This window comes from Anopheles funestus, assembly GCF_943734845.2.
Source record: "Anopheles funestus chromosome X unlocalized genomic scaffold, idAnoFuneDA-416_04 X_unloc_27, whole genome shotgun sequence".
NCBI lineage: Eukaryota > Metazoa > Arthropoda > Insecta > Diptera > Culicidae > Anopheles > Anopheles funestus.
The window spans coordinates 1-122,500 of NW_026045151.1; the positions used below are offsets into that span (position 1 = coordinate 1).

The 122,500-nt window shown below is 39.0% G+C and overlaps 3 protein-coding genes and 1 long non-coding RNA gene across 8 annotated transcripts; all 4 read left to right on the forward strand.

The window, feature by feature from the left end:
• Nucleotides 1–21,679: 21,679 nt before the first annotated feature.
• Nucleotides 21,680–104,435, forward strand: LOC125773289 (uncharacterized). Of its 4 annotated transcripts, none has more exons than XR_007420013.1 (3): nt 21,680–25,403; nt 51,591–54,550; nt 64,939–65,614. XR_007420013.1 is itself a non-coding variant. In XM_049444320.1 (2 exons), the coding sequence occupies exon 2, from the start codon at nt 51,651–51,653 to the stop codon at nt 52,812–52,814; it is 1,164 nt and encodes a 387-aa protein (XP_049300277.1). In that variant the 5' UTR covers nt 21,680–25,403; nt 51,591–51,650; the 3' UTR covers nt 52,815–55,746. The 4 variants fall into 4 exon arrangements, 1 of the variants encoding a protein (XP_049300277.1); XR_007420015.1 differs by lacking the exons at nt 21,680–25,403; nt 51,591–54,550; nt 64,939–65,614 and adding exons at nt 86,460–86,603; nt 96,609–97,552; nt 104,348–104,435; XR_007420014.1 differs by lacking the exons at nt 21,680–25,403; nt 51,591–54,550; nt 64,939–65,614 and adding exons at nt 89,993–90,383; nt 96,609–97,552; nt 104,348–104,435.
• LOC125773291 (uncharacterized) lies at nt 56,379–58,823 on the forward strand. Its single transcript, XM_049444323.1, has 2 exons — nt 56,379–57,194; nt 57,573–58,823. Exon 2 carries the CDS (start codon nt 57,633–57,635, stop codon nt 58,773–58,775), a length of 1,143 nt encoding a protein of 380 aa, XP_049300280.1. The 5' UTR covers nt 56,379–57,194; nt 57,573–57,632; the 3' UTR covers nt 58,776–58,823.
• On the forward strand, nt 60,342–66,475 carry LOC125773292 (uncharacterized). The gene is made up of 3 exons (XR_007420016.1): nt 60,342–61,161; nt 63,806–64,182; nt 66,075–66,475. It is a non-coding gene; the product is annotated as an uncharacterized LOC125773292 (long non-coding RNA).
• LOC125773290 (uncharacterized) lies at nt 99,735–102,831 on the forward strand. Of its 2 annotated transcripts, none has more exons than XM_049444322.1 (2): nt 99,735–100,947; nt 102,082–102,831. In XM_049444322.1, the coding sequence occupies exons 1-2, from the start codon at nt 100,252–100,254 to the stop codon at nt 102,337–102,339; spliced, it is 954 nt and encodes a 317-aa protein (XP_049300279.1). In that variant the 5' UTR covers nt 99,735–100,251; the 3' UTR covers nt 102,340–102,831. The 2 variants fall into 2 exon arrangements, with proteins under 2 accessions (XP_049300279.1, XP_049300278.1); XM_049444321.1 differs by having other exon boundaries at nt 99,748–100,947; nt 101,893–102,831.
• Nucleotides 104,436–122,500: the final 18,065 nt, after the last annotated feature.

A 122,500-nucleotide genomic window follows, 5' to 3' on the forward strand; every position in this document is an offset into this window, starting at 1 on the left:
TTTCTTGATCTTTCTTCAGAATTAGATGCGTCTCGTGACGCGCTACAAAAAGTTGTTCCACGACCATGCGCTCCGATGCCGGGCAAAAAAGTTATTCGCGGTACAAAGTTTGGTGCACCAAGTGTTGTTTTCCATACAAAATGTTCACATTTGCACCTATTCTTCGATGTAACTCGGTGAATTTTCAACATTTTTCCAAAATTTCTTCTGTTTTAGTTACATCTCGTGAAATTCTACCAAAAAGTATTCTACACCCATGTGCTCAGACGTAGGGCACAAAAGTTATTCGCGAAAAACCTGTTTTGTGTACCGATTTGTGTCCACCGAGTAAGGTGCCTATTTCAACCCCGTTCAACCCCGGTGCCACGTTTCAATCTATTTTTGCCCATATCTCAGTCATTTACCGACCGATTTTGGATTTTCTTTGTGATTTGGATAGATCTCGACAAATGCAAGCTAAAAGTCTTGCACGACCATGTGCTCCGATGTCGGGCAAAAAAGTTATTCGCGACCTAAGCTTTTTCTTTCACCTGCCATAACTCGGCCAATTTTCAACATTTTCTCGATCTTTCTTCAGAATTAGATGCGTCTCGTGACGCGCTACAAAAAGTTGTTCCACGACCATGCGCTTCGATGCCGGGCAAAAAAGTTATTCGCGGTACAAAGTTTGGTGCACCAAGTGTTGTTTTCCATACAAAATGTTCACATTTGCACCTATTCTTCGATGTAACTCGGTGAATTTTCAACATTTTTCCAAAATTTCTTCTGTTTTAGTTACATCTCGTGAAATTCTACCAAAAAGTATTCTACACCCATGTGCTCAGACGTAGGGCACAAAAGTTATTAGCGAAAAACCTGTTTTGTGTACCGATTTGTGTCCACCGAGTAAGGTGCGCACGTTTCAACCTATTTTTGCCCATATCTCAGTCATTTACCGACCGATTTTGGATTTTCTTTGTGATTTGGATAGATCTCGACAAATGCAAGCTAAAAGTCTTCCACGACCATGTGCTCCGATGTCGGGCAAAAAAGTTATTCGCGACCTAAGCTTTTTCTTTCACCTGCCATAACTCGGCCAATTTTCAACATTTTCTCGATCTTTCTTCAGAATTAGATGCGTCTCGTGACGCGCTACAAAAAGTTGTTCCACGACAATGCGCTCCGATGCCGGGCAAAAAAGTTATTCGCGGTACAAAGTTTGGTGCACCAAGTGTTGTCTTCCATACAAAATGTTCAATGTACGGGTACCCGACTCTAGTAAAAAAGTGAAATTTTTTACTAGTTACCAACTTTTGCAAATTATCATCGGATATCACTTTTCATGGTCTATAGTAAGTTCTTATCACGTTTTAGTAGTTTTTGAAAAAAAAAATTTTTTGAACTTTTCAAAATTTTGCAAAACCAAAACTTTTTAGGCGGTTTTTTGTATGGAGCGTTACTAGTCTCGGGGTCACTTTTTGACCAAAAAACCACTATATATCATTCGAAAGGTAATTTCAAGGGCTACAAAAAATTGTTCTACGGCACCCCCCTCCGACGTCTAGTATTCGAGTTATTGGCCAAAAACCATCACTTGAGCGATTTTTCGTTCAGGGTACCCGACTCTAGTAAAAAAGTGAAATTTTTCTCGATTGACCAAGTGTTGCAAATGACCATCGGATTTCACTTTTTATGGTCTATAGTGAGTTCTGATCACGATTTGGTACTTTTTGAAAAAATTTTTTTGACGCACTTTTCAAAATTTTGCAAAACCAAAACTTTTTAGGCGGTTTTGTGTATGGAGGGTTACTAGTCTCGGGGTCACTTTTTGACCAAAAAACCACTATATATCATTCGAAAGGTAATTTCAAGGGCTACAAAAAATTGTTCTACGGCACCCCCCTCCGACGTCTAGTATTCGAGTTATTGGCCAAAAACCGCAACTATAGCGGTTTTTCGTACAGGGTACCCGACTCTAGTAAAAAAGTGAAATTTTTCTCGATTGACCAAGTGTTGCAAATGATCATCGGATTTCACTTTTTATGGTCTATAGTGAGTTCTGATCACGATTTGGTACTTTTTGAAAAAATTTTTTTGACGCACTTTTCAAAATTTTGCAAAACCAAAACTTTTTAGGCAGTTTTGTGTATGGAGGGTTACTAGTCTCGGGGTCACTTTTTGACCAAAAAACCACTATATATCATTCGAAAGGTAATTTCAAGGGCTACAAAAAATTGTTCTACGGCACCCCCCTCCGACGTCTAGTATTCGAGTTATTGGCCAAAAACCATCACTTGAGCGATTTTTCGTTCAGGGTACCCGACTCTAGTAAAAAAGTGAAATTTTTCTCGATTGACCAAGTGTTGCAAATGATCATCGGATTTCACTTTTTATGGTCTATAGTGAGTTCTGATCACGATTTGGTACTTTTTGAAAAAAATTTTTTGACGCACTTTTCAAAATTTTGCAAAACCAAATCTTTTTAGGCGGTTTTGTGTATGGAGCGTTACTAGTCTCGGGGTCACTGTTTGACCAAAAAACCACTATATATCATTCGAAAGGTAATTTTAAGGGCTACAAAAAATTGTTCTACGGCACCCCCCTCCGACGTCTAGTATTCGAGTTATTGAGGAAAAACAGTTTATAGTTAATTTTTCACTCGATTATTCACCAAGTATCGCACATTACTCCGGTTCTATACATTTTATCGTCTATCTTTAAGATTTTATATGTAGTTCCAACTGTTTGCTACATTTCATCCGTACATCACAAAGCGATTCAATGTCTGTGCTAGAAGTTATTAGAGGGATAAAAAAAATTACCCTTGGCTTTGCCCCGAAAAATTTTACCCATTTTGCCACTTTGGATGCTTATAACTCGGTCAGTTTCCAATGGATCTTCAATTGTAGCACATATTTGGATAGATCTGGTCATCAGCTACCAAAAGTTATTCTACGCCGATGTGCTAAGTTGTCTGTGGAAAAAGTTATTCGAGGTACAAAGACTTAACATTTTCTCAACTTTTCCAAAAAAATTCCTCATTTTGCCACTTTGGATGCTTATAACTCGGTCAGTTTCCAATGGATCTTCAATTGTAGCACATATTTGGATAGATCTTATCATTAGCTACCAAAAGTTATTCTACGTCGATGTGCTAAGTTGTCTGTGGAAAAAGTTATTCGAGGTACAAAGACTTAACATTTTCTCAACTTTTCCAAAAAAAATTCCTCATTTTGCCACTTTGGATCCTTATAACTCGGTCAGTTTCCAATGGATCTTCAATTGTAGCACATATTTGGATAGATCTGGTCATTAGCTACCAAAAGTTATTCTACGCCGATGTGCTAAGTTGTCTGTGGAAAAAGTTATTCGAGGTACAAAGACTTAACATTTTCTCAACTTTTCCAAAAAAATTCCTCATTTTGCCACTTTGGATGCTTATAACTCGGTCAGTTTCCAATGGATCTTCAATTGTAGCACATATTTGGATAGATCTGGTCATTAGCTACCAAAAATTATTCTACGCCGATGTGCTAAGTTGTCTGTGGAAAAAGTTATTCGAGGTACAAAGACTTAACATTTTCTCAACTTTTCCAAAAAAATTCCTCATTTTGCCACTTTGGATGCTTATAACTCGGTCAGTTTCCAATGGATCTTCAATTGTAGCACATATTTGGATAGATCTGGTCATTAGCTACCAAAAGTTATTCTACGCCGATGTGCTAAGTTGTCTGTGGAAAAAGTTATTCGAGGTACAAAGACTTAACATTTTCTCAACTTTTCCAAAAAAATTCCTCATTTTGCCACTTTGGATGCTTATAACTCGGTCAGTTTCCAATGGATCTTCAATTGTAGCACATATTTGGATAGATCTGGTCATTAGCTACCAAAAGTTGTTCTACGCCGATGTGCTAAGTTGTCTGTGGAAAAAGTTATTCGAGGTACAAATACTTAAAATTTTCTCAATTTTTCCTAAAAAATTCCTCATTTTGCCACTTTGGATGCTTATAACTCGGTCAGTTTCCAATGGATCTTCAATTGTAACAGAGATTTGGAAAGATCTGCTCATCAGCTACCAAAAGTTATTCTACGCCGATGTGCTAAGTTGTCTGTGGAAAAAGTTATTCGAGGTACAAAGACTTAACATTTTCTCAACTTTTCCAAAAAAATTCCTCATTTTGCCACTTTGGATGCTTATAACTCGGTCAGTTTCCAATGGATCTTCAATTGTAGCACATATTTGGATAGATCTGGTCATTAGCTACCAAAAGTTATTCTACGCCGATGTGCTAAGTTGTCTGTGGAAAAAGTTATTCGAGGTACAAAGACTTAACATTTTCTCAACTTTTCCAAAAAAATTCCTCATTTTGCCACTTTGGATGCTTATAACTCGGTCAGTTTCCAATGGATCTTCAATTGTAGCACATATTTGGATAGATCTGGTCATTAGCTACCAAAAGTTATTCTACGCCGATGTGCTAAGTTGTCTGTGGAAAAAGTTATTCGAGGTACAAAGACTTAACATTTTCTCAACTTTTCCAAAAAAATTCCTCATTTTGCCACTTTGGATGCTTATAACTCCGTCAGTTTCCAATGGATCTTCAATTGTAGCACATATTTGGATAGATCTGATCATTAGCTACCAAAAGTTATTCTACGCCGATGTGCTAAGTTGTCTGTGGAAAAAGTTATTCGAGGTACAAAGACTTAACATTTTCTCAACTTTTCCAAAAAATTCCTCATTTTGCCACTTTGGATGCTTATAACTCGGTCAGTTTCCAATGGATCTTCAATTGTAGCACATATTTGGATAGATCTGGTCATTAGCTACCAAAAGTTATTCTACGCCGATGTGCTAAGTTGTCTGTGGAAAAAGTTATTCGAGGTACAAAGACTTAACATTTTCTCAACTTTTCCAAAAAAATTCCTCATTTTGCCACTTTGGATCCTTATAACTCCGTCAGTTTCCAATGGATCTTCAATTGTAGCACATATTTGGATAGATCTGATCATTAGCTACCAAAAGTTATTCTACGCCGATGTGCTAAGTTGTCTGTGGAAAAAGTTATTCGAGGTACAAAGACTTAACATTTTCTCAACTTTTCCAAAAAAATTCCTCATTTTGCCACTTTGGATGCTTATAACTCGGTCAGTTTCCAATGGATCTTCAATTGTAGCACATATTTGGATAGATCTGATCATTAGCTACCAAAAGTTATTCTACGTCGATGTGCTAAGTTGTCTGTGGAAAAAGTTATTCGAGGTACAAAGACTTAACATTTTCTCAACTTTTCCAAAAAAATTCCTCATTTTGCCACTTTGGATGCTTATAACTCCGTCAGTTTCCAATGGATCTTCAATTGTAGCACATATTTGGATAGATCTGATCATTAGCTACCAAAAGTTATTCTACGCCGATGTGCTAAGTTGTCTGTGGAAAAAGTTATTCGAGGTACAAAGACTTAACATTTTCTCAACTTTTCCAAAAAAAATTCCTCATTTTGCCACTTTGGATGCTTATAACTCGGTCAGTTTCCAATGGATCTTCAATTGTAGCACATATTTGGATAGATCTGGTCATTAGCTACCAAAAGTTATTCTACGCCGATGTGCTAAGTTGTCTGTGGAAAAAGTTATTCGAGGTACAAAGACTTAACATTTTCTCAACTTTTCCAAAAAAATTCCTCATTTTGCCACTTTGGATGCTTATAACTCGGTCAGTTTCCAATGGATCTTCAATTGTAGCACATATTTGGATAGATCTGGTCATTAGCTACCAAAAGTTATTCTACGCCGATGTGCTAAGTTGTCTGTGGAAAAAGTTATTTGAGGTACAAAGACTTAACATTTTCTCAACTTTTCCAAAAAAATTCCTCATTTTGCCACTTTGGATGCTTATAACTCGGACAGTTTCCAATGGATCTTCAATTGTAGCACATATTTGGATAGATCTGGTCATTAGCTACCAAAAGTTATTCTACGCCGATGTGCTAAGTTGTCTGTGGAAAAAGTTATTCGAGGTACAAAGACTTAACATTTTCTCAACTTTTCCAAAAAATTCCTCATTTTGCCACTTTGGATGCTTATAACTCGGTCAGTTTCCAATGGATCTTCAATTGTAACAGAGATTTGGAAAGATCTGCTCATCAGCTACCAAAAGTTATTCTACGCCGATGTGCTAAGTTGTCTGTGGAAAAAGTTATTCGAGGTACAAAGACTTAACATTTTCTCAACTTTTCCAAAAAAATTCCTCATTTTGCCACTTTGGATGCTTATAACTCGGTCAGTTTCCAATGGATCTTCAATTGTAGCACATATTTGGATAGATCTGGTCATTAGCTACCAAAAGTTATTCTACGCCGATGTGCTAAGTTGTCTGTGGAAAAAGTTATTCGAGGTACAAAGACTTAACATTTTCTCAACTTTTCCAAAAAAATTCCTCATTTTGCCACTTTGGATGCTTATAACTCGGTCAGTTTCCAATGGATCTTCAATTGTAGCACATATTTGGATAGATCTGGTCATTAGCTACCAAAAGTTATTCTACGCCGATGTGCTAAGTTGTCTGTGGAAAAAGTTATTCGAGGTACAAAGACTTAACATTTTCTCAACTTTTCCAAAAAAATTCCTCATTTTGCCACTTTGGATGCTTATAACTCCGTCAGTTTCCAATGGATCTTCAATTGTAGCACATATTTGGATAGATCTGATCATTAGCTACCAAAAGTTATTCTACGCCGATGTGCTAAGTTGTCTGTGGAAAAAGTTATTCGAGGTACAAAGACTTAACATTTTCTCAACTTTTCCAAAAAATTCCTCATTTTGCCACTTTGGATGCTTATAACTCGGTCAGTTTCCAATGGATCTTCAATTGTAGCACATATTTGGATAGATCTGGTCATTAGCTACCAAAAGTTATTCTACGCCGATGTGCTAAGTTGTCTGTGGAAAAAGTTATTCGAGGTACAAAGACTTAACATTTTCTCAACTTTTCCAAAAAAATTCCTCATTTTGCCACTTTGGATCCTTATAACTCCGTCAGTTTCCAATGGATCTTCAATTGTAGCACATATTTGGATAGATCTGATCATTAGCTACCAAAAGTTATTCTACGCCGATGTGCTAAGTTGTCTGTGGAAAAAGTTATTCGAGGTACAAAGACTTAACATTTTCTCAACTTTTCCAAAAAAATTCCTCATTTTGCCACTTTGGATGCTTATAACTCGGTCAGTTTCCAATGGATCTTCAATTGTAGCACATATTTGGATAGATCTGATCATTAGCTACCAAAAGTTATTCTACGTCGATGTGCTAAGTTGTCTGTGGAAAAAGTTATTCGAGGTACAAAGACTTAACATTTTCTCAACTTTTCCAAAAAAATTCCTCATTTTGCCACTTTGGATGCTTATAACTCCGTCAGTTTCCAATGGATCTTCAATTGTAGCACATATTTGGATAGATCTGATCATTAGCTACCAAAAGTTATTCTACGCCGATGTGCTAAGTTGTCTGTGGAAAAAGTTATTCGAGGTACAAAGACTTAACATTTTCTCAACTTTTCCAAAAAAAATTCCTCATTTTGCCACTTTGGATGCTTATAACTCGGTCAGTTTCCAATGGATCTTCAATTGTAGCACATATTTGGATAGATCTGGTCATTAGCTACCAAAAGTTATTCTACGCCGATGTGCTAAGTTGTCTGTGGAAAAAGTTATTCGAGGTACAAAGACTTAACATTTTCTCAACTTTTCCAAAAAAATTCCTCATTTTGCCACTTTGGATGCTTATAACTCGGTCAGTTTCCAATGGATCTTCAATTGTAGCACATATTTGGATAGATCTGGTCATTAGCTACCAAAAGTTATTCTACGCCGATGTGCTAAGTTGTCTGTGGAAAAAGTTATTTGAGGTACAAAGACTTAACATTTTCTCAACTTTTCCAAAAAAATTCCTCATTTTGCCACTTTGGATGCTTATAACTCGGACAGTTTCCAATGGATCTTCAATTGTAGCACATATTTGGATAGATCTGGTCATTAGCTACCAAAAGTTATTCTACGCCGATGTGCTAAGTTGTCTGTGGAAAAAGTTATTCGAGGTACAAAGACTTAACATTTTCTCAACTTTTCCAAAAAATTCCTCATTTTGCCACTTTGGATGCTTATAACTCGGTCAGTTTCCAATGGATCTTCAATTGTAGCACATATTTGGATAGATCTGGTCATTAGCTACCAAAAGTTTTTCTACGCCGATGTGCTAAGTTGTCTGTGGAAAAAGTTATTTGAGGTACAAAGACTTAACATTTTCTCAACTTTTCCAAAAAAATTCCTCATTTTGCCACTTTGGATGCTTATAACTCGGTCAGTTTCCAATGGATCTTCAATTGTAGCACATATTTGGATAGATCTGGTCATTAGCTACCAAAAGTTATTCTACGCCGATGTGCTAAGTTGTCTGTGGAAAAAGTTATTTGAGGTACAAAGACTTAACATTTTCTCAACTTTTCCAAAAAAATTCCTCATTTTGCCACTTTGGATGCTTATAACTCGGTCAGTTTCCAATGGATCTTCAATTGTAGTACATATTTGGATAGATCTGGTCATTAGCTACCAAAAGTTATTCTACGCCGATGTGCTAAGTTGTCTGTGGAAAAAGTTATTTGAGGTACAAAGACTTAACATTTTCTCAACTTTTCCAAAAAAATTCCTCATTTTGCCAATTTGGATGCTTATAACTCGGTCAGTTTCCAATGGATCTTCAATTGTAGCACATATTTGGATAGATCTGGTCATTAGCTACCAAAAGTTATTCTACGCCGATGTGCTAAGTTGTCTGTGGAAAAAGTTATTTGAGGTACAAAGACTTAACATTTTCTCAATTTTTCTAAAAAAATTCCTCATTTTGCCACTTTGGATGCTTATAACTCGGTCAGTTTCCAATGGATCTTCAATTGTAGCACATATTTGGATAGATCTGGTCATTAGCTACCAAAAGTTATTCTACGCTGATGTGCTAAGTTGTCTGTGGAAAAAGTTATTCGAGGTACAAAGACTTAACATTTTCTCAACTTTTCCAAAAAAATTCCTCATTTTGCCACTTTGGATGCTTATAACTCGGTCAGTTTCCAATGGATCTTCAATTGTAGCACATATTTGGATAGATCTGGTCATTAGCTACCAAAAGTTATTCTACGCCGATGTGCTAAGTTGTCTGTGGAAAAAGTTATTCGAGGTACAAAGACTTAACATTTTCTCAACTTTTCCAAAAAATTCCTCATTTTGCCACTTTGGATGCTTATAACTCGGTCAGTTTCCAATGGATCTTCAATTGTAGCACATATTTGGATAGATCTGGTTATTAGCTACCAAAAGTTATTCTACGCCGATGTGCTAAGTTGTCTGTGGAAAAAAATATTTGAGGTACAAAGACTTAACATTTTCTCAACTTTTCCAAAAAAATTCCTCATTTTGCCACTTTGGATGCTTATAACTCGGTCAGTTTCCAATGGATCTTCAATTGTAGCACATATTTGGATAGATCTGGTCATTAGCTACCAAAAGTTATTCAACGCCGATGTGCTAAATTGTCTGTGGAAAAAGTTATTCGAGGTACAAAGACTTAACATTTTCTCAACTTTTCCAAAAAAATTCCTCATTTTGCCACTTTGGATGCTTATAACTCGGTCAGTTTCCAATGGATCTTCAATTGTAGCACATATTTGGATAGATCTGGTCATTAGCTACCAAAAGTTATTCTACGCCGATGTGCTAAGTTGTCTGTGGAAAAAGTTATTCGAGGTACAAAGACTTAACATTTTCTCAACTTTTCCAAAAAATTCCTCATTTTGCCACTTTGGATGCTTATAACTCGGTCAGTTTCCAATGGATCTTCAATTGTAGCACATATTTGGATAGATCTGGTCATTAGCTACCAAAAGTTATTCTACGCCGATGTGCTAAGTTGTCTGTGGAAAAAGTTATTTGAGGTACAAAGACTTAACATTTTCTCAACTTTTCCAAAAAAATTCCTCATTTTGCCACTTTGGATGCTTATAACTCGGTCAGTTTCCAATGGATCTTCAATTGTAGCACATATTTGGATAGATCTGGTCATTAGCTACCAAAAGTTATTCAACGCCGATGTGCTAAATTGTCTGTGGAAAAAGTTATTCGAGGTACAAAGACTTAACATTTTCTCAACTTTTCCAAAAAAATTCCTCATTTTGCCACTTTGGATGCTTATAACTCGGTCAGTTTCCAATGGATCTTCAATTGTAGCACATATTTGGATAGATCTGGTCATTAGCTACCAAAAGTTATTCTACGCCGATGTGCTAAGTTGTCTGTGGAAAAAGTTATTCGAGGTACAAAGACTTAACATTTTCTCAACTTTTCCAAAAAATTCCTCATTTTGCCACTTTGGATGCTTATAACTCGGTCAGTTTCCAATGGATCTTCAATTGTAGCACATATTTGGATAGATCTGGTCATTAGCTACCAAAAGTTATTCTACGCCGATGTGCTAAGTTGTCTGTGGAAAAAGTTATTTGAGGTACAAAGACTTAACATTTTCTCAACTTTTCCAAAAAAATTCCTCATTTTGCCACTTTGGATGCTTATAACTCGGTCAGTTTCCAATGGATCTTCAATTGTAACACAGATATGTATAGATCTTCTCATAAGCTACCAAAAGTTATTCTACGCCGATGTGCTAAGTTGTCTGTGGAAAAAGTTATTTGAGGTACAAAGACGTAACATTTTCTCAATTTTTCTAAAAAAATTCCTCATTTTGCCACTTTGGATGCTTATAACTCGGTCAGTTTCCAATGGATCTTCAATTGTAGCACATATTTGGATAGATCTGGTCATTAGCTACCAAAAGTTATTCTACGCCGATGTGCTAAGTTGTCTGTGGAAAAAGTTATTCGAGGTACAAAGACTTAACATTTTCTCAACTTTTCCAAAAAATTCCTCATTTTGCCACTTTGGATGCTTATAACTCGGTCAGTTTCCAATGGATCTTCAATTGTAGCACATATTTGGATAGATCTGGTCATTAGCTACCAAAAGTTATTCTACGCCGATGTGCTAAGTTGTCTGTGGAAAAAGTTATTCGAGGTACAAAGACTTAACATTTTCTCAACTTTTCCAAAAAATTCCTCATTTTGCCACTTTGGATGCTTATAACTCGGTCAGTTTCCAATGGATCTTCAATTGTAGCACATATTTGGATAGATCTGGTCATTAGCTACCAAAAGTTATTCTACGCCGATGTGCTAAGTTGTCTGTGGAAAAAGTTATTTGAGGTACAAAGACTTAACATTTTCTCAACTTTTCCAAAAAAATTCCTCATTTTGCCACTTTGGATGCTTATAACTCGGACAGTTTCCAATGGATCTTCAATTGTAGCACATATTTGGATAGATCTGGTCATTAGCTACCAAAAGTTATTCTACGCCGATGTGCTAAGTTGTCTGTGGAAAAATTTATTCGAAAAAGTAGCTTCTAATACTTTGAATGGCTTATACGAATTGCCTACCTTCAGGCTGATTTCTCGCGATTCGCATTTCAATTTCTATTTTTGACTATATCTCAGTCATTTACCGACCGATTTTGGATTTTCTTTGTGATTTGGATAGATCTCGATAAATGCAAGCTAAAAGTCTTCCACGACCATGTGCTCCGATGTCGGGCAAAAAAGTTATTCGCGACCTAAATTTTTTCTTTCACCTGCCATAACTCGGTCAATTTTCAACATTTTCTCGATCTTTCTTCAGAATTAGATGCGTCTCGTGACGCGCTACAAAAAGTTGTTCCACGACCATGCGCTCCGATGCCGGGCAAAAAAGTTATTCGCGGTACAAAGTTTGGTGCACCAAGTGTTGTTTTCCATACAAAATGTTCACATTTGCACCTATTCTTCGATGTAACTCGGTGAATTTTCAACATTTTTCCAAAATTTCTTCTGTTTTAGTTACATCTCGTGAAATTCTACCAAAAAGTATTCTACACCCATGTGCTCAGACGTAGGGCACAAAAGTTATTCGCGAAAAACCTCTATTTCAACCTATTTCAACCCCGTTCAACCCCGGTGCCACGTTTCAACCTATTTTTGCCCATATCTCAGTCATTTACCGACCGATTTTGGATTTTCTTTGTGATTTGGATAGATCTCGACAAATGCAAGCTAAAAGTCTTCCACGACCATGTGCTCCGATGTCGGGCAAAAAAGTTATTCGCGACCTAAATTTTTTCTTTCACCTGCCATAACTCGGTCAATTTTCAACATTTTCTCGATCTTTCTTCAGAATTAGATGCGTCTTGTGACGCGCTACAAAAAGTTGTTCCACGACCATGCGCTCTGATGCCGGGCAAAAAAGTTATTCGCGGTACAAAGTTTGGTGCACCAACTGTTGTTTTCCATACAAAATGTTCACATTTGCACCTATTCTTCGATGTAACTCGGTGAATTTTCAACATTTTTCCAAAATTTCTTCTGTTTTAGTTACATCTCGTGAAATTCTACCAAAAAGTATTCTACACCCATGTGCTCAGACGTAGGGCACAAAAGTTATTCGCGAAAAACCTCTATTTCAACCTATTTCAACCCCGTTCAACCCCGGTGCCACGTTTCAACCTATTTTTGCCCATATCTCAGTCATTTACCGACCGATTTTGGATTTTCTTTATGATTTGGATAGATCTCGACAAATGCAAGCTAAAAGTCTTCCACGACCATGTGCTCCGATGTCGGGCAAAAAAGTTATTCGCGACCTAAGCTTTTTCTTTCACCTGCCATAACTCGGCCAATTTTCAACATTTTCTCGATCTTTCTTCAGAATTAGATGCGTCTCGTGACGCGCTACAAAAAGTTGTTCCACGACCATGCGCTCCGATGCCGGGCAAAAAAGTTATTCGCGGTACAAAGTTTGGTGCACCAAGTGTTGTCTTCCATGCAAAATGTTCACATTTGCACCTATTCTTCGATGTAACTCGGTGAATTTTCAACATTTTTCCAAAATTTCTTCTGTTTTAGTTACATCTCGTGAAATTCTACCAAAAAGTATTCTACACCCATGTGCTCAGACGTAGGGCACAAAAGTTATTCGCGAAAAACCTGTTTTATGTACCGATTTGTGTCCACCGAGTGAGGTGCCTATTTCAACCCCGTTCAACCCCGGTGCCACGTTTCAACCTATTTTTGCCCATATCTCAGTCATTTACCGACCGATTTTGGATTTTCTTTGTGATTTGGATAGATCTCGATAAATGCAAGCTAAAAGTCTTCCACGACCATGTGCTCCGATGTCGGGCAAAAAAGTTATTCGCGACCTAAACTTTTTCTTTCACCTGCCATAACTCGGCCAATTTTCAACATTTTCTCGATCTTTCTTCAGAATTAGATGCGTCTCGTGACGCGCTACAAAAAGTTGTTCCACGACCATGCGCTCCGATGCCGGGCAAAAAAGTTATTCGCGGTACAAAGTTTGGTGCACCAACTGTTGTTTTCCATACAAAATGTTCACATTTGCACCTATTCTTCGATGTAACTCGGTGAATTTTCAACATTTTTCCAAAATTTCTTCTGTTTTAGTTACATCTCGTGAAATTCTACCAAAAAGTATTCTACACCCATGTGCTCAGACGTAGGGCACAAAAGTTATTCGCGAAAAACCTCTATTTCAACCTATTTCAACCCCGTTCAACCCCGGTGCCACGTTTCAACCTATTTTTGCCCATATCTCAGTCATTTACCGACCGATTTTGGATTTTCTTTGTGATTTGGATAGATCTCGATAAATGCAAGCTAAAAGTCTTCCACGACCATGTGCTCCGATGTCGGGCAAAAAAGTTATTCGCGACCTAAGCTTTTTCTTTCACCTGCCATAACTCGGCCAATTTTCAACATTTTCTCGATCTTTCTTCAGAATTAGATGCGTCTCGTGACGCGCTACAAAAAGTTGTTCCACGACCATGCGCTCCGATGCCGGGCAAAAAAGTTATTCGCGGTACAAAGTTTGGTGCACCAACTGTTGTTTTCCATACAAAATGTTCACATTTGCACCTATTCTTCGATGTAACTCGGTGAATTTTCAACATTTTTCCAAAATTTCTTCTGTTTTAGTTACATCTCGTGAAATTCTACCAAAAAGTATTCTACACCCATGTGCTCAGACGTAGGGCACAAAAGTTATTCGCGAAAAACCTCTATTTCAACCTATTTCAACCCCGTTCAACCCCGGTGCCACGTTTCAACCTATTTTTGCCCATATCTCAGTCATTTACCGACCGATTTTGGATTTTCTTTGTGATTTGGATAGATCTCGACAAATGCAAGCTAAAAGTCTTCCACGACCATGTGCTCCGATGTCGGGCAAAAAAGTTATTCGCGACCTAAGCTTTTTCTTTCACCTGCCATAACTCGGCCAATTTTCAACATTTTCTCGATCTTTCTTCAGAATTAGATGCGTCTTGTGACGCGCTACAAAAAGTTGTTCCACGACCATGCGCTCCGATGCCGGGCAAAAAAGTTATTCGCGGTACAAAGTTTGGTGCACCAAGTGTTGTCTTCCATGCAAAATGTTCACATTTGCACCTATTCTTCGATGTAACTCGGTGAATTTTCAACATTTTTCCAAAATTTCTTCTGTTTTAGTTACATCTCGTGAAATTCTACCAAAAAGTATTCTACACCCATGTGCTCAGACGTAGGGCACAAAAGTTATTCGCGAAAAACCTCTATTTCAACCTATTTCAACCCCGTTCAACCCCGGTGCCACGTTTCAACCTATTTTTGCCCATATCTCAGTCATTTACCGACCGATTTTGGATTTTCTTTGTGATTTGGATAGATCTCGACAAATGCAAGCTAAAAGTCTTCCACGACCATGTGCTCCGATGTCGGGCAAAAAAGTTATTCGCGACCTAAGCTTTTTCTTTCACCTGCCATAACTCGGCCAATTTTCAACATTTTCTCGATCTTTCTTCAAAATTAGATGCGTCTTGTGACGCGCTACAAAAAGTTGTTCCACGACCATGCGCTCTGATGCCGGGCAAAAAAGTTATTCGCGGTACAAAGTTTGGTGCACCAACTGTTGTTTTCCATACAAAATGTTCACATTTGCACCTATTCTTCGATGTAACTCGGTGAATTTTCAACATTTTTCCAAAATTTCTTCTGTTTTAGTTACATCTCGTGAAATTCTACCAAAAAGTATTCTACACCCATGTGCTCAGACGTAGGGCACAAAAGTTATTCGCGAAAAACCTCTATTTCAACCTATTTCAACCCCGTTCAACCCCGGTGCCACGTTTCAACCTATTTTTGCCCATATCTCAGTCATTTACCGACCGATTTTGGATTTTCTTTAAGATTTGGATAGATCTCGACAAATGCAAGCTAAAAGTCTTCCACGACCATGTGCTCCGATGTCGGGCAAAAAAGTTATTCGCGACCTAAGCTTTTTCTTTCACCTGCCATAACTCGGCCAATTTTCAACATTTTCTCGATCTTTCTTCAGAATTAGATGCGTCTCGTGACGCGCTACAAAAAGTTGTTCCACGACCATGCGCTCCGATGCCGGGCAAAAAAGTTATTCGCGGTACAAAGTTTGGTGCACCAAGTGTTGTCTTCCATGCAAAATGTTCACATTTGCACCTATTCTTCGATGTAACTCGGTGAATTTTCAACATTTTTCCAAAATTTCTTCTGTTTTAGTTACATCTCGTGAAATTCTACCAAAAAGTATTCTACACCCATGTGCTCAGACGTAGGGCACAAAAGTTATTCGCGAAAAACCTGTTTTATGTACCGATTTGTGTCCACCGAGTAAGGTGCCTATTTCAACCCCGTTCAACCCCGGTGCCACGTTTCAACCTATTTTTGCCCATATCTCAGTCATTTACCGACCGATTTTGGATTTTCTTTGTGATTTGGATAGATCTCGATAAATGCAAGCTAAAAGTCTTCCACGACCATGTGCTCCGATGTCGGGCAAAAAAGTTATTCGCGACCTAAGCTTTTTCTTTCACCTGCCATAACTCGGCCAATTTTCAACATTTTCTCGATCTTTCTTCAGAATTAGATGCGTCTTGTGACGCGCTACAAAAAGTTGTTCCACGACCATGCGCTCTGATGCCGGGCAAAAAAGTTATTCGCGGTACAAAGTTTGGTGCACCAACTGTTGTTTTCCATACAAAATGTTCACATTTGCACCTATTCTTCGATGTAACTCGGTGAATTTTCAACATTTTTCCAAAATTTCTTCTATTTTAGTTACATCTCGTGAAATTCTACCAAAAAGTATTCTACACCCATGTGCTCAGACGTAGGGCACAAAAGTTATTCGCGAAAAACCTCTATTTCAACCTATTTCAACCCCGTTCAACCCCGGTGCCACGTTTCAACCTATTTTTGCCCATATCTCAGTCATTTACCGACCGATTTTGGATTTTCTTTGTGATTTGGATAGATCTCGACAAATGCAAGCTAAAAGTCTTCCACGACCATGTGCTCCGATGTCGGGCAAAAAAGTTATTCGCGACCTAAGCTTTTTCTTTCACCTGCCATAACTCGGCCAATTTTCAACATTTTCTCGATCTTTCTTCAGAATTAGATGCGTCTTGTGACGCGCTACAAAAAGTTGTTCCACGACTATGCGCTCCGATGCCGGGCAAAAAAGTTATTCGCGGTACAAAGTTTGGTGCACCAACTGTTGTTTTCCATACAAAATGTTCACATTTGCACCTATTCTTCGATGTAACTCGGTGAATTTTCAACATTTTTCCAAAATTTCTTCTGTTTTAGTTACATCTCGTGAAATTCTACCAAAAAGTATTCTACACCCATGTGCTCAGACGTAGGGCACAAAAGTTATTCGCGAAAAACCTCTATTTCAACCTATTTCAACCCCGTTCAACCCCGGTGCCACGTTTCAACCTATTTTTGCCCATATCTCAGTCATTTACCGACCGATTTTGGATTTTCTTTGTGATTTGGATAGATCTCGATAAATGCAAGCTAAAAGTCTTCCACGACCATGTGCTCCGATGTCGGGCAAAAAAGTTATTCGCGACCTAAGCTTTTTCTTTCACCTGCCATAACTCGGCCAATTTTCAACATTTTCTCGATCTTTCTTCAGAATTAGATGCGTCTCGTGACGCGCTACAAAAAGTTGTTCCACGACCATGCGCTCCGATGCCGGGCAAAAAAGTTATTCGCGGTACAAAGTTTGGTGCACCAACTGTTGTTTTCCATACAAAATGTTCACATTTGCACCTATTCTTCGATGTAACTCGGTGAATTTTCAACATTTTTCCAAAATTTCTTCTGTTTTAGTTACATCTCGTGAAATTCTACCAAAAAGTATTCTACACCCATGTGCTCAGACGTAGGGCACAAAAGTTATTCGCGAAAAACCTCTATTTCAACCTATTTCAACCCCGTTCAACCCCGGTGCCACGTTTCAACCTATTTTTGCCCATATCTCAGTCATTTACCGACCGATTTTGGATTTTCTTTGTGATTTGGATAGATCTCGACAAATGCAAGCTAAAAGTCTTCCACGACCATGTGCTCCGATGTCGGGCAAAAAAGTTATTCGCGACCTAAGCTTTTTCTTTCACCTGCCATAACTCGGCCAATTTTCAACATTTTCTCGATCTTTCTTCAGAATTAGATGCGTCTTGTGACGCGCTACAAAAAGTTGTTCCACGACCATGCGCTCCGATGCCGGGCAAAAAAGTTATTCGCGGTACAAAGTTTGGTGCACCAAGTGTTGTCTTCCATGCAAAATGTTCACATTTGCACCTATTCTTCGATGTAACTCGGTGAATTTTCAACATTTTTCCAAAATTTCTTCTGTTTTAGTTACATCTCGTGAAATTCTACCAAAAAGTATTCTACACCCATGTGCTCAGACGTAGGGCACAAAAGTTATTCGCGAAAAACCTCTATTTCAACCTATTTCAACCCCGTTCAACCCCGGTGCCACGTTTCAACCTATTTTTGCCCATATCTCAGTCATTTACCGACCGATTTTGGATTTTCTTTGTGATTTGGATAGATCTCGACAAATGCAAGCTAAAAGTCTTCCACGACCATGTGCTCCGATGTCGGGCAAAAAAGTTATTCGCGACCTAAGCTTTTTCTTTCACCTGCCATAACTCGGCCAATTTTCAACATTTTCTCGATCTTTCTTCAAAATTAGATGCGTCTTGTGACGCGCTACAAAAAGTTGTTCCACGACCATGCGCTCTGATGCCGGGAAAAAAAGTTATTCGCGGTACAAAGTTTGGTGCACCAACTGTTGTTTTCCATACAAAATGTTCACATTTGCACCTATTCTTCGATGTAACTCGGTGAATTTTCAACATTTTTCCAAAATTTCTTCTGTTTTAGTTACATCTCGTGAAATTCTACCAAAAAGTATTCTACACCCATGTGCTCAGACGTAGGGCACAAAAGTTATTCGCGAAAAACCTCTATTTCAACCTATTTCAACCCCGTTCAACCCCGGTGCCACGTTTCAACCTATTTTTGCCCATATCTCAGTCATTTACCGACCGATTTTGGATTTTCTTTAAGATTTGGATAGATCTCGACAAATGCAAGCTAAAAGTCTTCCACGACCATGTGCTCCGATGTCGGGCAAAAAAGTTATTCGCGACCTAAGCTTTTTCTTTCACCTGCCATAACTCGGCCAATTTTCAACATTTTCTCGATCTTTCTTCAGAATTAGATGCGTCTCGTGACGCGCTACAAAAAGTTGTTCCACGACCATGCGCTCCGATGCCGGGCAAAAAAGTTATTCGCGGTACAAAGTTTGGTGCACCAAGTGTTGTCTTCCATGCAAAATGTTCACATTTGCACCTATTCTTCGATGTAACTCGGTGAATTTTCAACATTTTTCCAAAATTTCTTCTGTTTTAGTTACATCTCGTGAAATTCTACCAAAAAGTATTCTACACCCATGTGCTCAGACGTAGGGCACAAAAGTTATTCGCGAAAAACCTGTTTTATGTACCGATTTGTGTCCACCGAGTAAGGTGCCTATTTCAACCCCGTTCAACCCCGGTGCCACGTTTCAACCTATTTTTGCCCATATCTCAGTCATTTACCGACCGATTTTGGATTTTCTTTGTGATTTGGATAGATCTCGATAAATGCAAGCTAAAAGTCTTCCACGACCATGTGCTCCGATGTCGGGCAAAAAAGTTATTCGCGACCTAAGCTTTTTCTTTCACCTGCCATAACTCGGCCAATTTTCAACATTTTCTCGATCTTTCTTCAGAATTAGATGCGTCTTGTGACGCGCTACAAAAAGTTGTTCCACGACCATGCGCTCTGATGCCGGGCAAAAAAGTTATTCGCGGTACAAAGTTTGGTGCACCAACTGTTGTTTTCCATACAAAATGTTCACATTTGCACCTATTCTTCGATGTAACTCGGTGAATTTTCAACATTTTTCCAAAATTTCTTCTATTTTAGTTACATCTCGTGAAATTCTACCAAAAAGTATTCTACACCCATGTGCTCAGACGTAGGGCACAAAAGTTATTCGCGAAAAACCTCTATTTCAACCTATTTCAACCCCGTTCAACCCCGGTGCCACGTTTCAACCTATTTTTGCCCATATCTCAGTCATTTACCGACCGATTTTGGATTTTCTTTGTGATTTGGATAGATCTCGACAAATGCAAGCTAAAAGTCTTCCACGACCATGTGCTCCGATGTCGGGCAAAAAAGTTATTCGCGACCTAAGCTTTTTCTTTCACCTGCCATAACTCGGCCAATTTTCAACATTTTCTCGATCTTTCTTCAGAATTAGATGCGTCTTGTGACGCGCTACAAAAAGTTGTTCCACGACTATGCGCTCCGATGCCGGGCAAAAAAGTTATTCGCGGTACAAAGTTTGGTGCACCAACTGTTGTTTTCCATACAAAATGTTCACATTTGCACCTATTCTTCGATGTAACTCGGTGAATTTTCAACATTTTTCCAAAATTTCTTCTGTTTTAGTTACATCTCGTGAAATTCTACCAAAAAGTATTCTACACCCATGTGCTCAGACGTAGGGCACAAAAGTTATTCGCGAAAAACCTGTTTTATGTACCGATTTGTGTCCACCGAGTAAGGTGCCTATTTCAACCCCGTTCAACCCCGGTGCCACGTTTCAACCTATTTTTGCCCATATCTCAGTCATTTACCGACCGATTTTGGATTTTCTTTGTGATTTGGATAGATCTCGATAAATGCAAGCTAAAAGTCTTCCACGACCATGTGCTCCGATGTCGGGCAAAAAAGTTATTCGCGACCTAAACTTTTTCTTTCACCTGCCATAACTCGGTCAATTTTCAACATTTTCTCGATCTTTCTTCAGAATTAGATGCGTCTTGTGACGCGCTACAAAAAGTTGTTCCACGACCATGCGCTCCGATGCCGGGCAAAAAAGTTATTCGCGGTACAAAGTTTGGTGCACCAAGTGTTGTCTTCCATACAAAATGTTCAATGTACGGGTACCCGACTCTAGTAAAAAAGTGAAATTTTTTACTAGTTACCAACTTTTGCAAATTATCATCGGATATCACTTTTCATGGTCTATAGTAAGTTCTTATCACGTTTTAGTAGTTTTTGAAAAAAAAATTTTTTTGAACTTTTCAAAATTTTGCAAAACCAAAACTTTTTAGGCGGTTTTTTGTATGGAGCGTTACTAGTCTCGGGGTCACTTTTTGACCAAAAAACCACTATATATCATTCGAAAGGTAATTTCAAGGGCTACAAAAAATTGTTCTACGGCACCCCCCTCCGACGTCTAGTATTCGAGTTATTGGCCAAAAACCATCACTTGAGCGATTTTTCGTTCAGGGTACCCGACTCTAGTAAAAAAGTGAAATTTTTCTCGATTGACCAAGTGTTGCAAATGATCATCGGATTTCACTTTTTATGGTCTATAGTGAGTTCTGATCACGATTTGGTACTTTTTGAAAAAATTTTTTTGTCGACAATTTCAAAATTTTGCAAAACCAAATCTTTTTAGGCGGTTTTGTGTATGGAGCGTTACTAGTCTAGGGGTCACTTTTTGACCAAAAAACCACTATATATCATTCGAAAGGTAATTTCAAGGGCTACCAAAAATTGTTCTACGGCACCCCCCTCCGACGTCTAGTATTCGAGTTATGGGCCAAAAACAGTTTATGGTTAATTTTTCACTCGATTTTTCACCAAGTTTCGCACATTACTCCGGTTCTATACATTGGATCGTCAATCTTTAAGATTTTATGGATAGTTCCAACTGTTTGCTACATTTTATCCATACATCACCAACCGATTCAATGTCTGTGCTAGAAGTTATTAGAGGAATAAAAAAATTTACCCTTGGCTTTGGACCTTACAATTTTACCCATTTTGCCACTTTGGATGCTTATAACTCGGTCAGTTTCCAATGGATCTTCAATTGTAACACAGATTTGGAAAGATTTGCTTATCAGCTACCAAAAGTTATTCTACGCCGATGTGCTAAGTTGTCTGTGGAAAAAGTTATTTGAGGTACAAAGACTTAAAATTTTCTCAATTTTTCCTAAAAAATTCCTCATTTTGCCACTTTGGATGCTTATAACTCGGTCAGTTTCCAATGGATCTTCAATTGTAACACAGATTTTGAAAGATCTGCTCATCAGCTACCAAAAGTTATTTTACGCCGAAGTGTCAAGTTGTCTGTGGAAAAAGTTATTCGAGGTACAAAGACTTAAAATTTTCTCGATTTTTCCTAAAAAATTCCTCATTTTGCCACTTTGGATGCTTATAACTCGGTTAGTTTCCAATGGATCTTCAATTGTAACACAGATTTGGAAAGATCTGCTCATCAGCTACCAAAAGTTATTCTACGCCGATGTGCTAAGTTGTCTGTGGAAAAAGTTATTAGAGGTACAAAGACTTAAAATTTTCTCAATTTTTCCTAAAAAATTCCTCATTTTGCCACTTTGGATGCTTATAACTCGGTCAGTTTCCAATGGATCTTCAATTGTAACACAGATTTGGAAAGATCTGCTCATCAGCTACCAAAAGTTATTCTACGCCGATGTGCTAAGTTGTCTGTGGAAAAAGTTATTAGAGGTACAAAGACTTAAAATTTTCTCAATTTTTCCTAAAAAATTCCTCATTTTGCCACTTTGGATGCTTATAACTCGGTCAATTTCCAATGGATCTTCAATTGTAGCACATATTTGGATAGATCTGGTCATTAGCTACCAAAAAATATTCTACGCCGATGTGCTAAGTTGTCTGTGGAAAAAGTTATTCGAGGTACAAAGACTTAACATTTTCTCAATTTTTCTAAAAAAATTCCTCATTTTGCCACTTTGGATGCTTATAACTCGGTCAGTTTCCAATGGATCTTCAATTGTAACACAGATTTGGAAAGATCTGCTCATCAGCTACCAAAAGTTATTCTACGCCGATGTGCTAAGTTGTCTGTGGAAAAAGTTATTAGAGGTACAAAGACTTAAAATTTTCTCAATTTTTCCTAAAAAATTCCTCATTTTGCCACTTTGGATGCTTATAACTCGGTCAGTTTCCAATGGATCTTCGATTGTAACACAGATTTGGAAAGATCTGCTCATCAGCTACCAAAAGTTATTCTACGCCGATGTGCTAAGTTGTCTGTGGAAAAAGTTATTCGAGGTACAAAGACTTAAAATTTTCTCAATTTTTCCTAAAAAATTCCTCATTTTGCCACTTTGGATGCTTATAACTCGGTCAGTTTCCAATGGATCTTCGATTGTAACACAGATTTGGAAAGATCTGCTCATCAGCTACCAAAAGTTATTCTACGCCGATGTGCTAAGTTGTCTGTGGAAAAAGTTATTCGAAAAAGTAGCTTCTAATACTTTGAATGGCTTATACGAATTGCCTACCTTCAGGCTGATTTCTCGCGATTCGCATTTCAATTTCTATTTTTGACTATATCTCAGTCATTTACCGACCGATTTTGGATTTTCTTTGTGATTTGGATAGATCTCGATAAATGCAAGCTAAAAGTCTTCCACGACCATGTGCTCCGATGTCGGGCAAAAAAGTTATTCGCGACCTAAGCTTTTTCTTTCACCTGCCATAACTCGGCCAATTTTCAACATTTTCTCGATCTTTCTTCAGAATTAGATGCGTCTCGTGACGCGCTACAAAAAGTTGTTCCACGACCATGCGCTCCGATGCCGGGCAAAAAAGTTATTCGCGGTACAAAGTTTGGTGTACCAAGTGTTGTCTTCCATGCAAAATGTTCAATGTACGGGTACCCGACTCTAGTAAAAAAGTGAATTTTTTTACTAGTTACCAACTTTTGCAAATTATCATCGGATATCACTTTTCATGGTCTATAGTAAGTTCTTATCACGTTTTAGTAGTTTTTGAAAAAAAAATTTTTTTGAACTTTTCAAAATTTTGCAAAACCAAAACTTTTTAGGCGGTTTTGTGTATGGAGGGTTACTAGTCTCGGGGTCACTGTTTGACCAAAAAACCACTATATATCATTCGAAAGGTAATTTCAAGGGCTACAAAAAATTGTTCTACGGCACCCCCCTCCGACGTCTAGTATTCGAGTTATTGGCCAAAAACCATCACTTGAGCGATTTTTCGTTCAGGGTACCCGACTCTAGTAAAAAAGTGAAATTTTTCTCGATTGACCAAGTGTTGCAAATGACCATCGGATTTCACTTTTTATGGTCTATAGTGAGTTCTGATCACGATTTGGTACTTTTTGAAAAAAAATTTTTGACGCACTTTTCAAAATTTTGCAAAACCAAAACTTTTTAGGCGGTTTTGTGTATGGAGGGTTACTAGTCTCGGGGTCACTGTTTGACCAAAAAACCACTATATATCATTCGAAAGGTAATTTCAAGGGCTACAAAAAATTGTTCTACGGCACCCCCCTCCGACGTCTAGTATTCGAGTTATTGGCCAAAAACCGCAACTATAGCGGTTTTTCGTACAGGGTACCCGACTCTAGTAAAAAAGTGAAATTTTTCTCGATTGACCAAGTGTTGCAAATGATCATCGGATTTCACTTTTTATGGTCTATAGTGAGTTCTGATCACGATTTGGTACTTTTTGAAAAAATTTTTTTGACGCACTTTTCAAAATTTTGCAAAACCAAAACTTTTTAGGCGGTTTTGTGTATGGAGGGTTACTAGTCTCGGGGTCACTTTTTGACCAAAAAACCACTATATATCATTCGAAAGGTAATTTCAAGGGCTACAAAAAATTGTTCTACGGCACCCCCCTCCGACGTCTAGTATTCGAGTTATTGAGGAAAAACAGTTTATAGTTAATTTTTCACTCGATTTTTCACCATGTATCGCACATTACTCCGGTTCTATACATTGGATCGTCAATCTTTAAGATTTTATGGGTAGTTCCAACTGTTTGCTACATTTCATCCGTACATCACAAAGCGATTCAATGTCTGTGCTAGAAGTTATTAGAGGGATAAAAAAAATTACCCTTGGCTTTGCCCCGTAAAATTTTACCCATTTTGCCACTTTGGATCCTTATAACTCGGTCAGTTTCCAATGGATCTTCAATTGTAGCACATATTTGGATAGATCTGGTCATTAGCTACCAAAAGTTATTCTACGCCGATGTGCTAAGTTGTCTGTGGAAAAAGTTATTCGAGGTACAAAGACTTAACATTTTCTCAACTTTTCCAAAAAATTCCTCATTTTGCCACTTTGGATCCTTATAACTCGGTCAGTTTCCAATGGATCTTCAATTGTAGCACATATTTGGATAGATCTGGTCATTAGCTACCAAAAGTTATTCTACGCCGATGTGCTAAGTTGTCTGTGGAAAAAGTTATTCGAGGTGCAAAGACTTAACATTTTCTCAACTTTTCCAAAAAAAATTCCTCATTTTGCCACTTTGGATGCTTATAACTCGGTCAGTTTCCAATGGATCTTCAATTGTAGCACATATTTGGATAGATCTGGTCATTAGCTACCAAAAGTTATTCCACGCCGATGTGCTAAGTTGTCTGTGGAAAAAGTTATTCGAGGTACAAAGACTTAACATTTTCTCAACTTTTCCAAAAAAAATTCCTCATTTTGCCACTTTGGATGCTTATAACTCGGTCAGTTTCCAATGGATCTTCGATTGTAGCACATATTTGGATAGATCTGGTCATTAGCTACCAAAAGTTATTCTACGCCGATGTGCTAAGTTGTCTGTGGAAAAAGTTATTCGAGGTACAAAGACTTAACATTTTCTCAACTTTTCCAAAAAAATTCCTCATTTTGCCACTTTGGATGCTTATAACTCGGTCAGTTTCCAATGGATCTTCAATTGTAGCACATATTTAGATAGATCTGGTCATTAGCTACCAAAAGTTATTCTACGCCGATGTGCTAAGTTGTCTGTGGAAAAAGTTATTCGAGGTACAAAGACTTAAAATTTTCTCAATTTTTCCTAAAAAATTCCTCATTTTGCCACTTTGGATGCTTATAACTCGGTCAGTTTCCAATGGATCTTCAATTGTAACACAGATTTGGAAAGATCTGCTCATCAGCTACCAAAAGTTATTCTACGCCGATGTGCTAAGTTGTCTGTGGAAAAAGTTATTCGAGGTACAAAGACTTAAAATTTTCTCAATTTTTCCTAAAAAATTCCTCATTTTGCCACTTTGGATGCTTATAACTCGGTCAGTTTCCAATGGATCTTCGATTGTAACACAGATTTGGAAAGATCTGCTCATCAGCTACCAAAAGTTATTCTACGCCGATGTGCTAAGTTGTCTGTGGAAAAAGTTATTCGAGGTACAAAGACTTAAAATTTTCTCAATTTTTCCTAAAAAATTCCTCATTTTGCCACTTTGGATGCTTATAACTCGGTCAGTTTCCAATGGATCTTCGATTGTAACACAGATTTGGAAAGATCTGCTCATCAGCTACCAAAAGTTATTCTACGCCGATGTGCTAAGTTGTCTGTGGAAAAAGTTATTCGAAAAAGTAGCTTCTAATACTTTGAATGGCTTATACGAATTGCCTACCTTCAGGCTGATTTCTCGCGATTCGCATTTCAATTTCTATTTTTGACTATATCTCAGTCATTTACCGACCGATTTTGGATTTTCTTTGTGATTTGGATAGATCTGCTCATCAGCTACCAAAAGTTATTCTACGCCGATGTGCTAAGTTGTCTGTGGAAAAAGTTATTCGAGGTACAAAGACTTAAAATTTTCTCAATTTTTCCTAAAAAATTCCTCATTTTGCCACTTTGGATGCTTATAACTCGGTCAGTTTCCAATGGATCTTCAATTGTAGCACATATTTAGATAGATCTGGTCATTAGCTACCAAAAGTTATTCTACGCCGATGTGCTAAGTTGTCTGTGGAAAAAGTTATTCGAGGTACAAAGACTTAAAATTTTCTCAATTTTTCCTAAAAAATTCCTCATTTTGCCACTTTGGATGCTTATAACTCGGTCAGTTTCCAATGGATCTTCAATTGTAACACAGATTTGGAAAGATCTGCTCATCAGCTACCAAAAGTTATTCTACGCCGATGTGCTAAGTTGTCTGTGGAAAAAGTTATTCGAGGTACAAAGACTTAAAATTTTCTCAATTTTTCCTAAAAAATTCCTCATTTTGCCACTTTGGATGCTTATAACTCGGTCAGTTTCCAATGGATCTTCGATTGTAACACAGATTTGGAAAGATCTGCTCATCAGCTACCAAAAGTTATTCTACGCCGATGTGCTAAGTTGTCTGTGGAAAAAGTTATTCGAGGTACAAAGACTTAAAATTTTCTCAATTTTTCCTAAAAAATTCCTCATTTTGCCACTTTGGATGCTTATAACTCGGTCAGTTTCCAATGGATCTTCGATTGTAACACAGATTTGGAAAGATCTGCTCATCAGCTACCAAAAGTTATTCTACGCCGATGTGCTAAGTTGTCTGTGGAAAAAGTTATTCGAAAAAGTAGCTTCTAATACTTTGAATGGCTTATACGAATTGCCTACCTTCAGGCTGATTTCTCGCGATTCGCATTTCAATTTCTATTTTTGACTATATCTCAGTCATTTACCGACCGATTTTGGATTTTCTTTGTGATTTGGATAGATCTCGATAAATGCAAGCTAAAAGTCTTCCACGACCATGTGCTCCGATGTCGGGCAAAAAAGTTATTCGCGACCTAAGCTTTTTCTTTCACCTGCCATAACTCGGCCAATTTTCAACATTTTCTCGATCTTTCTTCAGAATTAGATGCGTCTCGTGACGCGCTACAAAAAGTTGTTCCACGACCATGCGCTCCGATGCCGGGCAAAAAAGTTATTCGCGGTACAAAGTTTGGTGCACCAAGTGTTGTCTTCCATACAAAATGTTCAATGTACGGGTACCCGACTCTAGTAAAAAAGTGAATTTTTTTACTAGTTACCAACTTTTGCAAATTATCATCGGATATCACTTTTCATGGTCTATAGTAAGTTCTTATCACGTTTTAGTAGTTTTTGAAAAAAAAATTTTTTTGAACTTTTCAAAATTTTGCAAAACCAAAACTTTTTAGGCGGTTTTTTGTATGGAGCGTTACTAGTCTCGGGGTCACTTTTTGACCAAAATACCACTATATATCATTCGAAAGGTAATTTCAAGGGCTACAAAAAATTGTTCTACGGCACCCCCCTCCGACGTCTAGTATTCGAGTTATTGGCCAAAAACCATCACTTGAGCGATTTTTCGTTCAGGGTACCCGACTCTAGTAAAAAAGTGAAATTTTTCTCGATTGACCAAGTGTTGCAAATGACCATCGGATTTCACTTTTTATGGTCTATAGTGAGTTCTGATCACGATTTGGTACTTTTTGAAAAAATTTTTTTGACGCACTTTTCAAAATTTTGCAAAACCAAAACTTTTTAGGCGGTTTTGTGTATGGAGGGTTACTAGTCTCGGGGTCACTTTTTGACCAAAAAACCACTATATATCATTCGAAAGGTAATTTCAAGGGCTACAAAAAATTGTTCTACGGCACCCCCCTCCGACGTCTAGTATTCGAGTTATTGAGGAAAAACAGTTTATAGTTAATTTTTCACTCGATTTTTCACCATGTATCGCACATTACTCCGGTTCTATACATTGGATCGTCAATCTTTAAGATTTTATGGGTAGTTCCAACTGTTTGCTACATTTCATCCGTACATCACAAAGCGATTCAATGTCTGTGCTAGAAGTTATTAGAGGGATAAAAAAAATTACCCTTGGCTTTGCCCCGTAAAATTTTACCCATTTTGCCACTTTGGATCCTTATAACTCGGTCAGTTTCCAATGGATCTTCAATTGTAGCACATATTTGGATAGATCTGGTCATTAGCTACCAAAAGTTATTCTACGCCGATGTGCTAAGTTGTCTGTGGAAAAAGTTATTCGAGGTACAAAGACTTAACATTTTCTCAACTTTTCCAAAAAATTCCTCATTTTGCCACTTTGGATCCTTATAACTCGGTCAGTTTCCAATGGATCTTCAATTGTAGCACATATTTGGATAGATCTGGTCATTAGCTACCAAAAGTTATTCTACGCCGATGTGCTAAGTTGTCTGTGGAAAAAGTTATTCGAGGTGCAAAGACTTAACATTTTCTCAACTTTTCCAAAAAAAATTCCTCTTTTTGCCACTTTGGATGCTTATAACTCGGTCAGTTTCCAATGGATCTTCAATTGTAGCACATATTTGGATAGATCTGGTCATTAGCTACCAAAAGTTATTCTACGCCGATGTGCTAAGTTGTCTGTGGAAAAAGTTATTCGAGGTACAAAGACTTAACATTTTCTCAACTTTTCCAAAAAAAATTCCTCATTTTGCCACTTTGGATGCTTATAACTCGGTCAGTTTCCAATGCATCTTCGATTGTAGCACATATTTGGATAGATCTGGTCATTAGCTACCAAAAGTTATTCTACGCCGATGTGCTAAGTTGTCTGTGGAAAAAGTTATTCGAGGTACAAAGACTTAACATTTTCTCAACTTTTCCAAAAAAATTCCTCATTTTGCCACTTTGGATGCTTATAACTCGGTCAGTTTCCAATGGATCTTCAATTGTAGCACATATTTAGATAGATCTGGTCATTAGCTACCAAAAGTTATTCTACGCAGATGTGCTAAGTTGTCTGTGGAAAAAGTTATTCGAGGTACAAAGACTTAAAATTTTCTCAATTTTTCCTAAAAAATTCCTCATTTTGCCACTTTGGATGCTTATAACTCGGTCAGTTTCCAATGGATCTTCAATTGTAACACAGATTTGGAAAGATCTGCTCATCAGCTACCAAAAGTTATTCTACGCCGATGTGCTAAGTTGTCTGTGGAAAAAGTTATTCGAGGTACAAAGACGTAACATTTTCTCAATTTTTCTAAAAAAATTCCTCATTTTGCCACTTTGGATGCTTATAACTCGGTCAGTTTCCAATGGATCTTCAATTGTAGCACATATTTGGATAGATTTGGTCATTAGCTACCAAAAGTTATTCTACGCCGATGTGCTAAGTTGTCTGTGGAAAAAGTTATTTGAGGTACAAAGACTTAACATTTTCTCAACTTTTCCAAAAAAATTCCTCATTTTGCCACTTTGGATGCTTATAACTCGGTCAGTTTCCAATGGATCTTCAATTGTAGCACATATTTGGATAGATCTGGTCATTAGCTACCAAAAGTTATTCTACGCCGATGTGCTAAATTGTCTGTGGAAAAAGTTATTCGAGGTACAAAGACTTAACATTTTCTCAACTTTTCCAAAAAAATTCCTCATTTTGCCACTTTGGATGCTTATAACTCGGTCAGTTTCCAATGGATCTTCAATTGTAGCACATATTTGGATAGATCTGGTCATTAGCTACCAAAAGTTATTCTACGCCGATGTGCTAAGTTGTCTGTGGAAAAAGTTATTCGAGGTACAAAGACTTAACATTTTCTCAACTTTTCCAAAAAATTCCTCATTTTGCCACTTTGGATGCTTATAACTCGGTCAGTTTCCAATGGATCTTCAATTGTAGCACATATTTGGATAGATCTGGTCATTAGCTACCAAAAGTTATTCTACGCCGATGTGCTAAGTTGTCTGTGGAAAAAGTTATTTGAGGTACAAAGACTTAACATTTTCTCAACTTTTCCAAAAAAATTCCTCATTTTGCCACTTTGGATGCTTATAACTCGGTCAGTTTCCAATGGATCTTCAATTGTAGCACATATTTGGATAGATCTGGTCATTAGCTACCAAAAGTTATTCAACGCCGATGTGCTAAATTGTCTGTGGAAAAAGTTATTCGAGGTACAAAGACTTAACATTTTCTCAACTTTTCCAAAAAAATTCCTCATTTTGCCACTTTGGATGCTTATAACTCGGTCAGTTTCCAATGGATCTTCAATTGTAGCACATATTTGGATAGATCTGGTCATTAGCTACCAAAAGTTATTCTACGCCGATGTGCTAAGTTGTCTGTGGAAAAAGTTATTCGAGGTACAAAGACTTAACATTTTCTCAACTTTTCCAAAAAATTCCTCATTTTGCCACTTTGGATGCTTATAACTCGGTCAGTTTCCAATGGATCTTCAATTGTAGCACATATTTGGATAGATCTGGTCATTAGCTACCAAAAGTTATTCTACGCCGATGTGCTAAGTTGTCTGTGGAAAAAGTTATTTGAGGTACAAAGACTTAACATTTTCTCAACTTTTCCAAAAAAATTCCTCATTTTGCCACTTTGGATGCTTATAACTCGGTCAGTTTCCAATGGATCTTCAATTGTAGCACATATTTGGATAGATCTGGTCATTAGCTACCAAAAGTTATTCTACGCCGATGTGCTAAGTTGTCTGTGGAAAAAGTTATTTGAGGTACAAAGACTTAACATTTTCTCAACTTTTCCAAAAAAATTCCTCATTTTGCCACTTTGGATGCTTATAACTCGGTCAGTTTCCAATGGATCTTCAATTGTAACACAGATATGTATAGATCTTCTCATAAGCTACCAAAAGTTATTCTACGCCGATGTGCTAAGTTGTCTGTGGAAAAAGTTATTTGAGGTACAAAGACGTAACATTTTCTCAATTTTTCTAAAAAAATTCCTCATTTTGCCACTTTGGATGCTTATAACTCGGTCAGTTTCCAATGGATCTTCAATTGTAGCACATATTTGGATAGATCTGGTCATTAGCTACCAAAAGTTATTCTACGCCGATGTGCTAAGTTGTCTGTGGAAAAAGTTATTCGAGGTACAAAGACTTAACATTTTCTCAACTTTTCCAAAAAATTCCTCATTTTGCCACTTTGGATGCTTATAACTCGGTCAGTTTCCAATGGATCTTCAATTGTAGCACATATTTGGATAGATCTGGTCATTAGCTACCAAAAGTTATTCTACGCCGATGTGCTAAGTTGTCTGTGGAAAAAGTTATTCGAGGTACAAAGACTTAACATTTTCTCAACTTTTCCAAAAAATTCCTCATTTTGCCACTTTGGATGCTTATAACTCGGTCAGTTTCCAATGGATCTTCAATTGTAGCACATATTTGGATAGATCTGGTCATTAGCTACCAAAAGTTATTCTACGCCGATGTGCTAAGTTGTCTGTGGAAAAAGTTATTTGAGGTACAAAGACTTAACATTTTCTCAACTTTTCCAAAAAAATTCCTCATTTTGCCACTTTGGATGCTTATAACTCGGTCAGTTTCCAATGGATCTTCAATTGTAGCACATATTTGGATAGATCTGGTCATTAGCTACCAAAAGTTATTCTACGCCGATGTGCTAAGTTGTCTGTGGAAAAAGTTATTTGAGGTACAAAGACTTAACATTTTCTCAACTTTTCCAAAAAAATTCCTCATTTTGCCACTTTGGATGCTTATAACTCGGTCAGTTTCCAATGGATCTTCAATTGTAACACAGATATGTATAGATCTTCTCATAAGCTACCAAAAGTTATTCTACGCCGATGTGCTAAGTTGTCTGTGGAAAAAGTTATTTGAGGTACAAAGACGTAACATTTTCTCAATTTTTCTAAAAAAATTCCTCATTTTGCCACTTTGGATGCTTATAACTCGGTCAGTTTCCAATGGATCTTCAATTGTAGCACATATTTGGATAGATCTGGTCATTAGCTACCAAAAGTTATTCTACGCCGATGTGCTAAGTTGTCTGTGGAAAAAGTTATTCGAGGTACAAAGACTTAACATTTTCTCAACTTTTCCAAAAAATTCCTCATTTTGCCACTTTGGATGCTTATAACTCGGTCAGTTTCCAATGGATCTTCAATTGTAGCACATATTTGGATAGATCTGGTCATTAGCTACCAAAAGTTATTCTACGCCGATGTGCTAAGTTGTCTGTGGAAAAAGTTATTCGAGGTACAAAGACTTAACATTTTCTCAACTTTTCCAAAAAATTCCTCATTTTGCCACTTTGGATGCTTATAACTCGGTCAGTTTCCAATGGATCTTCAATTGTAGCACATATTTGGATAGATCTGGTCATTAGCTACCAAAAGTTATTCTACGCCGATGTGCTAAGTTGTCTGTGGAAAAAGTTATTTGAGGTACAAAGACTTAACATTTTCTCAACTTTTCCTAAAAAATTCCTCATTTTGCCACTTTGGATGCTTATAACTCGGTCAGTTTCCAATGGATCTTCAATTGTAGCACATATTTGGATAGATCTGGTCATAAGCTACCAAAAGTTATTCTACGCCGATGTGCTAAGTTGTCTGTGGAAAAAGTTATTTGAGGTACAAAGACGTAACATTTTCTCAATTTTTCTAAAAAAATTCCTCATTTTGCCACTTTGGATGCTTATAACTCGGTCAGTTTCCAATGGATCTTCAATTGTAGCACATATTTGGATAGATCTGGTCATTAGCTACCAAAAGTTATTCTACGCCGATGTGCTAAGTTGTCTGTGGAAAAAGTTATTCGAGGTACAAAGACTTAACATTTTCTCAACTTTTCCAAAAAATTCCTCATTTTGCCACTTTGGATGCTTATAACTCGGTCAGTTTCCAATGGATCTTCAATTGTAGCACATATTTGGATAGATCTGCTCATCAGCTACCAAAAGTTATTCTACGCCGATGTGCTAAGTTGTCTGTGGAAAAAGTTATTCGAGGTACAAAGACTTAAAATTTTCTCAATTTTTCCTAAAAAATTCCTCATTTTGCCACTTTGGATGCTTATAACTCGGTCAGTTTCCAATGGATCTTCAATTGTAGCACATATTTAGATAGATCTGGTCATTAGCTACCAAAAGTTATTCTACGCCGATGTGCTAAGTTGTCTGTGGAAAAAGTTATTCGAGGTACAAAGACTTAAAATTTTCTCAATTTTTCCTAAAAAATTCCTCATTTTGCCACTTTGGATGCTTATAACTCGGTCAGTTTCCAATGGATCTTCAATTGTAACACAGATTTGGAAAGATCTGCTCATCAGCTACCAAAAGTTATTCTACGCCGATGTGCTAAGTTGTCTGTGGAAAAAGTTATTCGAGGTACAAAGACTTAAAATTTTCTCAATTTTTCCTAAAAAATTCCTCATTTTGCCACTTTGGATGCTTATAACTCGGTCAGTTTCCAATGGATCTTCGATTGTAACACAGATTTGGAAAGATCTGCTCATCAGCTACCAAAAGTTATTCTACGCCGATGTGCTAAGTTGTCTGTGGAAAAAGTTATTCGAGGTACAAAGACTTAAAATTTTCTCAATTTTTCCTAAAAAATTCCTCATTTTGCCACTTTGGATGCTTATAACTCGGTCAGTTTCCAATGGATCTTCGATTGTAACACAGATTTGGAAAGATCTGCTCATCAGCTACCAAAAGTTATTCTACGCCGATGTGCTAAGTTGTCTGTGGAAAAAGTTATTCGAAAAAGTAGCTTCTAATACTTTGAATGGCTTATACGAATTGCCTACCTTCAGGCTGATTTCTCGCGATTCGCATTTCAATTTCTATTTTTGACTATATCTCAGTCATTTACCGACCGATTTTGGATTTTCTTTGTGATTTGGATAGATCTCGATAAATGCAAGCTAAAAGTCTTCCACGACCATGTGCTCCGATGTCGGGCAAAAAAGTTATTCGCGACCTAAGCTTTTTCTTTCACCTGCCATAACTCGGCCAATTTTCAACATTTTCTCGATCTTTCTTCAGAATTAGATGCGTCTTGTGACGCGCTACAAAAAGTTGTTCCACGACCATGCGCTCCGATGCCGGGCAAAAAAGTTATTCGCGGTACAAAGTTTGGTGCACCAAGTGTTGTCTTCCATGCAAAATGTTCACATTTGCACCTATTCTTCGATGTAACTCGGTGAATTTTCAACATTTTTCCAAAATTTCTTCTGTTTTAGTTACATCTCGTGAAATTCTACCAAAAAGTATTCTACACCCATGTGCTCAGACGTAGGGCACAAAAGTTATTCGCGAAAAACCTCTATTTCAACCTATTTCAACCCCGTTCAACCCCGGTGCCACGTTTCAACCTATTTTTGCCCATATCTCAGTCATTTACCGACCGATTTTGGATTTTCTTTGTGATTTGGATAGATCTCGATAAATGCAAGCTAAAAGTCTTCCACGACCATGTGCTCCGATGTCGGGCAAAAAAGTTATTCGCGACCTAAGCTTTTTCTTTCACCTGCCATAACTCGGCCAATTTTCAACATTTTCTCGATCTTTCTTCAAAATTAGATGCGTCTTGTGACGCGCTACAAAAAGTTGTTCCACGACCATGCGCTCTGATGCCGGGCAAAAAAGTTATTCGCGGTACAAAGTTTGGTGCACCAACTGTTGTTTTCCATACAAAATGTTCACATTTGCACCTATTCTTCGATGTAACTCGATGCATTTTCAACATTTTTCCAAAATTTCTTCTGTTTTAGTTACATCTCGTGAAATTCTACCAAAAAGTATTCTACACCCATGTGCTCAGACGTAGGGCACAAAAGTTATTCGCGAAAAACCTCTATTTCAACCTATTTCAACCCCGTTCAACCCCGGTGCCACGTTTCAACCTATTTTTGCCCATATCTCAGTCATTTACCGACCGATTTTGGATTTTCTTTGTGATTTGGATAGATCTCGACAAATGCAAGCCAAAAGTCTTCCACGACCATGTGCTCCGATGTCGGGCAAAAAAGTTATTCGCGACCTAAGCTTTTTCTTTCACCTGCCATAACTCGGCCAATTTTCAACATTTTCTCGATCTTTCTTCAGAATTAGATGCGTCTCGTGACGCGCTACAAAAAGTTGTTCCACGACTATGCGCTCCGATGCCGGGCAAAAAAGTTATTCGCGGTACAAAGTTTGGTGCACCAAGTGTTGTCTTCCATGCAAAATGTTCACATTTGCACCTATTCTTCGATGTAACTCGGTGAATTTTCAACATTTTTCCAAAATTTCTTCTGTTTTAGTTACATCTCGTGAAATTCTACCAAAAAGTATTCTACACCCATGTGCTCAGACGTAGGGCACAAAAGTTATTCGCGAAAAACCTCTATTTCAACCTATTTCAACCCCGTTCAACCCCGGTGCCACGTTTCAACCTATTTTTGCCCATATCTCAGTCATTTACCGACCGATTTTGGATTTTCTTTGTGATTTGGATAGATCTCGACAAATGCAAGCTAAAAGTCTTCCACGACCATGTGCTCCGATGTCGGGCAAAAAAGTTATTCGCGACCTAAGCTTTTTCTTTCACCTGCCATAACTCGGCCAATTTTCAACATTTTCTCGATCTTTCTTCAGAATTAGATGCGTCTCGTGACGCGCTACAAAAAGTTGTTCCACGACCATGCGCTCCGATGCCAGGCAAAAAAGTTATTCGCGGTACAAAGTTTGGTGCACCAAGTGTTGTCTTCCATGCAAAATGTTCACATTTGCACCTATTCTTCGATGTAACTCGGTGAATTTTCAACATTTTTCCAAAATTTCTTCTGTTTTAGTTACATCTCGTGAAATTCTACCAAAAAGTATTCTACACCCATGTGCTCAGACGTAGGGCACAAAAGTTATTCGCGAAAAACCTGTTTTATGTACCGATTTGTGTCCACCGAGTAAGGTGCCTATTTCAACCCCGTTCAACCCCGGTGCCACGTTTCAACCTATTTTTGCCCATATCTCAGTCATTTACCGACCGATTTTGGATTTTCTTTGTGATTTGGATAGATCTCGACAAATGCAAGCTAAAATTCTTCCACGACCATGTGCTCCGATGTCGGGCAAAAAAGTTATTCGCGACCTAAGCTTTTTCTTTCACCTGCCATAACTCGGCCAATTTTCAACATTTTCTCGATCTTTCTTCAGAATTAGATGCGTCTCGTGACGCGCTACAAAAAGTTGTTCCACGACCATGCGCTCCGATGCCGGGCAAAAAAGTTATTCGCGGTACAAAGTTTGGTGCACCAAGTGTTGTTTTCCATACAAAATGTTCACATTTGCACCTATTCTTCGATGTAACTCGGTGAATTTTCAACATTTTTCCAAAATTTCTTCTGTTTTAGTTACATCTCGTGAAATTCTACCAAAAAGTATTCTACACCCATGTGCTCAGACGTAGGGCACAAAAGTTATTCGCGAAAAACCTCTATTTCAACCTATTTCAACCCCGTTCAACCCCGGTGCCACGTTTCAACCTATTTTTGCCCATATCTCAGTCATTTACCGACCGATTTTGGATTTTCTTTGTGATTTGGATAGATCTCGACAAATGCAAGCTAAAAGTCTTCCACGACCATGTGCTCCGATGTCGGGCAAAAAAGTTATTCGCGACCTAAGCTTTTTCTTTCACCTGCCATAACTCGGCCAATTTTCAACATTTTCTCGATCTTTCTTCAGAATTAGATGCGTCTTGTGACGCGCTACAAAAAGTTGTTCCACGACTATGCGCTCCGATGCCGGGCAAAAAAGTTATTCGCGGTACAAAGTTTGGTGCACCAACTGTTGTTTTCCATACAAAATGTTCACATTTGCACCTATTCTTCGATGTAACTCGGTGAATTTTCAACATTTTTCCAAAATTTCTTCTGTTTTAGTTACATCTCATGAAATTCTACCAAAAAGTATTCTACACCCATGTGCTCAGACGTAGGGCACAAAAGTTATTCGCGAAAAACCTCTATTTCAACCTATTTCAACCCCGTTCAACCCCGGTGCCACGTTTCAACCTATTTTTGCCCATATCTCAGTCATTTACCGACCGATTTTGGATTTTCTTTGTGATTTGGATAGATTTCGACAAATGCAAGCTAAAAGTCTTCCACGACCATGTGCTCCGATGTCGGGCAAAAAAGTTATTCGCGACCTAAGCTTTTTCTTTCACCTGCCATAACTCGGCCAATTTTCAACATTTTCTCGATCTTTCTTCAGAATTAGATGCGTCTCGTGACGCGCTACAAAAAGTTGTTCCACGACCATGCGCTCCGATGCCGGGCAAAAAAGTTATTCGCGGTACAAAGTTTGGTGCACCAAGTGTTGTCTTCCATGCAAAATGTTCACATTTGCACCTATTCTTCGATGTAACTCGGTGAATTTTCAACATTTTTCCAAAATTTCTTCTGTTTTAGTTACATCTCGTGAAATTCTACCAAAAAGTATTCTACACCCATGTGCTCAGACGTAGGGCACAAAAGTTATTCGCGAAAAACCTGTTTTATGTACCGATTTGTGTCCACCGAGTAAGGTGCCTATTTCAACCCCGTTCAACCCCGGTGCCACGTTTCAACCTATTTTTGCCCATATCTCAGTCATTTACCGACTGATTTTGGATTTTCTTTGTGATTTGGATAGATCTCGACAAATGCAAGCTAAAAGTCTTCCACGACCATGTGCTCCGATGTCGGGCAAAAAAGTTATTCGCGACCTAAGCTTTTTCTTTCACCTGCCATAACTCGGTCAATTTTCAACATTTTCTCGATCTTTCTTCAAAATTAGATGCGTCTTGTGACGCGCTACAAAAAGTTGTTCCACGACCATGCGCTCTGATGCCGGGCAAAAAAGTTATTCGCGGTACAAAGTTTGGTGCACCAACTGTTGTTTTCCATACAAAATGTTCACATTTGCACCTATTCTTCGATGTAACTCGGTGAATTTTCAACATTTTTCCAAAATTTCTTCTGTTTTAGTTACATCTCGTGAAATTCTACCAAAAAGTATTCTACACCCATGTGCTCAGACGTAGGGCACAAAAGTTATTCGCGAAAAACCTCTATTTCAACCTATTTCAACCCCGTTCAACCCCGGTGCCACGTTTCAACCTATTTTTGCCCATATCTCAGTCATTTACCGACCGATTTTGGATTTTCTTTGTGATTTGGATAGATCTCGACAAATGCAAGCTAAAAGTCTTCCACGACCATGTGCTCCGATGTCGGGCAAAAAAGTTATTCGCGACCTAAGCTTTTTCTTTCACCTGCCATAACTCGGCCAATTTTCAACATTTTCTCGATCTTTCTTCAGAATTAGATGCGTCTCGTGACGCGCTACAAAAAGTTGTTCCACGACCATGCGCTCCGATGCCGGGCAAAAAAGTTATTCGCGGTACAAAGTTTGGTGCACCAAGTGTTGTCTTCCATGCAAAATGTTCACATTTGCACCTATTCTTCGATGTAACTCGGTGAATTTTCAACATTTTTCCAAAATTTCTTCTGTTTTAGTTACATCTCGTGAAATTCTACCAAAAAGTATTCTACACCCATGTGCTCAGACGTAGGGCACAAAAGTTATTCGCGAAAAACCTGTTTTATGTACCGATTTGTGTCCACCGAGTAAGGTGCCTATTTCAACCCCGTTCAACCCCGGTGCCACGTTTCAACCTATTTTTGCCCATATCTCAGTCATTTACCGACCGATTTTGGATTTTCTTTGTGATTTGGATAGATCTCGACAAATGCAAGCTAAAAGTCTTCCACGACCATGTGCTCCGATGTCGGGCAAAAAAGTTATTCGCGACCTAAGCTTTTTCTTTCACCTGCCATAACTCGGCCAATTTTCAACATTTTCTCGATCTTTCTTCAGAATTAGATGCGTCTCGTGACGCGCTACAAAAAGTTGTTCCACGATCATGCGCTCCGATGCCGGGCAAAAAAGTTATTCGCGGTACAAAGTTTGGTGCACCAAGTGTTGTTTTCCATAGAAAATGTTCACATTTGCACCTATTCTTCGATGTAACTCGGTGAATTTTCAACATTTTTCCAAAATTTCTTCTGTTTTAGTTACATCTCGTGAAATTCTACCAAAAAGTATTCTACACCCATGTGCTCAGACGTAGGGCACAAAAGTTATTCGCGAAAAACCTCTATTTCAACCTATTTCAACCCCGTTCAACCCCGGTGCCACGTTTCAACCTATTTTTGCCCATATCTCAGTCATTTACCGACCGATTTTGGATTTTCTTTGTGATTTGGATAGATCTCGACAAATGCAAGCTAAAAGTCTTCCACGACCATGTGCTCCGATGTCGGGCAAAAAAGTTATTCGCGACCTAAGCTTTTTCTTTCACCTGCCATAACTCGGCCAATTTTCAACATTTTCTCGATCTTTCTTCAGAATTAGATGCGTCTCGTGACGCGCTACAAAAAGTTGTTCCACGACCATGCGCTCCGATGCCGGGCAAAAAAGTTATTCGCGGTACAAAGTTTGGTGCACCAACTGTTGTTTTCCATACAAAATGTTCACATTTGCACCTATTCTTCGATGTAACTCGGTGAATTTTCAACATTTTTCCAAAATTTCTTCTGTTTTAGTTACATCTCGTGAAATTCTACCAAAAAGTATTCTACACCCATGTGCTCAGACGTAGGGCACAAAAGTTATTCGCGAAAAACCTGTTTTATGTACCGATTTGTGTCCACCGAGTAAGGTGCCTATTTCAACCCCGTTCAACCCCGGTGCCACGTTTCAACCTATTTTTGCCCATATCTCAGTCATTTACCGACCGATTTTGGATTTTCTTTGTGATTTGGATAGATCTCGACAAATGCAAGCTAAAAGTCTTCCACGACCATGTGCTCCGATGTCGGGCAAAAAAGTTATTCGCGACCTAAGCTTTTTCTTTCACCTGCCATAACTCGGCCAATTTTCAACATTTTCTCGATCTTTCTTCAGAATTAGATGCGTCTCGTGACGCGCTACAAAAAGTTGTTCCACGACCATGCGCTCCGATGCCGGGCAAAAAAGTTATTCGCGGTACAAAGTTTGGTGCACCAAGTGTTGTCTTCCATGCAAAATGTTCACATTTGCACCTATTCTTCGATGTAACTCGGTGAATTTTCAACATTTTTCCAAAATTTCTTCTGTTTTAGTTACATCTCGTGAAATTCTACCAAAAAGTATTCTACACCCATGTGCTCAGACGTAGGGCACAAAAGTTATTCGCGAAAAACCTGTTTTATGTACCGATTTGTGTCCACCGAGTAAGGTGCCTATTTCAACCCCGTTCAACCCCGGTGCCACGTTTCAACCTATTTTTGCCCATATCTCAGTCATTTACCGACCGATTTTGGATTTTCTTTGTGATTTGGATAGATCTCGATAAATGCAAGCTAAAAGTCTTCCACGACCATGTGCTCCGATGTCGGGCAAAAAAGTTATTCGCGACCTAAACTTTTTCTTTCACCTGCCATAACTCGGTCAATTTTCAACATTTTCTCGATCTTTCTTCAGAATTAGATGCGTCTTGTGACGCGCTACAAAAAGTTGTTCCACGACCATGCGCTCCGATGCCGGGCAAAAAAGTTATTCGCGGTACAAAGTTTGGTGCACCAACTGTTGTTTTCCATACAAAATGTTCACATTTGCACCTATTCTTCGATGTAACTCGGTGAATTTTCAACATTTTTCCAAAATTTCTTCTGTTTTAGTTACATCTCGTGAAATTCTACCAAAAAGTATTCTACACCCATGTGCTCAGACGTAGGGCACAAAAGTTATTCGCGAAAAACCTCTATTTCAACCTATTTCAACCCCGTTCAACCCCGGTGCCACGTTTCAACCTATTTTTGCCCATATCTCAGTCATTTACCGACCGATTTTGGATTTTCTTTGTGATTTGGATAGATCTCGACAAATGCAAGCTAAAAGTCTTCCACGACCATGTGCTCCGATGTCGGGCAAAAAAGTTATTCGCGACCTAAGCTTTTTCTTTCACCTGCCATAACTCGGTCAATTTTCAACATTTTCTCGATCTTTCTTCAGAATTAGATGCGTCTCGTGACGCGCTACAAAAAGTTGTTCCACGACCATGCGCTCCGATGCCGGGCAAAAAAGTTATTCGCGGTACAAAGTTTGGTGCACCAAGTGTTGTTTTCCATACAAAATGTTCACATTTGCACCTATTCTTCGATGTAACTCGGTGAATTTTCAACATTTTTCCAAAATTTCTTCTGTTTTAGTTACATCTCGTGAAATTCTACCAAAAAGTATTCTACACCCATGTGCTCAGACGTAGGGCACAAAAGTTATTCGCGAAAAACCTGTTTTATGTACCGATTTGTGTCCACCGAGTAAGGTGCCTATTTCAACCCCGTTCAACCCCGGTGCCACGTTTCAACCTATTTTTGCCCATATCTCAGTCATTTACCGACCGATTTTGGATTTTCTTTGTGATTTGGATAGATCTCGATAAATGCAAGCTAAAAGTCTTCCACGACCATGTGCTCCGATGTCGGGCAAAAAAGTTATTCGCGACCTAAACTTTTTCTTTCACCTGCCATAACTCGGTCAATTTTCAACATTTTCTCGATCTTTCTTCAGAATTAGATGCGTCTTGTGACGCGCTACAAAAAGTTGTTCCACGACCATGCGCTCCGATGCCGGGCAAAAAAGTTATTCGCGGTACAAAGTTTGGTGCACCAACTGTTGTTTTCCATACAAAATGTTCACATTTGCACCTATTCTTCGATGTAACTCGGTGAATTTTCAACATTTTTCCAAAATTTCTTCTGTTTTAGTTACATCTCGTGAAGTTCTACCAAAAAGTATTCTACACCCATGTGCTCAGACGTAGGGCACAAAAGTTATTCGCGAAAAACCTCTATTTCAACCTATTTCAACCCCGTTCAACCCCGGTGCCACGTTTCAACCTATTTTTGCCCATATCTCAGTCATTTACCGACCGATTTTGGATTTTCTTTGTGATTTGGATAGATCTCGACAAATGCAAGCTAAAAGTCTTCCACGACCATGTGCTCCGATGTCGGGCAAAAAAGTTATTCGCGACCTAAGCTTTTTCTTTCACCTGCCATAACTCGGCCAATTTTCAACATTTTCTCGATCTTTCTTCAGAATTAGATGCGTCTCGTGACGCGCTACAAAAAGTTGTTCCACGACCATGCGCTCCGATGCCGGGCAAAAAAGTTATTCGCGGTACAAAGTTTGGTGCACCAACTGTTGTTTTCCATACAAAATGTTCACATTTGCACCTATTCTTCGATGTAACTCGGTGAATTTTCAACATTTTTCCAAAATTTCTTCTGTTTTAGTTACATCTCGTGAAATTCTACCAAAAAGTATTCTACACCCATGTGCTCAGACGTAGGGCACAAAAGTTATTCGCGAAAAACCTCTATTTCAACCTATTTCAACCCCGTTCAACCCCGGTGCCACGTTTCAACCTATTTTTGCCCATATCTCAGTCATTTACCAACCGATTTTGGATTTTCTTTGTGATTTGGATAGATCTCGATAAATGCAAGCTAAAAGTCTTCCACGACCATGTGCTCCGACCATGTTCTTTCACCTGCCATAACTCGGTCAATTTTCAACATTTTCTCGATCTTTCTTCAGAATTAGATGCGTCTCGTGACGCGCTACAAAAAGTTGTTCCACGACCATGCGCTCCGATGCCGGGCAAAAAAGTTATTCGCGGTACAAAGTTTGGTGCACCAACTGTTGTTTTCCATACAAAATGTTCACATTTGCACCTATTCTTCGATGTAACTCGGTGAATTTTCAACATTTTTCCAAAATTTCTTCTGTTTTAGTTACATCTCGTGAAATTCTACCAAAAAGTATTCTACACCCATGTGCTCAGACGTAGGGCACAAAAGTTATTCGCGAAAAACCTCTATTTCAACCTATTTCAACCCCGTTCAACCCCGGTGCCACGTTTCAACCTATTTTTGCCCATATCTCAGTCATTTACCGACCGATTTTGAATTTTCTTTGTGATTTGGATAGATCTCGACAAATGCAAGCTAAAAGTCTTCCACGACCATGTGCTCCGATGTCGGGCAAAAAAGTTATTCGCGACCTAAACTTTTTCTTTCACCTGCCATAACTCGGTCAATTTTCAACATTTTCTCGATCTTTCTTCAGAATTAGATGCGTCTTGTGACGCGCTACAAAAAGTTGTTCCACGACCATGCGCTCCGATGCCGGGCAAAAAAGTTATTCGCGGTACAAAGTTTGGTGCACCAACTGTTGTTTTCCATACAAAATGTTCACATTTGCACCTATTCTTCGATGTAACTCGGTGAATTTTCAACATTTTTCCAAAATTTCTTCTGTTTTAGTTACATCTCGTGAAATTCTACCAAAAAGTATTCTACACCCATGTGCTCAGACGTAGGGCACAAAAGTTATTCGCGAAAAACCTCTATTTCAACCTATTTCAACCCCGTTCAACCCCGGTGCCACGTTTCAACCTATTTTTGCCCATATCTCAGTCATTTACCGACCGATTTTGGATTTTCTTTGTGATTTAGATAGATCTCGATAAATGCAAGCTAAAAGTCTTCCACGACCATGTGCTCCGATGTCGGGCAAAAAAGTTATTCGCGACCTAAGCTTTTTCTTTCACCTGCCATAACTCGGCCAATTTTCAACATTTTCTCGATCTTTCTTCAGAATTAGATGCGTCTCGTGACGCGCTACAAAAAGTTGTTCCACGACCATGCGCTCCGATGCCGGGCAAAAAAGTTATTCGCGGTACAAAGTTTGGTGCACCAACTGTTGTTTTCCATACAAAATGTTCACATTTGCACCTATTCTTCGATGTAACTCGGTGAATTTTCAACATTTTTCCAAAATTTCTTCTGTTTTAGTTACATCTCGTGAAATTCTACCAAAAAGTATTCTACACCCATGTGCTCAGACGTAGGGCACAAAAGTTATTCGCGAAAAACCTCTATTTCAACCTATTTCAACCCCGTTCAACCCCGGTGCCACGTTTCAACCTATTTTTGCCCATATCTCAGTCATTTACCGACCGATTTTGGATTTTCTTTGTGATTTGGATAGATCTCGATAAATGCAAGCTAAAAGTCTTCCACGACCATGTGCTCCGATGTCGGGCAAAAAAGTTATTCGCGACCTAAGCTTTTTCTTTCACCTGCCATAACTCGGCCAATTTTCAACATTTTCTCGATCTTTCTTCAGAATTAGATGCGTCTCGTGACGCGCTACAAAAAGTTGTTCCACGACCATGCGCTCCGATGCCGGGCAAAAAAGTTATTCGCGGTACAAAGTTTGGTGCACCAACTGTTGTTTTCCATACAAAATGTTCACATTTGCACCTATTCTTCGATGTAACTCGGTGAATTTTCAACATTTTTCCAAAATTTCTTCTGTTTTAGTTACATCTCGTGAAATTCTACCAAAAAGTATTCTACACCCATGTGCTCAGACGTAGGGCACAAAAGTTATTCGCGAAAAACCTCTATTTCAACCTATTTCAACCCCGTTCAACCCCGGTGCCACGTTTCAACCTATTTTTGCCCATATCTCAGTCATTTACCGACCGATTTTGGATTTTCTTTGTGATTTGGATAGATCTCGACAAATGCAAGCTAAAAGTCTTCCACGACCATGTGCTCCGATGTCGGGCAAAAAAGTTATTCGCGACCTAAGCTTTTTCTTTCACCTGCCATAACTCGGCCAATTTTCAACATTTTCTCGATCTTTCTTCAGAATTAGATGCGTCTTGTGACGCGCTACAAAAAGTTGTTCCACGACCATGCGCTCCGATGCCGGGCAAAAAAGTTATTCGCGGTACAAAGTTTGGTGCACCAAGTGTTGTCTTCCATGCAAAATGTTCACATTTGCACCTATTCTTCGATGTAACTCGGTGAATTTTCAACATTTTTCCAAAATTTCTTCTGTTTTAGTTACATCTCGTGAAATTCTACCAAAAAGTATTCTACACCCATGTGCTCAGACGTAGGGCACAAAAGTTATTCGCGAAAAACCTCTATTTCAACCTATTTCAACCCCGTTCAACCCCGGTGCCACGTTTCAACCTATTTTTGCCCATATCTCAGTCATTTACCGACCGATTTTGGATTTTCTTTGTGATTTGGATAGATCTCGATAAATGCAAGCTAAAAGTCTTCCACGACCATGTGCTCCGATGTCGGGCAAAAAAGTTATTCGCGACCTAAGCTTTTTCTTTCACCTGCCATAACTCGGCCAATTTTCAACATTTTCTCGATCTTTCTTCAGAATTAGATGCGTCTCGTGACGCGCTACAAAAAGTTGTTCCACGACCATGCGCTCCGATGCCGGGCAAAAAAGTTATTCGCGGTACAAAGTTTGGTGCACCAAGTGTTGTTTTCCATACAAAATGTTCACATTTGCACCTATTCTTCGATGTAACTCGGTGAATTTTCAACATTTTTCCAAAATTTCTTCTGTTTTAGTTACATCTCGTGAAATTCTACCAAAAAGTATTCTACACCCATGTGCTCAGACGTAGGGCACAAAAGTTATTCGCGAAAAACCTCTATTTCAACCTATTTCAACCCCGTTCAACCCCGGTGCCACGTTTCAACCTATTTTTGCCCATATCTCAGTCATTTACCGACCGATTTTGGATTTTCTTTGTGATTTGGATAGATCTCGACAAATGCAAGCTAAAAGTCTTCCACGACCATGTGCTCCGATGTCGGGCAAAAAAGTTATTCGCGACCTAAGCTTTTTCTTTCACCTGCCATAACTCGGCCAATTTTCAACATTTTCTCGATCTTTCTTCAGAATTAGATGCGTCTCGTGACGCGCTACAAAAAGTTGTTCCACGACCATGCGCTCCGATGCCGGGCAAAAAAGTTATTCGCGGTACAAAGTTTGGTGCACCAAGTGTTGTCTTCCATGCAAAATGTTCACATTTGCACCTATTCTTCGATGTAACTCGGTGAATTTTCAACATTTTTCCAAAATTTCTTCTGTTTTAGTTACATCTCGTGAAATTCTACCAAAAAGTATTCTACACCCATGTGCTCAGACGTAGGGCACAAAAGTTATTCGCGAAAAACCTCTATTTCAACCTATTTCAACCCCGTTCAACCCCGGTGCCACGTTTCAACCTATTTTTGCCCATATCTCAGTCATTTACCGACCGATTTTGGATTTTCTTTGTGATTTGGATAGATCTCGATAAATGCAAGCTAAAAGTCTTCCACGACCATGTGCTCCGATGTCGGGCAAAAAAGTTATTCGCGACCTAAACTTTTTCTTTCACCTGCCATAACTCGGTCAATTTTCAACATTTTCTCGATCTTTCTTCAGAATTAGATGCGTCTTGTGACGCGCTACAAAAAGTTGTTCCACGACCATGCGCTCCGATGCCGGGCAAAAAAGTTATTCGCGGTACAAAGTTTGGTGCACCAACTGTTGTTTTCCATACAAAATGTTCACATTTGCACCTATTCTTCGATGTAACTCGGTGAATTTTCAACATTTTTCCAAAATTTCTTCTGTTTTAGTTACATCTCGTGAAATTCTACCAAAAAGTATTCTACACCCATGTGCTCAGACGTAGGGCACAAAAGTTATTCGCGAAAAACCTCTATTTCAACCTATTTCAACCCCGTTCAACCCCGGTGCCACGTTTCAACCTATTTTTGCCCATATCTCAGTCATTTACCGACCGATTTTGGATTTTCTTTGTGATTTGGATAGATCTCGATAAATGCAAGCTAAAAGTCTTCCACGACCATGTGCTCCGATGTCGGGCAAAAAAGTTATTCGCGACCTAAGCTTTTTCTTTCACCTGCCATAACTCGGCCAATTTTCAACATTTTCTCGATCTTTCTTCAGAATTAGATGCGTCTCGTGACGCGCTACAAAAAGTTGTTCCACGACCATGCGCTCCGATGCCGGGCAAAAAAGTTATTCGCGGTACAAAGTTTGGTGCACCAACTGTTGTTTTCCATACAAAATGTTCACATTTGCACCTATTCTTCGATGTAACTCGGTGAATTTTCAACATTTTTCCAAAATTTCTTCTGTTTTAGTTACATCTCGTGAAATTCTACCAAAAAGTATTCTACACCCATGTGCTCAGACGTAGGGCACAAAAGTTATTCGCGAAAAACCTCTATTTCAACCTATTTCAACCCCGTTCAACCCCGGTGCCACGTTTCAACCTATTTTTGCCCATATCTCAGTCATTTACCGACCGATTTTGGATTTTCTTTGTGATTTGGATAGATCTCGATAAATGCAAGCTAAAAGTCTTCCACGACCATGTGCTCCGATGTCGGGCAAAAAAGTTATTCGCGACCTAAGCTTTTTCTTTCACCTGCCATAACTCGGCCAATTTTCAACATTTTCTCGATCTTTCTTCAGAATTAGATGCGTCTCGTGACGCGCTACAAAAAGTTGTTCCACGACCATGCGCTCCGATGCCGGGCAAAAAAGTTATTCGCGGTACAAAGTTTGGTGCACCAACTGTTGTTTTCCATACAAAATGTTCACATTTGCACCTATTCTTCGATGTAACTCGGTGAATTTTCAACATTTTTCCAAAATTTCTTCTGTTTTAGTTACATCTCGTGAAATTCTACCAAAAAGTATTCTACACCCATGTGCTCAGACGTAGGGCACAAAAGTTATTCGCGAAAAACCTCTATTTCAACCTATTTCAACCCCGTTCAACCCCGGTGCCACGTTTCAACCTATTTTTGCCCATATCTCAGTCATTTACCGACCGATTTTGGATTTTCTTTGTGATTTGGATAGATCTCGACAAATGCAAGCTAAAAGTCTTCCACGACCATGTGCTCCGATGTCGGGCAAAAAAGTTATTCGCGACCTAAGCTTTTTCTTTCACCTGCCATAACTCGGCCAATTTTCAACATTTTCTCGATCTTTCTTCAAAATTAGATGCGTCTTGTGACGCGCTACAAAAAGTTGTTCCACGACCATGCGCTCTGATGCCGGGCAAAAAAGTTATTCGCGGTACAAAGTTTGGTGCACCAACTGTTGTTTTCCATACAAAATGTTCACATTTGCACCTATTCTTCGATGTAACTCGGTGAATTTTCAACATTTTTCCAAAATTTCTTCTGTTTTAGTTACATCTCGTGAAATTCTACCAAAAAGTATTCTACACCCATGTGCTCAGACGTAGGGCACAAAAGTTATTCGCGAAAAACCTCTATTTCAACCTATTTCAACCCCGTTCAACCCCGGTGCCACGTTTCAACCTATTTTTGCCCATATCTCAGTCATTTACCGACCGATTTTGGATTTTCTTTTAGATTTGGATAGATCTCGACAAATGCAAGCTAAAAGTCTTCCACGACCATGTGCTCCGATGTCGGGCAAAAAAGTTATTCGCGACCTAAGCTTTTTCTTTCACCTGCCATAACTCGGCCAATTTTCAACATTTTCTCGATCTTTCTTCAGAATTAGATGCGTCTCGTGACGCGCTACAAAAAGTTGTTCCACGACCATGCGCTCCGATGCCGGGCAAAAAAGTTATTCGCGGTACAAAGTTTGGTGCACCAAGTGTTGTCTTCCATGCAAAATGTTCACATTTGCACCTATTCTTCGATGTAACTCGGTGAATTTTCAACATTTTTCCAAAATTTCTTCTGTTTTAGTTACATCTCGTGAAATTCTACCAAAAAGTATTCTACACCCATGTGCTCAGACGTAGGGCACAAAAGTTATTCGCGAAAAACCTGTTTTATGTACCGATTTGTGTCCACCGAGTAAGGTGCCTATTTCAACCCCGTTCAACCCCGGTGCCACGTTTCAACCTATTTTTGCCCATATCTCAGTCATTTACCGACCGATTTTGGATTTTCTTTGTGATTTGGATAGATCTCGATAAATGCAAGCTAAAAGTCTTCCACGACCATGTGCTCCGATGTCGGGCAAAAAAGTTATTCGCGACCTAAGCTTTTTCTTTCACCTGCCATAACTCGGCCAATTTTCAACATTTTCTCGATCTTTCTTCAGAATTAGATGCGTCTTGTGACGCGCTACAAAAAGTTGTTCCACGACCATGCGCTCTGATGCCGGGCAAAAAAGTTATTCGCGGTACAAAGTTTGGTGCACCAACTGTTGTTTTCCATACAAAATGTTCACATTTGCACCTATTCTTCGATGTAACTCGGTGAATTTTCAACATTTTTCCAAAATTTCTTCTGTTTTAGTTACATCTCGTGAAATTCTACCAAAAAGTATTCTACACCCATGTGCTCAGACGTAGGGCACAAAAGTTATTCGCGAAAAACCTCTATTTCAACCTATTTCAACCCCGTTCAACCCCGGTGCCACGTTTCAACCTATTTTTGCCCATATCTCAGTCATTTACCGACCGATTTTGGATTTTCTTTGTGATTTGGATAGATCTCGACAAATGCAAGCTAAAAGTCTTCCACGACCATGTGCTCCGATGTCGGGCAAAAAAGTTATTCGCGACCTAAGCTTTTTCTTTCACCTGCCATAACTCGGCCAATTTTCAACATTTTCTCGATCTTTCTTCAGAATTAGATGCGTCTTGTGACGCGCTACAAAAAGTTGTTCCACGACTATGCGCTCCGATGCCGGGCAAAAAAGTTATTCGCGGTACAAAGTTTGGTGCACCAACTGTTGTTTTCCATACAAAATGTTCACATTTGCACCTATTCTTCGATGTAACTCGGTGAATTTTCAACATTTTTCCAAAATTTCTTCTGTTTTAGTTACATCTCGTGAAATTCTACCAAAAAGTATTCTACACCCATGTGCTCAGACGTAGGGCACAAAAGTTATTCGCGAAAAACCTCTATTTCAACCTATTTCAACCCCGTTCAACCCCGGTGCCACGTTTCAACCTATTTTTGCCCATATCTCAGTCATTTACCGACCGATTTTGGATTTTCTTTGTGATTTGGATAGATCTCGACAAATGCAAGCTAAAAGTCTTCCACGACCATGTGCTCCGATGTCGGGCAAAAAAGTTATTCGCGACCTAAACTTTTTCTTTCACCTGCCATAACTCGGTCAATTTTCAACATTTTCTCGATCTTTCTTCAGAATTAGATGCGTCTTGTGACGCGCTACAAAAAGTTGTTCCACGACCATGCGCTCCGATGCCGGGCAAAAAAGTTATTCGCGGTACAAAGTTTGGTGCACCAAGTGTTGTCTTCCATACAAAATGTTCAATGTACGGGTACCCGACTCTAGTAAAAAAGTGAAATTTTTTACTAGTTACCAACTTTTGCAAATTATCATCGGATATCACTTTTCATGGTCTATAGTAAGTTCTTATCACGTTTTAGTAGTTTTTGAAAAAAAAATTTTTTTGAACTTTTCAAAATTTTGCAAAACCAAAACTTTTTAGGCGGTTTTTTGTATGGAGCGTTACTAGTCTCGGGGTCACTTTTTGACCAAAAAACCACTATATATCATTCGAAAGGTAATTTCAAGGGCTACAAAAAATTGTTCTACGGCACCCCCCTCCGACGTCTAGTATTCGAGTTATTGGCCAAAAACCGCAACTATAGCGGTTTTTCGTCCAGGGTACCCGACTCTAGTAAAAAAGTGAAATTTTTCTCGATTGACCAAGTGTTGCAAATGATCATCGGATTTCACTTTTTATGGTCTATAGTGAGTTCTGATCACGATTTGGTACTTTTTGAAAAAATTTTTTTGTCGACAATTTCAAAATTTTGCAAAACCAAATCTTTTTAGGCGGTTTTGTGTATGGAGCGTTACTAGTCTAGGGGTCACTTTTTGACCAAAAAACCACTATATATCATTCGAAAGGTAATTTCAAGGGCTACCAAAAATTGTTCTACGGCACCCCCCTCCGACGTCTAGTATTCGAGTTATGGGCCAAAAACAGTTTATGGTTAATTTTTCACTCGATTTTTCACCAAGTTTCGCACATTACTCCGGTTCTATACATTGGATCGTCAATCTTTAAGATTTTATGGATAGTTCCAACTGTTTGCTACATTTTATCCATACATCACCAACCGATTCAATGTCTGTGCTAGAAGTTATTAGAGGAATAAAAAAATTTACCCTTGGCTTTGGACCTTACAATTTTACCCATTTTGCCACTTTGGATGCTTATAACTCGGTCAGTTTCCAATGGATCTTCAATTGTAACACAGATTTGGAAAGATTTGCTCATCAGCTACCAAAAGTTATTCTACGCCGATGTGCTAAGTTGTCTGTGGAAAAAGTTATTTGAGGTACAAAGACTTAAAATTTTCTCAATTTTTCCTAAAAAATTCCTCATTTTGCCACTTTGGATGCTTATAACTCGGTCAGTTTCCAATGGATCTTCAATTGTAACACAGATTTTGAAAGATCTGCTCATCAGCTACCAAAAGTTATTTTACGCCGAAGTGTCAAGTTGTCTGTGGAAAAAGTTATTCGAGGTACAAAGACTTAAAATTTTCTCGATTTTTCCTAAAAAATTCCTCATTTTGCCACTTTGGATGCTTATAACTCGGTTAGTTTCCAATGGATCTTCAATTGTAACACAGATTTGGAAAGATCTGCTCATCAGCTACCAAAAGTTATTCTACGCCGATGTGCTAAGTTGTCTGTGGAAAAAGTTATTAGAGGTACAAAGACTTAAAATTTTCTCAATTTTTCCTAAAAAATTCCTCATTTTGCCACTTTGGATGCTTATAACTCGGTCAGTTTCCAATGGATCTTCAATTGTAACACAGATTTGGAAAGATCTGCTCATCAGCTACCAAAAGTTATTCTACGCCGATGTGCTAAGTTGTCTGTGGAAAAAGTTATTAGAGGTACAAAGACTTAAAATTTTCTCAATTTTTCCTAAAAAATTCCTCATTTTGCCACTTTGGATGCTTATAACTCGGTCAATTTCCAATGGATCTTCAATTGTAGCACATATTTGGATAGATCTGGTCATTAGCTACCAAAAGTTATTCTACGCCGATGTGCTAAGTTGTCTGTGGAAAAAGTTATTCGAGGTACAAAGACTTAACATTTTCTCAATTTTTCTAAAAAAATTCCTCATTTTGCCACTTTGGATGCTTATAACTCGGTCAGTTTCCAATGGATCTTCAATTGTAACACAGATTTGGAAAGATCTGCTCATCAGCTACCAAAAGTTATTCTACGCCGATGTGCTAAGTTGTCTGTGGAAAAAGTTATTAGAGGTACAAAGACTTAAAATTTTCTCAATTTTTCCTAAAAAATTCCTCATTTTGCCACTTTGGATGCTTATAACTCGGTCAGTTTCCAATGGATCTTCGATTGTAACACAGATTTGGAAAGATCTGCTCATCAGCTACCAAAAGTTATTCTACGCCGATGTGCTAAGTTGTCTGTGGAAAAAGTTATTCGAGGTACAAAGACTTAAAATTTTCTCAATTTTTCCTAAAAAATTCCTCATTTTGCCACTTTGGATGCTTATAACTCGGTCAGTTTCCAATGGATCTTCGATTGTAACACAGATTTGGAAAGATCTGCTCATCAGCTACCAAAAGTTATTCTACGCCGATGTGCTAAGTTGTCTGTGGAAAAAGTTATTCGAAAAAGTAGCTTCTAATACTTTGAATGGCTTATACGAATTGCCTACCTTCAGGCTGATTTCTCGCGATTCGCATTTCAATTTCTATTTTTGACTATATCTCAGTCATTTACCGACCGATTTTGGATTTTCTTTGTGATTTGGATAGATCTCGATAAATGCAAGCTAAAAGTCTTCCACGACCATGTGCTCCGATGTCGGGCAAAAAAGTTATTCGCGACCTAAGCTTTTTCTTTCACCTGCCATAACTCGGCCAATTTTCAACATTTTCTCGATCTTTCTTCAGAATTAGATGCGTCTCGTGACGCGCTACAAAAAGTTGTTCCACGACCATGCGCTCCGATGCCGGGCAAAAAAGTTATTCGCGGTACAAAGTTTGGTGCACCAAGTGTTGTCTTCCATGCAAAATGTTCAATGTACGGGTACCCGACTCTAGTAAAAAAGTGAATTTTTTTACTAGTTACCAACTTTTGCAAATTATCATCGGATATCACTTTTCATGGTCTATAGTAAGTTCTTATCACGTTTTAGTAGTTTTTGAAAAAAAAATTTTTTTGAACTTTTCAAAATTTTGCAAAACCAAAACTTTTTAGGCGGTTTTGTGTATGGAGGGTTACTAGTCTCGGGGTCACTGTTTGACCAAAAAACCACTATATATCATTCGAAAGGTAATTTCAAGGGCTACAAAAAATTGTTCTACGGCACCCCCCTCCGACGTCTAGTATTCGAGTTATTGGCCAAAAACCATCACTTGAGCGATTTTTCGTTCAGGGTACCCGACTCTAGTAAAAAAGTGAAATTTTTCTCGATTGACCAAGTGTTGCAAATGACCATCGGATTTCACTTTTTATGGTCTATAGTGAGTTCTGATCACGATTTGGTACTTTTTGAAAAAAAATTTTTGACGCACTTTTCAAAATTTTGCAAAACCAAAACTTTTTAGGCGGTTTTGTGTATGGAGGGTTACTAGTCTCGGGGTCACTTTTTGACCAAAAAACCACTATATATCATTCGAAAGGTAATTTCAAGGGCTACAAAAAATTGTTCTACGGCACCCCCCTCCGACGTCTAGTATTCGAGTTATTGAGGAAAAACAGTTTATAGTTAATTTTTCACTCGATTTTTCACCATGTATCGCACATTACTCCGGTTCTATACATTGGATCGTCAATCTTTAAGATTTTATGGGTAGTTCCAACTGTTTGCTACATTTCATCCGTACATCACAAAGCGATTCAATGTCTGTGCTAGAAGTTATTAGAGGGATAAAAAAAATTACCCTTGGCTTTGCCCCGTAAAATTTTACCCATTTTGCCACTTTGGATCCTTATAACTCGGTCAGTTTCCAATGGATCTTCAATTGTAGCACATATTTGGATAGATCTGGTCATTAGCTACCAAAAGTTATTCTACGCCGATGTGCTAAGTTGTCTGTGGAAAAAGTTATTCGAGGTACAAAGACTTAACATTTTCTCAACTTTTCCAAAAAATTCCTCATTTTGCCACTTTGGATCCTTATAACTCGGTCAGTTTCCAATGGATCTTCAATTGTAGCACATATTTGGATAGATCTGGTCATTAGCTACCAAAAGTTATTCTACGCCGATGTGCTAAGTTGTCTGTGGAAAAAGTTATTCGAGGTGCAAAGACTTAACATTTTCTCAACTTTTCCAAAAAAAATTCCTCTTTTTGCCACTTTGGATGCTTATAACTCGGTCAGTTTCCAATGGATCTTCAATTGTAGCACATATTTGGATAGATCTGGTCATTAGCTACCAAAAGTTATTCCACGCCGATGTGCTAAGTTGTCTGTGGAAAAAGTTATTCGAGGTACAAAGACTTAACATTTTCTCAACTTTTCCAAAAAAAATTCCTCATTTTGCCACTTTGGATGCTTATAACTCGGTCAGTTTCCAATGCATCTTCGATTGTAGCACATATTTGGATAGATCTGGTCATTAGCTACCAAAAGTTATTCTACGCCGATGTGCTAAGTTGTCTGTGGAAAAAGTTATTCGAGGTACAAAGACTTAACATTTTCTCAACTTTTCCAAAAAAATTCCTCATTTTGCCACTTTGGATGCTTATAACTCGGTCAGTTTCCAATGGATCTTCAATTGTAGCACATATTTAGATAGATCTGGTCATTAGCTACCAAAAGTTATTCTACGCAGATGTGCTAAGTTGTCTGTGGAAAAAGTTATTCGAGGTACAAAGACTTAAAATTTTCTCAATTTTTCCTAAAAAATTCCTCATTTTGCCACTTTGGATGCTTATAACTCGGTCAGTTTCCAATGCATCTTCGATTGTAGCACATATTTGGATAGATCTGGTCATTAGCTACCAAAAGTTATTCTACGCAGATGTGCTAAGTTGTCTGTGGAAAAAGTTATTCGAGGTACAAAGACTTAACATTTTCTCAACTTTTCCAAAAAATTCCTCATTTTGCCACTTTGGATCCTTATAACTCGGTCAGTTTCCAATGGATCTTCAATTGTAACACAGATTTGGAAAGATCTGCTCATCAGCTACCAAAAGTTATTCAACGCCGATGTGCTAAGTTGTCTGTGGAAAAAGTTATTCGAGGTACAAAGACGTAACATTTTCTCAATTTTTCTAAAAAAATTCCTCATTTTGCCACTTTGGATGCTTATAACTCGGTCAGTTTCCAATGGATCTTCAATTGTAGCACATATTTGGATAGATTTGGTCATTAGCTACCAAAAGTTATTCTACGCCGATGTGCTAAGTTGTCTGTGGAAAAAGTTATTTGAGGTACAAAGACTTAACATTTTCTCAACTTTTCCAAAAAAATTCCTCATTTTGCCACTTTGGATGCTTATAACTCGGTCAGTTTCCAATGGATCTTCAATTGTAGCACATATTTGGATAGATCTGGTCATTAGCTACCAAAAGTTATTCAACGCCGATGTGCTAAATTGTCTGTGGAAAAAGTTATTCGAGGTACAAAGACTTAACATTTTCTCAACTTTTCCAAAAAAATTCCTCATTTTGCCACTTTGGATGCTTATAACTCGGTCAGTTTCCAATGGATCTTCAATTGTAGCACATATTTGGATAGATCTGGTCATTAGCTACCAAAAGTTATTCTACGCCGATGTGCTAAGTTGTCTGTGGAAAAAGTTATTCGAGGTACAAAGACTTAACATTTTCTCAACTTTTCCAAAAAATTCCTCATTTTGCCACTTTGGATGCTTATAACTCGGTCAGTTTCCAATGGATCTTCAATTGTAGCACATATTTGGATAGATCTGGTCATTAGCTACCAAAAGTTATTCTACGCCGATGTGCTAAGTTGTCTGTGGAAAAAGTTATTTGAGGTACAAAGACTTAACATTTTCTCAACTTTTCCAAAAAAATTCCTCATTTTGCCACTTTGGATGCTTATAACTCGGTCAGTTTCCAATGGATCTTCAATTGTAGCACATATTTGGATAGATCTGGTCATTAGCTACCAAAAGTTATTCAACGCCGATGTGCTAAATTGTCTGTGGAAAAAGTTATTCGAGGTACAAAGACTTAACATTTTCTCAACTTTTCCAAAAAAATTCCTCATTTTGCCACTTTGGATGCTTATAACTCGGTCAGTTTCCAATGGATCTTCAATTGTAGCACATATTTGGATAGATCTGGTCATTAGCTACCAAAAGTTATTCTACGCCGATGTGCTAAGTTGTCTGTGGAAAAAGTTATTCGAGGTACAAAGACTTAACATTTTCTCAACTTTTCCAAAAAATTCCTCATTTTGCCACTTTGGATGCTTATAACTCGGTCAGTTTCCAATGGATCTTCAATTGTAGCACATATTTGGATAGATCTGGTCATTAGCTACCAAAAGTTATTCTACGCCGATGTGCTAAGTTGTCTGTGGAAAAAGTTATTTGAGGTACAAAGACTTAACATTTTCTCAACTTTTCCAAAAAAATTCCTCATTTTGCCACTTTGGATGCTTATAACTCGGTCAGTTTCCAATGGATCTTCAATTGTAGCACATATTTGGATAGATCTGGTCATTAGCTACCAAAAGTTATTCTACGCCGATGTGCTAAGTTGTCTGTGGAAAAAGTTATTTGAGGTACAAAGACTTAACATTTTCTCAACTTTTCCAAAAAAATTCCTCATTTTGCCACTTTGGATGCTTATAACTCGGTCAGTTTCCAATGGATCTTCAATTGTAGCACATATTTGGATAGATCTGGTCATTAGCTACCAAAAGTTATTCTACGCCGATGTGCTAAGTTGTCTGTGGAAAAAGTTATTTGAGGTACAAAGACTTAACATTTTCTCAATTTTTCTAAAAAAATTCCTCATTTTGCCACTTTGGATGCTTATAACTCGGTCAGTTTCCAATGGATCTTCAATTGTAGCACATATTTGGATAGATCTGGTCATTAGCTACTAAAAGTTATTCTACGCCGATGTGCTAAGTTGTCTGTGGAAAAAGTTATTTGAGGTACAAAGACTTAACATTTTCTCAATTTTTCCTAAAAAATTCCTCATTTTGCCACTTTGGATGCTTATAACTCGGTCAGTTTCCAATGGATCTTCAATTGTAGCACATATTTGGATAGATCTGGTCATTAGCTACCAAAAGTTATTCTACGCCGATGTGCTAAGTTGTCTGTGGAAAAAGTTATTCGAGGTACAAAGACTTAACATTTTCTCAATTTTTCCAAAAAAATTCCTCATTTTGCCACTTTGGATGCTTATAACTCGGTCAGTTTCCAATGGATCTTCAATTGTAGCACATATTTGGATAGATCTGGTCATTAGCTACCAAAAGTTATTCTACGCCGATGTGCTAAGTTGTCTGTGGAAAAAGTTATTTGAGGTACAAAGACTTAACATTTTCTCAACTTTTCCAAAAAAATTCCTCATTTTGCCACTTTGGATGCTTATAACTCGGTCAGTTTCCAATGGATCTTCAATTGTAACACATATTTGGATAGATCTGGTCATTAGCTACCAAAAGTTATTCTACGCCGATGTGCTAAGTTGTCTGTGGAAAAAGTTATTCGAGGTACAAAGACTTAACATTTTCTCAACTTTTCCAAAAAAAATCCTCATTTTGCCACTTTGGATGCTTATAACTCGGTCAGTTTCCAATGGATCTTCAATTGTAGCACATATTTGGATAGATCTGGTCATTAGCTACCAAAAGTTATTCTACGCCGATGTGCTAAGTTGTCTGTGGAAAAAGTTATTCGAGGTACAAAGACTTAACATTTTCTCAACTTTTCCAAAAAAATTCCTCATTTTGCCACTTTGGATGCTTATAACTCGGTCAGTTTCCAATGGATCTTCAATTGTAGCACATATTTGGATAGATCTGCTCATTAGCTACCAAAAGTTATTCTACGCCGATGTGCTAAGTTGTCTGTGGAAAAAGTTATTCGAGGTACAAAGACTTAACATTTTCTCAACTTTTCCAAAAAAATTCCTCATTTTGCCACTTTGGATGCTTATAACTCGGACAGTTTCCAATGGATCTTCAATTGTAGCACATATTTGGATAGATCTGGTCATTAGCTACCAAAAGTTATTCTACGCCGATGTGCTAAGTTGTCTGTGGAAAAAGTTATTCGAGGTACAAAGACTTAACATTTTATCAACTTTTCCAAAAAAATTCCTCATTTTGCCACTTTGGATGCTTATAACTCGGTCAGTTTCCAATGGATCTTCGATTGTAGCACATATTTGGATAGATATGGTCATTAGCTACCAAAAGTTATTCTACGCCGATGTGCTAAGTTGTCTGTGGAAAAAGTTATTCGAGGTACAAAGACTTAAAATTTTCTCAATTTTTCCTAAAAAATTCCTCATTTTGCCACTTTGGATGCTTATAACTCGGTCAGTTTCCAATGGATCTTCAATTGTAACACAGATTTGGAAAGATCTGCTCATCAGCTACCAAAAGTTATTCTACGCCGATGTGCTAAGTTGTCTGTGGAAAAAGTTATTCGAGGTACAAAGACTTAACATTTTCTCAACTTTTCCAAAAAATTCCTCATTTTGCCACTTTGGATGCTTATAACTCGGTCAGTTTCCAATGGATCTTCAATTGTAGCACATATTTGGATAGATCTGGTCATTAGCTACCAAAAGTTATTCTACGCCGATGTGCTAAGTTGTCTGTGGAAAAAGTTATTCGAGGTACAAAGACTTAACATTTTCTCAACTTTTCCAAAAAAATTCCTCATTTTGCCACTTTGGATGCTTATAACTCGGTCAGTTTCCAATGGATCTTCAATTGTAGCACATATTTGGATAGATCTGGTCATTAGCTACCAAAAGTTATTCTACGCCGATGTGCTAAGTTGTCTGTGGAAAAAGTTATTCGAGGTACAAAGACTTAACATTTTCTCAACTTTTCCAAAAAAATTCCTCATTTTGCCACTTTGGATGCTTATAACTCGGTCAGTTTCCAATGGATCTTCAATTGTAGCACATATTTGGATAGATCTGGTCATTAGCTACCAAAAGTTATTCTACGCCGATGTGCTAAGTTGTCTGTGGAAAAAGTTATTCGAGGTACAAAGACTTAACATTTTCTCAACTTTTCCAAAAAAATTCCTCATTTTGCCACTTTGGATGCTTATAACTCGGTCAGTTTCCAATGGATCTTCAATTGTAGCACATATTTGGATAGATCTGCTCATTAGCTACCAAAAGTTATTCTACGCCGATGTGCTAAGTTGTCTGTGGAAAAAGTTATTCGAGGTACAAAGACTTAACATTTTCTCAACTTTTCCAAAAAAATTCCTCATTTTGCCACTTTGGATGCTTATAACTCGGACAGTTTCCAATGGATCTTCAATTGTAACACATATTTGGATAGATCTGGTCATTAGCTACCAAAAGTTATTCTACGCCGATGTGCTAAGTTGTCTGTGGAAAAAGTTATTCGAGGTACAAAGACTTAACATTTTCTCAACTTTTCCAAAAAAATTCCTCATTTTGCCACTTTGGATGCTTATAACTCGGTCAGTTTCCAATGGATCTTCGATTGTAGCACATATTTGGATAGATATGGTCATTAGCTACCAAAAGTTATTCTACGCCGATGTGCTAAGTTGTCTGTGGAAAAAGTTATTCGAGGTACAAAGACTTAACATTTTCTCAACTTTTCCAAAAAAATTCCTCATTTTGCCACTTTGGATGCTTATAACTCGGTCAGTTTCCAATGGATCTTCAATTGTAGCACATATTTGGATAGATCTGGTCATTAGCTACCAAAAATTATTCTACGCCGATGTGCTAAGTTGTCTGTGGAAAAAGTTATTCGAGGTACAAAGACTTAACATTTTCTCAACTTTTCCAAAAAAATTCCTCATTTTGCCACTTTGGATGCTTATAACTCGGTCAGTTTCCAATGGATCTTCAATTGTAGCACATATTTGGATAGATCTGGTCATTAGCTACCAAAAGTTATTCTACGCCGATGTGCTAAGTTGTCTGTGGAAAAAGTTATTCGAGGTACAAAGACTTAACATTTTCTCAACTTTTCCAAAAAAATTCCTCATTTTGCCACTTTGGATGCTTATAACTCGGTCAGTTTCCAATGGATCTTCAATTGTAGCACATATTTGGATAGATCTGGTCATTAGCTACCAAAAGTTATTCTACGCCGATGTGCTAAGTTGTCTGTGGAAAAAGTTATTCGAGGTACAAAGACTTAAAATTTTCTCAATTTTTCCTAAAAAATTCCTCATTTTGCCACTTTGGATGCTTATAACTCGGTCAGTTTCCAATGGATCTTCAATTGTAACACAGATTTGGAAAGATCTGCTCATCAGCTACCAAAAGTTATTCTACGCCGATGTGCTAAGTTGTCTGTGGAAAAAGTTATTCGAGGTACAAAGACCTAAAATTTTCTCAATTTTTCCTAAAAAATTCCTCATTTTGCCACTTTGGATCCTTATAACTCGGTCAGTTTCCAATGGATCTTCAATTGTAGCACATATTTGGATAGATCTAGTCATTAGCTACCAAAAGTTATTCTACGCCGATGTGCTAAGTTGTCTGTGGAAAAAGTTATTCGAGGTACAAAGACTTAACATTTTCTCAACTTTTCCAAAAAATTCCTCATTTTGCCACTTTGGATCCTTATAACTCGGTCAGTTTCCAATGGATCTTCAATTGTAGCACATATTTGGATAGATCTGGTCATTAGCTACCAAAAGTTATTCTACGCCGATGTGCTAAGTTGTCTGTGGAAAAAGTTATTTGAGGTACAAAGACTTAACATTTTCTCAATTTTTCTAAAAAAATTCCTCATTTTGCCACTTTGGATGCTTATAACTCGGTCAGTTTCCAATGGATCTTCAATTGTAGCACATATTTGGATAGATCTGGTCATTAGCTACCAAAAGTTATTGTACGCCGATGTGCTAAGTTGTCTGTGGAAAAAGTTATTTGAGGTACAAAGACTTAACATTTTCTCAACTTTTCCAAAAAATTCCTCATTTTGCCACTTTGGATGCTTATAACTCGGTCAGTTTCCAATGGATCTTCAATTGTAGCACATATTTGGATAGATCTGGTCATTAGCTACCAAAAGTTATTCTACGCCGATGTGCTAAGTTGTCTGTGGAAAAAGTTATTTGAGGTACAAAGACTTAACATTTTCTCAACTTTTCCAAAAAAATTCCTCATTTTGCCACTTTGGATGCTTATAACTCGGACAGTTTCCAATGGATCTTCAATTGTAGCACATATTTGAATAGATCTGGTCATTAGCTACCAAAAGTTATTCTACGCCGATGTGCTAAGTTGTCTGTGGAAAAAGTTATTTGAGGTACAAAGACTTAACATTTTCTCAATTTTTCTAAAAAAATTCCTCATTTTGCCACTTTGGATGCTTATAACTCGGTCAGTTTCCAATGGATCTTCAATTGTAGCACATATTTGGATAGATCTGGTCATTAGCTACCAAAAGTTATTCTACGCCGATGTGCTAAGTTGTCTGTGGAAAAAGTTATTCGAGGTACAAAGACTTAACATTTTCTCAACTTTTCCAAAAAAATTCCTCATTTTGCCACTTTGGATGCTTATAACTCGGTCAGTTTCCAATGGATCTTCAATTGTAGCACATATTTGGATAGATCTGGTCATTAGCTACCAAAAGTTATTCTACGCCGATGTGCTAAGTTGTCTGTGGAAAAAGTTATTCGAGGTACAAAGACTTAACATTTTCTCAACTTTTCCAAAAAATTCCTCATTTTGCCATTTTGGATGCTTATAACTCGGTCAGTTTCCAATGGATCTTCAATTGTAACAGAGATTTAGATAGATCTGGTCATTAGCTACCAAAAGTTATTCTACGCCGATGTGCTAAGTTGTCTGTGGAAAAAGTTATTTGAGGTACAAAGACTTAACATTTTCTCAATTTTTCTAAAAAAATTCCTCATTTTGCCACTTTGGATGCTTATAACTCGGTCAGTTTCCAATGGATCTTCAATTGTAGCACATATTTGGATAGATCTGGTCATTAGCTACCAAAAGTTATTCTACGCCGATGTGCTAAGTTGTCTGTGGAAAAAGTTATTCGAGGTACAAAGACTTAACATTTTCTCAACTTTTCCAAAAAATTCCTCATTTTGCCAATTTGGATGCTTATAACTCGGTCAGTTTCCAATGGATCTTCAATTGTAGCACATATTTGGATAGATCTGGTCATTAGCTACCAAAAGTTATTCTACGCCGATGTGCTAAGTTGTCTGTGGAAAAAGTTATTCGAGGTACAAAGACTTAACATTTTCTCAACTTTTCCAAAAAAATTCCTCATTTTGCCACTTTGGATGCTTATAACTCGGTCAGTTTCCAATGGATCTTCAATTGTAGCACATATTTGGATAGATCTGGTCATTAGCTACCAAAAGTTATTCAACGCCGATGTGCTAAGTTGTCTGTGGAAAAAGTTATTCGAGGTACAAAGACTTAACATTTTCTCAACTTTTCCAAAAAAAATTCCTCATTTTGCCACTTTGGATGCTTATAACTCGGTCAGTTTCCAATGGATCTTCAATTGTAGCACATATTTGGATAGATCTGGTCATTAGCTACCAAAAGTTATTCTACGCCGATGTGCTAAGTTGTCTGTGGAAAAAGTTATTTGAGGTACAAAGACTTAACATTTTCTCAATTTTTCTAAAAAAATTCCTCATTTTGCCACTTTGGATGCTTATAACTCGGTCAGTTTCCAATGGATCTTCAATTGTAGCACATATTTGGAAAGATCTGCTCATCAGCTACCAAAAGTTATTCTACGCCGATGTGCTAAGTTGTCTGTGGAAAAAGTTATTTGAGGTACAAAGACTTAACATTTTCTCAACTTTTCCAAAAAAATTCCTCATTTTGCCACTTTGGATGCTTATAACTCGGACAGTTTCCAATGGATCTTCAATTGTAGGACATATTTGGATAGATCTGGTCATTAGCTACCAAAAGTTATTCTACGCCGATGTGCTAAGTTGTCTGTGGAAAAAGTTATTCGAGGTACAAAGACTTAACATTTTCTCAACTTTTCCAAAAAAATTCCTCATTTTGCCACTTTGGATGCTTATAACTCGGTCAGTTTCCAATGGATCTTCAATTGTAGCACATATTTGGATAGATCTGGTCATTAGCTACCAAAAGTTATTCTACGCCGATGTGCTAAGTTGTCTGTGGAAAAAGTTATTCGAGGTACAAAGACTTAACATTTTCTCAACTTTTCCAAAAAAATTCCTCATTTTGCCACTTTGGATGCTTATAACTCGGTCAGTTTCCAATGGATCTTCAATTGTAGCACATATTTGGATAGATCTGGTCATTAGCTACCAAAAGTTATTCTACGCCGATGTGCTAAGTTGTCTGTGGAAAAAGTTATTCGAGGTACAAAGACTTAACATTTTCTCAACTTTTCCAAAAAAATTCCTCATTTTGCCACTTTGGATGCTTATAACTCGGTCAGTTTCCAATGGATCTTCAATTGTAGCACATATTTGGATAGATCTGGTCATTAGCTACCAAAAGTTATTCTACGCCGATGTGCTAAGTTGTCTGTGGAAAAAGTTATTTGAGGTACAAAGACTTAACATTTTCTCAATTTTTCTAAAAAAATTCCTCATTTTGCCACTTTGGATGCTTATAACTCGGTCAGTTTCCAATGGATCTTCAATTGTAGCACATATTTGGATAGATCTGGTCATTAGCTACCAAAAGTTATTCTACGCCGATGTGCTAAGTTGTCTGTGGAAAAAGTTATTCGAGGTACAAAGACTTAACATTTTCTCAACTTTTCCAAAAAATTCCTCATTTTGCCACTTTGGATGCTTATAACTCGGTCAGTTTCCAATGGATCTTCAATTGTAGCACATATTTGGATAGATCTGATCATTAGCTACCAAAAGTTATTCTACGCCGATGTGCTAAGTTGTCTGTGGAAAAAGTTATTCGAGGTACAAAGACTTAACATTTTCTCAACTTTTCCAAAAAAATTCCTCATTTTGCCACTTTGGATGCTTATAACTCGGTCAGTTTCCAATGGATCTTCAATTGTAGCACATATTTGGATAGATCTGGTCATTAGCTACCAAAAGTTATTCTACGCCGATGTGCTAAGTTGTCTGTGGAAAAAGTTATTCGAGGTACAAAGACTTAACATTTTCTCAACTTTTCCAAAAAAAATTCCTCATTTTGCCACTTTGGATGCTTATAACTCGGTCAGTTTCCAATGGATCTTCAATTGTAGCACATATTTGGATAGATCTGGTCATTAGCTACCAAAAGTTATTCTACGCCGATGTGCTAAGTTGTCTCTGGAAAAAGTTATTTGAGGTACAAAGACTTAACATTTTCTCAATTTTTCTAAAAAAATTCCTCATTTTGCCACTTTGGATGCTTATAACTCGGTCAGTTTCCAATGGATCTTCAATTGTAGCACATATTTGGATAGATCTGGTCATTAGCTACCAAAAGTTATTCTACGCCGATGTGCTAAGTTGTCTGTGGAAAAAGTTATTCGAGGTACAAAGACTTAACATTTTCTCAACTTTTCCAAAAAATTCCTCATTTTGCCACTTTGGATGCTTATAACTCGGTCAGTTTCCAATGGATCTTCAATTGTAGCACATATTTGGATAGATCTGGTCATTAGCTACTAAAAGTTATTCTACGCCGATGTGCTAAGTTGTCTGTGGAAAAAGTTATTTGAGGTACAAAGACTTAACATTTTCTCAATTTTTCCTAAAAAATTCCTCATTTTGCCACTTTGGATGCTTATAACTCGGTCAGTTTCCAATGGATCTTCAATTGTAGCACATATTTGGATAGATCTGGTCATTAGCTACCAAAAGTTATTCTACGCCGATGTGCTAAGTTGTCTGTGGAAAAAGTTATTCGAGGTACAAAGACTTAACATTTTCTCAATTTTTCCAAAAAAATTCCTCATTTTGCCACTTTGGATGCTTATAACTCGGTCAGTTTCCAATGGATCTTCAATTGTAGCACATATTTGGATAGATCTGGTCATTAGCTACCAAAAGTTATTCTACGCCGATGTGCTAAGTTGTCTGTGGAAAAAGTTATTTGAGGTACAAAGACTTAACATTTTCTCAATTTTTTAGGAAAAATTCCTCATTTTGCCACTTTGGATGCTTATAACTCGGTCAGTTTCCAATGGATCTTCAATTGTAGCACATATTTGGATAGATCTGGTCATTAGCTACCAAAAGTTATTCTACGCCGATGTGCTAAGTTGTCTGTGGAAAAAGTTATTCGAGGTACAAAGACTTAACATTTCTCAACTTTTCCAAAAAAATTCCTCATTTTGCCACTTTGGATGCTTATAACTCGGTCAGTTTCCAATGGATCTTCAATTGTAGCACATATTTGGATAGATCTGGTCATTAGCTACCAAAAGTTATTCTACGCCGATGTGCTAAGTTGTCTGTGGAAAAAGTTATTCGAGGTACAAAGACTTAACATTTTCTCAACTTTTCCAAAAAAAATTCCTCATTTTGCCACTTTGGATGCTTATAACTCGGTCAGTTTCCAATGGATCTTCAATTGTAGCACATATTTGGATAGATCTGATCATTAGCTACCAAAAGTTATTCTACGCCGATGTGCTAAGTTGTCTGTGGAAAAAGTTATTCGAGGTACAAAGACTTAACATTTTCTCAACTTTTCCAAAAAAAATTCCTCATTTTGCCACTTTGGATGCTTATAACTCGGTCAGTTTCCAATGGATCTTCAATTGTAGCACATATTTGGATAGATCTGGTCATTAGCTACCTAAAAGTTATTCTACGCCGATGTGCTAAGTTGTCTGTGGAAAAAGTTATTCGAGGTACAAAGACTTAACATTTTCTCAACTTTTCCAAAAAAAATTCCTCATTTTGCCACTTTGGATGCTTATAACTCGGTCAGTTTCCAATGGATCTTCAATTGTAGCACATATTTGGATAGATCTGGTCATTAGCTACCAAAAGTTATTCTACGCCGATGTGCTAAGTTGTCTGTGGAAAAAGTTATTCGAGGTACAAAGACTTAACATTTTCTCAACTTTTCCAAAAAATTCCTCATTTTGCCACTTTGGATGCTTATAACTCGGTCAGTTTCCAATGGATCTTCAATTGTAGCACATATTTGGATAGATCTGGTCATTAGCTACCAAAGTTATTCTACGCCGATGTGCTAAGTTGTCTGTGGAAAAAGTTATTTGAGGTACAAAGACTTAACATTTTCTCAACTTTTCCAAAAAAATTCCTCATTTTGCCACTTTGGGATGCTTATAACTCGGTCAGTTTCCAATGGATCTTCAATTGTAGCACATATTTGGATAGATCTGGTCATTAGCTACCAAAAGTTATTCTACGCCGATGTGCTAAGTTGTCTGTGGAAAAAGTTATTCGAGGTACAAAGACTTAACATTTTCTCAACTTTTCCAAAAAATTCCTCATTTTGCCACTTTGGATGCTTATAACTCGGTCAGTTTCCAATGGATCTTCAATTGTAGCACATATTTGGATAGATCTGGTCATTAGCTACCAAAAGTTATTCTACGCCGATGTGCTAAGTTGTCTGTGGAAAAAGTTATTTGAGGTACAAAGACTTAACATTTTCTCAACTTTTCCAAAAAAATTCCTCATTTTGCCACTTTGGATGCTTATAACTCGGTCAGTTTCCAATGGATCTTCAATTGTAGCACATATTTGGATAGATCTGGTCATTAGCTACCAAAAGTTATTCTACGCCGATGTGCTAAGTTGTCTGTGGAAAAAGTTATTCGAGGTACAAAGACTTAACATTTTCTCAACTTTTCCAAAAAATTCCTCATTTTGCCACTTTGGATGCTTATAACTCGGTCAGTTTCCAATGGATCTTCAATTGTAGCACATATTTGGATAGATCTGGTCATTAGCTACCAAAAGTTATTCTACGCCGATGTGCTAAGTTGTCTGTGGAAAAAGTTATTCGAGGTACAAAGACTTAACATTTTCTCAACTTTTCCAAAAAAATTCCTCATTTTGCCAATTTGGATGCTTATAACTCGGTCAGTTTCCAATGGATCTTCAATTGTAACACAGATTTGGATAGATCTGCTCATCAGCTACCAAAAGTTATTCTACGCCGATGTGCTAAGTTGTCTGTGGAAAAAGTTATTCGAGGTACAAAGACTTAAAATTTTCTCAATTTTTCCTAAAAAATTCCTGATTTTGCCACTTTGGATGCTTATAACTCGGTCAGTTTCCAATGGATCTTCAATTGTAACACAGATTTGGAAAGATCTGCTCATCAGCTACCAAAAGTTATTCTACGCCGATGTGCTAAGTTGTCTGTGGAAAAAGTTATTCGAGGTACAAAGACTTAACTTTTTCTCAACTTTTCCAAAAAAATTCCTCATTTTGCCACTTTGGATGCTTATAACTCGGTCAGTTTCCAATGGATCTTCAATTGTAGCACATATTTGGATAGATCTGGTCATTAGCTACCAAAAGTTATTCTACGCCGATGTGCTAAGTTGTCTGTGGAAAAAGTTATTCGAGGTACAAAGACTTAACATTTTCTCAACTTTTCCAAAAAATTCCTCATTTTGCCACTTTGGATGCTTATAACTCGGTCAGTTTCCAATGGATCTTCAATTGTAGCACATATTTGGATAGATCTGGTCATTAGCTACCAAAAGTTATTCTACGCCGATGTGCTAAGTTGTCTGTGGAAAAAGTTATTCGAGGTACAAAGACTTAACATTTTCTCAACTTTTCCAAAAAATTCCTCATTTTGCCACTTTGGATGCTTATAACTCGGTCAGTTTCCAATGGATCTTCAATTGTAGCACATATTTGGATAGATCTGGTCATTAGCTACCAAAAGTTATTCTACGCCGATGTGCTAAGTTGTCTGTGGAAAAAGTTATTTGAGGTACAAAGACTTAACATTTTCTCAACTTTTCCAAAAAAAATTCCTCATTTTGCCACTTTGGATGCTTATAACTCGGTCAGTTTCCAATGGATCTTCAATTGTAGCACATATTTGGATAGATCTGGTCATTAGCTACCAAAAGTTATTCTACGCCGATGTGCTAAGTTGTCTGTGGAAAAAGTTATTCGAGGTACAAAGACTTAACATTTTCTCAACTTTTCCAAAAAATTCCTCATTTTGCCACTTTGGATGCTTATAACTCGGTCAGTTTCCAATGGATCTTCAATTGTAACAGAGATTTAGATAGATCTGGTCATTAGCTACCAAAAGTTATTCTACGCCGATGTGCTAAGTTGTCTGTGGAAAAAGTTATTCGAGGTACAAAGACTTAACATTTTCTCAACTTTTCCAAAAAAATTCCTCATTTTGCCACTTTGGATGCTTATAACTCGGTCAGTTTCCAATGGATCTTCAATTGTAGCACATATTTGGATAGATCTGGTCATTAGCTACCAAAAGTTATTCTACGCTGATGTGCTAAGTTGTCTGTGGAAAAAGTTATTCGAGGTACAAAGACTTAACATTTTCTCAACTTTTCCAAAAAAATTCCTCATTTTGCCACTTTGGATGCTTATAACTCGGTCAGTTTCCAATGGATCTTCAATTGTAGCACATATTTGGATAGATCTGGTCATTAGCTACCAAAAGTTATTCTACGCCGATGTGCTAAGTTGTCTGTGGAAAAAGTTATTTGAGGTACAAAGACTTAACATTTTCTCAATTTTTCTAAAAAAATTCCTCATTTTGCCACTTTGGATGCTTATAACTCGGTCAGTTTCCAATGGATCTTCAATTGTAGCACATATTTGGATAGATCTGGTCATTAGCTACCAAAAGTTATTCTACGCCGATGTGCTAAGTTGTCTGTGGAAAAAGTTATTCGAGGTACAAAGACTTAACATTTTCTCAACTTTTCCAAAAAAATTCCTCATTTTGCCACTTTGGATGCTTATAACTCGGTCAGTTTCCAATGGATCTTCAATTGTAGCACATATTTGGATAGATCTGGTCATTAGCTACCTAAAAGTTATTCTACGCCGATGTGCTAAGTTGTCTGTGGAAAAAGTTATTCGAGGTACAAAGACTTAACATTTTCTCAACTTTTCCAAAAAAAATTCCTCATTTTGCCACTTTGGATGCTTATAACTCGGTCAGTTTCCAATGGATCTTCAATTGTAGCACATATTTGGATAGATCTGGTCATTAGCTACCAAAAGTTATTCTACGCCGATGTGCTAAGTTGTCTGTGGAAAAAGTTATTCGAGGTACAAAGACTTAACATTTTCTCAACTTTTCCAAAAAAATTCCTCATTTTGCCACTTTGGATGCTTATAACTCGGTCAGTTTCCAATGGATCTTCAATTGTAGCACATATTTGGATAGATCTGGTCATTAGCTACCAAAAGTTATTCTACGCCGATGTGCTAAGTTGTCTGTGGAAAAAGTTATTTGAGGTACAAAGACTTAACATTTTCTCAATTTTTCTAAAAAAATTCCTCATTTTGCCACTTTGGATGCTTATAACTCGGTCAGTTTCCAATGGATCTTCAATTGTAGCACATATTTGGAAAGATCTGCTCATCAGCTACCAAAAGTTATTCTACGCCGATGTGCTAAGTTGTCTGTGGAAAAAGTTATTCGAAAAAGTAGCTTCTAATACTTTGAATGGCTTATACGAATTGCCTACCTTCAGGCTGATTTCTCGCGATTCGCATTTCAATTTCTATTTTTGACTATATCTCAGTCATTTACCGACCGATTTTGGATTTTCTTTGTGATTTGGATAGATCTCGATAAATGCAAGCTAAAAGTCTTCCACGACCATGTGCTCCGATGTCGGGCAAAAAAGTTATTCGCGACCTAAAATTTTTTCTTTCACCTGCCATAACTCGGTCAATTTTCAACATTTTCTCGATCTTTCTTCAGAATTAGATGCGTCTCGTGACGCGCTACAAAAAGTTGTTCCACGACCATGCGCTCCGATGCCGGGCAAAAAAGTTATTCGCGGTACAAAGTTTGGTGCACCAACTGTTGTTTTCCATACAAAATGTTCACATTTGCACCTATTCTTCGATGTAACTCGGTGAATTTTCAACATTTTTCCAAAATTTCTTCTGTTTTAGTTACATCTCGTGAAATTCTACCAAAAAGTATTCTACACCCATGTGCTCAGACGTAGGGCACAAAAGTTATTCGCGAAAAACCTCTATTTCAACCTATTTCAACCCCGTTCAACCCCGGTGCCACGTTTCAACCTATTTTTGCCCATATCTCAGTCATTTACCGACCGATTTTGGATTTTCTTTGTGATTTGGATAGATCTCGACAAATGCAAGCTAAAAGTCTTCCACGACCATGTGCTCCGATGTCGGGCAAAAAAGTTATTCGCGACCTAAGCTTTTTCTTTCACCTGCCATAACTCGGCCAATTTTCAACATTTTCTCGATCTTTCTTCAGAATTAGATGCGTCTCGTGACGCGCTACAAAAAGTTGTTCCACGACAATGCGCTCCGATGCCGGGCAAAAAAGTTATTCGCGGTACAAAGTTTGGTGCACCAAGTGTTGTTTTCCATACAAAATGTTCACATTTGCACCTATTCTTCGATGTAACTCGGTGAATTTTCAACATTTTTCCAAAATTTCTTCTGTTTTAGTTACATCTCGTGAAATTCTACCAAAAAGTATTCTACACCCATGTGCTCAGACGTAGGGCACAAAAGTTATTCGCGAAAAACCTGTTTTATGTACCGATTTGTGTCCACCGAGTAAGGTGCCTATTTCAACCCCGTTCAACCCCGGTGCCACGTTTCAACCTATTTTTGCCCATATCTCAGTCATTTACCGACCGATTTTGGATTTTCTTTGTGATTTGGATAGATCTCGACAAATGCAAGCTAAAAGTCTTCCACGACCATGTGCTCCGATGTCGGGCAAAAAAGTTATTCGCGACCTAAGCTTTTTCTTTCACCTGCCATAACTCGGCCAATTTTCAACATTTTCTCGATCTTTCTTCAGAATTAGATGCGTCTCGTGACGCGCTACAAAAAGTTGTTCCACGACAATGCGCTCCGATGCCGGGCAAAAAAGTTATTCGCGGTACAAAGTTTGGTGCACCAAGTGTTGTTTTCCATACAAAATGTTCACATTTGCACCTATTCTTCGATGTAACTCGGTGAATTTTCAACATTTTTCCAAAATTTCTTCTGTTTTAGTTACATCTCGTGAAATTCTACCAAAAAGTATTCTACACCCATGTGCTCAGACGTAGGGCACAAAAGTTATTCGCGAAAAACCTGTTTTATGTACCGATTTGTGTCCACCGAGTAAGGTGCCTATTTCAACCCCGTTCAACCCCGGTGCCACGTTTCAACCTATTTTTGCCCATATCTCAGTCATTTACCGACCGATTTTGGATTTTCTTTGTGATTTGGATAGATCTCGACAAATGCAAGCTAAAAGTCTTCCACGACCATGTGCTCCGATGTCGGGCAAAAAAGTTATTCGCGACCTAAGCTTTTTCTTTCACCTGCCATAACTCGGCCAATTTTCAACATTTTCTCGATCTTTCTTCAGAATTAGATGCGTCTCGTGACGCGCTACAAAAAGTTGTTCCACGACAATGCGCTCCGATGCCGGGCAAAAAAGTTATTCGCGGTACAAAGTTTGGTGCACCAAGTGTTGTTTTCCATACGAAATGTTCACATTTGCACCTATTCTTCGATGTAACTCGGTGAATTTTCAACATTTTTCCAAAATTTCTTCTGTTTTAGTTACATCTCGTGAAATTCTACCAAAAAGTATTCTACACCCATGTGCTCAGACGTAGGGCACAAAAGTTATTCGCGAAAAACCTCTATTTCAACCTATTTCAACCCCGTTCAACCCCGGTGCCACGTTTCAACCTATTTTTGCCCATATCTCAGTCATTTACCGACCGATTATGGATTTTCTTTGTGATTTGGATAGATCTCGACAAATGCAAGCTAAAAGTCTTCCACGACCATGTGCTCCGATGTCGGGCAAAAAAGTTATTCGCGACCTAAACTTTTTCTTTAACCTGCCATAACTCGGTCAATTTTCAACATTTTCTCGATCTTTCTTCAGAATTAGATGCGTCTCGTGACGCGCTACAAAAAGTTGTTCCACGACCATGCGCTCCGATGCCGGGCAAAAAAGTTATTCGCGGTACAAAGTTTGGTGCACCAACTGTTGTTTTCCATACAAAATGTTCACATTTGCACCTATTCTTCGATGTAACTCGGTGAATTTTCAACATTTTTCCAAAATTTCTTCTGTTTTAGTTACATCTCGTGAAATTCTACCAAAAAGTATTCTACACCCATGTGCTCAGACGTAGGGCACAAAAGTTATTCGCGAAAAACCTCTATTTCAACCTATTTCAACCCCGTTCAACCCCGGTGCCACGTTTCAACCTATTTTTGCCCATATCTCAGTCATTTACCGACCGATTTTGGATTTTCTTTGTGATTTGGATAGATCTCGACAAATGCAAGCTAAAAGTCTTCCACGACCATGTGCTCCGATGTCGGGCAAAAAAGTTATTCGCGACCTAAGCTTTTTCTTTCACCTGCCATAACTCGGCCAATTTTCAACATTTTCTCGATCTTTCTTCAGAATTAGATGCGTCTCGTGACGCGCTACAAAAAGTTGTTCCACGACAATGCGCTCCGATGCCGGGCAAAAAAGTTATTCGCGGTACAAAGTTTGGTGCACCAAGTGTTGTTTTCCATACAAAATGTTCACATTTGCACCTATTCTTCGATGTAACTCGGTGAATTTTCAACATTTTTCCAAAATTTCTTCTGTTTTAGTTACATCTCGTGAAATTCTACCAAAAAGTATTCTACACCCATGTGCTCAGACGTAGGTCACAAAAGTTATTCGCGAAAAACCTGTTTTATGTACCGATTTGTGTCCACCGAGTAAGGTGCCTATTTCAACCCCGTTCAACCCCGGTGCCACGTTTCAACCTATTTTTGCCCATATCTCAGTCATTTACCGACCGATTTTGGATTTTCTTTGTGATTTGGATAGATCTCGACAAATGCAAGCTAAAAGTCTTCCACGACCATGTGCTCCGATGTCGGGCAAAAAAGTTATTCGCGACCTAAGCTTTTTCTTTCACCTGCCATAACTCGGCCAATTTTCAACATTTTCTCGATCTTTCTTCAGAATTAGATGCGTCTCGTGACGCGCTACAAAAAGTTATTCCACGACCATGCGCTCCAATGCCGGGCAAAAAAGTTATTCGCGGTACAAAGTTTGGTGCACCAACTGTTGTTTTCCATACAAAATGTTCACATTTGCACCTATTCTTCGATGTAACTCGGTGAATTTTCAACATTTTTCCAAAATTTCTTCTGTTTTAGTTACATCTCGTGAAATTCTACCAAAAAGTATTCTACACCCATGTGCTCAGACGTAGGGCACAAAAGTTATTCGCGAAAAACCTCTATTTCAACCTATTTCAACCCCGTTCAACCCCGGTGCCACGTTTCAACCTATTTTTGCCCATATCTCAGTCATTTACCGACCGATTTTGGATTTTCTTTGTGATTTGGATAGATCTCGACAAATGCAAGCTAAAAGTCTTCCACGACCATGTGCTCCGATGTCGGGCAAAAAAGTTATTCGCGACCTAAACTTTTTCTTTAACCTGCCATAACTCGGTCAATTTTCAACATTTTCTCGATCTTTCTTCAGAATTAGATGCGTCTCGTGACGCGCTACAAAAAGTTGTTCCACGACCATGCGCTCCGATGCCGGGCAAAAAAGTTATTCGCGGTACAAAGTTTGGTGCACCAACTGTTGTTTTCCATACAAAATGTTCACATTTGCACCTATTCTTCGATGTAACTCGGTGAATTTTCAACATTTTTCCAAAATTTCTTCTGTTTTAGTTACATCTCGTGAAATTCTACCAAAAAGTATTCTACACCCATGTGCTCAGACGTAGGGCACAAAAGTTATTCGCGAAAAACCTCTATTTCAACCTATTTCAACACCGTTCAACCCCGGTGCCACGTTTCAACCTATTTTTGCCCATATCTCAGTCATTTACCGACCGATTTTGGATTTTCTTTGTGATTTGGATAGATCTCGACAAATGCAAGCTAAAAGTCTTCCACGACCATGTGCTCCGATGTCGGGCAAAAAAGTTATTCGCGACCTAAGCTTTTTCTTTCACCTGCCATAACTCGGCCAATTTTCAACATTTTCTCGATCTTTCTTCAGAATTAGATGCGTCTCGTGACGCGCTACAAAAAGTTGTTCCACGACAATGCGCTCCGATGCCGGGCAAAAAAGTTATTCGCGGTACAAAGTTTGGTGCACCAAGTGTTGTTTTCCATACAAAATGTTCACATTTGCACCTATTCTTCGATGTAACTCGGTGAATTTTCAACATTTTTCCAAAATTTCTTCTGTTTTAGTTACATCTCGTGAAATTCTACCAAAAAGTATTCTACACCCATGTGCTCAGACGTAGGTCACAAAAGTTATTCGCGAAAAACCTGTTTTATGTACCGATTTGTGTCCACCGAGTAAGGTGCCTATTTCAACCCCGTTCAACCCCGGTGCCACGTTTCAACCTATTTTTGCCCATATCTCAGTCATTTACCGACCGATTTTGGATTTTCTTTGTGATTTGGATAGATCTCGACAAATGCAAGCTAAAAGTCTTCCACGACCATGTGCTCCGATGTCGGGCAAAAAAGTTATTCGCGACCTAAGCTTTTTCTTTCACCTGCCATAACTCGGCCAATTTTCAACATTTTCTCGATCTTTCTTCAGAATTAGATGCGTCTCGTGACGCGCTACAAAAAGTTGTTCCACGACAATGCGCTCCGATGCCGGGCAAAAAAGTTATTCGCGGTACAAAGTTTGGTGCACCAAGTGTTGTTTTCCATACAAAATGTTCACATTTGCACCTATTCTTCGATGTAACTCGGTGAATTTTCAACATTTTTCCAAAATTTCTTCTGTTTTAGTTACATCTCGTGAAATTCTACCAAAAAGTATTCTACACCCATGTGCTCAGACGTAGGGCACAAAAGTTATTCGCGAAAAACCTCTATTTCAACCTATTTCAACCCCGTTCAACCCCGGTGCCACGTTTCAACCTATTTTTGCCCATATCTCAGTCATTTACCGACCGATGATGGATTTTCTTTGTGATTTGGATAGATCTCGACAAATGCAAGCTAAAAGTCTTCCACGACCATGTGCTCCGATGTCGGGCAAAAAAGTTATTCGCGACCTAAGCTTTTTCTTTTACCTGCCATAACTCGGCCAATTTTCAACATTTTCTCGATCTTTCTTCAGAATTAGATGCGTCTCGTGACGCGCTACAAAAAGTTATTCCACGACCATGCGCTCCAATGCCGGGCAAAAAAGTTATTCGCGGTACAAAGTTTGGTGCACCAACTGTTGTTTTCCATACAAAATGTTCACATTTGCACCTATTCTTCGATGTAACTCGGTGAATTTTCAACATTTTTCCAAAATTTCTTCTGTTTTAGTTACATCTCGTGAAATTCTACCAAAAAGTATTCTACACCCATGTGCTCAGACGTAGGGCACAAAAGTTATTCGCGAAAAACCTCTATTTCAACCTATTTCAACCCCGTTCAACCCCGGTGCCACGTTTCAACCTATTTTTGCCCATATCTCAGTCATTTACCGACCGATTTTGGATTTTCTTTGTGATTTGGATAGATCTCGACAAATGCAAGCTAAAAGTCTTCCACGACCATGTGCTCCGATGTCGGGCAAAAAAGTTATTCGCGACCTAAACTTTTTCTTTAACCTGCCATAACTCGGTCAATTTTCAACATTTTCTCGATCTTTCTTCAGAATTAGATGCGTCTCGTGACGCGCTACAAAAAGTTGTTCCACGACCATGCGCTCCGATGCCGGGCAAAAAAGTTATTCGCGGTACAAAGTTTGGTGCACCAACTGTTGTTTTCCATACAAAATGTTCACATTTGCACCTATTCTTCGATGTAACTCGGTGAATTTTCAACATTTTTCCAAAATTTCTTCTGTTTTAGTTACATCTCGTGAAATTCTACCAAAAAGTATTCTACACCCATGTGCTCAGACGTAGGGCACAAAAGTTATTCGCGAAAAACCTCTATTTCAACCTATTTCAACCCCGTTCAACCCCGGTGCCACGTTTCAACCTATTTTTGCCCATATCTCAGTCATTTACCGACCGATTTTGGATTTTCTTTGTGATTTGGATAGATCTCGACAAATGCAAGCTAAAAGTCTTCCACGACCATGTGCTCCGATGTCGGGCAAAAAAGTTATTCGCGACCTAAGCTTTTTCTTTCACCTGCCATAACTCGGCCAATTTTCAACATTTTCTCGATCTTTCTTCAGAATTAGATGCGTCTCGTGACGCGCTACAAAAAGTTGTTCCACGACAATGCGCTCCGATGCCGGGCAAAAAAGTTATTCGCGGTACAAAGTTTGGTGCACCAAGTGTTGTCTTCCATACAAAATGTTCAATGTACGGGTACCCGACTCTAGTAAAAAAGTGAAATTTTTTACTAGTTACCAACTTTTGCAAATTATCATCGGATATCACTTTTCATGGTCTATAGTAAGTTCTTATCACGTTTTAGTAGTTTTTGAAAAAAAATTTTTTTGAACTTTTCAAAATTTTGCAAAACCAAAACTTTTTAGGCGGTTTTTTGTATGGAGCGTTACTAGTCTCGGGGTCACTTTTTGACCAAAAAACCACTATATATCATTCGAAAGGTAATTTCAAGGGCTACAAAAAATTGTTCTACGGCACCCCCCTCCGACGTCTAGTATTCGAGTTATTGGCCAAAAACCATCACTTGAGCGATTTTTCGTTCAGGGTACCCGACTCTAGTAAAAAAGTGAAATTTTTCTCGATTGACCAAGTGTTGCAAATGATCATCGGATTTCACTTTTTATGGTCTATAGTGAGTTCTGATCACGATTTGGTACTTTTTGAAAAAAATTTTTTGACGCACTTTTCAAAATTTTGCAAAACCAAAACTTTTTAGGCGGTTTTGTGTATGGAGGGTTACTAGTCTCGGGGTCACTGTTTGACCAAAAAACCACTATATATCATTCGAAAGGTAATTTCAAGGGCTACAAAAAATTGTTCTACGGCACCCCCCTCCGACGTCTAGTATTCGAGTTATTGGCCAAAAACCGCAACTATAGCGGTTTTTCGTACAGGGTACCCGACTCTAGTAAAATGATGCGATTTTTACTAGTCTAGGAACTTTTTGGTCAAAAAATCAAGTATATGTCATTCGATAGATAATTTCAAGGGCTACCAAAAATTGTTCTACGGCACCCCCCTCCGACGCCTAGTATTCGAGTTATTAGCCAAAAACCGCAACTTAAGCGATTTTTCGTTCAGGGTACCCGACTCTAGTAAAAAAGTGAAATTTTTCTCGATTGACCAAGTGTTGCAAATGATCATCGGATTTCACTTTTTATGGTCTATAGTGAGTTCTGATCACGATTTGGTACTTTTTGAAAAAATTTTTTTGACGCACTTTTCAAAATTTTGCAAAACCAAAACTTTTTAGGCGGTTTTGTGTATGGAGGGTTACTAGTCTCGGGGTCACTTTTTGACCAAAAAACCACTATATATCATTCGAAAGGTAATTTCAAGGGCTACAAAAAATTGTTCTACGGCACCCCCCTCCGACGTCTAGTATTCGAGTTATTGGCCAAAAACCATCACTTGAGCGATTTTTCGTTCAGGGTACCCGACTCTAGTAAAAAAGTGAAATTTTTCTCGATTGACCAAGTGTTGCAAATGATCATCGGATTTCACTTTTTATGGTCTATAGTGAGTTCTGATCACGATTTGGTACTTTTTGAAAAAATTTTTTTGACGCACTTTTCAAAATTTTGCAAAACCAAAACTTTTTAGGCGGTTTTGTGTATGGAGGGTTACTAGTCTCGGGGTCACTGTTTGACCAAAAAACCACTATATATCATTCGAAAGGTAATTTCAAGGGCTACAAAAAATTGTTCTACGGCACCCCCCTCCGACGTCTAGTATTCGAGTTATTGAGGAAAAACAGTTTATAGTTAATTTTTCACTCGATTTTTCACCATGTATCGCACATTACTCCGGTTCTATACATTGGATCGTCTATCTTTAAGATTTTATGGGTAGTTCCAACTGTTTGCTACATTTCATCCGTACATCACAAAGCGATTCAATGTCTGTGCTAGAAGTTATTAGAGGGATAAAAAAAATTACCCTTGGCTTTGCCCCGTAAAATTTTACCCATTTTGCCACTTTGGATCCTTATAACTCGGTCAGTTTCCAATGGATCTTCAATTGTAGCACATATTTGGATAGATCTGGTCATTAGCTACCAAAAGTTATTCTACGCCGATGTGCTAAGTTGTCTGTGGAAAAAGTTATTCGAGGTACAAAGACTTAACATTTTCTCAACTTTTCCAAAAAATTCCTCATTTTGCCACTTTGGATCCTTATAACTCGGTCAGTTTCCAATGGATCTTCAATTGTAGCACATATTTGGATAGATCTGGTCATTAGCTACCAAAAGTTATTCTACGCCGATGTGCTAAGTTGTCTGTGGAAAAAGTTATTCGAGGTACAAAGACTTAACATTTTCTCAACTTTTCCAAAAAATTCCTCATTTTGCCACTTTGGATGCTTATAACTCGGTCAGTTTCCAATGGATCTTCAATTGTAGCACATATTTGGATAGATCTGGTCATTAGCTACCAAAAGTTATTCTACGCCGATGTGCTAAGTTGTCTGTGGAAAAAGTTATTCGAGGTACAAAGACTTAACATTTTCTCAACTTTTCCAAAAAATTCCTCATTTTGCCACTTTGGATGCTTATAACTCGGTCAGTTTCCAATGGATCTTCAATTGTAGCACATATTTGGATAGATCTGGTCATTAGCTACCAAAAGTTATTCTACGCCGATGTGCTAAGTTGTCTGTGGAAAAAGTTATTTGAGGTACAAAGACTTAACATTTTCTCAATTTTTCTAAAAAAATTCCTCATTTTGCCACTTTGGATGCTTATAACTCGGTCAGTTTCCAATGGATCTTCAATTGTAGCACATATTTGGATAGATCTGATCATTAGCTACCAAAAGTTATTCTACGCCGATGTGCTAAGTTGTCTGTGGAAAAAGTTATTCGAGGTACAAAGACTTAACGATTTTCTCAACTTTTCCAAAAAATTCCTCATTTTGCCACTTTGGATGCTTATAACTCGGTCAGTTTCCAATGGATCTTCAATTGTAGCACATATTTGGATAGATCTGGTCATTAGCTACCAAAAGTTATTCTACGCCGATGTGCTAAGTTGTCTGTGGAAAAAGTTATTCGAGGTACAAAGACTTAACATTTTCTCAACTTTTCCAAAAAATTCCTCATTTTGCCACTTTGGATGCTTATAACTCGGTCAGTTTCCAATGGATCTTCAATTGTAGCACATATTTGGATAGATCTGGTCATTAGCTACCAAAAGTTATTCTACGCCGATGTGCTAAGTTGTCTGTGGAAAAAGTTATTCGAGGTACAAAGACTTAACATTTTCTCAACTTTTCCAAAAAATTCCTCATTTTGCCACTTTGGATGCTTATAACTCGGTCAGTTTCCAATGGATCTTCAATTGTAGCACATATTTGGATAGATCTGGTCATTAGCTACTAAAAGTTATTCTACGCCGATGTGCTAAGTTGTCTGTGGAAAAAGTTATTTGAGGTACAAAGACTTAACATTTTCTCAATTTTTCCTAAAAAATTCCTCATTTTGCCACTTTGGATGCTTATAACTCGGTCAGTTTCCAATGGATCTTCAATTGTAGCACATATTTGGATAGATCTGGTCATTAGCTACCAAAAGTTATTCTACGCCGATGTGCTAAGTTGTCTGTGGAAAAAGTTATTCGAGGTACAAAGACTTAACATTTTCTCAATTTTTCCAAAAAAATTCCTCATTTTGCCACTTTGGATGCTTATAACTCGGTCAGTTTCCAATGGATCTTCAATTGTAGCACATATTTGGATAGATCTGGTCATTAGCTACCAAAAGTTATTCTACGCCGATGTGCTAAGTTGTCTGTGGAAAAAGTTATTTGAGGTACAAAGACTTAACATTTTCTCAATTTTTTAAAAAAATTCCTCATTTTGCCACTTTGGATGCTTATAACTCGGTCAGTTTCCAATGGATCTTCAATTGTAGCACATATTTGGATAGATCTGGTCATTAGCTACCAAAAGTTATTCTACGCCGATGTGCTAAGTTGTCTGTGGAAAAAGTTATTCGAGGTACAAAGACTTAACATTTTCTCAACTTTTCCAAAAAATTCCTCATTTTGCCACTTTGGATGCTTATAACTCGGTCAGTTTCCAATGGATCTTCAATTGTAGCACATATTTGGATAGATCTGGTCATTAGCTACCAAAAGTTATTCTACGCCGATGTGCTAAGTTGTCTGTGGAAAAAGTTATTCGAGGTACAAAGACTTAACATTTTCTCAACTTTTCCAAAAAAATTCCTCATTTTGCCACTTTGGATGCTTATAACTCGGTCAGTTTCCAATGGATCTTCAATTGTAACACAGATTTGGAAGGATCTGCTCATCAGCTACCAAAAGTTATTCTACGCCGATGTGCTAAGTTGTCTGTGGAAAAAGTTATTCGAGGTACAAAGACTTAACATTTTCTCAACTTTTCCAAAAAAATTCCTCATTTTGCCACTTTGGATGCTTATAACTCGGTCAGTTTCCAATGGATCTTCAATTGTAGCACATATTTGGATAGATCTGGTCATTAGCTACCAAAAGTTATTCTACGCCGATGTGCTAAGTTGTCTGTGGAAAAAGTTATTCGAGGTACAAAGACTTAACATTTTCTCAACTTTTCCAAAAAAAATTCCTCATTTTGCCACTTTGGATGCTTATAACTCGGTCAGTTTCCAATGGATCTTCAATTGTAGCACATATTTGGATAGATCTGGTCATTAGCTACCAAAAGTTATTCTACGCCGATGTGCTAAGTTGTCTGTGGAAAAAGTTATTCGAGGTACAAAGACTTAACATTTTCTCAACTTTTCCAAAAAAATTCTCATTTTGCCACTTTGGATGCTTATAACTCGGTCAGTTTCCAATGGATCTTCAATTGTAGCACATATTTGGAAAGATCTGCTCATCAGCTACCAAAAGTTATTCTACGCCGATGTGCTAAGTTGTCTGTGGAAAAAGTTATTCGAGGTACAAAGACTTAACATTTTCTCAACTTTTCCAAAAAAATTCCTCATTTTGCCACTTTGGATGCTTATAACTCGGTCAGTTTCCAATGGATCTTCAATTGTAACACAGATTTGGAAGGATCTGCTCATCAGCTACCAAAAGTTATTCTACGCCGATGTGCTAAGTTGTCTGTGGAAAAAGTTATTCGAGGTACAAAGACTTAACATTTTCTCAACTTTTCCAAAAAATTCCTCATTTTGCCACTTTGGATGCTTATAACTCGGTCAGTTTCCAATGGATCTTCAATTGTAGCACATATTTGGATAGATCTGGTCATTAGCTACCAAAAGTTATTCTACGCCGATGTGCTAAGTTGTCTGTGGAAAAAGTTATTCGAGGTACAAAGACTTAACATTTTCTCAACTTTTCCAAAAAAAATTCCTCATTTTGCCACTTTGGATGCTTATAACTCGGTCAGTTTCCAATGGATCTTCAATTGTAGCACATATTTGGATAGATCTGGTCATTAGCTACCAAAAGTTATTCTACGCCGATGTGCTAAGTTGTCTGTGGAAAAAGTTATTCGAGGTACAAAGACTTAACATTTTCTCAACTTTTCCAAAAAAAATCCTCATTTTGCCACTTTGGATGCTTATAACTCGGTCAGTTTCCAATGGATCTTCAATTGTAGCACATATTTGGAAAGATCTGCTCATCAGCTACCAAAAGTTATTCTACGCCGATGTGCTAAGTTGTCTGTGGAAAAAGTTATTCGAGGTACAAAGACTTAACATTTTCTCAACTTTTCCAAAAAAATTCCTCATTTTGCCACTTTGGATGCTTATAACTCGGTCAGTTTCCAATGGATCTTCAATTGTAGCACATATTTGGATAGATCTGGTCATTAGCTACCAAAAGTTATTCTACGCCGATGTGCTAAGTTGTCTGTGGAAAAAGTTATTCGAGGTACAAAGGCTTAACATTTTCTCAACTTTTCCAAAAAAATTCCTCATTTTGCCACTTTGGATGCTTATAACTCGGTCAGTTTCCAATGGATCTTCAATTGTAGCACATATTTGGATAGATCTGGTCATTAGCTACCAAAAGTTATTCTACGCCGATGTGCTAAGTTGTCTGTGGAAAAAGTTATTCGAGGTACAAAGACTTAACATTTTCTCAACTTTTCCAAAAAAATTCCTCATTTTGCCACTTTGGATGCTTATAACTCGGTCAGTTTCCAATGGATCTTCAATTGTAGCACATATTTGGATAGATCTGGTCATTAGCTACCAAAAGTTATTCTACGCCGATGTGCTAAGTTGTCTGTGGAAAAAGTTATTCGAGGTACAAAGACTTAACATTTTCTCAACTTTTCCAAAAAAAAATCCTCATTTTGCCACTTTGAATGCTTATAACTCGGTCAGTTTCCAATGGATCTTCAATTGTAACACATATTTGGATAGATCTGGTCATTAGCTACCAAAAGTTATTCTACGCCGATGTGCTAAGTTGTCTGTGGAAAAAGTTATTCGAGGTACAAAGACTTAACATTTTCTCAACTTTTCCAAAAAAATTCCTTATTTTGCCACTTTGGATGCTTATAACTCGGTCAGTTTCCAATGGATCTTCCATTGTAACACAGATTTGGAAAGATCTGCTCATCAGCTACCAAAAGTTATTCTACGCCGATGTGCTAAGTTGTCTGTGGAAAAAGTTATTCGAGGTACAAAGACTTAACATTTTCTCAACTTTTCCAAAAAAATTCCTTATTTTGCCACTTTGGATGCTTATAACTCGGTCAGTTTCCAATGGATCTTCAATTGTAACACATATTTGGATAGATCTGGTCATTAGCTACCAAAAGTTATTCTACGCCGATGTGCTAAGTTGTCTGTGGAAAAAGTTATTCGAGGTACAAAGACTTAACATTTTCTCAACCTTTCCAAAAAAAAATCCTCATTTTGCCACTTTGGATGCTTATAACTCGGTCAGTTTCCAATGGATCTTCAATTGTAACACATATTTAGATAGATCTGGTCATTAGCTACCAAAAGTTATTCTACGCCGATGTGCTAAGTTGTCTGTGGAAAAAGTTATTCGAGGTACAAAGACTTAACATTTTCTCAACCTTTCCAAAAAAATTCCTTATTTTGCCACTTTGGATGCTTATAACTCGGTCAGTTTCCAATGGATCTTCAATTGTAACACATATTTGGATAGATCTGGTCATTAGCTACCAAAAGTTATTCTACGCCGATGTGCTAAGTTGTCTGTGGAAAAAGTTATTCGAGGTACAAAGACTTAACATTTTCTCAACCTTTCCAAAAAAAAAATCCTCATTTTGCCACTTTGGATGCTTATAACTCGGTCAGTTTCCAATGGATCTTCAATTGTAACACATATTTAGATAGATCTGGTCATTAGCTACCAAAAGTTATTCTACGCCGATGTGCTAAGTTGTCTGTGGAAAAAGTTATTCGAGGTACAAAGACTTAAAATTTTCTCAACTTTTCCAAAAAAATTCCTCATTTTGCCACTTTGGATGCTTATAACTCAGTCAGTTTCCAATGGATCTTCAATTGTAACACATATTTGGATAGATCTGGTCATTAGCTACCAAAAGTTATTCTACGCTGATGTGCTAAGTTGTCTGTGGAAAAAGTTATTCGAGGTACAAAGACTTAACATTTTCTCAATTTTTCTAAAAAAATTCCTCATTTTGCCACTTTGGATCCTTATAACTCGGTCAGTTTCCAATGGATCTTCAATTGTAGCACATATTTGGATAGATCTGGTCATTAGCTACCAAAAGTTATTCTACGCCGATGTGCTAAGTTGTCTGTGGAAAAAGTTATTCGAGGTACAAAGACTTAACATTTTCTCAATTTTTCTAAAAAAATTCCTCATTTTGACACTTTGGATGCTTATAACTCGGTCAGTTTCCAATGGATCTTCAATTGTAGCACATATTTGGATAGATCTGGTCATTAGCTACCAAAAGTTATTCTACGCCGATGTGCTAAGTTGTCTGTGGAAAAAGTTATTCGAGGTACAAAGACTTAACATTTTCTCAACTTTTCCAAAAAAATTCCTCATTTTGCCACTTTGGATGCTTATAACTCGGTCAGTTTCCAATGGATCTTCAATTGTAGCACATATTTGGATAGATCTGGTCATTAGCTACCAAAAGTTATTCTACGCCGATGTGCTAAGTTGTCTGTGGAAAAAGTTATTCGAGGTACAAAGACTTAACATTTTCTCAACTTTTTCAAAAAAAATCCTCATTTTGCCACTTTGGATGCTTATAACTCGGTCAGTTTCCAATGGATCTTCAATTGTAACACAGATTTGGATAGATCTGGTCATTAGCTACCAAAAGTTATTCTACGGCGATGTGCTAAGTTGTCTGTGGAAAAAGTTATTCGAGGTACAAAGACTTAACATTTTCTCAACTTTTCCAAAAAAATTCCTCATTTTGCCACTTTGGATGCTTATAACTCGGTCAGTTTCCAATGGATCTTCAATTGTAGCACATATTTGGATAGATCTGGTCATTAGCTACCAAAAGTTATTCTACGCCGATGTGCTAAGTTGTCTGTGGAAAAAGTTATTCGAGGTACAAAGACTTAACATTTTCTCAACTTTTTCAAAAAAAATCCTCATTTTGCCACTTTGGATGCTTATAACTCGGTCAGTTTCCAATGGATCTTCAATTGTAACACAGATTTGGATAGATCTGGTCATTAGCTACCAAAAGTTATTCTACGGCGATGTGCTAAGTTGTCTGTGGAAAAAGTTATTCGAGGTACAAAGACTTAACATTTTCTCAACTTTTCCAAAAAAAATTCCTCATTTTGCCACTTTGGATGCTTATAACTCGGTCAGTTTCCAATGGATCTTCAATTGTAGCACATATTTGGATAGATCTGATCATTAGCTACCAAAAGTTATTCTACGCCGATGTGCTAAGTTGTCTGTGGAAAAAGTTATTCGAGGTACAAAGACTTAACATTTTCTCAACTTTTCCAAAAAAATTCCTCATTTTGCCACTTTGGATGCTTATAACTCGGTCAGTTTCCAATGGATCTTCAATTGTAGCACATATTTGGATAGATCTGGTCATTAGCTACCTAAAAGTTATTCTACGCCGATGTGCTAAGTTGTATGTGGAAAAAGTTATTCGAGGTACAAAGACTTAACATTTTCTCAACTTTTCCAAAAAAAATTCCTCATTTTGCCACTTTGGATGCTTATAACTCGGTCAGTTTCCAATGGATCTTCAATTGTAGCACATATTTGGATAGATCTGGTCATTAGCTACCAAAAGTTATTCTACGCCGATGTGCTAAGTTGTCTGTGGAAAAAGTTATTCGAGGTACAAAGACTTAACATTTTCTCAACTTTTCCAAAAAATTCCTCATTTTGCCACTTTGGATGCTTATAACTCGGTCAGTTTCCAATGGATCTTCAATTGTAGCACATATTTGGATAGATCTGGTCATTAGCTACCAAAAGTTATTCTACGCCGATGTGCTAAGTTGTCTGTGGAAAAAGTTATTTGAGGTACAAAGACTTAACATTTTCTCAACTTTTCCAAAAAAATTCCTCATTTTGCCACTTTGGATGCTTATAACTCGGTCAGTTTCCAATGGATCTTCAATTGTAGCACATATTTGGATAGATCTGGTCATTAGCTACCAAAAGTTATTCTACGCCGATGTGCTAAGTTGTCTGTGGAAAAAGTTATTCGAGGTACAAAGACTTAACATTTTCTCAACTTTTCCAAAAAATTCCTCATTTTGCCACTTTGGATGCTTATAACTCGGTCAGTTTCCAATGGATCTTCAATTGTAGCACATATTTGGATAGATCTGATCATTAGCTACCAAAAGTTATTCTACGCCGATGTGCTAAGTTGTCTGTGGAAAAAGTTATTCGAGGTACAAAGACTTAACATTTTCTCAACTTTTCCAAAAAAATTCCTCATTTTGCCACTTTGGATGCTTATAACTCGGTCAGTTTCCAATGGATCTTCAATTGTAGCACATATTTGGATAGATCTGGTCATTAGCTACCAAAAGTTATTCTACGCTGATGTGCTAAGTTGTCTGTGGAAAAAGTTATTCGAGGTACAAAGACTTAACATTTTCTCAACTTTTCCAAAAAAATTCCTCATTTTGCCACTTTGGATGCTTATAACTCGGTCAGTTTCCAATGGATCTTCAATTGTAGCACATATTTGGATAGATCTGGTCATTAGCTACCAAAAGTTATTCTACGCCGATGTGCTAAGTTGTCTCTGGAAAAAGTTATTTGAGGTACAAAGACTTAACATTTTCTCAATTTTTCTAAAAAAATTCCTCATTTTGCCACTTTGGATGCTTATAACTCGGTCAGTTTCCAATGGATCTTCAATTGTAGCACATATTTGGATAGATCTGGTCATTAGCTACCAAAAGTTATTCTACGCCGATGTGCTAAGTTGTCTGTGGAAAAAGTTATTCGAGGTACAAAGACTTAACATTTTCTCAACTTTTCCAAAAAATTCCTCATTTTGCCACTTTGGATGCTTATAACTCGGTCAGTTTCCAATGGATCTTCAATTGTAGCACATATTTGGATAGATCTGGTCATTAGCTACTAAAAGTTATTCTACGCCGATGTGCTAAGTTGTCTGTGGAAAAAGTTATTTGAGGTACAAAGACTTAACATTTTCTCAATTTTTCCTAAAAAATTCCTCATTTTGCCACTTTGGATGCTTATAACTCGGTCAGTTTCCAATGGATCTTCAATTGTAGCACATATTTGGATAGATCTGGTCATTAGCTACCAAAAGTTATTCTACGCCGATGTGCTAAGTTGTCTGTGGAAAAAGTTATTCGAGGTACAAAGACTTAACATTTTCTCAATTTTTCCAAAAAAATTCCTCATTTTGCCACTTTGGATGCTTATAACTCGGTCAGTTTCCAATGGATCTTCAATTGTAGCACATATTTGGATAGATCTGGTCATTAGCTACCAAAAGTTATTCTACGCCGATGTGCTAAGTTGTCTGTGGAAAAAGTTATTTGAGGTACAAAGACTTAACATTTTCTCAATTTTTTAAAAAAATTCCTCATTTTGCCACTTTGGATGCTTATAACTCGGTCAGTTTCCAATGGATCTTCAATTGTAGCACATATTTGGATAGATCTGGTCATTAGCTACCAAAAGTTATTCTACGCCGATGTGCTAAGTTGTCTGTGGAAAAAGTTATTCGAGGTACAAAGACTTAACATTTTCTCAACTTTTCCAAAAAAATTCCTCATTTTGCCACTTTGGATGCTTATAACTCGGTCAGTTTCCAATGGATCTTCAATTGTAGCACATATTTGGATAGATCTGGTCATTAGCTACCAAAAGTTATTCTACGCCGATGTGCTAAGTTGTCTGTGGAAAAAGTTATTCGAGGTACAAAGACTTAACATTTTCTCAACTTTTCCAAAAAAAATTCCTCATTTTGCCACTTTGGATGCTTATAACTCGGTCAGTTTCCAATGGATCTTCAATTGTAGCACATATTTGGATAGATCTGATCATTAGCTACCAAAAGTTATTCTACGCCGATGTGCTAAGTTGTCTGTGGAAAAAGTTATTCGAGGTACAAAGACTTAACATTTTCTCAACTTTTCCAAAAAAATTCCTCATTTTGCCACTTTGGATGCTTATAACTCGGTCAGTTTCCAATGGATCTTCAATTGTAGCACATATTTGGATAGATCTGGTCATTAGCTACCTAAAAGTTATTCTACGCCGATGTGCTAAGTTGTCTGTGGAAAAAGTTATTCGAGGTACAAAGACTTAACATTTTCTCAACTTTTCCAAAAAAAATTCCTCATTTTGCCACTTTGGATGCTTATAACTCGGTCAGTTTCCAATGGATCTTCAATTGTAGCACATATTTGGATAGATCTGGTCATTAGCTACCAAAAGTTATTCTACGCCGATGTGCTAAGTTGTCTGTGGAAAAAGTTATTCGAGGTACAAAGACTTAACATTTTCTCAACTTTTCCAAAAAATTCCTCATTTTGCCACTTTGGATGCTTATAACTCGGTCAGTTTCCAATGGATCTTCAATTGTAGCACATATTTGGATAGATCTGGTCATTAGCTACCAAAAGTTATTCTACGCCGATGTGCTAAGTTGTCTGTGGAAAAAGTTATTTGAGGTACAAAGACTTAACATTTTCTCAACTTTTCCAAAAAAATTCCTCATTTTGCCACTTTGGATGCTTATAACTCGGTCAGTTTCCAATGGATCTTCAATTGTAGCACATATTTGGATAGATCTGGTCATTAGCTACCAAAAGTTATTCTACGCCGATGTGCTAAGTTGTCTGTGGAAAAAGTTATTCGAGGTACAAAGACTTAACATTTTCTCAACTTTTCCAAAAAAATTCCTCATTTTGCCACTTTGGATGCTTATAACTCGGTCAGTTTCCAATGGATCTTCAATTGTAGCACATATTTGGATAGATCTGGTCATTAGCTACCTAAAAGTTATTCTACGCCGATGTGCTAAGTTGTCTGTGGAAAAAGTTATTCGAGGTACAAAGACTTAACATTTTCTCAACTTTTCCAAAAAAATTCCTCATTTTGCCACTTTGGATGCTTATAACTCGGTCAGTTTCCAATGGATCTTCAATTGTAGCACATATTTGGATAGATCTGGTCATTAGCTACCTAAAAGTTATTCTACGCCGATGTGCTAAGTTGTATGTGGAAAAAGTTATTCGAGGTACAAAGACTTAACATTTTCTCAACTTTTCCAAAAAAAATTCCTCATTTTGCCACTTTGGATGCTTATAACTCGGTCAGTTTCCAATGGATCTTCAATTGTAGCACATATTTGGATAGATCTGGTCATTAGCTACCAAAAGTTATTCTACGCCGATGTGCTAAGTTGTCTGTGGAAAAAGTTATTCGAGGTACAAAGACTTAACATTTTCTCAACTTTTCCAAAAAATTCCTCATTTTGCCACTTTGGATCCTTATAACTCGGTCAGTTTCCAATGGATCTTCAATTGTAGCACATATTTGGATAGATCTGGTCATTAGCTACCAAAAGTTATTCTACGCCGATGTGCTAAGTTGTCTGTGGAAAAAGTTATTCGAGGTACAAAGACTTAACATTTTCTCAACTTTTCCAAAAAATTCCTCATTTTGCCACTTTGGATGCTTATAACTCGGTCAGTTTCCAATGGATCTTCAATTGTAGCACATATTTGGATAGATCTGGTCATTAGCTACCAAAAGTTATTCTACGCCGATGTGCTAAGTTGTCTGTGGAAAAAGTTATTTGAGGTACAAAGACTTAACATTTTCTCAACTTTTCCAAAAAAATTCCTCATTTTGCCACTTTGGATGCTTATAACTCGGACAGTTTCCAATGGATCTTCAATTGTAGCACATATTTGGATAGATCTGGTCATTAGCTACCAAAAGTTATTCTACGCCGATGTGCTAAGTTGTCTGTGGAAAAAGTTATTCGAGGTACAAAGACTTAACATTTTCTCAACTTTTCCAAAAAATTCCTCATTTTGCCACTTTGGATGCTTATAACTCGGTCAGTTTCCAATGGATCTTCAATTGTAGCACATATTTGGATAGATCTGGTCATTAGCTACCAAAAGTTATTCTACGCCGATGTGCTAAGTTGTCTGTGGAAAAAGTTATTCGAGGTACAAAGACTTAACATTTTCTCAACTTTTCCAAAAAAATTCCTCATTTTGCCACTTTGGATGCTTATAACTCGGTCAGTTTCCAATGGATCTTCAATTGTAGCACATATTTGGATAGATCTGGTCATTAGCTACCAAAAGTTATTCTACGCTGATGTGCTAAGTTGTCTGTGGAAAAAGTTATTCGAGGTACAAAGACTTAACATTTTCTCAACTTTTCCAAAAAAATTCCTCATTTTGCCACTTTGGATGCTTATAACTCGGTCAGTTTCCAATGGATCTTCAATTGTAGCACATATTTGGATAGATCTGGTCATTAGCTACCAAAAGTTATTCTACGCCGATGTGCTAAGTTGTCTGTGGAAAAAGTTATTTGAGGTACAAAGACTTAACATTTTCTCAATTTTTCTAAAAAAATTCCTCATTTTGCCACTTTGGATGCTTATAACTCGGTCAGTTTCCAATGGATCTTCAATTGTAGCACATATTTGGATAGATCTGGTCATTAGCTACCAAAAGTTATTCTACGCCGATGTGCTAAGTTGTCTGTGGAAAAAGTTATTCGAGGTACAAAGACTTAACATTTTCTCAACTTTTCCAAAAAAATTCCTCATTTTGCCACTTTGGATGCTTATAACTCGGTCAGTTTCCAATGGATCTTCAATTGTAGCACATATTTGGATAGATCTGGTCATTAGCTACCAAAAGTTATTCTACGCCGATGTGCTAAGTTGTCTGTGGAAAAAGTTATTCGAGGTACAAAGACTTAACATTTTCTCAACTTTTCCAAAAAATTCCTCATTTTGCCACTTTGGATGCTTATAACTCGGTCAGTTTCCAATGGATCTTCAATTGTAGCACATATTTGGATAGATCTGGTCATTAGCTACTAAAAGTTATTCTACGCCGATGTGCTAAATTGTCTGTGGAAAAAGTTATTTGAGGTACAAAGACTTAACATTTTCTCAATTTTTCCTAAAAAATTCCTCATTTTGCCACTTTGGATGCTTATAACTCGGTCAGTTTCCAATGGATCTTCAATTGTAGCACATATTTGGATAGATCTGGTCATTAGCTACTAAAAGTTATTCTACGCCGATGTGCTAAGTTGTCTGTGGAAAAAGTTATTTGAGGTACAAAGACTTAACATTTTCTCAATTTTTCCTAAAAAATTCCTCATTTTGCCACTTTGGATGCTTATAACTCGGTCAGTTTCCAATGGATCTTCAATTGTAGCACATATTTGGATAGATCTGGTCATTAGCTACCAAAAGTTATTCTACGCCGATGTGCTAAGTTGTCTGTGGAAAAAGTTATTCGAGGTACAAAGACTTAACATTTTCTCAATTTTTCCTAAAAAATTCCTCTTTTTGCCACTTTGGATGCTTATAACTCGGTCAGTTTCCAATGGATCTTCAATTGTAACACAGATTTGGAAAGATCTGCTCATCAGCTACCAAAAGTTATTCTACGCCGATGTGCTAAGTTGTCTGTGGAAAAAGTTATTCGAGGTACAAAGACTTAACATTTTCTCAACTTTTCCAAAAAATTCCTCATTTTGCCACTTTGGATGCTTATAACTCAGTCAGTTTCCAATGGATCTTCAATTGTAGCACATATTTGAATAGATCTGGTCATTAGCTACCAAAAGTTATTCTACGCCGATGTGCTTAGTTGTCTGTGGAAAAAGTTATTCGAGGTACAAAGACTTAACATTTTCTCAACTTTTCCAAAAAATTCCTCATTTTGCCACTTTGGATGCTTATAACTCGGTCAGTTTCCAATGGATCTTCAATTGTAACACAGATTTGGAAAGATCTGCTCATCAGCTACCAAAAGTTATTCTACGCCGATGTGCTAAGTTGTCTGTGGAAAAAGTTATTCGAGGTACAAAGACTTAAAATTTTCTCAATTTTTCCTAAAAAATTCCTCTTTTTGCCACTTTGGATGCTTATAACTCGGTCAGTTTCCAATGGATCTTCAATTGTAACACAGATTTGGAAAGATCTGCTCATCAGCTACCAAAAGTTATTCTACGCCGATGTGCTAAGTTGTCTGTGGAAAAAGTTATTCGAGGTACAAAGACTTAAAATTTTCTCAATTTTTCCTAAAAAATTCCTCATTTTGCCACTTTGGATGCTTATAACTCGGTCAGTTTCCTATGGATCTTCAATTGTAGCACATATTTGGATAGATCTGGTCATTAGCTACCAAAAGTTATTCTACGCCGATGTGCTAAGTTGTCTGTGGAAAAAGTTATTCGAGGTACAAAGACTTAACATTTTCTCAACTTTTCCAAAAAAATTCCTCATTTTGCCACTTTGGATGCTTATAACTCGGTCAGTTTCCAATGGATCTTCAATTGTAGCACATATTTGGATAGATCTGGTCATTAGCTACCAAAAGTTATTCTACGCCGATGTGCTAAGTTGTCTGTGGAAAAAGTTATTCGAGGTACAAAGACTTAACATTTTCTCAACTTTTCCAAAAAAATTCCTCATTTTGCCACTTGGGATGCTTATAACTCGGTCAGTTTCCAATGGATCTTCAATTGTAGCACATATTTGGATAGATCTGGTCATAAGCTACCAAAAGTTATTCTACGCCGATGTGCTAAGTTGTCTGTGGAAAAAGTTATTCGAGGTACAAAGACCTAAAATTTTCTCAATTTTTCCTAAAAAATTCCTCATTTTGCCACTTTGGATGCTTATAACTCGGTCAGTTTCCAATGGATCTTCAATTGTAGCACATATTTGGATAGATCTGGTCATTAGCTACCAAAAGTTATTCTACGCCGATGTGCTAAGTTGTCTGTGGAAAAAGTTATTCGAGGTACAAAGACTTAACATTTTCTCAATTTTTCCTAAAAAATTCCTCTTTTTGCCACTTTGGATGCTTATAACTCGGTCAGTTTCCAATGGATCTTCAATTGTAACACAGATTTGGAAAGATCTGCTCATCAGCTACCAAAAGTTATTCTACGCCGATGTGCTAAGTTGTCTGTGGAAAAAGTTATTCGAGGTACAAAGACTTAACATTTTCTCAACTTTTCCAAAAAATTCCTCATTTTGCCACTTTGGATGCTTATAACTCGGTCAGTTTCCAATGGATCTTCAATTGTAGCACATATTTGGATAGATCTGGTCATTAGCTACCAAAAGTTATTCTACGCCGATGTGCTAAGTTGTCTGTGGAAAAAGTTATTCGAGGTACAAAGACTTAACATTTTCTCAATTTTTCCTAAAAATTCCTCTTTTTGCCACTTTGGATGCTTATAACTCGGTCAGTTTCCAATGGATCTTCAATTGTAACACAGATTTGGAAAGATCTGCTCATCAGCTACCAAAAGTTATTCTACGCCGATGTGCTAAGTTGTCTGTGGAAAAAGTTATTCGAGGTACAAAGACTTAACATTTTCTCAACTTTTCCAAAAAATTCCTCATTTTGCCACTTTGGATGCTTATAACTCAGTCAGTTTCCAATGGATCTTCAATTGTAGCACATATTTGAATAGATCTGGTCATTAGCTACCAAAAGTTATTCTACGCCGATGTGCTAAGTTGTCTGTGGAAAAAGTTATTCGAGGTACAAAGACTTAACATTTTCTCAACTTTTCCAAAAAATTCCTCATTTTGCCACTTTGGATGCTTATAACTCGGTCAGTTTCCAATGGATCTTCAATTGTAACACAGATTTGGAAAGATCTGCTCATCAGCTACCAAAAGTTATTCTACGCCGATGTGCTAAGTTGTCTGTGGAAAAAGTTATTCGAGGTACAAAGACTTAAAATTTCCTCAATTTTTCCTAAAAAATTCCTCATTTTGCCACTTTGGATGCTTATAACTCGGTCAGTTTCCAATGGATCTTCAATTGTAACACAGATTTGGAAAGATCTGCTCATCAGCTACCAAAAGTTATTCTACGCCGATGTGCTAAGTTGTCTGTGGAAAAAGTTATTCGAGGTACAAAGACTTAACATTTTCTCAATTTTTCCTAAAAAAATTCCTCATTTTGCCACTTTGGATGCTTATAACTCGGTCAGTTTCCTATGGATCTTCAATTGTAGCACATATTTGGATAGATCTGGTCATTAGCTACCAAAAGTTATTCTACGCCGATGTGCTAAGTTGTCTGTGGAAAAAGTTATTCGAGGTACAAAGACTTAACATTTCTCAACTTTTCCAAAAAATTCCTCATTTTGCCACTTTGGATGCTTATAACTCAGTCAGTTTCCAATGGATCTTCAATTGTAGCACATATTTGAATAGATCTGGTCATTAGCTACCAAAAGTTATTCTACGCCGATGTGCTAAGTTGTCTGTGGAAAAAGTTATTCGAGGTACAAAGACTTAACATTTTCTCAACTTTTCCAAAAAATTCCTCATTTTGCCACTTTGGATGCTTATAACTCGGTCAGTTTCCAATGGATCTTCAATTGTAACACAGATTTGGAAAGATCTGCTCATCAGCTACCAAAAGTTATTCTACGCCGATGTGCTAAGTTGTCTGTGGAAAAAGTTATTCGAGGTACAAAGACTTAAAATTTCCTCAATTTTTCCTAAAAAATTCCTCATTTTGCCACTTTGGATGCTTATAACTCGGTCAGTTTCCAATGGATCTTCAATTGTAACACAGATTTGGAAAGATCTGCTCATCAGCTACCAAAAGTTATTCTACGCCGATGTGCTAAGTTGTCTGTGGAAAAAGTTATTCGAGGTACAAAGACTTAACATTTTCTCAACTTTTCCAAAAAAATTCCTCATTTTGCCACTTTGGATGCTTATAACTCGGTCAGTTTCCAATGGATCTTCAATTGTAGCACATATTTGGATAGATCTGGTCATTAGCTACCAAAAGTTATTCTACGCCGATGTGCTAAGTTGTCTGTGGAAAAAGTTATTCGAGGTACAAAGACTTAACATTTTCTCAACTTTTCCAAAAAAATTCCTCATTTTGCCACTTGGGATGCTTATAACTCGGTCAGTTTCCAATGGATCTTCAATTGTAGCACATATTTGGATAGATCTGGTCATTAGCTACCAAAAGTTATTCTACGCCGATGTGCTAAGTTGTCTGTGGAAAAAGTTATTCGAGGTACAAAGACCTAAAATTTTCTCAATTTTTCCTAAAAAATTCCTCATTTTGCCACTTTGGATGCTTATAACTCGGTCAGTTTCCAATGGATCTTCAATTGTAGCACATATTTGGATAGATCTGGTCATTAGCTACCAAAAGTTATTCTACGCCGATGTGCTAAGTTGTCTGTGGAAAAAGTTATTCGAGGTACAAAGACTTAACATTTTCTCAATTTTTCCTAAAAAATTCCTCTTTTTGCCACTTTGGATGCTTATAACTCGGTCAGTTTCCAATGGATCTTCAATTGTAACACAGATTTGGAAAGATCTGCTCATCAGCTACCAAAAGTTATTCTACGCCGATGTGCTAAGTTGTCTGTGGAAAAAGTTATTCGAGGTACAAAGACTTAACATTTTCTCAACTTTTCCAAAAAATTCCTCATTTTGCCACTTTGGATGCTTATAACTCGGTCAGTTTCCAATGGATCTTCAATTGTAGCACATATTTGGATAGATCTGGTCATTAGCTACCAAAAGTTATTCTACGCCGATGTGCTAAGTTGTCTGTGGAAAAAGTTATTCGAGGTACAAAGACTTAACATTTTCTCAATTTTTCCTAAAAAATTCCTCTTTTTGCCACTTTGGATGCTTATAACTCGGTCAGTTTCCAATGGATCTTCAATTGTAACACAGATTTGGAAAGATCTGCTCATCAGCTACCAAAAGTTATTCTACGCCGATGTGCTAAGTTGTCTGTGGAAAAAGTTATTCGAGGTACAAAGACTTAACATTTTCTCAACTTTTCCAAAAAATTCCTCATTTTGCCACTTTGGATGCTTATAACTCAGTCAGTTTCCAATGGATCTTCAATTGTAGCACATATTTGAATAGATCTGGTCATTAGCTACCAAAAGTTATTCTACGCCGATGTGCTAAGTTGTCTGTGGAAAAAGTTATTCGAGGTACAAAGACTTAACATTTTCTCAACTTTTCCAAAAAATTCCTCATTTTGCCACTTTGGATGCTTATAACTCGGTCAGTTTCCAATGGATCTTCAATTGTAACACAGATTTGGAAAGATCTGCTCATCAGCTACCAAAAGTTATTCTACGCCGATGTGCTAAGTTGTCTGTGGAAAAAGTTATTCGAGGTACAAAGACTTAAAATTTCCTCAATTTTTCCTAAAAAATTCCTCATTTTGCCACTTTGGATGCTTATAACTCGGTCAGTTTCCAATGGATCTTCAATTGTAACACAGATTTGGAAAGATCTGCTCATCAGCTACCAAAAGTTATTCTACGCCGATGTGCTAAGTTGTCTGTGGAAAAAGTTATTCGAGGTACAAAGACTTAACATTTTCTCAACTTTTCCAAAAAAAATCCTCATTTTGCCACTTTGGATGCTTATAACTCGGTCAGTTTCCAATGGATCTTCAATTGTAGCACATATTTGGATAGATCTGGTCATTAGCTACCAAAAGTTATTCTACGCCGATGTGCTAAGTTGTCTGTGGAAAAAGTTATTCGAGGTACAAAGAGTTAACATTTTCTCAATTTTTCTAAAAAAATTCCTCATTTTGCCACTTTGGATGCTTATAACTCGGTCAGTTTCCAATGGATCTTCAATTGTAGCACATATTTGGATAGATCTGGTCATTAGCTACCAAAAGTTATTCCACGCCGATGTGCTAAGTTGTCTGTGGAAAAAGTTATTCGAGGTACAAAGACTTAAAATTTTCTCAATTTTTCCTAAAAAATTCCTCATTTTGCCACTTTGGATGCTTATAACTCAGTCAGTTTCCAATGGATCTTCAATTGTAGCACATATTTGGATAGATCTGGTCATTAGCTACCAAAAGTTATTCTACGCCGATGTGCTAAGTTGTCTGTGGAAAAAGTTATTCGAGGTACAAAGACTTAACATTTTCTCAATTTTTCCTAAAAAATTCCTCTTTTTGCCACTTTGGATGCTTATAACTCGGTCAGTTTCCAATGGATCTTCAATTGTAACACAGATTTGGAAAGATCTGCTCATCAGCTACCAAAAGTTATTCTACGCCGATGTGCTAAGTTGTCTGTGGAAAAAGTTATTCGAGGTACAAAGACTTAACATTTTCTCAACTTTTCCAAAAAATTCCTCATTTTGCCACTTTGGATGCTTATAACTCAGTCAGTTTCCAATGGATCTTCAATTGTAGCACATATTTGAATAGATCTGGTCATTAGCTACCAAAAGTTATTCTACGCCGATGTGCTTAGTTGTCTGTGGAAAAAGTTATTCGAGGTACAAAGACTTAACATTTTCTCAACTTTTCCAAAAAATTCCTCATTTTGCCACTTTGGATGCTTATAACTCGGTCAGTTTCCAATGGATCTTCATTGTAACACAGATTTGGAAAGATCTGCTCATCAGCTACCAAAAGTTATTCTACGCCGATGTGCTAAGTTGTCTGTGGAAAAAGTTATTCGAGGTACAAAGACTTAAAATTTTCTCAATTTTTCCTAAAAAATTCCTCATTTTGCCACTTTGGATGCTTATAACTCGGTCAGTTTCCAATGGATCTTCAATTGTAACACAGATTTGGAAAGATCTGCTCATCAGCTACCAAAAGTTATTCTACGCCGATGTGCTAAGTTGTCTGTGGAAAAAGTTATTCGAGGTACAAAGACTTAACATTTTCTCAATTTTTCCTAAAAAATTCCTCATTTTGCCACTTTGGATGCTTATAACTCGGTCAGTTTCCTATGGATCTTCAATTGTAGCACATATTTGGATAGATCTGGTCATTAGCTACCAAAAGTTATTCTACGCCGATGTGCTAAGTTGTCTGTGGAAAAAGTTATTCGAGGTACAAAGACTTAACATTTTCTCAACTTTTCCAAAAAAATTCCTCATTTTGCCACTTTGGATGCTTATAACTCGGTCAGTTTCCAATGGATCTTCAATTGTAGCACATATTTGGATAGATCTGGTCATTAGCTACCAAAAGTTATTCTACGCCGATGTGCTAAGTTGTCTGTGGAAAAAGTTATTCGAGGTACAAAGACTTAACATTTTCTCAACTTTTCCAAAAAAATTCCTCATTTTGCCACTTGGGATGCTTATAACTCGGTCAGTTTCCAATGGATCTTCAATTGTAGCACATATTTGGATAGATCTGGTCATAAGCTACCAAAAGTTATTCTACGCCGATGTGCTAAGTTGTCTGTGGAAAAAGTTATTCGAGGTACAAAGACCTAAAATTTTCTCAATTTTTCCTAAAAAATTCCTCATTTTGCCACTTTGGATGCTTATAACTCGGTCAGTTTCCAATGGATCTTCAATTGTAGCACATATTTGGAAAGATCTGGTCATTAGCTACCAAAAGTTATTCTACGCCGATGTGCTAAGTTGTCTGTGGAAAAAGTTATTCGAGGTACAAAGACTTAACATTTTCTCAATTTTTCCTAAAAAATTCCTCTTTTTGCCACTTTGGATGCTTATAACTCGGTCAGTTTCCAATGGATCTTCAATTGTAACACAGATTTGGAAAGATCTGCTCATCAGCTACCAAAAGTTATTCTACGCCGATGTGCTAAGTTGTCTGTGGAAAAAGTTATTCGAGGTACAAAGACTTAACATTTTCTCAACTTTTCCAAAAAATTCCTCATTTTGCCACTTTGGATGCTTATAACTCGGTCAGTTTCCAATGGATCTTCAATTGTAGCACATATTTGGATAGATCTGGTCATTAGCTACCAAAAGTTATTCTACGCCGATGTGCTAAGTTGTCTGTGGAAAAAGTTATTCGAGGTACAAAGACTTAACATTTTCTCAATTTTTCCTAAAAAATTCCTCTTTTTGCCACTTTGGATGCTTATAACTCGGTCAGTTTCCAATGGATCTTCAATTGTAACACAGATTTGGAAAGATCTGCTCATCAGCTACCAAAAGTTATTCTACGCCGATGTGCTAAGTTGTCTGTGGAAAAAGTTATTCGAGGTACAAAGACTTAACATTTTCTCAACTTTTCCAAAAAATTCCTCATTTTGCCACTTTGGATGCTTATAACTCAGTCAGTTTCCAATGGATCTTCAATTGTAGCACATATTTGAATAGATCTGGTCATTAGCTACCAAAAGTTATTCTACGCCGATGTGCTAAGTTGTCTGTGGAAAAAGTTATTCGAGGTACAAAGACTTAACATTTTCTCAACTTTTCCAAAAAATTCCTCATTTTGCCACTTTGGATGCTTATAACTCGGTCAGTTTCCAATGGATCTTCAATTGTAACACAGATTTGGAAAGATCTGCTCATCAGCTACCAAAAGTTATTCTACGCCGATGTGCTAAGTTGTCCTGTGGAAAAAGTTATTCGAGGTACAAAGACTTAAAATTTCCTCAATTTTTCCTAAAAAATTCCTCATTTTGCCACTTTGGATGCTTATAACTCGGTCAGTTTCCAATGGATCTTCAATTGTAACACAGATTTGGAAAGATCTGCTCATCAGCTACCAAAGTTATTCTACGCCGATGTGCTAAGTTGTCTGTGGAAAAAGTTATTCGAGGTACAAAGACTTAACATTTTCTCAATTTTTCCTAAAAAATTCCTCATTTTGCCACTTTGGATGCTTATAACTCGGTCAGTTTCCTATGGATCTTCAATTGTAGCACATATTTGGATAGATCTGGTCATTAGCTACCAAAAGTTATTCTACGCCGATGTGCTAAGTTGTCTGTGGAAAAAGTTATTCGAGGTACAAAGACTTAACATTTTCTCAACTTTTCCAAAAAATTCCTCATTTTGCCACTTTGGATGCTTATAACTCAGTCAGTTTCCAATGGATCTTCAATTGTAGCACATATTTGAATAGATCTGGTCATTAGCTACCAAAAGTTATTCTACGCCGATGTGCTAAGTTGTCTGTGGAAAAAGTTATTCGAGGTACAAAGACTTAACATTTTCTCAACTTTTCCAAAAAATTCCTCATTTTGCCACTTTGGATGCTTATAACTCGGTCAGTTTCCAATGGATCTTCAATTGTAACACAGATTTGGAAAGATCTGCTCATCAGCTACCAAAAGTTATTCTACGCCGATGTGCTAAGTTGTCTGTGGAAAAAGTTATTCGAGGTACAAAGACTTAAAATTTCCTCAATTTTTCCTAAAAAATTCCTCATTTTGCCACTTTGGATGCTTATAACTCGGTCAGTTTCCAATGGATCTTCAATTGTAACACAGATTTGGAAAGATCTGCTCATCAGCTACCAAAAGTTATTCTACGCCGATGTGCTAAGTTGTCTGTGGAAAAAGTTATTCGAGGTACAAAGACTTAACATTTTCTCAACTTTTCCAAAAAAATTCCTCATTTTGCCACTTGGGATGCTTATAACTCGGTCAGTTTCCAATGGATCTTCAATTGTAGCACATATTTGGATAGATCTGGTCATTAGCTACCAAAAGTTATTCTACGCCGATGTGCTAAGTTGTCTGTGGAAAAAGTTATTCGAGGTACAAAGACTTAACATTTTCTCAACTTTTCCAAAAAAATTCCTCATTTTGCCACTTTGGATGCTTATAACTCGGTCAGTTTCCAATGGATCTTCAATTGTAGCACATATTTGGATAGATCTGGTCATTAGCTACCAAAAGTTATTGTACGCCGATGTGCTAAGTTGTCTGTGGAAAAAGTTATTCGAGGTACAAAGACTTAACATTTTCTCAACTTTTCCAAAAAAATTCCTCATTTTGCCACTTGGGATGCTTATAACTCGGTCAGTTTCCAATGGATCTTCAATTGTAGCACATATTTGGATAGATCTGGTCATTAGCTACCAAAAGTTATTCTACGCCGATGTGCTAAGTTGTCTGTGGAAAAAGTTATTCGAGGTACAAAGACTTAACATTTTCTCAACTTTTCCAAAAAAATTCCTCATTTTGCCACTTTGGATGCTTATAACTCGGTCAGTTTCCAATGGATCTTCAATTGTAGCACATATTTGGATAGATCTGGTCATTAGCTACCAAAAGTTATTCTACGCCGATGTGCTAAGTTGTCTGTGGAAAAAGTTATTCGAGGTACAAAGACTTAACATTTTCTCAACTTTTCCAAAAAAATTCCTCATTTTGCCACTTGGGATGCTTATAACTCGATCAGTTTCCAATGGATCTTCAATTGTAGCACATATTTGGATAGATCTGGTCATTAGCTACCAAAAGTTATTCTACGCCGATGTGCTAAGTTGTCTGTGGAAAAAGTTATTCGAGGTACAAAGACTTAACTTTTTCTCAACTTTTCCAAAAAAATTCCTCATTTTGCCACTTTGGATGCTTATAACTCGGTCAGTTTCCAATGGATCTTCAATTGTAGCACATATTTGGATAGATCTGGTCATTAGCTACCAAAAGTTATTCTACGCCGATGTGCTAAGTTGTCTGTGGAAAAAGTTATTCGAGGTACAAAGACTTAACATTTTCTCAACTTTTCCAAAAAAATTCCTCATTTTGCCACTTTGGATGCTTATAACTCGGTCAGTTTCCAATGGATCTTCAATTGTAACACAGATTTGGAAAGATCTGCTCATCAGCTACCAAAAGTTATTCTACGCCGATGTGCTAAGTTGTCTGTGGAAAAAGTTATTCGAGGTACAAAGACTTAACATTTTCTCAACTTTTCCAAAAAAAATCCTCATTTTGCCACTTTGGATGCTTATAACTCGGTCAGTTTCCAATGGATCTTCAATTGTAGCACATATTTGGATAGATCTGGTCATTAGCTACCAAAAGTTATTCTACGCCGATGTGCTAAGTTGTCTGTGGAAAAAGTTATTCGAGGTACAAAGACTTAACATTTTCTCAACTTTTCCAAAAAAAATCCTCATTTTGCCACTTTGGATGCTTATAACTCGGTCAGTTTCCAATGGATCTTCAATTGTAGCACATATTTGGATAGATCTGGTCATTAGCTACCAAAAGTTATTCTACGCCGATGTGCTAAGTTGTCTGTGGAAAAAGTTATTCGAGGTACAAAGACTTAAAATTTTCTCAATTTTCCTAAAAAATTCCTCATTTTGCCACTTTGGATGCTTATAACTCCGTCAGTTTCCAATGGATCTTCAATTGTAACACAGATTTGGAAAGATCTGCTCATCAGCTACCAAAAGTTATTCTACGCCGATGTGCTTAGTTGTCTGTGGAAAAAGTTATTCGAGGTACAAAGACTTAACATTTTCACAACTTTTCCAAAAAAATTCCTCATTTTGCCAATTTGGATGCTTATAACTCGGTCAGTTTCCAATGGATCTTCAATTGTAACACAGATTTGGATAGATCTGCTCATCAGCTACCAAAAGTTATTCTACGCCGATGTGCTAAGTTGTCTGTGGAAAAAGTTATTCGAGGTACAAAGACTTAAAATTTTCTCAATTTTTCCTAAAAAATTCCTGATTTTGCCACTTTGGATGCTTATAACTCGGTCAGTTTCCAATGGATCTTCAATTGTAACACAGATTTGGAAAGATCTGCTCATCAGCTACCAAAAGTTATTCTACGCCGATGTGCTAAGTTGTCTGTGGAAAAAGTTATTCGAGGTACAAAGACTTAACATTTTCTCAACTTTTCCAAAAAATTCCTCATTTTGCCACTTTGGATGCTTATAACTCCGTCAGTTTCCAATGGATCTTCAATTGTAACACAGATTTGGAAAGATCTGCTCATCAGCTACCAAAAGTTATTCTACGCCGATGTGCTAAGTTGTCTGTGGAAAAAGTTATTCGAGGTACAAAGACTTAAAATTTTCTCAATTTTTCCTAAAAAATTCCTCATTTTGCCACTTTGGATGCTTATAACTCGGTCAGTTTCCAATGGATCTTCAATTGTAACACAGATTTGGAAAGATCTGCTCATCAGCTACCAAAAGTTATTCTACGCCGATGTGCTAAGTTGTCTGTGGAAAAAGTTATTCGAGGTACAAAGACTTAAAATTTTCTCAACTTTTCCAAAAAAATTCCTCATTTTGCCACTTTGGATGCTTATAACTCGGTCAGTTTCCAATGGATCTTCAATTGTAACACAGATTTGGAAAGATCTGCTCATCAGCTACCAAAAGTTATTCTACGCCGATGTGCTAAGTTGTCTGTGGAAAAAGTTATTCGAGGTACAAAGACCTAACATTTTCTCAACTTTTCCAAAAAAATTCCTCATTTTGCCACTTTGGATGCTTATAACTCGGTCAGTTTCCAATGGATCTTCAATTGTAACACAGATTTGGATAGATCTAGTCATTAGCTACCAAAAGTTATTCTACGCCGATGTGCTAAGTTGTCTGTGGAAAAAGTTATTCGAGGTACAAAGACTTAACATTTTCTCAACTTTTCCAAAAAAAATCCTCATTTTGCCACTTTGGATGCTTATAACTCGGTCAGTTTCCAATGGATCTTCAATTGTAGCACATATTTGGATAGATCTGGTCATTAGCTACCAAAAGTTATTCTACGCCGATGTGCTAAGTTGTCTGTGGAAAAAGTTATTCGAGGTACAAAGACTTAACATTTTCTCAACTTTTCCAAAAAAATTCCTCATTTTGCCACTTTGGATGCTTATAACTCGGTCAGTTTCCAATGGATCTTCAACTGTAACACAGATTTGGATAGATCTAGTCATTAGCTACCAAAAGTTATTCTACGCCGATGTGCTAAGTTGTCTGTGGAAAAAGTTATTCGAGGTACAAAGACTTAACATTTTCTCAACTTTTCCAAAAAAAATCCTCATTTTGCCACTTTGGATGCTTATAACTCGGTCAGTTTCCAATGGATCTTCAATTGTAGCACATATTTGGATAGATCTAGTCATTAGCTACCAAAAGTTATTCTACGCCGATGTGCTAAGTTGTCTGTGGAAAAAGTTATTCGAGGTACAAAGACTTAACATTTTCTCAATTTTTCCAAAAAAAATCCTCATTTTGCCACTTTGGATGCTTATAACTCGGTCAGTTTCCAATGGATCTTCAATTGTAACACAGATTTGGATAGATCTAGTCATTAGCTACCAAAAGTTATTCTACGCCGATGTGCTAAGTTGTCTGTGGAAAAAGTTATTTGAGGTACAAAGACTTAACATTTTCTCAATTTTTCTAAAAAAATTCCTCATTTTGCCACTTTGGATGCTTATAACTCGGTCAGTTTCCAATGGATCTTCAATTGTAGCACATATTTGGATAGATCTGGTCATTAGCTACCAAAAGTTATTCTACGCCGATGTGCTAAGTTGTCTGTGGAAAAAGTTATTCGAGGTACAAAGACTTAACATTTTCTCAACTTTTCCAAAAAAATTCCTCATTTTGCCACTTTGGATGCTTATAACTCGGTCAGTTTCCAATGGATCTTCAATTGTAGCACATATTTGGATAGATCTGGTCATTAGCTACCAAAAGTTATTCTACGCCGATGTGCTAAGTTGTCTGTGGAAAAAGTTATTCGAGGTACAAAGACTTAAAATTTTCTCAATTTTCCTAAAAAATTCCTCATTTTGCCACTTTGGATGCTTATAACTCCGTCAGTTTCCAATGGATCTTCAATTGTAACACAGATTTGGAAAGATCTGCTCATCAGCTACCAAAAGTTATTCTACGCCGATGTGCTTAGTTGTCTGTGGAAAAAGTTATTCGAGGTACAAAGACTTAACATTTTCACAACTTTTCCAAAAAAATTCCTCATTTTGCCAATTTGGATGCTTATAACTCGGTCAGTTTCCAATGGATCTTCAATTGTAACACAGATTTGGATAGATCTGCTCATCAGCTACCAAAAGTTATTCTACGCCGATGTGCTAAGTTGTCTGTGGAAAAAGTTATTCGAGGTACAAAGACTTAAAATTTTCTCAATTTTTCCTAAAAAATTCCTGATTTTGCCACTTTGGATGCTTATAACTCGGTCAGTTTCCAATGGATCTTCAATTGTAACACAGATTTGGAAAGATCTGCTCATCAGCTACCAAAAGTTATTCTACGCCGATGTGCTAAGTTGTCTGTGGAAAAAGTTATTCGAGGTACAAAGACTTAACATTTTCTCAACTTTTCCAAAAAATTCCTCATTTTGCCACTTTGGATGCTTATAACTCCGTCAGTTTCCAATGGATCTTCAATTGTAACACAGATTTGGAAAGATCTGCTCATCAGCTACCAAAAGTTATTCTACGCCGATGTGCTAAATTGTCTGTGGAAAAAGTTATTCGAGGTACAAAGACTTAAAATTTTCTCAATTTTTCCTAAAAAATTCCTCATTTTGCCACTTTGGATGCTTATAACTCGGTCAGTTTCCAATGGATCTTCAATTGTAACACAGATTTGGAAAGATCTGCTCATCAGCTACCAAAAGTTATTCTACGCCGATGTGCTAAGTTGTCTGTGGAAAAAGTTATTCGAGGTACAAAGACTTAAAATTTTCTCAACTTTTCCAAAAAAATTCCTCATTTTGCCACTTTGGATGCTTATAACTCGGTCAGTTTCCAATGGATCTTCAATTGTAACACAGATTTGGAAAGATCTGCTCATCAGCTACCAAAAGTTATTCTACGCCGATGTGCTAAGTTGTCTGTGGAAAAAGTTATTCGAGGTACAAAGACTTAACATTTTCTCAACTTTTCCAAAAAAATTCCTCATTTTGCCACTTTGGATGCTTATAACTCGGTCAGTTTCCAATGGATCTTCAATTGTAGCACATATTTGGATAGATCTGGTCATTAGCTACCAAAAGTTATTCTACGCCGATGTGCTAAGTTGTCTGTGGAAAAAGTTATTCGAGGTACAAAGACTTAAAATTTTCTCAATTTTTCCTAAAAAATTCCTCATTTTGCCATTTTGGATGCTTATAACTCGGTCAGTTTCCAATGGATCTTCAATTGTAACACAGATTTGGAAAGATCTGCTCATCAGCTACCAAAAGTTATTCTACGCCGATGTGCTAAGTTGTCTGTGGAAAAAGTTATTCGAGGTACAAAGACTTAAAATTTTCTCAATTTTTCCTAAAAAATTCCTCATTTTGCCACTTTGGATGCTTATAACTCGGTCAGTTTCCAATGGATCTTCAATTGTAACACAGATTTGGAAAGATCTGCTCATCAGCTACCAAAAGTTATTCTACGCCGATGTGCTAAATTGTCTGTGGAAAAAGTTATTCGAAAAAGTAGCTTCTAATACTTTGAATGGCTTATACGAATTGCCTACCTTCAGGCTGATTTCTCGCGATTCGCATTTCAATTTCTATTTTTGACTATATCTCAGTCATTTACCGACCGATTTTGGATTTTTTTTGTGATTTGGATAGATCTCAATAAATGCAAGCTAAAAGTTTTCCACGACCATGTGCTCCGATGTCGGGCAAAAAAGTTATTCGCGACCTAAACTTTTTCTTTCACCTGCCATAACTCGGTCAATTTTCAACATTTTCTCGATCTTTCTTCAGAATTAGATGCGTCTCGTGACGCGCTACAAAAAGTTGTTCCACGACCATGCGCTCCGATGCCGGGCAAAAAAGTTATTCGCGGTACAAAGTTTGGTGCACCAACTGTTGTTTTCCATACAAAATGTTCACATTTGCACCTATTCTTCGATGTAACTCGGTGAATTTTCAACATTTTTCCAAAATTTCTTCTGTTTTAGTTACATCTCGTGAAATTCTACCAAAAAGTATTCTACACCCATGTGCTCAGACGTAGGGCACAAAAGTTATTCGCGAAAAACCTCTATTTCAACCTATTTCAACCCCGTTCAACCCCGGTGCCACGTTTCAACCTATTTTTGCCCATATCTCAGTCATTTACCGACCGATTTTGGATTTTCTTTGTGATTTGGATAGATCTCGACAAATGCAAGCTAAAAGTCTTCCACGACCATGTGCTCCGATGTCGGGCAAAAAAGTTATTCGCGACCTAAACTTTTTCTTTCACCTGCCATAACTCGGTCAATTTTCAATATTTTCTCGATCTTTCTTCAGAATTAGATGCGTCTTGTGACGCGCTACAAAAAGTTGTTCCACGACCATGCGCTCCGATGCCGGGCAAAAAAGTTATTCGCGGTACAAAGTTTGGTGCACCAAGTGTTGTCTTCCATACAAAATGTTCACATTTGCACCTATTCTTCGATGTAACTCGGTGAATTTTCAACATTTTTCCAAAATTTCTTCTGTTTTAGTTACATCTCGTGAAATTCTACCAAAAAGTATTCTACACCCATGTGCTCAGACGTAGGGCACAAAAGTTATTCGCGAAAAACCTGTTTTATGTACCGATTTGTGTCCACCGAGTAAGGTGCCTATTTCAACCCCGTTCAACCCCGGTGCCACGTTTCAACCTATTTTTGCCCATATCTCAGTCATTTACCGACCGATTTTGGATTTTCTTTGTGATTTGGATAGATCTCGACAAATGCAAGCTAAAAGTCTTCCACGACCATGTGCTCCGATGTCGGGCAAAAAAGTTATTCGCGACCTAAGCTTTTTCTTTCACCTGCCATAACTCGGTCAATTTTCAACATTTTCTCGATCTTTCTTCAGAATTAGATGCGTCTCGTGACGCGCTACAAAAAGTTGTTCCACGACCATGCGCTCCGATGCCGGGCAAAAAAGTTATTCGCGGTACAAAGTTTGGTGCACCAAGTGTTGTCTTCCATGCAAAATGTTCACATTTGCACCTATTCTTCGATGTAACTCGGTGAATTTTCAACATTTTTCCAAAATTTCTTCTGTTTTAGTTACATCTCGTGAAATTCTACCAAAAAGTATTCTACACCCATGTGCTCAGACGTAGGGCACAAAAGTTATTCGCGAAAAACCTGTTTTGTGTACCGATTTGTGTCCACCGAGTAAGGTGCGCACGTTTCAACCTATTTTTGCCCATATCTCAGTCATTTACCGACCGATTTTGGATTTTCTTTGTGATTTGGATAGATCTCGACAAATGCAAGCTAAAAGTCTTCCACGACCATGTGCTCCGATGTCGGGCAAAAAAGTTATTCGCGACCTAAGCTTTTTCTTTCACCTGCCATAACTCGGCCAATTTTCAACATTTTCTCGATCTTTCTTCAGAATTAGATGCGTCTCGTGACGCGCTACAAAAAGTTGTTCCACGACCATGCGCTCCGATGCCGGGCAAAAAAGTTATTCGCGGTACAAAGTTTGGTGCACCAAGTGTTGTCTTCCATACAAAATGTTCACATTTGCACCTATACCCGACTCTAGTAAAAAAGTGAAGTTTTTTACTAGTTACCAACTTTTGCAAATTATCATCGGATATCACTTTTCATGGTCTATAGTAAGTTCTTATCACGTTTTAGTAGTTTTTGAAAAAAAAAATTTTTTGAACTTTTCAAAATTTTGCAAAACCAAAACTTTTTAGGCGGTTTTTTGTATGGAGCGTTACTAGTCTCGGGGTCACTGTTTGACCAAAAAACCACTATATATCATTCGAAAGGTAATTTCAAGGGCTACAAAAAATTGTTCTACGGCACCCCCCTCCGACGTCTAGTATTCGAGTTATTGGCCAAAAACCATCACTTGAGCGATTTTTCGTTCAGGGTACCCGACTCTAGTAAAAAAGTGAAATTTTTCTCGATTGACCAAGTGTTGCAAATGATCATCGGATTTCACTTTTTATGGTCTATAGTGAGTTCTGATCACGATTTGGTACTTTTTGAAAAAAAATTTTTGACGCACTTTTCAAAATTTTGCAAAACCAAATCTTTTTAGGCGGTTTTGTGTATGGAGCGTTACTAGTCTCGGGGTCACTTTTTGACCAAAAAACCACTATATATCATTCGAAAGGTAATTTCAAGGGCTACAAAAAATTGTTCTACGGCACCCCCCTCCGACGTCTAGTATTCGAGTTATTGGCCAAAAACCGCCACTTGAGCGATTTTTCAACCAGGGTTCCCGACTCTAGTAAAAAAGTGAAATTTTTTACTAGTTACCAACTTTTGCAAATTATCATCGGATATCACTTTTCATGGTCTATAGTAAGTTCTTATCACGTTTTAGTAGTTTTTGAAAAAAAAATTTTTTTGAACTTTTCAAAATTTTTCAAAACAAAGTTTTTGTAGGCGGTTTTGTGTATGGAGGGTTACTAGTCTCGGGGTCACTGTTTGACCAAAAAACCACTATATATCATTCGAAAGGTAATTTCAAGGGCTACAAAAAATTGTTCTACGGCACCCCCCTCCGACGTCTAGTATTCGAGTTATTGGCCAAAAACCATCACTTGAGCGATTTTTCGTTCAGGGTACCCGACTCTAGTAAAAAAGTGAAATTTTTCTCGATTGACCAAGTGTTGCAAATGACCATCGGATTTCACTTTTTATGGTCTATAGTGAGTTCTGATCACGATTTGGTACTTTTTGAAAAAATTTTTTTGACGCACTTTTCAAAATTTTGCAAAACCAAAACTTTTTAGGCGGTTTTGTGTATGGAGGGTTACTAGTCTCGGGGTCACTGTTTGACCAAAAAACCACTATATATCATTCGAAAGGTAATTTCAAGGGCTACAAAAAATTGTTCTACGGCACCCCCCTCCGACGTCTAGTATTCGAGTTATTGGCCAAAAACCGCAACTATAGCGGTTTTTCGTACAGGGTACCCGACTCTAGTAAAATGATGCGATTTTTACTAGTCTAGGAACTTTTTGGTCAAAAAATCAAGTATATGTCATTCGATAGATAATTTCAAGGGCTACCAAAAATTGTTCCACGACACCCCCCTGCGACGTCTAGTATTCGAGTTATTAGCCAAAAACCGCAACTTAAGCGGTTTTTCGTCCAGGGTACCCGACTCTAGTAAAATGATGCGATTTTTACTAGTCTAGGGAACTTTTTGGCCAAAAATCAAGTATATGTCATTCGATAGATAATTTCAAGGGCTACCAAAAATTGTTCCACGACACCCCCCTCCGACGTCTAGTATTAGAGTTATTAGCCAAAAACCGCAACTATAGCGGTTTTTTCGTCCAGGGTACCCGACTCTAGTAAAATGATGCGATTTTTACTAGTCTAGGGAACTTTTTGGCCAAAAATCAAGTATATGTCATTCGATAGATAATTTCAAGGGCTACCAAAAATTGTTCCACGACACCCCCCTGCGACGTCTAGTATTCGAGTTATTAGCCAAAAACCGCAATTATAGCGGTTTTTCGTCCAGGGTACCCGACTCTAGTAAAATGATGCGATTTTTACTAGTCTAGGGAACTTTTTGGCCAAAAATCAAGTATATGTCATTCGATAGATAATTTCAAGGGCTACCAAAAATTGTTCCACGACACCCCCCTGCGACGTCTAGTATTCGAGTTATTAGCCAAAAACCGCAATTATAGCGGTTTTTCGTCCAGGGTACCCGACTCTAGTAAAATGATGCGATTTTTACTAGTCTAGGGAACTTTTTGGCCAAAAATCAAGTATATGTCATTCGATAGATAATTTCAAGGGCTACCAAAAATTGTTCCACGACACCCCCCTGCGACGTCTAGTATTCGAGTTATGGGCCAAAAACCATTCATACTTGAGCATTTTGCTCATTTTGCCTGTACGGGTACCGGGGACTAGTAAAATCAGGCCAATTTTACTAGAGTAGGGGTCCTTTTTGGTCAAAAAAACAACTTTTGCTCGTTCGATAGGGAATCGATAGGGCAACAAAAAATCGTTCTACGACCCCCCCTTCCGATGTCTAGTATTCGAGTTATGGGCCAAAAACAGTTTATAGCTAATTTTTCACTCGATTTTTCACCAAGTATCGCACATTACTCCGGTTCTATACATTGGATCGTCAATCTTTAAGATTTTATGGGTAGTTCCAACTGTTTGCTGCATTTCATCCATACATTACCAACCGATTCAATGTCTGTGCTAGAAGTTATTAGAGGAATAAAAAAATTTACCCTTGGCTTTGGACCGTACAAGTTTACCCATTTTTGGCCCGTATTTGCCCCATAGCTCCGCCGGTATCCAAGATATCGCCACACTTTCTTCTGGCCATGGCTAGATGGCACTTGTGGCTAGATTTCTTCCATGCACCACTAACCGCTACCATGTCTGTGGCCGGAGCTATTCACGAAAGCGCCTCGCGCACTTGGTCGGATTTTTGGTCCAACTTCACCATTTTTGGCCCATATTTGCACCATAGCTCCGCCGGTATCCAAGATATGGCCACACTTTCTTCTGGCCATGGCTAGATGGCACTTGTGGCTAGATTTCTTCCATGCACCACTAATCGCTACCATGTCTGTGGCCGGAGCTATTCGACGAACAACCATCACATTTACCTAGGTACTTTTTCGGATTTTTGGTCCAACTTGCACCATTTTTGGCCCATATTTGCCCCATAGCTCCGCCGGTATCCAAGATATGGCCACACTTTCTTCTGGCCATGGGTAGATGGCACTTGTGGCTAGATTTCTTCCATGCACCACTAATCGCTACCATGTCTGTGGCCGGAGCTATTCACGAAAGCGTCTCGCGCACTTGGTCGGATTTTTGGTCCAACTTGCACCATTTTTGGCCCATATTTGCCCCATAGCTCCGCCGGTATCCAAGATATGGCCACACTTTCTTCTGGCCATGGCTAGATGGCACTTGTGGCTAGATTTCTTCCATGCACCACTAATCGCTACCATGTCTGTGGCCGGAGCTATTCGACGAACAACCATCGCATTTACCTAGGTACTTTTTCGGATTTTTGGTCCAACTTGCACCATTTTTGGCCCATATTTGCCCCATAGCTCCGCCGGTATCCAAGATATGGCCACACTTTCTTCTGGCCATGGCTAGATGGCACTTGTGGCTAGATTTCTTCCATGCACCACTAATCGCTACCATGTCTGTGGCCGGAGCTATTCGACGAACAACCATCGCATTTACCTAGGTACTTTTTCGGATTTTTGGTCCAACTTGCACCATTTTTGGCCCATATTTGCCCCATAGCTCCGCCGGTATCCAAGATATGGCCACACTTTCTTCTGGCCATGGGTAGATGGCACTTGTGGCTAGATTTCTTCCATGCACCACTAATCGCTACCATGTCTGTGGCCGGAGCTATTCGACGAACAACCATCACATTTACCTAGGTACTTTTTCGGATTTTTGGTCCAACTTGCACCATTTTTGGCCCATATTTGCCCCATAGCTCCGCCGGTATCCAAGATATGGCCACACTTTCTTCTGGCCATGGGTAGATGGCACTTGTGGCTAGATTTCTTCCATGCACCACTAATCGCTACCATGTCTGTGGCCGGAGCTATTCACGAAAGCGCCTCGCGCACTTGGTCGGATTTTTGGTCCAACTTCACCATTTTTGGCCCATATTTGCACCATAGCTCCGCCGGTATCCAAGATATGGCCACACTTTCTTCTGGCCATGGGTAGATGGCACTTGTGGCTAGATTTCTTCCATGCACCACTAATCGCTACCATGTCTGTGGCCGGAGCTATTCACGAAAGCGCCTCGCGCACTTGGTCGGATTTTTGGTCCAACTTCACCATTTTTGGCCCATATTTGCCCCATAGCTCCGCCGGTATCCAAGATATGGCCACACTTTCTTCTGGCCATGGGTAGATGGCACTTGTGGCTAGATTTCTTCCATGCACCACTAATCGCTACCATGTCTGTGGCCGGAGCTATTCGACGAACAACCTGCGCATTCACCTTCTCGTTGCACTTCTTCGGGAATTTGGTGCAACCAAGTTTTCACTATAACTTGGTCATTTTCCGTCCATCGGACATGCGGTTTTGGGTGTCGATACTTGACACCGCACGCTACAATATGTTCCTCCACGACCATGTGGTCCGATGCTTCCAACAGGAGCTATTCGAGGAGTACCGATTTTTCACCATTAAAAATGCTCAATTTTGCACCAACTTTTGCCTATAACTCAGGCTGTATCGATCGGATCTTCAATCTTGAAAAAGTTTTGGATAGGTGGCACCAAATGCTACATTTCGTTCTTCCACGTCAACTTTGTCCGATGTCTAGCAAAAAAGTTATTCGCGAACCAAGTCCAGAACCCATGCAATGGCTGCCCTCATTGCATACATCACGGCGGTTAACTCTCGTTACTCTATACCGTGGACTTGGTACTTTTTCAGGCATTCGTTGCTACTTCTTGGTTCATGATATTCGTTTACGGTCTTCACTAGGGCATTTGGTGCTCCTTATCGGTTCATGATATTCGTTTACGGTCTTCACTAGGGCATTTGGTGCTCCTTATCGGTTCATGATATTCGTTTACGGTCTTCACTAGGGCATTTGGTGCTCCTTCTCGGTTCATGATATTCGTTTACGGTCTTCACTAGGGCATTTGGTGCTCCTTCTCGGTTCATGATATTCGTTACGGTCTTCACTAGGGCATTTGGTACTGGGCTTCCCACTTTCTACTGATCGATCCATACTCACTTGCGTGCACCTAGCCTAGGAAGGTTTCCTATGGCTTCCCATCTTTCTACTGATCGATCCATACTCACTTGCGTGCACCTAGCCTAGGAAGGTTTCCTTGGGCTTCCCATCTTTCTACTGATCGATCCATACTCACTTGCGTGCACCTAGCCTAGGAAGGTTTCCTATGGCTTCCCATCTTTCTACTGATCGATCCATACTCACTTGCGTGCACCTAGCCTAGGAAGGTTTCCTTGGGCTTCCCATCTTTCTACTGATCGATCCATACTCACTTGCGTGCACCTAGCCTAGGAAGGTTTCCTATGGCTTCCCATCTTTCTACTGATCGATCCATACTCACTTGCGTGCACCTAGCCTAGGAAGGTTTCCTATGGCTTCCCATCTTTCTACTGATCGATCCATACTCACTTGCGTGCACCTAGCCTAGGAAGGTTTCCTATGGCTTCCCATCTTTCTACTGATCGATCCATACTCACTTGCGTGCACCTAGCCTAGGAAGGTTTCCTTGGGCTTCCCATCTTTCTACTGATCGATCCATACTCACTTGCGTGCACCTAGCCTAGGAAGGTTTCCTTGGGCTTCCCATCTTTCTACTGATCGATCCATACTCACTTGCGTGCACCTAGCCTAGGAAGGTTTCCTATGGCTTCCCATCTTTCTACTGATCGATCCATACTCACTTGCGTGCACCTAGCCTAGGAAGGTTTCCTATGGCTTCCCATCTTTCTACTGATCGATCCATACTCACTTGCGTGCACCTAGCCTAGGAAGGTTTCCCTTTGGTACCGACTTCCATCTACGCACTCGATATAACCTAGGTACTTGGTACCGATGATGGTTAACACTCAAGCATTTCTTGCATCCTGCGTGCAAGGTACCAATTTTCACTTCTTAGGTACGTTTATGGGCCCGCATTAATCCAATATCGCTCCGATGGCCTTTCGCATTATTTCATCCGATAGCCCTTGCCAAAAGCTACCAAAAGTTCCTCCACGGCCATGTGCTCCGACGCTTAGTTTAGGAAATATTCGAAAAAATTCGAAATAGGAAGCATTTTCTTATTGGAAAATCACCTTAAATCGATGGCCATTTTTTGGGCAAAAACTTTAACGTCTTCCCGACTTTGCGGGAATTGCGAATTTTAGGCACCCAGAGAAAATCTTTTACTTTAAGGGGGCGGCCGCGAAGTTGCCCAAAGTCTCGGACACAAAAATTCTCAAGTTCCCCACTCTAGTAAAGCGCCCTATGAGTATCTCCTGGCCCGCGAGCTCTGCGAGCGGGCCAGCTTCGGCGATTTTTGCCTTTTCGCCTAGGCGGTTCTTCTACGAAATTGGTCCACAGCTTTTGCTCAGAAAGCTAGCATTTGTTGCAACAGTTAGGTACTTGGTACCACATTTTGGTATCCATTTGGGCATTTGTGGCAACTACTCGGTACTTTGGCCCACATTTCGCTCTACTCGGGCTTCTATGGTGGTACTTGTCGGTACTTCTGGCCAACTTAGGCCAATTGGGTGCAACTTGTGGGTACTCTGTGGGTACTTTAGGGCGTATTGTGTCTTTCGGGTGAACCTTCGCTATACTTCATGGGTACTGATGGCCAACTTAGGAACATTCAGTGCAACCTTTGGGCCTAAGGAAATTTGTCCAACTCTTTGGACTTAGAAAATTTTCTGGACTTAGAAAATTTTTTGGACTTGTAAAAATTTTCAAATGTTCAATTTGGCCCACATTTCGCTCTACTCGGGCCTCTATGGTGCTACTTGGCGGTACTTTTGGCCAACTTAGGCCAATTGGGTGCTCTTTGTGGATACTCTATCGGTACTTTTGGCCAACTTAGGCCAATGGGGTGCTATATGTGGGTGCTCTATCGGTACTTTTGGCCAACTTAGGCCAATTGGGTGCTCTTTGTGGATACTCTATCGGTACTTTTGGAAATGTTAGGCCCATTCGGTGCTATTTGTGGGTACTCTATCAGTACTTTTGGCCAACTTAGGCCAACTCAGTGCTACTTGTGGGTACTCTATCGGTACTTTTGGCCAACTTAGGCCAACGCGGTGCTATTTGTGGGTACTCTATCGGTACTTTTGGCCAACTTAGGCCCATTCGGTGCTATTTGTGGGTACTCTATCGGTACTTTTGGCCAACATAGGCCAATTGGGTGCTACTTGTGGGTGCTCTATCGGTACTTTTGGCCAACTTAGGCCAACTGGGTGCTATTTGTGGGTACTCTATCGGTACTTTTGGCCAACATAGGCCAATTGGGTGCTACTTTTGGGTGCTCTATCGGTACTTTTGGCCAACTTAGGCCAACTGGGTGCTATTTGTGGGTACTCTATCGGTACTTTTGGCCAACTTAGGCCAACTCAGTGCTTCTTGTGGGTACTCTATCGGTACTTTTGGCCAACTTAGGCCCATTCGGTGCTATTTGTGGGTACTCTATCGGTACTTTTGGCCAACTTAGGCCAACTCAGTGCTACTTGTGGGTACTCTATCGGTACTTTTGGCCAACTTAGGCCAACTCGGTGCTATTTGTGGGTACTCTATCGGTACTTTGGGACATATTATGTCCTTCGGGTGAACCTTCTCGATACCTCATGGGTACTTGTGGCCAACTTAGGAAAATTCAGTGCAACCTATGGGCCTTTGGAAATTGTTCCAACACTTTGGACTTAGAAAATTTTCTGGACTTAGAAAATTTTTTGGACTTAGAAAAATTTTCAACTTCTGTATCTTCTTCATCATGTTCCATTTTGTGGGACTTAGAAAATTTTCTGGACTTAGAAAATTTTTTGGACTTAGGAAATTTTTCAACACTTGTAAAATTTTTGTTCCTTCTTTGAAGAAGAATACTTTCCACTATTAGCTTCTTTCTCTTTTTCTTCTTAGTTGTCTTCTTATTTTCGGTCCGAGAGCGCCGACACTTGTAAAATTATCTAAGTCCGAAGACTTTTGGAATGAACCAAAAGTCAACGAACACAATACATCAACCCTATCAACATCAAGTGGCAACCCGAAGGAAGCGCAGCGGCCAGCCCATGTACAACGCGAAGTTGTAGCATGCAACCAACCAACCGCTAACCTCCAACGGCACTCAATGTATTCGTTACACATGGGCGCACCTGCACCACACTGTCGTGACCATCCAACGAGCCGTCGGTTCGGTCGTGTGTTACAAGCACCCCATCACATAGGCATAGAGTCACCACACAGTGTTCTTCAACACTCTCGTCACATGGTGCAAGTCACGGTACGCACCACCAATGTGCACTGGTTGGCCAATTCCAGCACACACGGGGCGCGCACGCGCAAGCACTAACCACCAAGCATGGGTCGCCTGAGTGGATCGATGCGAACGCATCTCTACAACTTGAAGCTCCCAGCCTGTAGTCCCGTCGTTTGCGGGCGGTCGTAGGTGTCGAAACTAGTGATATCCACAGTCGGCAAGCTCGTCCACCGGTGTTCCCAACATGTATGGTACTAACACGTGCAGCGCGAACCCGCCCTTTGCGGCCTAGTAGTAAGCGGGGATGAGACGCCAGTGTGCCAATGGACAGCACGGACGGTTCTCGGAGGGTTGTTAGGCCCGCTAGCTTACGACCACCTAATGGGTATAAGAAGCGCTATCAGCTCGGATTGGATACGACCTTAGAGGCGTTCAGGCATAATCCAGCGGACGTAGCGTCATACCATAGTCCGTTCGAACTAGTATTGAGCCAGTGGTCCGTACCTGTGGTTCCTCTCGTACTGCACAGGAATTCCGTTAAGATAGCGACAAACAATGCACACCAGTAGGGTAAAACTAACCTGTCTCACGACGGTCTAAACCCAGCTCACGTTCCCTTGAAAGGGTGAACAATCCTACGCTTGGTAAATTTTGCTTTACAATGATAGGAAGAGCCGACATCGAAGGATCAAAAAGCCACGTCGCTATGAACGCTTGGCGGCCACAAGCCAGTTATCCCTGTGTGGTGCGTAGCTGTCAAGCCAGCAGTTTAGACGTGCTTTGTGTCGCTCCGTATTTTTTGCAAAAATATTGTGCAAAAGTGCTTATAAAAAGCGGAACAATAGTCGAAAAGGGCGAATTGAGTGTCATTCTTAGCGGATATCGGAAAAGAAAATCGTTCTACTTCAATTTACTGCGTTAAAACTCAGTTTAAAGTGTCCCCATACACTTTGTATGGGGAACTTCAGTGGTGAATTAATACCAATATACCGTGTTGGAACATTGGAAAAGTGGTAAAACACATGCTAGGGAGCATAAACTATTGTTTTCTAGCGACGTAAAGTGTTTTTAAAAAGAGGAAAACAGAAAAAACTCGACGTGAAAGTGCGTGCAACAGCGTGGTACGGTGGCGTCAGGTGTGTCGTCGCGTGTGTTTGTGTCATCAACAACACCACGAAGCGTTTTCGAGCAGCGAGGACAACAACCCAACGTAAAAGCTCCCCTTTTACGACGACAGCGCCACCAGCGGCGGGTTCCACAACTTCCAGCGAAGACAGCAACCACCTTCTCTTCGACGTCCGCAGCGCCACCAGCGACCGGTAGCGGTAGCGCTTAGCCGGGACGGTGCTATAAAACTCGATGCGAATTGCATACCTTTCCGGCGCTTAGCGGTCAGAGAGTGAGAACGCGCAGCCGGAGACCGGGAACGCTTAGCAGGAGACCGGGAACGGTTCTTTGGCTCCGAATCCTTCCCCGGGAACGCCAAAACGAGAGACTTCAACGCGTCAGCAGGCGACGAACCCGTTTTTTTGGTGTTTTCTTGAATCTCTTGCGGAATTTATTAAAAATTCTTATTCTTGCGGTTTTCTCTTGCGAAATTGTTTTTAATAAAGAAAAAAGTGGGAGTTTTTTATTCTTGCGATCCGCGGACGGGAAATCTGCCAAAGGGGCTCTAGCGACGGACGGTCGTTACCTTGGCAGATGTTGAAGGGAATATTCCCTTGTTCCGTCTGAACTATTCGTGCAGGCGGTTTTTTTGTGAAAGGAGCGGAGAATGGAGGGGCGGGTGCTTCGTTCCGGGGTGCGGTCGTCGTCCACGCCTCGGAAGCGGTCCGATACCCCTTCCCCTTTACCGGAGACACCACGGCCGGCCGGACCAACGGTGGCGGTTCCGTCCGAGGCTGATAATTCCGAGGAGGAGGACGATGCGGAATTTTCCGACGCCTCTCTTCTCGAGCAGACGGTGGTGCCGCCAGTGGTAGCGGCAGGGGAGATGTCTTCAACCGTGGCTCCCCACGACGATGGCGAAGCGTCGGTGCTGGCTTTCCAGCACAAGATGCTGGAGAACTTCGCCAAACAGATCGAGTCGCTGACGGAAGAGCTGCGACTTAGCCGGGAACGTGAAGTGGCCCTGAAGTGTACGCTGGAAGCGCTTCAAGAGGGCATGCGTTCCTTGACGGCGCTTCATTCCTCGGCACAGCCTGTTGGTCAGGGCAGTGCCAGGACAAAACGCAGCCGGCAGCAGCGCAACCGTGCGAAGAAAGCTTCGCAACTGCAGCAGCAGCAGCAGCAGCAGCAGCAGCAGCAGCGGCAGCAGCAGCAGCAGCGGCAGCAGCAACAACAACAGCGGCAGCAGCAGCAGCAGCAGCAGCAGCAGCAGCGCAGCCAGCCACAGCCGCAGCGACGGACGGTCGCAGTGTCGGCTAATGGCCAGCAGCAGCAGCAGCAGCAGCAACCGCAACGTCAGCAGCAGCGGCAACAGCAGCAGATGTCCTGGGCTACGGTCGTGAGCGGTCGGAAGAGCCGATCGCAACGTTCGACTCAGCAGCAGCAGCAACCGCAGCAGGTGGGCCAGCCGTACCGGCCACCTCAGATGCGCCAGCAGCAGCAGCAGAGTCAGCAGCAACAACATCAGCAGCATCGTGCCCAGTCTAAGGGGCGTCCTCCGCGTCCTGACCGCATTGCGGTGGTCCCAGGTTCGGACAAAACCTGGACAGAGATGTACGTGAAGCTGCGTACATCTCAGGAGCTGCAGGACGTCAGGGCAGACATCGGCATGGGGCGCCGGACCGTGCAAGGTCATCTGCTTGTACCGTTGCGGAAGAACGTCGATAGCGCGGAGCTGGCTCGCCGGATCCAGCTAGCGCTAGGTGAGGATGGCGAGGCACGAGTGGTGACGGAGATGGGTGAGCTTCTCATCACCAACGTCGACTCTCTGGCCAAAGAGAGTGACGTGAAGCTTGCCATTGAGGAGAAGCTGGGGTCAGCGGCTGGCATCACTCACGTCGAGCTTTGGGAGCTCCGTGATGGCACTAAGCGAGCGCGAGTTCGACTTCCACTGGCCAAGGCACGGAGTCTCATTGGTCAGAAGCTGACACTCTGCCAATGTGTCAGCGGGATCCGTGAAGTGCCGAAGAAGCCGCTCGACCGTCAGCGTTGCTTCCGTTGCCTGCTGATGGGGCACCTGGCGCGGGACTGCCGCTCTTCAACTGACCGGACGGGTCAGTGTTTGCAGTGTGGCGAGGTAGGCCACCGCGTTAGTCAGTGCACGTCGGCAGCTAAGTGCATTGTCTGTCAGGGGCCCCATCGAGTGGGCCACTCATCGTGCCGACAAGGTCAACAGTGTCGGGTGTAGTGAGGGTGATGCAGGTCAACCTGGGTGGTGGACGCACTGCCCAGGATCTGGCCCTGCAAACAGCCCGCACGAAGCGGGTCGACGTGCTGCTGCTGTCAGAGGTGTATCGACCTCCAGAGGGCAGCGGTAACTGGACGGTGGATTCGTCGGGGAGAGCAGCTGTGGTGGCAACCGGCCACCTTCCAATCCAGCGGGTCTGGCGCTGTGCCATGCCCGGGTTGGCTGCTGCGCAGATTGGAGGGGTGGTCTTCATCAGCTGTTACGCCCCTCCACGTCTCAACGCCGGCGAGTTCGAGCAACTTCTGGAGGCGGTGGAGTTGGAGGCCCAACCCCACCCTCGCATCGTCCTGGCAGGCGATTTCAACGCCTGGAATGAGGAGTGGGGTAGCCAACGTACCACCCGGCGCGGTGAAGAGCTGCTGGACACAATCCGGCAGCTTGGGCTTGTGATCCTGAACCAAGGATCGGTCCCGACGTTCGTGGGCAACGGAGTCGCCACTCCCAGTGTCGTGGATGTGTCTTTCGCGAGCGCATCCATTGCTCGTCCAGACACTTGGGAGGTGGCAGCGAACACCACTTCGTGCCACTATACGGCGTCGGACCACCGGTACATTTTCTTCACCGTGGGGCCTCCAACTCTCGACCAGCAGCGACGACAACAGCAGCAGCACCAGCAGCAGCAGCACCAGCAGCAGCAGCACCTGCAGCAGCAGCATCGTCACCTGAACGGGAGGCAGCAGCGACAACAGCAGCAGCATCGCCAGCGGGGACAGGGGTCCTCTTCGTCATCCACCACGTTTCGGCACGCTGGCCGAAGATGGAAGACGACGCAGTTTTCGGTGGAGGCATTCGCAGCCGCACTCCAGACGGCCGGTTTTCCGGAACGAGCCGTCAGCCAGGAGGGGATGGTCGACGCCATGCTAGATGCATGCGACGACACGATGGAGCGCGTCACCATGTCGCATCGTGACCCCCATCGAGACCTCTTCTGGTGGACTCCGGAGATCTTGCGTCTTCGGGAGGAGTGTTCGACCGTGCATGAGCGGATGCTTCGTACCACCGACCTGCAGGAGCGCAGCATTGTGGCTGCACATCATCGGTCGGCGAGGAGAGCTGTCGAGAAGGCTGTCCGGGCCAGCAAGCGAGCGCAGCTCGATGAGCTGATTCAACAGGCGGAAACCAACGAGTTTGGGGCCGGTTATCGGGTGGTCATGTCTCGTCTTCGTGGCTGCTTCGTGCCACCTGAGACTGACCGTGTCGTGTTGGAGCGGATAGCCAACGATCTGTTCCCGACACATCCGCCTGTTGACTGGCCGGACGCTGAATCATCGAGCGTCGACACCGAGGAGCGGAGTTCTTCGTTGACCCCTGTCACCGTGGGCGAGCTGTTGTCCATCGTGGGATCGATGGCGAACCGGAAAGCGCCTGGACTGGACGGTATCCCCAACGCGGCGGTTAAGACGGCCATTAGGAAGTACCCGGAGGTTTTCGTCCGTTTGTACCAGGACTGCCTGGACCGGGGTGCGTTTCCAGCGCCCTGGAAGAGGCAACGACTGGTACTGCTGCCAAAGCCTGGCAAGCCTCCCGGGGAAAGCTCCTCCTACCGGCCGCTGTGCATGCTCGACGCACTCGGCAAGGTGTTGGAGCGCCTAATTCTTAACCGCCTCAACGAGTTCCTGGAGGAACCGGATGCGGAACGGCTGTCGGACGGGCAGTACGGTTTCCGGCGAGGCAGATCCACCATCAGTGCGATCCAGCGCGTGGTCGAAGCGGGCAGGACGGCCATGTCCTTTCGCCGCACCAACGCCCGAGACAAGCGCTGCCTGATGGTGGTGGCACTTGATATCCGCAACGCCTTTAACTCTGCGCCCTGGCAAGCCATCGCCAACGCGCTGAGGGACAAGGGGGTACCGTCATCGCTGCAGCAGATACTGAGGAGCTATTTCGAGGACCGGCGGCTGGTTATCGACACCAGCGAGGGCCCTGTCGAGCGGAACATCAGTGCGGGCGTTCCACAGGGTTCCATTTTGGGACCCACGCTTTGGAACGTGCTGTACGACGGGGTCCTGGGTGTCCAGTTGCCTGAGGGGGCCGAGGTTATTGGCTACGCTGATGACCTTGTCGTCTTGGTCCCCGCAACGACACCCCAAGCCGCTTCCTCGACTGCTGAACGAGCCATCGCGGTAATCATGGACTGGCTGGACCGGAACCGTCTCTCGTTGGCGCCAGAGAAGACGGAAATGACGCTCATC

What these genes read in the sequence shown, in the direction of transcription:
- LOC125773289 (XM_049444320.1), top strand. Translation starts at nt 51,651, where the DNA reads ATGCTTATAACTCGGTTAGTTTCCAATGGATCTTCAATTGTAACACAG.
- LOC125773291 (XM_049444323.1), top strand. Translation starts at nt 57,633, where the DNA reads ATGCTTATAACTCGGTCAGTTTCCAATGGATCTTCAATTGTAACACAT.
- LOC125773290 (XM_049444321.1), top strand. Translation starts at nt 100,252, where the DNA reads ATGCTTATAACTCGGTCAGTTTCCAATGGATCTTCAATTGTAACACAG. An exon ending in TGTGGAAAAAGTTATTCGAG is followed by an intron (nt 100,948 to 101,892) that starts GTACAAAGACTT and finishes AAGTTATTCGAG; the next exon opens with GTACAAAGACTTAACATTTT.